Here is a 112711-nt window from a genome sequence, read left to right on the forward strand (position 1 = left end):
TTCACTTTCCATCCAAAATGGACAATTTCCTATTTTCTATACCATTGCCTATTTGCCATGTCTTTGCCCATTCACTTACTCAATCTGTATCTTTTTGCAGCTGCCTTATCGCAGAGGGAAAACCAGTAGTACTGCTTGGAAATTAACACGTTGATATATTGGAGCTCCATTTTGAAATACACACAATAAACTAGACCAATATGTGTTATTAACAGGTTTTACTGGTTTATTTTGCACTCTATGGTGTCCTCTTCACAACTTATTTTACTATCTATCCTTGCGTCACCAGCAAATCGGGGTTGCTCAAGGAGCCTGAGTGTTGTGCTGCTGAAATTGATAACGAGGCCCATAGAATGATTTCAAGTCAAGGGGAGAATGTTAAAATCAAATTGTTGCTTGATCAGGAGCCAATAACAATCAGTGAAAACTGCTAATATGTAAACTAGATTTGATCCAAAGTATAAGGGAGAAAATGATAATGCAAAGGAATAACATGAGGGGAGCAAAGAACAGATGGGGAATGAGCAAAATACAAAATGAATGAATGTGAATGGAAGCGTATTTGTTTCATGCCATCAGTTTGTCAATTGCAATTCCTTCTCCTCCTGAGTCTGTATGTTAACATCTAGTGTATCCAAATATTGAGGCAGCAGACCCAAAGGCACCAGTAAACAACTTGATTGGTGAAGCAACTAAATTAATTCACTGTAAAAACTCTAATTAGATTTTTTATGCATTCAATAGCTCTGCATGGAAGAAATTATGTCAAGATAATCAACAGGCAGCATAACCTCATTGGCACCAAAATACATTTTAACCATTATTACAGGCTCTGATGCACATTCTTGAAAATTACCATGGGGAATTTCTAATCTAGACCTTTCAGTAGAGACCTCAGTTTGAAGACTCTTCACCCTCAGGGGTGCTTTACTAAACCAGGCCACATATCAGGCATGAGATCATTTAAATACAGGAGACATGTTTCTGTTCTCCAGAAAGACACTGCAATGGTTGAAGAGTTAGGGGGACAGACATGAAGTAAGCTGGACCAAAATTTGTCCAATTTAGGTCACCACTCTGAGCTCTGTACACAGCTGTACTTGCAAAGAATCTTCAGTTTTGCCTCCAGAGCGCCTTCTACTGACTGTTCATATTGACACCAATATGAAATAAGTTGCTCCTGCATCTAGTGGAATTGATGTAAAACATGGAACAGATCATGATTAATTCACTTGCATGTACTTATTCCGACTGGTTTCTCTGATATAACAGCTCACTGGGAAATGGTGGTGAGACAGGAGAGCAATGGAGCATGGCTTCTACAAATCTGGGAGGATTGACACATCTGTCCTACCATGAACATGTGTGTCTTGTTTATACTATAGTGTTGGTCACACTTATGGAGTCAATGGCTCAGTGGTATTTGTGCTAGACTATTCATCCAGAGACTCAGGTCATATTCTGGGGAGCTGGGTTTGAATCCTGCCATGGCAGGTGGTGGAAATTGAATTCAATAAAAATCTGAAATTAACAGCCTAATGATGACCATGAACTGTTGTCCATTGTCAAAAAAAACCCATCTGGTTCATTAATGTCCTTTCGAGAGGAAACTGCTGTCCTTACCTGGTCTGGCTTACCTGTGACTCTGGTGCTACAGCAATATGATTGACTCTTAACTGCCCTCTAGAGAATAAATGTTGAGCCAATGATGCCCACTCCAGTGAATGAAAAAAATCTGATGGAATAAAAATTAAGTATTACAATTGGTATTGCCACACAAGTGAATCTTGGTCAACAGTAATTAAAGCAGTTTTACGTAGATAACTTCAACAAACAAAAGAAAAAGGACTGAAACTGCTGAATATCTGAAATGAAGTCAAAAATTGTTGGGAATACACAGCACCCTATCAGTTGCCAACAAAAAGAAATCATAGATTCCATGCAGTGTGGAAGCAGGCCATTCAGCCCGTCAAGTTCACAGTGACCCTCCGAAAAGCATCACACCCAGACCAATCCACCCTATCCCTGTAACTGTGTATTTCCCATGGCTATTCCATCTAACTTGCACATCCCTGGACACTATAGGCAATTAGGCATAGCCAATCCACCTTACATGCACACCTTTGGACTGCGGGAGGAAATCAGCGTACACTCACGCAGACACGGGAATATGTGCAAAGTGCACATAGACAGTCGCCTGTGGCTGGAATCAAACCTGGATCGCTGACTCTGTGAGGCAGCAGTGCTAACCACCATGCCACAGAGCAATATTTCTAATGCGGATTCTTCAACAACTGAAAAATTCATTTCAGGCCTAAATCTTAATAAACTATCTAGAATAAATATAAACTATATATATCCCACTAAATGATTCATGTTATCTACTTTGAAATTGTACAACCAAAATCTGCTGACATCCAGATCCCACTAACCCCATTATAATGGTCCTGTTCGCCGAGCTGGGAATTTGTGTTGCAGACGTTTCATCCCCTGTCTAGGTGACATCCTCAGTGCTTGGGAGCCTCCTGGGAAGTGCTTCTGTGATCTTTCCTCCGGCATTTGTAGTGGTTTGAATCTGTCGCTTCCGGTTTTCAGTTCCAGCTGTCCAATGCAGTGGTCGGTATATTGGGTCCAGGTCGATGTGCTTATTAATTGAATCTGTGGATGAGTGCCATGCCTCTAGGAATTCCCTGGCTGTTCTCTGTTTGGCTTGTCCTATAATAGTAGTGTTGTCCCAGTCGAATTCATGTTGCTTGTCATCTGCGTGTGTGGCTACTAAGGATAGCTGGTCGTGTCGTTTCGTGGCTAATTGGTGTTCATGGATGTGGATCGTTAGCTGTCTTCCTGTTTGTCCTATGTAATGTTTTGTGCAGTCCTTGCATGGGATTTTGTATACTACATTGGTTTTGCTCATGCTGGGTATTGGGTCCTTCGTTCTGGTGAGTTGTTGTCTGAGAGTGGCTGTTGGTTTGTGTGCTGTTATGAGTCCTCGTGGTCGCAGTAGCTGTCAGTTCAGAAATGTTCTTGATGTATGATAGTGTGCCTAGTCCTTTGGGTTGTGGCATGTCCTCGTTCCGTTGTCTTTCCCTTTGGCCTCTGTTGATGAAATTGCGCGGGAGCACTAGGACTCATAACAGCACACAAACCAACAGCCTCTCTCAGACAACAACTCACCAGAACGAAGGACCCAATACCCAGCATGAGCAAAACCAATGTAGTGTACAAAATCCCATGCAAGGACTGCACAAAACATTACATAGGACAAACAGGAAGACAGCTAACGATCCGCATCCATGAACACCAATTAGCCACGAAACGACACTACCAGCTATCCTTAGTAGCCACACACGCAGCTGACAAGCAACATGAATTCGACTGGAACAACACTACTATTATAGGACAAGCCAAACAGAGAACAGCCAGGGAATTCCTAGAAGCATGGCACTCATCCACAGATTCAATTAATAAGCACATCGACCTGGACCCAATATACCGACCACTGCAACGGACAGCTGGAACTGAAAACCGGAAGCGACAGATTCAAACCACTATAAATGCCGGAGGAAACATCACAGAAGCGCTTCACAGGAGGCTCCCAAGCCCTGAGGATGTCAACTAGACAGGGGACGAAACGTCTGCAACACAAATTCCCAGCTCGGTGAATACAACCACAACAACGAGCACCCAAGTTACAAATCCTCTCACAAACTTTGAACCCCATTATAAGCCCAAGAGCAATTTCAAAAATGGTCCTACCCAAGCCTTTCTTTTGTTCGATGGATTCATTCTGCAATCACTACTTTTGTTTTACAGAACTTCAAATAAAAAAATGGATACTATGAAAACAAAAAAGTATAGCTGTCAGAAAAGATATACCACAGATCACAACCTGTCTGTATTGTTGACTTCTATCAGACATTCCTGAAGGTAAGTTCTGTCTCTAATGGTATTTGCAAATGAGTTTTCTTCCAACATTCCCCTCACCATATTAATGGCATGTACATTCAACTAGGCAACTTATTGCTGCTACAGATTTAAACTACACAAACGTTAAAACCTTTGTCTGTGACCATCCTAGATACATTTAGCCGGCAATTACATATCTCAGTCTTTTTCTTACAAAGAATTAACTTTTCAAACTTTATGAACTGTAGCATTTTGCAGTAGTCAATTTCTTATACTCTTTTAACCTTTCACGTCTGTGGAGACTATTGCAATTCCATACGTCTGGAATGATTGTATGGGACTTTATATAGAGGAATGAAGAAGCTCATCATCTATCTGCCAGCAAGGATCTGTTTTCTCCAGTGCAGAAGCTTAATGTTTACTTAGCTTGTGTAACTAGTGCAGGTCAAAAATGAAAATTACTACCCTTCAGGTTGAAAGCAATCATGGCTACAAAAGAACATTTCTTCACAAAATACTTCACAATGTGACTTACATAGGAAGAGGATTGTGCCAACCTGCTTAAAATTTTGACTTTCTAACCTAGTAAATTCATGGGGTATCATTTGTCAGTAGTTGCAATATTTGTGCTGTCAGTGATAGATGTTTTATTCTTTTATTATTTAGATATATTTTGTATGCTTCCTACAATATCAGCAAACAAAATTGCCATCATTATTCAATATTCATAAACAGTTTCACAGAAATTGCGTTATGTGACCCATGTTATAGAATAACCCTCCCGTGAAGCACCCTGCAATGTTTTGCATCAATAGAAGCCTTTTTAGAATGTTGCCTTCTGTTTACCTAGATACTACAGATAACCTGCCGATCCTAGCCTCTAGGATGCATAAATTTACTCAAAGCAAAGTTTAAATCTGCTTTTAGATTTAGTGTGGAGGTATAATTTAACCCTTACAGTCTAAAATCTCAATTTTCCCAAATTGTCTCCCTGTTGGCCCATTGGACTCAATCCAAGATAGTCAATATAGTGGTAATGTCCTTTTCCTTTTTTTCTCCATCACACACTAACACTGACTAGGTATCTAGCTTAGGACTGCGTAATCGCCTTGTGTAATAGCTGAGACATGGTAGATGTAAAATCACCAGTTGGATGACAATAGGATACGATTCTAATCCATGGATGTATTGGTATATTAATTCCCAAAATTCATAGTTCCTCCCACCAGGTGGTAGTCTCTATACATTCAGTGTCACTAGCTAAGGTCTGAGTCTACTGCTGAACTGTATGGTGTCTATGATATACTCAACTTATCTCATCCCAACTCAGCGTGAGGTGTTTGGGCGAATGTGAGGTAACATAAAAGTACTAGCCTAGGTACTGTGTCACACAGTACTTTCCTCAGGTTGGACAGGAACTACTTTTACATGTTTCAACCAATTCTTCCTTCGCCACACTTGCTGGCACCAATGGGTGGAAGCACATTAGGTGGTTGTAAATGGGGCAGGGTTGATTGTTCTCATATTGAAACTCCTGTCATCAGCTGGTGATACAAAGTCTTCCGTCACCCATGTATACAATTTGCATTGGCTCTTTTGCTGTTCATATCATCGCCATCGTACAATTAATTGTACCATTGAATCTGCAACATGCCACTTGCGATATATCAATAAGGACACGTGATTGAAGAAGATTCAACACTATAGGTCATTATCCTCCATCTGCATGTCCAAATATCGAAAAGACCTAAAAACCAAAGTCTTTTTCAAAAACAGACCCAAACGCACCTGTAGAAATGCTAAGTTTGAGCCTTTTGGAAAAACACTCTGCTTAACCCAAACAGGCCTAAAAACACCATTTTTTCCCAAAAGCCCAATCTCAGCATATCTACACATTCTTTTGAGCCCTTTGGAAAAAATCTTTACTTTTTAAAGGTTTGTTCGGTCCAAGTGAAGTTTTTTTCCAAAAACCTATACGTATTTAGATCTAGCTGAAAAACAGCTGGTGCCAATGTTTTTTTGAATGAAAGATTCCTGACCTGTACCTCTCTCTGGTCTATTACTAACTATACTACCCTGTATCTCTAGGGCATTGCGATATCTGCTATAATGATTTCCATAATTATCCCTATGTTTTTTACCCTGTATAATGTCCTGCTGGGTGTCATTTTAGGTATGACAGGATGAACAAGACAATACCAAATAACAAATTATTACTTACTGTACATTTCAGCAGTAGTTCTATATACACGTTAAATCCCTGAGCTAACAATCAGTCAAACCATGGCTGTGTTGTGAAAGGCTAAAAGCTGAGCATTTGATATTTATAAATGAGCCATATTCTCATAAATTTATCTCAACTTTTCATGTGTTTGTTCAAATATCCATGACCCATAGATGAAGAAAATATTATCCCTACTTGAATCATCTGATATGTGTTTACTCATCTCAATCAATTTGTTAATGGAACCTCCCTGACCCTCCAGCATAGTGGTCACACTTTGTATTAGACAAGCATGTGTCTAAATAGATATCTTAACTTCTTTGCCCCTTTTTAAAAATTTCCTTAAGCTGTGAACTTAGTGCTCAGATCTTTTGGTCCACGGTAGCTAAATCAATTAAATTAACTATCAAAGTTAGACCTCATTTGGAGTACTGTGAGCAGATCCAGGCACCATACTTGAGGAAGAATACTTTGGCCTTGGAGGGAGTACAACATAGGTTTACAAGAATAATACCTGGACTTCAGAGGTTAAGTTATGAAGAGAGATTATACAAACTAGGCTTGTTTTCTCTAGAACTTAGTAAGTTAAAGAGTGAGCTGATTGAAGTCTTCAAGATATTAACAGGAAAAGACAGTGTAGCTAAACTATTTCCACTGGTTGGGGATTCTCAAACTAGAGGGTAGAACCTGAGATTTAGGGCCAGACTGTTTGGGAGAAATGCTGGGAAGCACTTCTAAAAACACAATCATGCCCCACATACAACCACAAAGTGTGTTAGAGGTTTGGAACTCTCTTCCACAAATTGCAGTTGATGTTAGGTCAGTTGTTAATTTTGCTTCTGAGAGAGATAAATTTTTGTTAAGTAAAGTTATCTAGGGATATGGGCCAAAGGCAGGTATATACACTTAGTTCACAGGTCAGCCAGGATCTCACTGAGTGGCAGAACAGGCTCGAGGGGCTGAATAGCCAAATCCTGTTCTCATGTTCCTATTTAATACTGTCATGGTATTTGGGCAGCATGGTGACCAGGGACCTGGATTCAATTCCCGCCTCAGGCACCTGTCTGTGTGAAGTTTACACATTCTTCCTGTGCCTAAGTGGGTTTCCTCTGGTTGTTCCAGTTTCCTCCCACAATCCAAAGGTGTGCAAGTTAGGTAATTTGGCCATGCTAAATTGCCCATAGTATTCATGGATATGTGGGCTAAGTGCATTAGTCAGAGGTAAATGTAGAGGAGGGGAATGGATCGGTGGATTACCCTTTGGAGGGTTGATGTGCACTTGTTTGGCAAAAGGGCCTGTTTCCACACTGTATTCTAAAAATTCTAATAGTTTATCAGACACACTTCGGCCTGTTCCCTTTACAGGTCAGTAGCCATTTTCCACGATTTAACTGAGCCGTTTCCACCATTAACTGACCCATTAAGGTTGTATCCTGTGTTGTGAGTATGGATTAAGCACTGTAGAGGCAGGGTTATGTCAGACAGCTTTAGAACTACAGGTACCAACTCATGGTGTACATTATAATGCAAGATCTTATCATTATTAATTAGTCCAAACCCATTTTGAGGCATTGTAATATCTCTGGTTCCTGACCTTCTATTTGTGGCAAAATAAGACTCATTCATAGAGGGAGGCAAGTCAGCAGGGAAATTGGATCCAGTTATCTATCTTCAGTTCAAGGTTTGATCCTGTCTTTTGGTCCGACATTGAATCAGCACACCCATATTTGGTAAACACTTGTCCCTCCCAAACACATCCATTTAATCAAAGTATGGGCAGTTGTCAGTATTATTGTTGTTCCCAGGCTCACCCTGAATCTGCATGTCCCTTGCTAATGCCTCAGTGAACATCAGACTGGAAATGTTGAAGGCAGTTAATACACACATATCTATTCAATGAGACACAGATTGTAGTTACCTCCCGTATGTCAAAACACCAGATAAGTGCCTGTGGGAGAAAATCCGCTTCCCTGCATGGGCCACAAGGAACAGAAGGAACCATGTCTGCCTAAGCCACAACAAAAACTACCCAGAATGCCTCAGCCTTACAGCCAAACAGGCTAGCTAAGACATTAGGCAGCAAACAGGAGATGACTCAAGCCACTTCCAGACTGGGGAATACACTTCCTTGCCCTCAGTAAGCACAACTGCTCCCAAAGCTCGAAGGCAGCCTTGCTCCTCACACATACCGGAACTCAGGATACTGACATACAGGATGCTCAGACTGAAAGGCAGTATGGTACCTTACTTGTGGACTAACCACAATGGAAACCCATTGATGCCAGGATGAGAAACATTAGCACCTACTCTCACAGAGGATCGGAATCTCCTAATTCAATCACGGACTGATTGCTGCTACGGCTGATTGTCCTCCCATTGATTGTCTTTTACTCATGAGTGTACTGTAATTCACACCATTATTACTGTATCCCTAGAAAACTGCCTGTGCCCAGTGCTTGAGGAAGAGTACCTTGATTATTCTACAGACTGTCAATTCTGTGTCAGCCTAGTCAATTTCTCTTTCAGTGATATCGCTTGTAATAAACAGCTTGTCAATTTCACCTGATCCATGCTGGTGTGGTCTCTGTTCAATTGGGTAATTTCTCCAACAATATCAAACCTGGTGTCTCATCATCCAGTGTGACCATGGGAACAGCCTATGAGATTGATGGCCCTCACTTTCTGATGCATCATGGGCTGCAGTCACTTTGGGCTCCACAGGTATCACCACTCCTCTGTATCTCTTAGACAGGTGTCCTCCAGAAACATGGGCCGAATTAGATTTGTTTATAATTATCATCCTAATCATTAGGCTTAATAGACTGTGTGTCTTCATATTAATTAGCTTGTGACTGAAAACACATTTCCAGTCCTTGCCAAGTAGTTAGCTTATGGTCATTATATCCGTTCTGTATATTTTTCTTTTGGATTCAGTACCTACAGAATCAGGATTCAAAGTTGAGTTAGTCTGTAGAGTTGTATCTCTTGAGCTGTGTCCAATGCTGTCACCGCCCCCCTTTCCCTTTTACATGTATGCAACACATGTATCACTGTTCATTGTTACTTCATATGATTCTGATACCATATGCAAACCCTGTTTTTTTTGGAAGCTATTCTGACCATTACCTTATCTCCCACACTGGATACACCAGACTGTTCCACTGTCATCTGTGCCGTTACATGATGATATCATGCAGCAACTGATGGTCTCTAATCTTCTGATGCAGATGTTTGCACAGTTCCCTCATGAATTACTTCCCTCTGTGTCTCATCAATTCTACTTCCTCAGGCCCTTTAATGTCATTTCCTGGCAGTCTTATCGCCCTAGTGCTATGAGTCAATCCAGTCATGGGGCTGGGTGTTGCTCTGAGTCCCATCAGGATATTGGATAACAATTCCACCTACTCCACCCTGTTTCCTGAATGGCCTTGGCCAGCACTTTCTTCGGAGTTCTGCCCATTTGCTCAAGCATGCCTGAACTTTGCAGGGTGGATAGAGCATGTGAAACTTTTCTCTTATGTCCAGCTAATTACCAAATTCCTTAATCAATGTGTACCTTGATTAAAATCTAACTGTAATGGTATGTCACACTGGAAAATCATCTCCTTTAGCATTATCCATTAGGGAAATACTTCTACCCATTTAGTAGATTAGTCAATGATGACTAAACAATATTGTTTACTCAAATCCATCTGTATCCGTACCTGTTCCTATGACAGCCTCAGTCGACACATGGACTTTAATGATTCTGTGTTGTGCTGCATGCGTGTCAGACATTGTTGGCAAATTTTATGACATCTCTTCCCAGTCCTTGCCTATCCTATCCTCTGTCCCAAGGTGAGCCATTATATTTACATCAAATATTTTGCTGATACTTTTGGGTGCAATTACATTCCTATCCTTTTGCTAAATTTCATTTCTATTTTTAACTGATCCCTGGCTTTCCCAATTACATGTTTCTTCTTTTTCAGTGTCTCTGTGCAACTTTACCATATTGTCCTGCTCAGATCCAATTGCTGCTGAAGCCACCTGATACCCCAGATCAGTTGCTGCAGCATCCTTTGACCAATTCAATAGGGTCTCCAGATGCTGGTGATTTTTGACTTTTATTACTGCTGCAATTTGGATGGCAGTTTCACACCCTCCGCTAATTCCTTGATCATTGCTTCATCTGTTTTGTGTCCTCCTCCCAACCTGTCCAGCTCCACACAGCCTTGTAATTATGTACTACTCCAAAGGCGGATCCCAAGGTGGTACAAATATTAGTTTTTTTTCAACCTGTGCTGTATGGAAAGCCTCCTTTAAAGCTATCAGTTCTGCTGAATTTGTCCCTATCAATTTGTCCTGATGGGGATTTGTCTTTCTCCATTGACAACAGCCCATCTTTGTACAAGGACCATGGAACCCTCTTCAAACAGGGAAATGTCTACATCTTCTAACTAATTTTCTCCCACAGTTCTCAGGCTTTCCTCATTTATTTTCTGCAGGCAATTATGCTCTGATTCAATGACATGTTCTTTCCCCACTGATAATAAACTCTTCTCTGGATTAACCCTGGAGTGACGGACTTTTAGTTATTGTCTCTTGGCAATAGCAAAGCTTCACACTCTGTTCACCTGCTATCTGACGTGGTTTTCAGCTTTACCCATGTTGACCTGTTCCACCATGATAAGTTTTGTGTGCAATAGCAACGACCTTGTCATTACTATGTGTACACGGGCTTTCACCGTCCAGGATGCACAGTTTATTGCTACTCCACATCAGGGCACTCCATTCTCCATAAGGGATATTTTAACTGAAAAATACCCTATCAGTCTCATCCTACCTCTATGCTCTTGAGCTAACACAGCACTGTAAAATCTTTCTTCAATTGGGTACACAGATGGAAAGGTTTTCCCATCCAAGGTCATCCCAGTGCTAGTGCCCAAGTGAGTGCTTGTTTCAAGGCCTAATTCCTATTCCTCTCCACGCTTTATCAGAACTATGATGCCATCTCCCCTTCGTCAGTTCTTGTAGGGGTGTAGCTATTTTAGCAAGTCTCTCCACAGATGTACTGCAATAGTTAAAGAGCCCCATCGTACCCAGGGCACATCTACAGCTCTCATCATCCCTCTCCATTGCCTCCTTTCAGATGTGGGGAAGTTCCCATTTATCCTGTGATACTACATAGCCAAAATCCTGAACTTCCAACTTCCCTAGCTGAACTTCCTCTGGATTGGCATTGAAAACAGCCACTTTTAAGAAAAATCCTTTGTGTTCATTAGCAGTCTCTGATGCAGTCAGAAGATTGCCCACATGTTGGGTCACTATGCTGCCTTTACCTCGTTTGCATGGCTTAAAATGTCATTCATCACCCAGTGAAACAGTCCCTAGATAACTAAGCTCACAATCCATTAAAGGTTAGAGTCTGTCAGTATCTCAACCTTAAGGAATTGTGTGAACTAAGATGTCACCTTTTATTAATATAAAACCTTAAGTTACCTTGGGACTGTGACTTGAAAGAAGTTGTGGGATTTACGTACTAATGAATCAAAACCTGCAACCCCATTCTAAGTGATTAAAGACTTAACAGCAGTCTAGGTTTGTTCAATACATCGTATCAGTTTCATGACAATTTGATCTTTTAATATAAGTTCTGTGTCCTATGATCCTGCCCCACTAACTATCTGACGAAGGAGCAGTGCTTTGAAAGCTTGTACTTCCAAATAAACCTGTTGGACTATAACCTGGTGTTGTGAGATTTTTAACTGTGTCCATCCCAGTCTCACCCGGCATCTCCACATCATGATTTTGCAGTCCTACAAGCTGATTAATGGCCTCTGTTTTGCTACAGTATCCATTTCCATGATATTTAAAGGGAAGCAATGACCCAATTGTGTTATCACTAGACTATTAATCCATAGATACAGGTAATGTTCTGGGATCCCAGTTTCAAAACCAACCATTGCAGATAGTGGAATTTGAATTAAAAAGAAAATCTGGGATTAAGAGTGTAAAGATGACTGTGAATCCATTGCTGTCTGTCAGAAAAACCCATCTGGTTCATCAATGTCTTTTAGGGAAGGAAATCCTCAGCCTTACCTGGTCTGGCCTACGTGTGACTCCAGATGCACAGCAAAGCGGTTGACTCTCAATTGTCCTCTCAATTGAGTAGTTAAGGATGGGCAATAAATACTGGCCTGGCCAGTGATGTCCACATTCTCATGAATGAATAAAATATTATCTCTGTAGTCTGGCATTCCCAGATTCAAGTCAGAAGGACTAGACACCATCACCTGCAGGGGAATAGTCTCACATTGTTTTGCTCTAAGATCCCAGTCACTGTTCTTGTCATTTGAGTACTGGGAAATCCAAGTCCATCTAACAAAACAATGTACTGTCAGTCCCCCAACAACATATCAACAAACAAGTGGTGTTCCCCAGTCCTGGATGTTCTGAAGGGCAGCTTCTACCTATTGCCCAGATTCCGGAAGAGCTTCTAAGCCTCATCTGCTGTGAGAAACTATTGTCCGTGTTTTTGTTTGCTGAAGTTTGCTTCTGACCCTAACCCTTTTGACCTCCCACTCATGACCAGAACTCACCTTGGTAAGTGTTCAAAACTTCTACAGTTTGTGCAATGCACATCTGATTGCTGTTTCTTTTGAAACTCTTCACACATTTGTCCTACTTTGGTATCTGAATCTATGTCTACTACACTCATGGTTCTACCAAGATTGACATGAACCCATCCGCACAATTGCAAATGTAAAGTAGTGTTGATAATCAGAGACAGAAATAGACAGAATCACAGTGCAGACAGAGGCCAGTCAGCCCATCAAGTCTACACTGACCCTTCGAAGAGCATCTCACCCAGACCAACTCCCTAATAACTCCGCATTTCCCATGGCTAATCCACCTATCCTGCACATCTTTGGACTGTGGGAGGAAACTGGAGCACCCAATGGAAACCCACGCAGACGCAGGGAGAACGTGCGAACTCCACACAGACTGTCACCCAAGGCTTGAATCGAAGCTGTGAGGCAGCAGTGCTAACCACGGAGCTGTGTGCTGCCCATCATTAAGCCCTTTTGTTCTTTATTCTTCTTCTGACCCATCCACCAATATGTTCTCCAGGGATTCCCTGTAAATTCCACCCATCCTTCAGCATTCTCTTAATCATTTTTGACTGTTTTGCTGTAAACCTGGTGAAGGAGTCCTCCAACCCCCACTCAAAGATTAAAGCATCCCTTTTCTCGTACTCAGTGTGGATCCCATCAGCACTGTCTTCCTCTAGCCCCTAAGTAGATACTACCATATCAGATTTGGCATACGTGGGAGATATTGTATTACCACAAAGCAGCAGGAGTTTTGACATGGGAACAGTCGACCCTGCCCCATTCACAACCACTGTGTGTTTCCACCATCAGGTGCTGGTAAGATTGAGGAAGACTGTTCGGGGAACTTTAGATTTTGAACTGTAAGGGTTAATTGATATTTCAAAACTAAATGCGTAAGAGCAAAAAACAAATCTCAGTCTCCAGTGATTGATTGACCTCCTCCATTTAGACACCATCTGGCATTGTAGTACACAAGGTACTCATCTCGAACCATCGGAGCAGCACTGCAGTACAGGTTTTAGAATCATTTTAGTCAAGTGATGCAAGGAGAGAACTCCATCAATTACAAAACAGAAGTGAAGCTCTGGAGTATACAGAAAGATTGAGTGTCTTTATACCATATGTATTACATTTTTCAAATTTCAATACAAACAAAAATGCAGATGTCCATTCTATGTCATAGGTTAATGTTGTAAAAGTATGCTTTATCAAGACAGAGAGTAATCAGTTTTGTTGCTTCTTTATCAGTGTTTACATCCCCCCACTTTGTCTGGCCCTCTCAAGACCTTCTTAGAATTAATTTATTAACACTGCCTCCTATTTACACAGGGCCTACAGAAGTCCTGCTGACACTAGCCTTTAGTGTTCTGTGAATGCAAAATTGAAAGCATTTTGCTTTTGGAAGCATCATTAACCTCTTATGGTCTAAAATCTAAATCTTCCCTAAAAAATATGTTATGACACAGCTCAGTGACAGATAGGACTTCATGGCTTAGGGATCGGGACATGCCACTGCACCACAGACTTTTGGGCCTTTTTTTATATGTGCTATGTATAATATTTATAGATGAGATTTTAATCAAGCTGTTCAGACATGTTATTAATGCTCTAGAGTAGGTCAACGGGTCTCCTGGCTCAGGGGTCAGGACACTACCACTGTGCCACAAGAACCCTATATATTTTATAACTTATTTTTCTAATCAACCTGTTTAGAGATGTTATTACACTCCTCTGGAGCAGGTGGAACTTGAACTCAGGTCTCTCAGTCCAGGGGTAAGGATAGTATGACTGCATCACAACAGGGTTCCAAAGCAAGGAGGGCTTCTCTGAGTGGTTGCAAATCACCTACCTTCCAGTTAACAGCTGAACATACTGAATAAATGACACGCAGATAGGGTTCTTATAGCCCTATATATGATCTTGAGACAATATCTCTCATCATCTGTTAATCCTTCACCATAACTATGTCATTGACCTCCCAGAATGAGCATCAGATAAAACAATTCCCACCAGAAACACAATTGACTCCTCAATGTAACTTATGGGTGTTCAGGTACCAAAGTACAAGTTTCCTCAATGTGGAGCATTGTCACATCATTGCACTTATGTCTAAAACATGAGTACAACTGTTGTCATCATCATTAGCTGTCCCTCACTCCGAGGCTGATATCTACTTAGGGTCCTGAGTTTCTGCCATGGGTTTTCAGGGGACATGGGGCAAGACAGTCCATGAGACATTGAGATCCAGAATACAGGAATTTCTTCATTTTGGTTCCTCAGTTACTGCTTTTCCCCATCATTAAAGCATTTAGACTCAATGCATGATGCTGCATGATGGATGGGTTGTCTCTAAGGAAGGTGCAAAATCATAGATTGCAAGAATTTGGAGAGCTCATGGAAAGTGGCCACAAGTGTATGCAAACTCAATTATGCCCAATATAAGTAGGCATGCTGCCAAATATAACCTGTTAAAATTGGGATTAAACTCTGACTGTGGACCTGATGAGGTTTAGAAACTTAAACTACCATTTCTTTTTCACAATAATACTCTGTGCTCAGAGTAATTGCATTTTGTAGCCAATGAAGTCATTTGAAGGGTCCTCAATTGTTATGTAGGAAACATGAAAATCAATTTGAGCGCAGCAAATTGATGACCAAATAGCGTTTTTCCATGATATTGAAGGATCACTGACAATGAGAAAAATCTTTGCGTTTTTCTTTTAAGGTAGTTTTGGTGGTGAATTAAAGGATAAATGTTGGCTGGGACACATACACGAGATGTAACTTGATGCTCTTGGAATAGACTGGGTATCAGCTCAACATTTCATCACAAAGCTATTATTTCTAACTGTAGTATAGGACTTCACTTCAATGATATGTTAGATTTTGTGCTCAACTTCTAACTGAGAGATAAGAATGGTACCATTGATTCTAACATTTACTAGGCTGATTGTATCTCCCTTTGGAGTGATATACCATTGAAGTGATTTGCTGCAGTGAAACAGTAAAGTGGCAAAATGTTATGACAGGGTAGAGTTCATGAGGTAAAAGCCTCATGGATGCGAGTGTTAGTGGCAAGGCCAGCATTTGTTGCCCATCCTGAATTTCCTGAAGGTCATGGTGATAATGAACCAGCATCTTGAAAAGCTGCTCTCCAGCTGGTGTAGGAACCTCCACCAAGCTGCTGGAAGGGGGTGGCCCAAATTTCGATTTGGTGATGGTTGAAGGAACAAAGTTATGGTTTGAAGTCAGAATGGCATCTGACTTAAATGGCTCTGGTAACTTCCATGCATTTCCTGTCTTTCATCTCCTCGGCGGTTGAGGTTGTACTTTTGGATGGTGTTGTTAATGGAAACTTAGTGAGTTGCTGCAGTAAATCTTGTATTTTTATCCCACTGCTGCTTACAGAGAATTGATGAGGGGAGAATGTTTAAGTTGGTGATGGGGTTGCAAATCAAGTGGGCTGTTTTAATGATACCACACGTGCCTCATGGATGTCCATTTTTGGGTTGTTCTGAATCTATCCCATTTAGCAGAGTGATAGTGTCATTAAACAGGATAGACTGGACGATCAATTTGATTATGAGAATTTGCCTTTACAAGGATTCCTCATGGGCAAGTGCATCTTTGACAGGTAGATTCATCTAGACAACGTATGATAGGATTTTCTCTCTTCTTGGTTCCCACATCACCTGCAGTGGGCCAGTGTAGCCGATACTCCCCGCTTCAGAACTCGGCCATCTCAGTCAGTAGGGATACTACTGAGGCATTGTTGCTGATGGCACTGAAGTCTCTATCCAGCATACGTTCTGAGCCCTTACCCTCAGTTGTTCAGCCGAGTAATGTTCAATATAAAGGAGCACCAATTAATCAGCTGACGTTGAAGGGTGGACGAGAATTGTTATCAATAGGTTTCCTTGCCTATGCAAACATGCATATAAATTAGGAGCAGGAGTGGGCCCCTTTGAACCAGCTCTACCACTTAATTAGATCATGGCTGATATAATTAAACTACATTTCTATACACTTCAATAATGTTTTACCCCCCCTTACTATCAAGGATTTGTCAACATCTTGCCTTAAGAATATTCAAGGCTGTGCTTCCACCACCTTATTCCACAAGAGAGCTCCAAAGACACACTACCCTTTATTAGAAACAATGTTTCTCCTCACCTCTGCCTTAAATCGGCAGCCCTTTAGTTTGAAACAGTCAGCCCTAGTTCTATATTTTCCCACAAGAGGAAACATACACCCTGTCAAGACTTTTCAGGATTTCAGTGTTGTGGTTAAGTCACTTCTTGCTCTTCTAAACTCCAGTGGATACAAGCCTATCATGTCAAACCTTTCTCCAAAAGACCATTCTCTCATTCCAGGCAGTAATCCTGTAAACCTTTCCCGAATTGCTTCCAATGCATTTACATCCTTCCTTAAATAAGGAGACCAATAACATACACAGTACTCCAGATTTGGATGTTAACATAGGAGGTATAGTTAGTAAGTCTGCAGATGACACCATGTGTAGTGGACAGTGAAGAAGGTTACATCAGATTACAACAGGATCTTGATCAGCTGGGCCAATGGGCTGAGGAGTGGCAGATGGGGTTTAATTTAGATAAATGCGATGTGTTGCATTTTGGGAAAGCCAATCTTAGCAGGACTTGTACACTTAATGGTAAGGCCCTTGGGAGTGTTGCTGAACAAAGAGACCTTGGGTGCAAGTTCATAGCTCCTTGAAAATAGAGTCACAAGTAGATAGGATAGTGAAGAAGGCGTTTGGTATGCTTTCTTTTAGTGGTCAGAGTATTGAGTACAGGAGCTGGGAGGTCATTTTGTGGCTGTACAGGATATTGTATAGGCCACTATTGGAATATTGCATACAATTCTGGTCTCCTTCCTATCGGAAAGATGTTGTGAAATTTGAAAGGGTTCAGAAACGATTTACGAGGATGTTGCTGGGGTTGGAGGATTTGAGGTATAGGTAGAGGCTGAATAGGCTGGGGCTGTTTTCCCTGGAACATCGGAGGCTGAGGGGGTGACCTTACTGAGGTCTATAAAATCATGAGGGGCACGGATAGGATAAAAAGACAAAGCCTTTTTCCTGGATTGGGGGAAGTCCAGAACTCGAGGGCATGTGTTTCAGAGGCTGAGGGGTTTATAAAATCACGAAGAGCATGGATAGGACAAATAGACAAAATCTTTTCCCTGGGATAAGGGAGTCCAGGACTAGAGGGCATAGCTTTGGGGTGAGAGGGGAAAGATATAAAGGAGACCCAAGATGCAATGTTTTCACACAAAGGTTGGTGAGTGTATGGAAGGATATGGGCTGGGAGATGGGAAGTGGAACTAGATTAGATTGGGATATCTGGTCAGCATGGACAAGTTGGATCGAAGGGTCTGTTTCCATGCTGTACATCTCTATGACTCTCTGTGATCTCACTATTATAAATTGAAGCATAACCTCTGAACTTTTGTATTCAGTTCCCCTCAATAAATGACAACATGCATACTAGTGTTTTGTATTTTATTAACTATTGCATGCAGATCCCTTGTTTGGATGTAGGTTTGCTCGCTGAGCTGGAAGGTTCATTTCCAGATGCTTTATTACTCTACTAGGTAACATCTTCAGTGGGCCACTGGGCAAAGCATTGCTGATAATTCCTGCTTTCTATTTATATGTTTGGGTTTCTTTGGGTTGATTATGTAATTTCCTGTGGTGATGTCATTTCCTTTTTTTTCTCAGGGGGTCTAACTTGATGTGTTTGTTGATAGAGTTCCGATTGGAATGCCATGTTTCTCATGTGTGTCTCTATTTGGTTTGTCCTAGGATGGATGTGTTGACCCAGTCGAAGTGGTATCCTTCCTTATCTGTGTGTAAGGATACTACTAAGCATGGGTCATGTCATTTCGTGGCGAGTTGATGTTCATGTATCCTGGTGACTAGTTTTTTGCCTGTTTGTCCAATGTAGTGTTTGTTACAGTTCTTGCACAGTAATTTGTAAATGACATTAGTTTTGTTTGTTGTCTGTATAGGATCTTTCAAGTTCATTAGCTGCTATTTTAGTGTTTTGGTGGTTTGTGGGCCACCATGATGCCAAGGGGTCTGAGTAGTCTAGCAGTCATTTCAGAGATGTCTTTGATGTAGGGGAGAGTGGCTAGGGATTCTGGACGTGCTTTGTCTGCTTGTTTGGGTTTGTTGTTGAGAAATCGGCAGACTGTATTCATTGAGTTTAGATCAGAGTGGTACTGGAAAAACACAGCAGGACAGACAGCATCAGAGGAGCAGGAAAAATCGACGTTTCGGGCAAAAGCCCTTCATCAGGAATAGCTCTATTCCTGATGAAGGACTTTTGCCCAAAACATCGATTTTCCTGCACCTCGGATGCTGCCTGACCTGCTGTGCTTTTCCAGCACCACTCTGATCTAAACTCTGGATTCCAGCATCTGCAGTCCTCACATTTGCCCTGTGTTCATTGGGTACCCATTCTTTAGTGAATTTTAGTAAAAGAGGAGGAAAACAACAACAAATTGCCATTCCTAGATGTCACAGTAGAGCGAACGGCAAATGGGGAACTTCAAATCAACGTCTACAGGAAAACAACACATACAGACCAAATATTGAACTACAGAAGCAATTATCCCAACATCCACAAACGGAGCTGCATCAGAACATTATTTCAGCGAGCCACCACACACTGCAGCACAGAGGAACTATGCAGAGCAGAGGAAAGTCACCTATACAGTGTATTCAAAAGAATGGGTACCCAATGAATACCAGGATACATGAACATCAACTAGCCACAAAATGACATGCCCCTCTCTCACTAGTATCCTTACATACAGATAAGGAAGGACACCACTTCCACTGGGACAACGCATCCATCTTAGGACAAGCCAAACAGAGACACACATTAGAATTCTTAGAAGCATGGCATTCCAACCGGAACTCTATCAACAAACACATAGAGTTAGACCCCATCTACCACCCCCTGAGAAAAAGAACAGGAAATGACATCATCAACCCAAAGAAACCCAAACATATAAATAGAAAGAGAGAATTATGAGCAATGCTACGCCCGGAGGCCCACTGAAGAGGTTACCTAGAAGGGTGACGAAAAGTCTGGAAATGAACCTTCCAGCTCAGCAAGCAAACCTATATCCAGAACCTCAACATGAGCTACAAATCTCATCAAAACTTGCTAAGATCCCTTGTTTCTCAAATATCTACAGTCTCTTCCCATTTAAATATTACACTTTAATTATGATTGAGCAGTGCTCCGAAAGCTCGTACTTTCAAATAAACCTGTTGACTCTAACCTGGTGTTGTGATTTTAACTTTGTCCACCCCAGTCCAACAGCAGCACCTCCACATCATGCCAGCATGGACAGTTTCACACTTCCCTACTTTATACTGCATTTACCAGATCTTTGCCTCTTGAGCTGCTCCTATCCATTTTGTTTCCTTGATCCTTCTTCACAGCTTATCTTTCTACCCATCTTTGTCACATTAGCAAAGTTTAGTTGCCATGCATTTGGTTCCTTCATCCAAGTCATTGCTTCAGTTGGTAAAGTTTGAGGCCCCAGCACTGCTCCATGTGGCACACCACTCATTACTACTTGCTAACCAGAAAATGATCTATTTATGCAAACTCTGCTTCCTTTTATGCAGCCAATCTTATGTCCACCCCAATATGTTGCACCATACAGCATGAGATTTTGTTTTCAGCAATAACCTTTGATGTGGCACTTTATCAAATGCCTTTGATCTGCTGTCAGAGACTTCTCAGAGTCCCAAAACACTGTGGAGGACTCCTATGGAGGCTGCCTCTTGACCGTTCATTACTGTCATGCCACCCCTGCAGGTTTTGTCCTATCAGTGATGTAGAATATATTCTGGAGTGGTAATGGTGGTATGTGGAAGATTGGCTGGAAAGCATGATTTGGTAAGAAGGGCTTATGCCCGAAATGTCGATTCTCCTGCTCCTTGGATGCTGCCTGACCTGCTGCGTTCTTCCAGCACATTTTTCAGCTCTGATCTCCAGCATCTGCAGTCCTCACGTTCTCCTAAGTATAATTGTGTCAGTTGTTACTCGACTAGTTGTGAGATTTCTGCCAACCTTGGTTAAACACCCTAGATGTTAGTAAGGTCTCATAGGGTTGATACAGTGGGATATGCCATTGAGGTTTCTGCTGTCTTAAACTGTGAGTGTAGTCCGTCCATTTTTGTTTCCTTCTGAATTTTTCTGAGAAGCGTGGTACAACTGAGTTGCTTGCAATTGAAAGTCAAACACATTGCTGTGGGTTAGGAATCACATGTAGGCCAGAGTAGTTATTTTCTTTCTTAAAGTGAACTTAATTTCTGCATATCAAGTTCTTTCACTCTCTGTTCTTCTCATTTATGGAAATGTTGCTGACAGCCTCTATATATTTAGGGGAATAAGAGGATGAAAAATTATCTCGGCCAGTGCTATTTGGCTTTCAATTCACTTGGAAGGTCTGCTGTTATTCTGTCACTATCTACCCTTGAACCAGGAATAGTCTGAATAAGTAAAGATAATCAAACAGAAACTTGCATTTATGGCCCCTACTCCCAAACTCTCACTGCTGGTTCCTTGACCTGTGGAACTAATGCACATGGCCCTAATGAGGTCTATGTGCAGCCAGTAACATCAAAAGTATATGCAAGGATTCATTCTGATTTAGGGATGTCTGGCACCAGTATCTGATGTCACCGGGCACATTTTCACTATGTGGGTAGCCATTTTGACAGCCATCTTTGCTTTCTTGCCAATTACCTCACTTAAGAATAGAGAGAGAAATGCTTAATTTATTGCCACTATGCAAAACCAGCATATTAACACAGATGTGAAACCTCCATGTTAAAAGATGAATTAAGAATCGTAGAATCCATACACAATCTGGAAGCAGGCCATCTGACCCTCTGAAGAATATCCCACCCAGACTCAATCCCCTTATCCTATCCCACAACCGCTCATTAACCACATCTAACCCACTTAATCAAGGGATGTGTAGGTTATGAGCAATTTACCACAGCCAATCCACCTAACCTGTACATCTATGGACTATGGGAGGAAACTAGAGCACTCTGAACAAACACATGTACAGGAAATCAGGACTTCAAATGAAAAACGATACATTTTAAAATGATTGATGCAGAGACATATCTTATTGAACCATAAGTACGTACAGGTAGTTGTCCTATAATGCCGTATTTGCGTTCCAGTGAAATCTCACTTAATAGAAATAACGGGGCCCATAGGAAAAGTGGGGTTGGGGCAGACCAGCAAAATAAAATCACTCACGATCGCTCAAAATCACCCAAATGTCTAACGCATAGTATAGCACAGCCTGAATGAAGGTTGAAATCATATTTATTAATAAAATGAAAGTTAATTTAACATGGTACATTTAAAAAATGTAAGAAAGCTGCTCTCTGTACAGTACCTCTCACAGAAAGCAACTCTGCTGGCAGCTGATATTGGTGCATGCACAGACCAGCACAAAGACCAACACTGCACGGATACTGGCACATGTGCAGAATGGTACAAAGACTTTCAAACGTGCATTGGTGCATTCACGGAACGAAGCACACAAACTAATCCCCGCTGGAATCATACTATTGCCAGAGGTAAGTCATCTCCAAAATATCGTTCCATAATTCTTCAGTGACATTATAGCCAAATTACGCTGCTGAAACATGCATTATCCCAGAACTACCTGTATATACTCCCTGCAGTCACATTGGAACATCACTTGGTTCAAAGTTCTCATCATGCCCTGTAGTTTCAGTTCAGGCCTAAAGTCTCACTCACTGGCAGGCATGTTTTATTGCAGGTTCCTGGAGACATTCATCATCAAACAACACACTCAATAACAACATTTCCTTGGCTAGGCATATGACAGTCTTGTAATTGCACATTTCCCAAAGAATTCTGTACAAGACCTCATTAAACCTTTGGTGATCTCCTAGAAAACTGTTGAATAGCATGGAATTGTCCAATTCATAATGCTCTGCTCTAACCCCATCTTCAGTTTCCTGTCCTTTGTAACAGATTACACACAAAGTCCCTAACAAATATGCCTTCTTTATTCTTCCTCTTTGCTAAAGCTCTGCTGCCTGCAGCTCCCTTTCTTAGGCACAGTCATTGGCGTAATTTCCTTCCTGTTGGTACTGCTTCCACGTCAAAGGTTATCAGTCGCATGATCCAGTTATTGATTATCCAAGCAATTTTTCCAAACTTAAGTTCATTTCAAACACTTACACACAATTAAATTTCAGGGAACTCTTAAAGAAATCACATTCTCTGTACTTTACAGTTGTATATCTTAGGTCAAACTATTAAATGATATTGTTAAGTTCAAATCTATGGTCCTAAAATCTAAACAAAGCCCAAATACAGTGGTAGGATGTGCAAGTTCACTCAGATTGCTTATTTAACATTTTAAGAAATATTTACCGATTTCTATTTACTACAATGAGGCAAAGGGAACACAAGGAACTATTGGCCATTTAACTTGACACTAATAGTTGGAAAAATGCTCGGATTTATCAAAGGATGCCATAATAGGCTACCTTAAAAATCAGAATTCGCCAGAGTCAACTCCATTTTATGAAAGTGAAACCATGTTTGGTAATTCTATTAGACTGGAAAGAGAAGAGTTGAGAATGGGAGAAATGTCTTTAAATGGCTTTTGACAAAGTAAAGATTTCACAAGAGATTATTGCGCAAAATTAGGGTTTATGGAATTGAGCCCTGAATAGTAAATGAGGGGATCAGGTGCAATGTATCAAAGTTTGGTGAAGTGGTATCACTAGTTGGAAAGTTAGACATGAGGAAGGCACATGGGCTAAAATAGGACACAGACAAAGTTAACATCCAGGTGAAGCAAGCAATTTGACAGCAAAATCATAAGTTAACTTTTATTGAAAAAAGTTTAGAATATTAGAGTCTGCAAGTCTTACCATAATTAGGTAGGGCCTTGGTGAGCTCACATTTGGAGTTTTGTATATTTGTGGTCTTTAACTATCAAATAATATACTTTCCATAATTGGGTGGAAGATTGATTCATTCGGTCAACTTGGTGTCAGACAGCTTTTGAGGAAAATGGAGGAGAAAGGGCTGATGTTTTCTCGATTTGAGAAGAATTAGGTCATTTCATGGAACCATACTAAATTCCTGTCAGCCTTTACAACACAGTCACGGAGAGGCTGTTTACCCCAGTGACAGCATCTAGAATTAGATGCCATTCATCTCGGAATAAAGAATCCACATTTAGGACCAGAGATTTGGATAAATTTATTCACTCAGAGAGTTATGAATGTTTGAAATTAATTAAAGATCTGTAGGTGCTCAGTGAACGATCATGTTATTTTATGGTCACTAAGGGAATTGGTGATGGCGGGGGTTGGGGGGTGGGGTAATGGGGAAACTGGAACTACTACTTTTTGAATAGTGGAGTAAGATCAAGGGCTGTATCATTTACGACTGCTCTTATTTCTTTTGTGAAAACCAATGCTAAAGAAATTTCAAAATTAAAAAAAAATGGTATGATGCCTTCATAACAACACCATCCCATTTAAAAACACTTTCTCAATCCTCATTAAAAATATAGTTTCAAAATCTTCATTTCCTCACACCTCTAAAGTGGAAACAGTAGCAAGGCATTGGTTTTTTTTAAAAAAATGCGTGCACACTATCAATTTTAATCTTCCGTAAAAGAAGAATAAGTATTGTTCAAAGCATCATTTAAAAAAGGACATCACCTAGAGGTTGACAGCTTCTCCATTTTCAAAGTAGTGCGTTTATTGTACATTTGTCAAAAGTGCTAACAATATTACCATCATTAAAAAGCACTAGTTCTCTACGAGATATTGCAAACACTTGACCTTGCAGTATGGAATTTTTCACACTGGAGTTTACTGATATTCCAAAACCAAAAATGCCAGAGTAACAAGTCTGAATCCATTCTGTAATAATCCATAAAAATATTTCCACTAAATGTACAGTTGAGTACCACATTTGCATCATTAAAAACTGCAAGAAACATCATGTAAAATAATAGATTAACCATGGTGCTAGAGAATACCAGATTGTTAAATGGGAATCATTCTACATAAGGGGTAAGCTTGGCTTGAACTACAACCGTGGCCATTTTGGTCACTTCAAAATGGTCTATTTCCCATTTGTAGAGTTGGATGAAGAGAAAACCCAAAAGTAATGTTATGCCAGTAGTTTTGGGCTCTGATCAATAATGGGAAACGGAGAAAAGTTGAGCAAATGCAGAGCACCATTTCATTCCTTTCTCTGTTAAGAGCTTAACAGCAATTTTAAATTGTCTGGATTCTTAGATGTCTATTCTCACCATTACAGATGTGAATTCATTACCTACTCTGTTTTGCATATTCCAGAGTGTGCGCGAATTATTCTTAAAATGAAACACTGCTACAAAACTGCTTGTAAATTTAAAACTCCTAAAAATATTTGTGTGCAAGATACCTTGTACTCATTTTCAGTCCATAAAGTTGACATGCAACAGATTTCCCACATGATTAACATGATATTACAATAGGCTTGGTGTCACCCTCACTTTTGTAATCTTGGTCATGTTTTACACCAGCTAGCACCAGGAATGCATCTACCAGATGTAAACTGAAGCTTCTGGATCTGACCATTCAAGTTTTAAAAAGACACAGGTTCTATTTGTTCCATTAGAGATATACAAAGAGTCCTGTTTTCAGATTTCAAAACTTTTGAAATCTTCGAGAGTTTTTTTTAAAATCGTATGTCGATAGTCCAATGAGGGAAGGGGGCCATATTGGACCGGAGATTGGTCATGAGGTGATCAAAGGTTCAGTGAGGGAGCATTTTGGGAATACTGACCATAATTCCAGAAGTTTTCAGATACTTATGGAGAAAGTCAAGGGTGGACCTCAGATGAATGTATTAAACTGGGGGAGGGGAGGGGGGGGAGCGGTGGAAGGTCAACAACAACTGAATTAGGCAAGAATTGGAGAATGTGCATTAGGAGCAGCTGTTTGAAGGTAAGTCCACATCTGACTTGTGGGATTCTTTTAAAAAGCAATTGATCAGAGTGCAAGACAGGCATGCTCCTGTAAGAATGAAGGACAGGAATGGCAGTTTCCACTGTCATCCAAAGGTTCCTGAATCCTATCAGCTTAGTCAAAAAAAAAGGAAGCATAACTAAGCTCTAGACAACTAAAAACAGACAAAGTTTAGATTTGACCCTCCAAAGAGTAACCCACCCAGACCCATTCCCCAACCCTATAGTCACCCCTAACTAATGCATCCAACACTACTGGCAATTTAGCATTGCTAATTCACCTGACCTGCATATCTTTGGATTATGGGAGGAAACAGGAGCACCCAGAGGAAACCAATGCAGATACGGAAAGAAATGTGCAAACTCCAACGGACAGTCACCCAAAATAGGAATCAAACCCGGGTCCCTGGTGCTGTGAGACAGCAGTGCTAACTACTGAGCCATCATGCCACCCTGAAGTGCACTCGTGACTTTGATTACAAGTGGCACTGCACGGTTAGCTTAGATTTCCTACAGTGTGGAATCAGGCCATTTGGCCCAGAAGTCTACACCGACCCTCTGAACAGGGACTCACCCAGACCCATTCCCCTACCCTATATTTACCCCTGACTAATGCGCCTAACACTATGGGCAATTTAGCATGACCAATTCACCTAACCTGCACATCTTTGGATTGTGGGAGGAAACTGGAGTACCTGGAGGAAGCCCACACAGACACATGACACAGGAAGAATGTGCATAATCCACACAGTCACCCGAAATGGGAATCAAACCCGATTTGGTGGTGCTGAGAGGCAGCACTGCCAACCACTGAGCCACCGTGCCAGTGCAAGTCCTTGATGAATATGGAGAAAGTAGAAATGAGCTCATACAGGGAGTTAGGAGGTCCGAAAAGGGGCTATTAAATATCCTTGGCCAGCCAGGATAAGGAGAATTTCAAGGCATTTAATACATATATTAGGAGGAAGAGAGTAGCTAATGAAAGAGTAGGCCCACCCGAGGATAAGGGAGGGAGGTGATGAACCAGAGGAAGTGGGTGAGATCCTTATAGGTATTTTATGTCAGTATTCACTGAAGAGAGAGACATGAGTAATGTTGAAGTCTGGGAAAGGTTTGTAAACCCTGTTGGGCAGGAAAACATAACAAAAGAGGAAGTGTTAAATACACTGAGGTAGACATGTCCCTTGGGCCAGATGGGATCTATTCCAGAATAATGTGGGAGACCAGGGAGGAACTAGCTGAGGCCTTAACAGATATTTGATCCTGTTTTGGCATCAGGGGAAGTTCCAGAAGACTGGAAAATGGCCACTGTTGTTCCTTTGTTTAAGAAGGGAAACAGAGATAATCAAAGTAATTACAGACCGCTGAGCCTAATGTCAGTGGTGGGGAAGCTATTGGGTAAGATACCAAGAGACAGGATTTATTCACAATTGGAAGAGAATGGAATTATTAGTGATAGGTAGCATCAGTTTGTGCGGGGAAGATAATGTCTCATCAATTTGATTTGGGTTTTTTGAGGAGATGACAAGAATGATTGATGAGGGAGGCCAATGGATGTTGTCTATGCAGACTTTAGTAAGGCATCTGATAAGGTAGCTCTTGGCTGGCTGGTGCAGAAGGTAGAGTCTCACAGGATCTGGGGTGAGCTTGCTACATACAAACAAAATTACCTTGATCATAGAAGACCGAGTAACTGTGGAAGGGTGGTGATCCGCAGGGATCAATGCATGGACTTTTGTTCTTTGTAATATATATTAATGCTCTGGATGGAAATAGAAGTGGTCCGATTAGTAAGTTCGGGGATGACACCAAAATTGGCAGAGCTGTAGATAGCGAGGATAAAATTGTCAAAAGGATACAGCGGAATATCGATAGATCGCTGATTGGAGCAGAGAAATGGCAGATGGAGTTTAATCCAGACAAATGAGAGGTGATACATTTTGGAAGATCAAATTCAGGTGTGAAATATACAATAAATGGCTGTACCCTTAGGAACATTAATGGAGAGGCATCTGGGCATACAAGTCCACAGATCCCTGAAAGTGGCAACGCAGATGGAGAAGGTGGTCAAGACATACAGCAGGCTTGCCTTCATCAGCTGGGCAATAAATGTGAAAGTTGGCAAGTTACGTTACAAAATTTAATTAGGTCACATTTGGAATATTGCGTGTCAGTCTGGTCGCTACACTACCAAAAGGATGTGGATGCTTTGGACAGGTACAGAGAAGACTTATCAGGGTGTTGCCTGTCTGGAGGGTTCTAGTTATGAGGAGAGGTTGGATAAACTTGGATTGTTTTCACTGGAAAGACAGAGCTGAAGGATGATCTGAAAGAGTTCTGCAAAATTAGAGAGGCATAGATAGAGTAGATAGTCAGGTGCTTGGTCCCCAGGGTGGAAAGGTCAACTACAAGAGGGCACAGGTTTAAAGGTGACAGGGGAAAAGTACGGGGAAAAGTTTTCACACAGAGGGTGGTGGATGCCTGGAACACACTGCAGTGGAGGTAGTGGAAGCAGACATATTAGCAACATTTAAAGCATACCTTGACAGACACATGGACAGGAGGCTAACAGTGATATAAACCATACATGGGCAATAAGTAGCGGGTCTAAATGAAGATCAGGAATTGCTGCAGGCTTGGTGGGCCAAAGGGCCTGTTCCTGTATTATATTGAATTGAATTGTAAAAGTTTGAGATGAAACTAAAGGCAATAAGGAGGTGGAAATGAAGTGGACTTAAAATAATTAACATTCATTATAATAGTACATCGTTTGTAACATAAAAATGCAGAGATTAAATATGGTTACCTCATATACCGATAGTTAATGTAACAAATAATTACATATAAAGTTTCAAATTGCAAGTCTATGAAGTGACAATTGAGGGCATTCATCTATGCTGTCACATAGCAAATTAGAAGGGGCCACTTACATTGTTAGGGTAATAACAGCAGAAAATGACAAGACAATAAGCTGCTTGTTCAGTTGGGAAAGAACAATATTTCCTTAAAAATAAAAGATATTTTATTATACTTAACACAACTGAATCTAATATATAGACAGTTATAAACTTGTAGTATTTTCAGGATTTATTTCTAGCGACAGTTTTAGTTCAAATGAATAGGCAGCTAATCGCCCACTTAAGCTAGATTATACGTTCTTGGTTGGGTCTAAGCCTGAATGGATTTTCTGTCAGGGCTATTTGCTTTGGTCTGAATCTCTTTGAAGGCAACACTGGAACAGTAAACATATTTAATCCTCCATTTCAGTCATCCTGCAACAGTCATTCAAATCAAAGCTCCATTCTTGAACCATTGCGTCTCGAGAGCAGAAGGTGCCGAGCTAGGTTTTGAGTGGTTAGTTCCTCTTTCGTAAGCAAGCTGTCTATTCTCTTTGGCTCTCAGGTTTTCAGAACCCAAACAAGTCATCTTTATCTGTAACTCCAGGATCACTTTTTTCCCAGTCTGTAGGAGATAGGCATTCTTCTGCCTGCATATCCTGAGGGCTCAAACCAATGTCCAGGAGCTGAGGGTTTGTTCGAGATTGAGCCAGTCTGAAAAAGGGAGAGAAGGGGAAAGAGGTTATATTGATAGCTTTTTGCCATGGTTTATGTTCTGTGCATGACTACAGTTGATTTTACACTGAAGGAGTGGAATCTACACTCCCTCAATTAGATATAGACAGTGAGGTTGAAGAGGGCTAACTCAGCACAATGTAATGTAATGTATGAATTAATATTTCTTTATATTAACTTTCTTTGGATTTTGAACTATTGGCTTGTGAGTTTTGTTTTGTGTATGAGGAGTTTTAATGATTAACTTATCAGTATTTTTGAAGCTTTTTCTTAAAACCAGTATGAGAAATACAGTTCCTGGAATGCTAATGGAAATTTGTTTGCATTGGGAGAGTTTGAGTGGACAGATTAAAATATTTCAGAGCATCAGACTGTTTTCAATTAGAAGGATGGAATGGTTTTTTGGCTTGGAGAAACATCCATAGCTTGAAGATTTTTGGTTTCAGTTTATGGAGGTCCAGGGTGATGTTGGATGTATAAAACAGTTCTCCTCAAATAGCAAGTTCAGAAAATGTTAGAAATAGACTACCTCAGTGCAAGGGTTTAGTTTGAAGCTTCAGATTATCAAGTCAACCTTCAAGATGTGAGAGGAAATTCTTGCTGGTATTTGATTATTATTAAAAAAGGATGCTGGTGGGAGAGATAGAATATTGTATTTTAACATGCATTTTGAAAACTTTCAAATTATTAGGAGTAACTGCCTATTCTATTTTATCTTCATCTCTTTTAGATAACAGGCTTCTGTTTTATTGTCAAAACCGGTTCTGCAGTATTATAGTGCATTAAATAAAACAAAATATAGTCCATCATGCCAGAATTCAGAATAGGTTCTGACTGGTCTAGTAATAACATCACCTGCTGGGATTGTCAAAATAGTCATGGTCACAGAGGATGTCATTTGGGACTGATGAGGACTATATCACTGCAGTGATGGATGCAGAAACCAGAGTTTCAAATAGGGAATTAGGGGAACCTGGGCACAGAATTAACAGACAAAAACATGATCGATCATTTTGGAAAGGGAAGAGAGGTTGAAGCTTAGATAGCTGTTTGCAAGAACATAATTTCTTTTTAGGAATGAGTTAATGGGGCTGCATTGAAAGAGAAGTGGGCAGAGTAGATGGAAGTATTTACTGTGTCAGCAAGCATGAACAGGAAGGGATCATGGAGGTGTGCATGCAGCGTAAAAAATGCTCATTGACCAAGTTGCAAAGGACAGGAATTCAATGTACAAACAAATTACATAATTGCTTTATTTAAAAAACGGGGCCTTGTGAACTCCACTTAAAAGGAAGAAGCAAGGTTTCAATGTCCTCCTTTTCAGTAGTGGATGTCACACACTCTGGCTTTTTCCTTACCAGAAGACAGACAAGAGGAGGTGGGGGGGAAAGAAAGCACTTTAATTTGTTGCAGACTGTGAAAAGACAATATGAATCCAGATTCCCTGCATTTGCATTTCTGAAGTCTCCCTATTCTCCTAGTGACATTATCACTGTCACCCAAACAAGGAATTACTTTATACAAGGTAAACATAGAATTAAAGCACAGACATTACTGTCCTGCAACATATGCACAAAGTGCCTTAATCCAAGCAGCACATAGGATCACAATCTGACAACTGATTCCTCATTGCCTTTTTCAACACGAACATCATAATTGAAGCAGCTTTCATCTTCACAAAATCCTCCAGCAAACCAAATTTATTTATTGTAATAAGCCAAAGAACAATATAATAATACACCATTGGAAAAGAAAACATCTAATGGGAAGGTGCATTGGAATTTTCCATATTCAGTATTCACAGTTCATGTTTCGTTTGAGCTGGAGTGCTTTTTGTCTATATTGGAGAGCCAGTATCAAATCACTGTCTTCCGATTAAATAATTTTAATGAATTAGTTTTGAATATTTCTTATTCAATAGCTTCCTAAAATCCAAATGAATAAACTAAAAAAAATTAGTCAAATGATACATTGTACTCCTACTGCACAGTGGGGTAATTTAGTCAGATTGGCAACAGGCAATTAAATACAGCAGGGTGACGTCATGCAGTGTGAAGCACATGTAGAGAACCAGAGTATTTTACAGATTTGTTGCACATAGTGTAGGGAGGCTCATCTGCAGAGATGGTGGGCTGAAAAGTTTCAAATCATGCACTATATCATACATTCAATAATTACCTGCAATTGAACTAAAGCTATCCAAATTGCAGCTTGTAAAAGTCAGAATGAGAGATCAGTTTGAAAATGAACAAGAATTAATTTGATCACTGAAAAGGTGCTCAAAGTAAATCGTTTTATATACAAGTTTGAAATTTCAAAAGGAAATAATACCTTGCAAAAGCTTCATCCAGGTCATCATTCAGTTCCTGAAAATAAATTAAAGGCAAATTAGCATCTGTAAAGACCACATATCTTTATTTTCCTTCGGAACGAAGATGGAAAAGAGCTGTTTCTAAAGCAAGTCTGGGAAAGGAATTGTTTGAAAGAAGTTACAGGAACTCATTGCGAGTGGCATTTACATTATTGCCTTGACAAGACCATGTGGCATTGGGGTGTGTTCAGATGATTTGGCTGGCCTTTGGTAGCGGATTGTACAAAACAATGTGACCAGTTATGGACGCTAGAAGATATCAGCCGGACAACAGCTCTGTGATTGGCTCCTGGGCTGGTGAACAGCCAGGGAATTATCAATACTAGGGCAGAAACCACTGGACTGCTGGAAGAAAAAGGTTCAGTGTTTCTATCCTTATGCAGTCAAAGTACCCAAACAAGCCAGTTATTTTCTCCCATCAGTGTTGCAAGCTATTGGCTTTAAATCAGTGACCAAGAGAATTTGTAATTAGAGTACCAATTGCTGTTTGCCTCCTTTGAAGTAGTGAAAAGAGCTTGAGAAACAGAAAAGAACAGAAGGTCATGAGAAGCAAAAGGAGCAGCAAATTTAACCCTGTGGACTGATGTTATTGAACAGCATTTCACTAGTTTTGTCTGTCTGTTTCCAAGTATGTGTAGAGGTTTAAGGGACGGCGGGGTGGGGGGGGGGAATGTGGGCGCGGAGTTGGAGTTTCAATTAGTGCTGTTAAATATTGATTATTTTGTTTATTTAACTCCATTTTTAAAAGAACAGAACAGCATCTCCAGAGGGAAATGAGAGGATTAAGTGAGTGGGCAAAAGCCTAGCAGATAGGAGGTTGTGGGCTTTGGCAGGAAGAAAAAAGAGGAGCTGATTATTATTTAGGTGGAGAAAACTGCAAACAGCAGGGATTTAAGAGTCCTCATGCATAAATTACAAAAAGCTAACATTCAAATTCAGCTGATAATAGGGAACATATATGGAATTTTGGCCTTTATTTCAAATGCAAAGAAGTATAAAAATAGTGAGGGCTTGCTAAAACTATAAAAAGGCACTAGTCAGACCATATCTAGAACACTTTTGGACCCCTTATCCAAGAAAATTCATACTGGTATTGGAGGCAGTTCAGAGAAGGCTCAGTAAGCTTACCCCAGATGTGAAGAGACTGTCTTGTGGAGGAGGGGTTAAATGAGTTGGCCCTGTACTCTTTGGAATATAGAAGAATGAGAGGAAATCTTATTGAAACATACAGTATTCTTATTGGACTTGGTCAACGTAGGTATGGAAAGGTTTTTTTCCTATTTTGAAAAGAGCCTCAGACCAGGGGGCATAATCACGGAATAAGGAGTTGCTAACTTAAGACAAATGAAGAGGAATTTCTTCTGTCAAAGCTTAGTGAGTCTGTGGAATTCTTTACCAAGGAATGCTGTAAAGGTTAGGTCATTAAATTATATTCAAGTCTGCGATAAACAAATTCTTAAGAAAGGAATCAAGGGTTATGGGGAAAAATAACAGGAAATTGGAGTTCAGGATTATCAGGTCAGCCACCATCTCATTAAATGACACAGCAGACTTGAAGGGCTGAATGGCCTACTTCGGCTCTTGGGCCCTATGGTCAATGTTTTCTGCTCGCCACATTCCATCTTCTCGGTAAATTGATGAGGTTGCTTATTTTTACTAAGCTAACCGGTGTGAGAACCTTGGAAAGTACCAGGGTTTAATAATCACATTCCCAAGTGATTTGCAGCAAGAGATGGAGGGCTCATCTAGGATTATTTTCAAATGTAGGTGATGAAGATGTGTGTCTGGTATTAGTGAGTGATTAAAAAGATAAAAGAGAACACAAAATTCTTTTCTGACAATAAGAAATAACACTGTAAATGGAAGAGGATTTCTCAGAGGTAGTATGGTTGTCCCTGATGGTCTCAAGTGATTTTCTAAATCTAGGTTGATTAAGTTGATGAGTAAGTTGGGGGGTAAAATTGTTCACTAAAATCTAGGAATGCAGAAAATAACTGATACATTTGGGCTAATGGAAACAAGACCATGCATTCTGATTGGTGAAACATCAGAACTAGGTACTATTGAGATACAGTCAACGTAGTGGAGCATAAACTAACAAAATGGAAAAACTAGAGGTGAAGAAGCCAGAAAAGGATATGGAATTCCATTATCTTGCTCTACTCTTTGAAGGGGAAATGGAAATGAATAGAATGGAAATGAGAAAACCATAATTAGAATTGCACAGGAAAAGGAAATAAAACAATAGAGAATCAAAGCTTAAAATTCGGCAGGTGATACGGCAGGTGCCAGATATATTGACACTGATTCGGATTCTCTCAGAGCCTAAAAATCTCGCAAAGAGACTTAAATTTGTGCAGGCACTACAAAATTTGAGAAAAAAGTATGTGGTCGCATTTGTTAGAGGAGGTGGGGGGAACGCATGCTGTTTTATATCTGTACATCGACAGTGATAATGGTAACATAGTATAAGGAACAAGAAGGGGAAAACCTTCTGGAATTAAGTGTCTAATGCTGACCATGAATGATGATTATCAATTGTCATGAAAAACCTATTTGATTCTGTAATGTCCTTTAGGGAAGGTAACTGCCGTCTTTACCTGGTCTGACTTAAAATGTGATTCCAGAGCCACAGCAATGTAGTTGACTCTTAATTGCTCTGTGGGATGGGCAATAAATGCTGGCCTAGCCAGTGATGCCATCATCCCATGAATGAATAAAAGAAAAATATCTTGTTGGGAGGAGGTATACATCCATTGGTAGCTGTAATCTGGACAAACTGTATGCAACAGCTCAGAGTGCTTGACCAGTTGTTACAGGAGTTAGTATTTAATTAAAGGAATTTGTATTTAAAGTAAAATCTTACCAATCCATTCCTAAAATCAATAGGCACATTAAATGTGATCAAGCATTTCCTCAAATGGTATTTACACTTACCCACATAATGTTGTTGTTTACTGAACAGTTTGTGTCTCCAGTAGAAAGATCATGTCTGTTGTTTGTCGATAATGAAGATATTGCTCCTTCAGTTAAATCCAACAAATTTGCTGTTGCAACCTCTGTAGAGAATTTTATAATAAACACAGACTTAACATAGCGAGACTCTGTCAGATTGTGCAAAAACAAAATTAAACATGAGACTGAAGGGAAAGAGAAAGTGAGGACTGCAGATGCTGGAGATCAGAGCTTAAAAACGTGTTGCTGGAAAAGCGCAGCAGGTCAGGCAGCATCCAAGTAGCAGGAGAATCGACGTGAAGGGCTTATGCCCAAAACGTCGATTCTCCTGTTCCTTTGATGCTGCCTGATCTGCTGCGCTTTTCCAGCAACACATTTTTAAGCTCTGAAGAGAAAGAGATTCAATATAGAATCACCTCTCCAACAAAAAGTAATGGGAAAAAATCCTGTATAAAGCGAGATATACTCAAAAAAAAGAATCAGCAACAGTACTGCACACTTTGTACCTCAGGTTTGACTTAAATTTAGTTCATGTTAAACACAAAGGATTCTCATCTCCCTCAGGCAGCTCAGGCCACAAGCCTTGGTGCTACTGCTTTATGAATATTAATAGGTTTATCAATGCCATGCAATATGGCTTCAAGAGGGAATATCTTCAGCAACCAGCACCTAAAATTGATGTCTACTCCTGTTTAATTCAGCAACAACTATCAAATATCAGGTCCACTGTTCACAATAGATGATTATTTCCTCTGTAAACATATCCATTAATGTTCATTTCTATAGCAAAGTGAGGAATGGTGTAAAGACAATTTTTTCTGAATCCTTTTTTTTAAAATCTTTTATCAGCAGACAGAAGGTTTAGTAGACTTCCCTAAATATGTTTACTGCATTGTAGAGTGCTACAGAAAAAAAACTGTAAATTTAGAATACTATTAGATTTCACTTAAAAACAGCAAAGCTTTTAAAAAAAAACATAACATTTCCCACCCTTTGGGTGTCATTCAAGGACTAAATCGTGGCTATCCAATGGAGCCGACATAAATAGGATATGCACGAGTAAAAACGGGAAAGCTTTGTTGCCAGCATGCAATATAGATAACTTAAACTGCAGATTGTAGAGCACAAATTTGGAGTCAATATAATTATGCCCCATCTCCAAGCCCCACCAGTAGCCAGAAAGACTTGATGCTAACTGTGGTTTCATAACCTTGGTCCTGTACTATTCATGGACAAAACCAACATTCTTTCTCCAATTCAACTCAAGAGGGCAGAGTTGTCTCACCTGCTTTGTGGTGACGATTGGCAGAGGCTTCCGATTGCAATTTACCAGTGGTACCACTGTTTGAGGGTCCAACTGTGGCCCTTTTCCCTTTCTCTGTAAAAGATAATACAAGTGTTAAACATTGCTCACTGATAAAACGTATCGATTTAAAACAGCTACTGAATATTTAATGTCGAAGTGCCACTAAATATTTTACTCCAAGCAGCCTGATAACATTAATAAAAATGGCCAGCTTAGAAAACGAATTCTCCTGAGGCCCAAAAAAGTGAAATTTTAATTCAGTTGAGAAATAAAGAGAAAGAGAGCAGGAGCGCGAATAAAAAGACAGAATTCAGAACTTAGGCAATCTAGCCCACATAAACCATCAATCTAATAGAGGACATGGTTAACCTTCCAGTCAGAGGAGGGAGAGCCTAAATACTCCACGCTAACTCCATCAAAACAAAATATTAAATCGAATGTTTAAATGTTGACAGTGATTAAATGAGATTTTACTGAAGAGGGTAAAAGAAATCCACCAGCATTATTTGCACTACAGAGCACGATTAAAGGATTTCAGAGTAGAAGGTATATCAATCTTGGAGAATGCCCAGTTGGCTGGACAGCTAATTTGCAGCACAGAGTGAGGCCGGCAGCATTGGGTTAATTCCCACACCACGGTCGTTACCATGAAGGACTCTCCTTCTCAACGTTTGCCCTTAACCGAGGCATGGTGACTCTCAGGTTAAACCACCACCAAATTACATCTCTGTCATAAAGAGAGCAACCCTACGACCTTTTAAGACCATGGCGGCTTTATCTTGATATCATTCATGATACAACCTAAACCTTTTTGTCAATAATCTTTAGCACATTTGAATAAGTTGTACTTGTTTAAAATAATTTACTACAAAAACTCATTATTCTTGATCGACTTAGAAAAAAACTAGCTGATGTGTTTAGAATACCAAAAATTAGATTGGGTTGGGATATTTGGTTGGCATGGACGAGTTGACCGAAGGGTCTGTTTCCGTGCTGTACATCTCTATGACTTTTAAAAAAATGTAGTTGGTCATATCGCTGGTGATTGGATTTAAAATTTAGTCTGACAAATGGAGGAGTGCAACTGCAAAGTAATTAGTGTACCCCTCCAACTTTAGTAAAAACAACAAGCAAAACCTTATCCTGGCTTTTACCTCATAGTTAGATGTAATATATTGAAAAGTAACTGACTTAAATACATCCTCTGAAAGGCCAGAAGGAATTGAAAGGAAAATCACAATTAAGAAGTTTAAAATTTAGATCCTAACATGAAATGAGCAGGCTCCTTCATTTGGTAGCATTGTAAATGGAATTTTAAAAAAAGTCAGATTTAAAACTTGCATTAAAACTTTTAGCAGATACCTTAATACTTTAATGAAGGAAGGTACTATTTTTGGTGTTTCAGTCTTTTAGCAAAAATGTTAAAATGCAGTCCCATCTCCCTGGTCAGATGAACACAGCTACTCAAAAGGTAGGGAATTCTCCCTCAACCACAACAAAGAGTTAACTGCTCATGCATATTTATTTAGTATTTGTGGAACCTTGATTTACTTTAATGTACTATAAGGGGAGTTTTCTCTTTGTTATTCTTCCTGAGCGTAAAAGTTTTGTGATACATGATGCAGAGTGGATGTCACTTGCATTGGTACCAGAAATAATTCTATTAAAATTAACTATTTGCAAGACAAAATGCAAAACAAAAACAGACAGGTATTAATAGTAAGCCAATGTGCAATAGGACAGTCTTAAGGGTGCAATTCAAATGGAGTTTGAGATATTAAATATATTGCCTTTGAAGGAAGACTTTGTACCCTTGCTGCTGCACAAACTGCAGAGCTAACGATGACAAGTAATTTCCTCCCATTCAAACTGCCGCACTTTCTCTTTTGTGCCTCCTGTTGATTACAACATTTGACTGAATAGATGAGCTGAAACCACGGTTACCAACAGTTGCTGCTGCATTTCCCTTTTGCAAAATAGCTCACACTACGTGGCAAGTAATAATGAGGGGGGAGAGGTGCAACAAACCCACCAGTCATGTCACACCCATTTTGCCAGTTTACAAGTTAACTTTCAGGTTAAAATGATCTTAAACACAATCCTATTTAAAGAATTGATTGACGTCAGCAATCTGAATGACTTAAGCGTGCAGAGATCACTTTACCCATTCCTAACACAATGATATAAGCCAAAAAACAAGGAATTATACAAAATTTGCTGTTTAAACAAAAGTCTTTCGAACAAATCAGCATTGGCAATGATGATACAAAAAGAAAAAAATTGTCCAAGCACTGCATATATTTGAAAGAAGGAGACATAAATCTTGCTGATTCCTAAAGTACCTTCACTAAGAATAACTAATTGGAGCAAGGAATTGGCCTTAACCATTACATTTATTTCAGATCCATTGCATTTAATCCATAAAATGAGTTGCAATAAACTATTACACTGAGAACGCAGCCCTCCAAAGTATAAAGTAGCATTAAATATATGTGAAAACATTCATTTCCTATTTAAGAGAGACTATCAGAGACTTCCTGAAAATGCTACAAAGCTCTCTTCAGAATTTAAAGTAGCAAAAGCAAACTTACTGCTGATTCATTTTTTGATAAAATAAGACAGAATGAACAGCAATAAATAAAATAAAAAACAGATGGTAATTTTTGCAGAGAAATTAGATGATTCATTGCCCTAGAGCCAAAAGATGCCCAGGACCAGCAGGGGTAGATCAGTAATCAAACTTTAAAAAACACAAGCCAAGAGTCTTTGCTGTGAATATTTGTGTCGACCCAATGGGTTTTCTTGTCTCATGCATCCATGCACCAGAGCCACAGTATAAAGGGTCAGTTATGCACAAACGTCTTATGGATCCTCATTCCAACACCACCCTAACCACATTAAATCAGTAGGCAGGGTTTTTAACAGCGTAAAAATTAGTTATTTCAGAACATACTTTCACAATTTCAGCCCTCCGCTAAAAAGAGATGAACAGGTGCAGGAAGAGTCCCACAGTAGGTTATTATTCATGTATGTGTGATCTGTTTCACTTTAGAATATCGATCAGAATAATGGGATCTCCTGCCTGGCGTGGATCTCACTCCTAGCAGAGTTCAGCAATTTTGTTTTATTTTGTGACTTCTGTCAGACCCCTCACTGATTTTATTATTTCTATTCCTCATCAACTCTGGTTTGAACCTAGGAAGTGAACTAAACGGGACTTTTGGGCGGTGGGTATCAGCTTGTGTTAAAAGGAAAACTGACCAAACAAGCACTTGTTTATTCAGGAAGTCAGGACAAAAAGTTAACTGCAGGTTGGTTCCTGATCAAAAAGATTCTATTTAAAAGGTTTAAAGCATAGACCAATTAGATTACTTTATTGCTTAATTTTGTGCTAAGGTTATTGTATTATTAGTAAATTGCTAAGTCTTTTGCTTAAGCTACAAACCAGTGTTTGAGACTGCATTGTTTGCAAAGACTGGGATTGGTTTTTCAACCAATCCAGTTAAGAACCATTGGGGTCAATTTTGGAGATTGTTGAAGGTCTTAATTTTACTGTGTTGTGAATACAGAAAAAGAAAGGTTCATTTGATTTAGCTATGTGCCTTTGGGTCATAACACTTTCTTGTATCCAGATACTTTTATGTGTGACCAGTAGAGTGCCACAAGGATCGGTTCTTGGCCGGTACTTTTCATCATTTATATAAATGACTTGGACGTGAGCATAAGAAGTATAGTTAGTAAGTTTGTAGAGGACACAAAAATTGGAGGTGTAGTGGACAGCGAAGCAGGTTCCCTCAGATTACAACAGGATCATGATCAGATGGGCCAATGGGCTGAGGAGTTGCAGATGGAGTTTAATTTAAATAAATGCGAGGTGCTGCATTTTGGGAAAGCAAATCTTAGCAGGACTTATACACTTAATGGTAAGGTCCTAGGGAGTGTTGCTTAACAAAGAGACCTTGGGAGTGCAGGTTCTTAGCTCCTTGAAAGTAGGATCACTTGTAAGTAGGAGAGTGAAGGTGGCATATGGTACGCTTTCCTTTATTGGTCAGAGTATGGAGTACAGGAGTTGGGGAGGTCATGTTGCGGATGTACAGGACATTGGTTAGACCACTTTTGGAATATTGTGTGCAGTTCTGGTCTCCTTCCTATCGGAAGGATGTGGTGAAACTTGAAAGGATTCAGAAAAGATTTATGAGAATGTTGCCTGGGTTGGAGGATTTAAGGTATAGGTAGCAGCTGCATAGGCTGGGGCCGAGGGGTGACCTTACTGAGGTCTATAAAATCATGAGGGGCACAGATAGGATAAATAGACAAAGCCTTTTCCCTGGGGTGGGGAAAGTCCAGAACTCGAGGGCATCTGTTTCAGGTGAGAGGGGAAAAGATGCATGCAGAGGGTGGTTTTCATACAGAGGGTGGTAGGTGTATGGAATGAGTTGCCAGAGGAAGTGGTGGAGGCTAGTACAATTGCAACAGGATGGGTATATGAATAGGACGTGTTTGGAGGGATATGGGCCGGGTGCTAGCAGGTGGGACTAGATTGGTTTGGGATATCTGGTTGGCATGGACGGGTTGGACCAAAGGGTTTGTTTCTGTGCTGTGTATCTCTATGACCTTATATCCCTCCCTATCATTATAATCGCAAAACTTAGGAGGTGTGTTTCTTTAATTATTGCCTCAAGAACATTCTCCAAAAAAAAACTAGAATGTCTCTATTGACAATAGTGCATTTATACGATGCATTGTTTAAACTTGTGCTTGTACATTTAACTGGCTTCACCTTTCATCTTGGTTGGCGGTGAACAGGATAGGGCATGTGGTTTTGAACAGGGGAGGAAAGACCCATGCACGTCACCTCCCCCTCCTGTATCAACTCGCTTACTGTGCCCAACCCCTGCATCTTCACTCCCTCACATCCCTCCTCCTGCATCTTCACTCCCTCACCGTCCCCATGTCCTCTGCCCCTCTCCTTCCCCCTTCTTGTATCCTCAATCCCCCTTCTGAACTCCATATCAATATCATGCTTCTTCTCTGGGCATGCTCAGTGCCTTTGCATATCACATGATAGAATAGGATTGGAACTGTGAACATACACATTTTGACAACATTAGCACATGCACAACTACAGGTGTCAGCAGACACTCCCTCATAACTATTCCACCACTGGCGGCTGTGCTATCAGCTGCCAAGGTCCCAGGTTCTAGAATTCATCTCTCTCCACTTCTAACTCTGAAGCTGCTAATATCTACCACTTTGACCAAGCATTTGCTCCACAGATCCTTATATTCTTACATGGCTCATTGTCACACTTTATTTTATGATGTGCCTGTTACTTGCCTGGGGAGACTTCATTACATCATATGTATGTGGCCTTTAAATTGTGCATATAAAAAAGGAAAGCAAAGGCAACTAGCCCACTATTCATTGCACGTTCACAGAATCTCTAGTGTGGAAGCAGATCATCTGGCCCATCAGGACAATGACTCTCTGAAGAGCATCCCACCCTAGCCTTATAGCCCTGCATTTCCCATTTCACCACTCCCCCACCTTACCCCTATAACCCTGCATTTCCAATGACTAATCCACCCAGCCTACACATCCTTGGACACTCTGGGCAATTTCCCATGTCCAATCCACCTGACCTGAACACATCTTTGGAGTGTGCAGACATGGGAAGAATGTGCAAACTTCACTCAGACAGTCCCCCAAGGTGGAATCAAACCCAACTTTCTGGCTCGGAAGCAGCAGTGCTAACCACTGAGCCACCGACCCATGTTTTTTTTTTCCATAGCTAACATCACCTATCACAGATGCTGCACTAATATTGCAAACATGGTGCTGATTAACATAAAAGCACTAACACCACAGAATTGAATATATCATAGCTTTATCCATGAAAGAAGTTGAGTTCCTCTATAATGCTCAACATGATGAAAATGTGAACTCAAAAAAAAGTGAACCTCTTTGAAAGTCAAAAGTTCAGTTTAGGCAGCTTAAAAAAAAATTGCCACAACTCTGCAGAGGTTTATCGTAAAAGAAAACATACTCAGTTTAAAAGTGATAACCCAGTCACAGTAATAAAGTAGCAATTCAGAAACTCACCTTCTTTGGCAGCCTGCCAGAATTCAAAAGCTACTTTGAAAGCCTGAGCCACTGTTAATGTCACTGCTTGAGCCTAGGAGGACAGCGCAAAGATTAAGATGCATTTCGGGTTAAATAGCATTTCTAACCAAGTTAGGGTTAAATATATGGAGAACTCCACTCCATACTTTCAGGCTCTTGATATGGAGTACAGCTTTTCTGCAGGTTTAGTATCATGGCTTTAGCCAAATAACATTAATAACATTAATTATATTGAACATTGTTTGTTTTGGGCCTGCCAAAACGTAGCAGAATTGGCATCATAGCAAGAGAATATATTGGTCCTTAGCTAAACGTGAAATCTGTTAACACTTAATTAATAATACAATGAGACACAAAAACCACAAAGTAGTTTTGGTTTATAAAAACGTGCCACGTTTACATTTTAAGGAACTACAGACTATAGAAAACAAAAAAGTGAAAGTACTGTGAGCTTACTAAAAATAGGAGCAAAATATTTTAAGTATATACACCTTGGGAAAAAAAGACTTGCATTCACACACTTTTCACAACCTCCAGATGTCTCAAATAACTACTGTGTCAATTAACTACTTATTGAAGTGCAGTCTCTGTTCTATGGTTAGAAAACCCAGCAGTCAATACATGTACTGCAAACAGCAGTGTGATGTTACCCAATGGATAAATATCAGCTAGGATAGCAAGGCTAACTGCCCTGTTCATCTTCAGGATCTTTTACATCCACCCAGAAGTCAAATGGGATCTCTAACCAGCTTCCAAAGGACAGTATCTCAAAACAGTGTGGGACTCCCTCAGTACAGCATGAGAATCAAGGCTGACACACAGTGCCAAGTCTTAAAAATCAACATGAACCAGAACATTTTACTCATTGTTACTAACTTGACCACAGCCTTGAATCTAGATAAACATCCAGAAGTTCAGCTGAGAATGAATGTTCATAACCTCACCATTTGCAGTGGTCCTTACTTTCCCAATTTGGAATCCAAATTGAGCCAACAATTGGATGGCTCAATCCAAAGCACATAACTAAGAGTGTAGTATAAACCACACACTCTCACTCCATCAATGAATGATTTCCAAAAAACTTTCTTGATGTTTGGTGGGCCCCATCAGAGGGAGTTCTAAAATCTGGTCTGATCATCGAAGGGTTCCTTTGATGATAATTTTGTAATCTCATAACAGGTAATTACACTGCTCACATGCTGTTTCACAAAATAGGTTTTCATTATTTTTATAGTTCAAAACTTTTTCTCAGCATCATTAATCTTAGCACTTTGGAATCTGAACTAGTTGGTTAAGGTTTGAATGCAACAGGCAGTACAAGGTTAGAAAGTAAGATCTGGATTTAGATTAGATTCCCCAGTGTGGAAACAGGCCCTTCGGCCCAACAGGTCCTTCGGCCCAACAGGTCCACACAGACCCTCCGAAGAGTAACCCACCCAAACCCCTTTTCCCTCTGACTAATGCACCTAATTGACAATTTAAGCATGGCCAATTCACCTAACCTGCACATCTTTGGACTGTGGGAAGAAAGCGGAGCACCTGGAGGAAACCCACGCAGACATGGGGAGAATGTACAAATTCCACACAGACAGACAGTCACACGAGGTTGGAATCTAACCAGGGACCCTGGTGCTGTGAGGCAACAGTGCTAACCACTGAGCCACCAATTGATTTGCTTGCATACAAGTGCTGAAGATGGAGCATGAATGGGTTCTCAGGGTGCAATGTTACAATGTCTGATAGGGAATTCTCTCACATGTAGGAGCAGTGTGCAAGCTGCCACCAAACATGCTTGCTCTCACAATTTGACCAAAAGAAGGAAAATTCCACCCTCAGTGAAGACAGCAACACAGAAAGAGCGAGAGTGCATGAGAAATCAACTCACCAATTTTTTCTTTGTACACAGGAAAGCATGGCATTCCAAAGTCTCATTTAGCTGGCTCTGAGCAATGTAGGCAAAAACTTTATCATGTACTTTGTCTGCCGTACAATAAGATATCCTGGTAAAGAACAAAGGCATTGTTTAATAAAAAATTAAAGAGTCAAATTTAACAAAAAAATACCCACCAGAAATAATGACCAGTGGCAAAGGCCTGCTTCCATTGTAATTATATTTAGTCTAGCTTATATAAATAAAATAAATACAAATAGAAATGACCCTCAGCTCTGCAGTAATTAAGCAACTAAACCTTCAGTCAAATCTAAATGAAGCTTGCATTTTATGTGAACTCATCCACCTACTTCTATGACAAAAATCTACTCCACTAACGCAAACCAAGAGCGAGTCCCTGGAAAACTGGAAGGTAGCGAAAGTTGGACTGAAAGTTATTCAAGATGGACTGCAAAAGAAAAACCTGGGAATAGAGGTGGGCTGAGAAGTGGCGGATGGAGTTCAACCTGGAATAATGCATAGTGATTCATTTTAGAAGGTCAAATCTGAATGCTGAATACAGAGTTAAAGACAGGATTCTTAGCAATGTGGAGGAACAGCAGGATCTTGGGGTCCATGTACATAGACCCCTCAAAGTTGCCACCTTAGTTAAAAGGTTTTTTTGGAAGACGAATGATGGTTTGGCTTTGATTAACAGGGGGATTGCATTTAAAAGTCGCAAGGTTTTGCTGCAACTCTATAAAATCCTGGTTAGACCCCACTTGGAACATTGTGTTCAGTTCTGGTTGCCTCATTATTGGAAGGATATGAATGCCTTAGAGGGTGTAGAGGAGATTTACCAGGATGCTGCCTAGATTGGTGGGCTTGTCTTATGAAGAGAGGTTGAGTAAGCTCAGGCTTTTCACAATGGAAAGAAGGAAGAAAGAGGGAAAGAAGGAAGAAGGAAGATTTGATAAAAGGTGTACAAAGTAAGGAGAAGCATAGAGTAGATAGCCAGAGGTTTTTCCCCAGGGCAGAAATAGCTGTCACGAGAGGTCATAATTTTAAGGTGATTGGAGCAAGGAATAGGGGAGATGTCAGAGGTAGGTTCTTTACACAGGGAGTGGTAGGTGCGTGGAATGCCAGTGGTGATAGTAGAGTCAGAGACAGGGACATTTAAGCAACTGCTGGACAAGCACATGGACAGCAATAAATTGAGGGCTGTATAGGTTAGATTGATCTTAGATTAAGATGAATGTTCAGCACAATGTCGTGAGTCGAATGGCTTGTACTGTGCTGTACCTTCTATGTTCAAACCAATTCTTCAGGAGCTTGCACACACCAAGTCACCAAAAATAGCAATGGTAATAATAAGACCATAAGACATAGGAGTGGAAGTAAGGCCATTCGGCCCATCGAGTCCACTCCGCCATTCAATCATGGCTGATGCGCATTTCAGCTCCACTTGCCAGCGTTCTCCCCGTAGCCCTTAATTCCTCTAGACAACAAGAACCTATCAATCTCGGCCTTGAAGACATTTAGCGTCCCGGCTTCCACTGCACTCCGTGGCAATGAATTCCACAGGCCCACCACTCTCTGGCTGAAGAAATGTCTCCGCATTTCCGTTCTGAAATGACCCCCTCTAATTCTAAGGCTGTGTCCACGGGTCCTAGTCTCCTCGCCTAACAGAAACAATTTTCTAGCATCCACCTTTTCAAAGCCATGCATTATTTTGTACGTCTCTATTAGATCTCCCCTTAATCTTCTAAACTCCAACGAATACAATCCCAGTATCCTCAGCCGTTCCTCATATGCTAGACCTGTCATTCCAGGGATCATCCGTGTGAATCTCCGCTGGACACGTTCCAGTGCCAGTATGTCCTTCCTGAGGTGTGGGGACCAAAACTGGACACAGTACTCCAAATGGGGCCTAACCAGAGCTTTATAAAGTCTTAGTAGTACATCTCTGCTTTTATATTCCAACCCTCTTGAGATAAGAGACAACATGCATTCGCTTTCTTAATCACAGACTCAACCTGCATGTTTACCTTTAGAGAATCCTCGACTAGCACTCCTAGATCCCTTTGTGCTTTGGCTTTATTAAGTTTCTCACCATTTAGAAAGTAGTCCATTCCTATATTCTTTTTGCCAAAGTGCAAGACCTCGCACTTGCTCACGTTAAATTCCATCAGCCATTTCCTGGACCACTCTCCCAACCTGTCTAGATCCTTCTGTAGCCTCCCCACTTCCTCAGTACTACCTGCCTGTCTACCTAACTTTGTATCATCGGCAAACTTCGCTAGAATGCCCCCGGTTCCCTCATCCAAATCATTAATATATAATGCGAACAGCTGTGGCCCCAGCACCGAACCCTGCGGGACACCGCTCGTCACCGGCCAGATAAATCCAGTGATGTCAGTTCAGAGATAAATATTGTCAAGAGTACTTGCAAGAACTCGCCTGCTCTTCTTCAAAATAGTGTCATTACATCCCAAGAGAGCAGATTGATCCTCAACTTAACATCTCAGCTGAAAGAGTGCCTCTGGTAGTACAACTCATCTGCATGACTGGGCTGTTAGAACAGATTTATGCTGAAGATTTGTGCTGAAGACTTCAGTGAAACTTGAACCCACAGCTTCTGACTCAGAATAGAGAGAGTGAGACGAACTAAGCAACAACTAGAGGAGTGTAAACATTTGCATTCTGAACTAGCAAAGTGCTAACAGAGAACACTGGGTATAGGACTGGAAGAAATTCCTTCTGAAAAGATCACTTGTCTAATTAAACTTCAGGTTTCTTCCCAATGCAAGAGCAAAAAGAATGTAAATGCGGAAACTATTTTAGGAGAAATAACACAAATTTAATGACAGTTTGCTTATTTCCATTTTCCTTCATTTGTGGAAAGCAGAACGGTGAAGAAAGGTAAATTTCAGTGACCACGATATATATTATCATATCATATCATATCATATCATATTTAAAAGTACTGACATAAGTCCAAACAGGCTGCAATAATATGGAAAAATAGAAAAAAAAATTGGCTTTTCAGCCTTTAAAAAGATGAATTCTTAATATTAAAGATAACTAACATCATGAAAAGTGTATGTCTACAAAGTATATTTAAAAAGTTAAAAGCTTAGGTAGTATAAAGAGACAGGTCCAAGTCTGTAATGGTAAGATTAAGATTCAGAACAATTATGGTTACGATTCCAGGTGATTTTAATACTGGACAAGTCAAATCCCAAGCTGAAATTTGGCTGGATTTTAAAACAAACAAAATAGAATTTAACAAAGTGGTCATTCACTGAAACATGTAATGCTGCAATTATATACAAATGAACACATTAAAATAGAATAAACCAAGCTGTTTACATAAAGCACAATTTGAAGTCCCAAAACACCGCAAAAATATAATCTCATCATCTATTCTAACACAACACAACACCCAAACACGAGAGCGAGAGAGAGCGAAAGCGAGAGCGAGAGAGAGAGAGAGAGAGGGAGAGGGAGAGAAGAATCCTCTTCTCTATTACATCTTTAGGTTAACTGTATTTTTCAATTCCTAATCTTGAGAGTTTGCAAGCCTCTTATGTGGTTATTCACACAATGGAACTAAACTTAGACTTTGACAGCTTTGAATAACCCTTTGAGGGTTCTAACGAAAACATATCTGGTCTGGGACATTCAAAACTGAAATAATTAAATGGAGTCTATTTCCTAGCTGTTCTAAATTACCTCCTTTTATCAGTGGAACCACACTTTTACAACTCCAAAACAGGTCTTCAACATACTGAAAACAAAACAAAAGCTTTCCAAACTATGGGTTTTTCTCCTAAATCAAAAAAAAATCCGATTCTAATTGAAAATAAGCTAAAGCTCTTCGATGTTTACCCTGTGCAAAATTCTCCCAGTATTAATAAATTCCTATTAATAATCCAAGGATTCACTCTCATGTTGGTCTCAAAAAAAAAATCATGATTACAAAAATATTGACAAACCAATCATTAAACCCCCTCATTCACAGACAAAAGCCCTAGTGCCACTTCAACATCCAACTTCTAAAAGCAATGATATTTGTATCACCCACCTTTACATCATAAATTGGGCAGTTCTGGTTAACACAGATTAATGTACAGAACAAACATGAATACAGTGGCAAAGGTAGACACATTCAGTTATTTCAGAGCCTTGGTCATGAACAGGAGAGATTTAGAGGGATATGGACCAAATGCAGGCTAGTGGAACTAGTTTACTTTGGGAAATTTGGTCAGCATAGAGTCATAGAACGTACAGCACGGAAACAGACCCTTCGGTCCATCTCATCCATGCAGAGCAGATATCCTAACCTAATCTAGTCCCATTTGCCAGCACTTGGCCCATATCTCTCTAAACCCTTCCTATTCATCAACCCATCCAGATGCCTTTTAAATGCTAATAATTGTACCAGCCTCCACCATGTCCTCTGGCAGCTCATTCCATACACACACCACGCTCTGCATGAAAAAGTTGCTCCTTAGGTTGCTTTTATAATCTTTCCCCTCTCACCCTAAACTATGCCCTCTAGTTCTGGAAATCGTCCCCCCACTCCAGGGAAAAGACTTTGTCTATTTATCCTATCCATGCCCCTCATGATTTTATAAGCCTCTATAAGGTCACCCCTCAGCCTCTGATGCTCCTGGAAAAACAGCCCCACCCTATAGCTCAAATCCTCCAACCCTGGCAACATGGTCGAGTTGGACTGAAGGGTCTGTTTCTGTGCTGTATGACTCTATAACCAACAAAAGGGGAGTGTAGGGAGAAAACCCAAAGATGCTAGTTCTCTCTAAAATGGATGAATTAAATTCCAACATTATTATAAAAGAATATTGAAAAGCAAAAAAGGAGAGGGAACACTCACTGACACCAGTCTCTCAGAAGCAGAATACCAGTGTAAAAACATGGCTTATGACAGTAGAGCTAAGATTTTGAAATAACATGCGGTTTGAGGAGAGCATTGCAGATATAAACCCACATCCTGTCACTCCTTGGCATAATATTGTTTAGTTAAAAACTACACCCTAAGTGTGTGTGTGGGGAATATGAACTTTATTCAATGTTTTAACTCAGTGTTACAGCCTTGTACAGAATTTAGAGCCATGATGTCAGAAGCAAGATGGAACAGTCCAACTCGTCCATGCTGACCAAGTTTCCCAACCTAAACTAGTCCCACTAGCCTGCATTTGGTCCCTATCCCTCTAAACCTTTCTTGTTCATTGCCAAGGATCTAACTGAATGTGTCTACCTTTGCCACTGTATTCATGTTTGTTCTGTACATTAATCTGCATTAACCAGAACTTCCTGATTATGATGATGTAAATAAGGTGGTTGATACAAATATCATTGCTTTTAGAGGTTGGGTATTGAAGTGGCACCTGGGCTTATAGTCTGTGTATGAGGGGATTTAATGATAGATTGACAAACCGATCCCTCCTTAAAAAATTAGTTATATTCCGATAGCTGTTTGGTAACATGTGACTGGAGTACTGTTAAACATAAAAATTACATTTTGTGCAGTCTCCAGGGCAGCATTTCTACCAAAAGTCCACTCACCAACCAATCAGCACACTCTTCATAGATGATCATGATGGTCCCCCTTACATTTGTAATTCATGTTAATGCCCTGATGAGTGAATGATGAAAAGCTTTGACAAAATGTGTAGTTTTCAAGCAACACTCAAAATATACTTTTATCAAAGTGTGTGTGCAGGTTTCACCCCAGTACATGAAGACCCATTCTGTTAAGTTGCCAGCGTGCAGAAGCTGTTCTCCAGATAACTCAAGAGGTTTTGCAATAAGTTTTCCACAAAGCAACAAGTCACGTTTGCAATGAAAACGAAAACTCTGCATCCACAATTTGAGAGTGGAAGTGGCATTAAGAAAATAAGACTTCAAGTTGAGGCTTTGATACTATTATTGAAGAAGTTTGGGATAATGTAAGCAGGGATAAAATGGAGACAAGTTGTATCCATAGGCCAGGCTCAGCAATATTCAGGTTTAACAGCTCTCCTGCATTATTTTGATCGAAACTCAGTTTTCTCCACCTTCATACCATCCATAAAATATAGAGGAAAGCAAATCAGGCAGTACATTACAGAGTCCGATAAAAACTCATTATTGCTGAAATTCCAGAGCTTGCAGCATACACCAGGAAACCCTTACTAGGTTAGTACAAAACACAAACAGGCTGCAAGATCATTAGAAGTTCCCTTTTTTGTATTTGCTTACTTTTGTTTGCAGCACATTCCTAAAATGTTTGAGAAATGGTTGGTTCAGTGTATAAGTTGATCTCCCACTGTTTAGCCAAAAGTCCAAATTCTTTTGGTGATTAGATTCCCAACAGTATGGAAACAGGCCATTCGGCTCAACAAGTCACACTGACCGTCCAAAGAGCAACCCACCCAGACCCATCCCCCTCCCTTATATTTACCCCTGACTAATGCACCTAACACTATGGGCAATTTAGCATGCCAATTCACCTGACTTGCACGTCTTTGGATTGTGGGAGGAAACCCACGCAGACACTGGGAGAATGTGCAAACTCCACACAGACAGTCGCCAAGGCTGGAATCAAACCCAGATCCCCAATGCTGTAGCACTAACCACTGAGCCACCGTGGCATTTATCACCTGCTTGCCCCTAATAGGCTTAATGTGGCTGGACTAGACAGGAAGAAGCCCAAACAAGTAATGGGTCTGGGCCATGGGTTCAAAACCCACCATGGAAACTGTGGAATTGAAGCAGAGCACTTAGAAAATTTCATGGCAATTAGGCAGAGTCAGTATGGCTTTAAGCAATTTATTATAGTTCTTTGAGAAAGTAACATGCTTTTGACAAGGGCAATCCAGAAAGCATTTGGCAAGTTTGCCACATCAAGGTTATTGGAGAAAATTAAAGCTGCTGGTTTACAAAATAACATATTGACATGGATTAAGAATGGGCCAGAAAACAAGAAACAGCAGGTAAAAACAAATTTCAGCGGTGGATGCTGACAATTTGAAACAAAAGCACACAAATTGCTGGAGAAACTCAGCAGGCTTGGGAGCATCTGTGAAGAGATAAACAGAGTCAATGTTTCAAGTTGAATATGACACTTCTTCAGAACTGGAAAGGGGTGAGAGAATCATGGATTTTTATAATATGACAGTGGCATAAATGGGGCAAGGTGAACAGATGATGTGCAGGCCCAATGCAAAGGTGTTACTAAAGGGGTGAAGGAGAACTGGAGGAGGAAAACAGGTGTAAATTGAAGTGCAGCAGGGAGAAAATGGGTCCTCTCAGCTGAGAGCAAAAACAAAACAAGACGAGCCATGTGTGGCAGAAAAATAATGTAAGAAAAATGAAAAAATAGGAGGACAAACATCATCAAGTCAGGCTCAGAATTCAAAATTGAGACCTGGAGACTGTAACGTGCCAAAGTGAAAAATGAGGTAGTGTTTCTTGTACTTCATTGGAACATTATGGCAGGTTCAGGACAGAAACAGCATGACAGCAGGGAGGCTTATTGGAATGGCAAGCAACTGGAATGTCAGGGTAATTTCTGCAGACAGAGTGGAAGTGTTCCTCAATGTAGTCACACAGCCTCTACTGGTCTTTCCAATGTAAAGGAGACCACATTGTGAGCAGCAAATACAATAGACCACATTGAATAAAGTACAAATAAGTCCCAGGTTCTATTCCAGCCTCAGGTGACTGTCTGTGTGGAGTTTGCACATTCTCCCAGTGTCTGCGTGGGTTTCCTCTGGGTGCTCCGGTTTCCTCCCACAGTCCAAAGATGTGCAGGTCAAGGTGATTTGGCCATGCTAAATTCCCCATAGTGTTAGGTGCATTACTCAGAGGGAAATGGGTTATTCTTCGGAGGGTCGGCATGGACTTACAGGGCCGAAGGGCCTGTTTCCACACTGTAGGGAATCTAATCTAATCTAATCTAAAATGTTGTTTCACCTTGATGGTGCTCTTGGGGCCTTGGACATTCAGCAATTAGGAGGTGAATGGTCAAATGTTATGGAAAGGTGTCATGGGGGAGTCGAGTGTGAGGACTCATTGAGGAATGATGCAATGCACCATGGTGCCACAGAGGGAAGAGTCCCTGTGGAATGCTGACGATGGAGGTGAGGGAAAGGTGTATTTGGTGAGAGAATGTCCTCTTGGATGGGGCTAAAAAACAAAAGACAAAAAGACGATTATTTGCATGTAGAACCTAGAAGTAGTGATGATGGATGATGGACGGTGGACTGTGGACGATAACAATAAAAAAAAGGGCAAGAGTGCGGAAAATGGGTCTCACATAGCTGGGTGTCCTGTCAACCACAGTGGGCCATTGACAGTTTCTGGTTAGCAAGATGAACCAGTTATGTGCCACAGGGATCAGCTCTGGGCCCTCAAGTTTCTACAATTTATATAAATGTGATGGATGGAAGTGCAGAAAGTATTATTGCTTTATTTGCTGATGACGCAAAGATAGAAAAAGTAAATTGTGAATAGGAACTTTTAGGGACAGCATTTGTGGATACTTTCCCTAATCTTGCAATTCTGCAGTGGTGAATGAGAGGGTAGATTTAATCCGATCACATTACTAGTGTGAAAGTTGATCCTCTACTTTTTTTTAAAAGACTAAATGTTTATTCTTATACTCCCAGAAAGTTAAGGATCTATGTAGTGGAGCATTTGGTATTTAATCTTTCATTTCTTCATACCATCATAGTTTTCCTTTTCTGAACATCAAGAATATTAGCTCTTATGTTGTGTCAAGATTAATGAATGAAGCTACAACCTAAAGCTATGCTTTTTTGCAGAACACCTTTAAGTAGCACTGGTTGTGAAGGAGGGTCAACACACACAACATTGCTTGGTTATGCTCTTTTCAGCCGTTCATAGTAACACAGTTTTAGCAGCATTCTTATGGTACTGAGGATTGAACATCAACCTTCCTACCCTGTACCAGTGTACAGTCAACATTTGTGCCTAAACATATCATCAAGTCAGAGTGGAAGTGCTCTATACCTGTAAATGGAGACGTTCTCTATCAGTTCATTATTTGTACCATCATGCAGTATGATTCCTCTCGGTGACACAGTCAGTGAGACTTTCTGAAATTTTTTACCACTTGCTTTGGCCTGCACAGAAAAAAAAATCCTAAAATTGTGTTACATTGCCAAAAGCTTACAGACATCCAAGAAATTAATTCTCTCAGAGGACAGCCAACCAAGGGAACATGTGGTAACATTTCAATTCAGTTGGTAAAATGGCATTTCCCACCTACTGACTTTATTAAAATGGTCAATGTTTCTTTATCCACTAACCTAAGAAATTCCTAGTACATTGATTGCCACCAACTATTGGTATATATGTTTGATGCCCATTATAAATGTTAATTTCAATAACCATAAATAATAATAAAATCCAAGCTTTGAATTAATCACAAAAAGCAATCTATGACAAATATAGTTGGATATTCCGCAGCAACTGGTAAGAGACTGGAAATACTCCCAGCAGGAGTTACAAGACCAAGAAACAGAATTCAAAACCACCGGTAGCAGATGATTTCCACAAAACATAAGTGGTTTTAAATTTTTTTTTTAAAAAATCAACTCAGCTTTTGATGTTCTCTATTACTGCACATGTGGAGGAGTGGAGTGAAGGTCAAATGTGGTCGCTAGGCAAAACAATCTGATAGGGTATACTACACCATGTGAGCAGGGCAATCCGACATAATTCAGTTTCTATTTTAAAAGTAAATTGTCATTTTTAATAAATTCATTAGAACATTTTATCTTCAAACTTTTCATGGAGGTAGACAATGCCAACTTATCATGCTACACCAACACCTCCATTTAGTAAAGTGACACCAATGTGGTGTGACTATGTGTTTTAAGGCCACTAAGTTCACAGAAGTTGACAGGAGCTGAACCATTTTGTTGTTTGCGCCAGTAATTCAGTTTCCATTGCCAACATAAACAGCAGCTGCGTCTATGAACAACTTCAATATTGGATGTGTCCTGTGTTAGTGCCTCAAGGAGGGTGTGTTCAGCCAACATCAATTCACAGATGTGACTGAGCAACCAAAATCTGACAAAGCTGTGACCATTGCTTTTAGTATTCCAATTGCACTGGAAATCAGCCATTTAAAAATGTAGACAAAAATGAATATTACCATAGCAACAATCCTTCGAACAGCAGCAGACGACATTTCTTCTCCCTTTGGTTGTTCCACTAGCGTCATACCCAAATACTTGAGATTAAATATCATTCCTTCCTGCAGCGACTCTCTTGTATCTGTCCAGTTTTCTGGTAACTCTTGAAGAAAAAGATGAAAAATATGGATGTAAAGAAATGCAGGATCAATGGGCTAGTGGGACCATACTGTTTTCAACCAGTAAAGAAATTTAAGAACTGTCTTAATTCAGTAAAAGCTGAAGTTTCAGATTCACCAAGTTGGCATTTTCATTTTAAAATCAACCCAACCCAACATAACTGGTTGGGAATTTTAAATCCAAAATATTCTGGAAGGAGACTTTAAAAATTAACTTAGTTCCTTTGGACACAAATAGACATATTTTTAAAATATGTTGATGCTTTTAATTTATCAAGAAACTGGCTACAGTATTAGAATGTAGCAAGGAAATATGTTCGCACATACATTAAAAGACCTTCAGTAATTTAAAATTGGTTACTTATGAGGTGAATGGATGTTGGTTAAAAAGTGCATTTTTCTTGTGATAAACTCCAATTCTTCAGTTAACTCAAATTGCAACAAGTTAACTCTTGCATAAAAAAGGAACTCTTCCACAAAATAGCACCTGATTGCATACTATACAGCCTCTGCTGATTCTCCATTTGGCAAACTGATTTGAGTGCAAACAGAAGAGGGAATTAATTTTCTCAAACTGGACCCATTGCTGGGTGCAATTTGTAAACAGTTACTACCCACCATGACTCAACCACACAATGCCTTTCTAAACCAAAACCCTTTTGACTCTAGGCAGTGGCCATCCCTTGATTTGTTGCCTATTCACATTTCTGTCAAGATACCTTTTAAATGTTGCTATTACATCTGCTTCCACACCTCATCTGGCAGCACATTCCAGACACTTAGCACACTTTAAAAAAAACTTGCCTCTTATCGCCTTCAAATTTACCCCTTTTCACTTTAAAGGTGAATCCGCTGGTAATTGACATTTCTAAAGTTGGAAAAAGACTCAGATGATCCATTCTATAAAAGCCTCTCAATTTTGAGAACTTCTATCAAGTCGCCCCTCATCCTTCGACATTCAAGAGAAAACAAACCAAGTTTGTCCAATCTCTCTTCATAGCTAATACCCTTCAAACCAGGCAACATTCTGGCAAACCATTTCTATGCGCCCGGACTTTGCCATATGCTTTCTTGGCCACTTTACCCACTTGTGTTTCCACTCTCAGGGAACTGTGGACCTGTATACCTATTTCCCTATGTATGTTGATGCTATTAGGGATTCTCCCATTTACTGTACAATTGCGATGACATTGTTGATATTGCATCACAAGACCATTTCTTTTTGGGAGAACATTACCTTCTCTTTCATGATCTTCACTTGGGTCACATGTGCAGGGAAACTGCTGCCTCATTTTTACTACAGCCAGTGATGCAGGATTGCAAATGGTAACAATCCCTCAGATTTGTGCTGCACTTGAGGGATCCCATTATCAGATTGAGAATTCAGAAGATTCAAAAGAGAGTTTAATTCTGCATTCCGTAACCTCTATTCCTCTGATGCAGATGGTTGTACAAGAGACTGTAACATCTGAATATGTTCTCAGATTTAAAACATGTTACACTGCATTGTAAATTGCACAACATATAGAGTCATAGAGATGTACAGCATGGAAACAGACCCTTCGGTCCAACCTGTCCATACCGACCAGATATCCCAACTCAATCTGGTCCCACCTGCCAACACCCGGCCCATATCCCTCCAAACACATCCCATTCATGTACCCATCCAAATCCCTCTTAAATGTTGCAATTGTACCAGCCTCCACCACATCCTCTGGCAGCTCATTCCATACACATACCACCCGGTGTGTGTGGAAGAGTAGCCCCTTATGTCCCTTTTATTGTGTGCAATTCTGGTCTCCTTCCTCTCAGAAAGATGTTGTGAAACTTGAAAGGGTTCAGAAAAGATTTAAGTATGTTGCCAGGGTTGGAGGATTTGAGCTATAGGGAGAGGCTGATCAGGCTGGGGCTGTTTTCCCTGGAGTGTCGGAGGCTGAGGGGTGACCTTAGAGGTTTACAAAATATGAGGGGCATGGATAGGATAAATAGGCAAAGTCTTTTCCCTGGGGTGGGGGAGTCTAGAACTAGAGGGCATAGGTTTAGGGTGAGAGGGGAAAGATATAAAAGGGACATAAGGGGTGGTATGTGTATGGAATGAGCTGCCAGATGATGTGGTGGAGGCCTAACCAATGTCCTGTACAGCCGCAACATGACCTCCCAACTCCTGTACTCAATACTCTGACCAATAAAGGAAAACATACCAAATGCCTTCTTCACTATCCTATCTACCTGCGACTCCACTTTCAAGGAGCTATGAACCTCCATTCCAAGGTCTGTTTGTTCAGCAACACTCCCTAGGGCCTTACCATTAAGTGTATAAGTCCTGCTAAGATTTGCTTTCCCAAAATGCAGCTGCTGTGACTATTTGACTTAGTAACTTTAAAGTGAGCCTTTTAGCCCTACAAACTGGCAAACGTGCAACCTGGTTTAATGAAACACAAGATTTAAGTCACCATTTGGAATAATGACCATATTAATTTAACCAGACAGAAATGGGTTCCCGAACATTGCTGCCAACTAACATTGGACGTAGAATAGCATTTATAAATCACAGCACATCAGAACATCTGGTAGAGATGATTTTGAAGCTGGAGTATAGAAAATTAAAGACTACAATTAAAATTTAGCCAGTACATGAAATTACGATAACATTAGAATAAATAACAGTGCAAGGGAAGTCTAGAGCCTATATTTTCTTTGCTGGTGCTGAAGGCAACGTTTCTTGAATTAAATTGCATTAAAATATTTGAATCTCATTTTAAAAACTTTATAGGAATGCGGTCTGTGAAAAGCAGGCACCCCTTCACTTCATTTAGTCAAAGAAGCAACAGGCTCTTCTGTTCCAACACAGCTGACAGAATCTACATAAAATGTTAGTGCTCGACTGAGCATTTTCCCCACCCCATCCCCAAAAGTTAACAGGGCACTCAACTGTGTCCGCCCATTACCAGTACTTCTGCTCTCACCTCTTCCCCTCCCACACAAAACCATGCTGGGGTTTCCCTTTTCCTCACCTTCCACCCCACTAGTCTCCATATTCAAATGATCATTCATCACCATTTCAGTCACCCGGACTGTGGAGGTCATGACAAATCACAGCTTCCCCCTCTCTTTCAGCATTTTGAAGGCATTCCATGATACATGGTCCACTCCTCATACTTGATCCCCTCCCCACAGGCTCTCTCCATCCGAACTGGGACATAATAGCTGTCCTTTTGCCCAGTCTGCTTCATCCCTGTTCAGGGCCACAAACAAAACAAGGTGAAACAAACAGAGATTGATGTCATTTTCAATCTAGTCTACTACTTTCACTGTTCATTAAATAGTTCCCTCTACACTGGGGAGACAAAACACATTAGTGTCTGTTTTGTAGAAATTTCCAAATCAGTCCAAAAGTATGACCCCTGGTTTCTGGCAGCCTGTCAATTTAATTCTCAACCTAGATCTCATACCTGACATTTCTGTCCTCGGCCAAATAAAAACCAGAGGTTAAATGCTGCTTAGACAAAATTCAAGATTGGACTTTTCTAGTCAGAATTTTACTTTGACAGTCAGTTCTGCTATGACATGCATTTCTTCAACACAAATTGGCGATAACGTGATTGAAGAATTTAAACCATTATTTGTAGAATGTGAACTTTCCTTACTTGTATTGGCTATAATGAGATTCTAGTCCCATTGGGTTAAATGGTGCTGCTATTGCATGATTTTCTTATAACACAGGAACTGAACTATTGCGTTACATCAGAACAGGTTGTACTCATTCCATAGATTCCAACTACACTGATTACTTGTTTTATGCATGAAAGAAATATATATTTTATCATTTCCTGACGAAGGACTTCTGCCCAAAATGTCAATTCTCTTGCTCCACAGATGCTGTCTGACCTGCGGTGCTTTTCCAGTATTGTCCCGTTCTCCACCCGCCCCCCCCACCTCCTGTCAAAGCAAAACGCTTAGAGACACAGTATAGTTTTACCTCCTCCATCTTTACTATGAACCCTGGGGAGAGAGAGAGAGATGGATCGCCCACGTGCACAGGGATGAGTTCACGGTCTTCTCTCAACCAAAGGGTTCTTCTTGCACAATGGTAGTGTCCCGTCCACTGAACCAGGAAGTACAGGTTCTCTATCTTCCCCAGAGATAGTATAATAACACGCCTGAACAGGTTGGCTAAAAATATTTACACACACAGTCAAATGCTCACCCAAAATATCCCTTAAAAACATTTGACCATCACCTGTTCCTGGATCCAATCAGGCATCTCTACCACACGCAACTAGATGACAAGACGGCCCATTGCATAGCTCCAGTGAGGCTCAATGCAAACTTCATTAATAGCACCTCATCGTTCAGTCAGATGCTTTACCGTCTTCTGTGCCGAACATTCTCAGACCAAAATCACTAAATCTATTTGTTTCTTTTTTCCCCCTTATATTCGGTAACTCACATTTTGTCTCATTCCTTACCCCACTTCCATTGCTTTTGGGCCTGGAAGAGTAACTCATTTAATCATTCACTCTCTCCTACTCTCATATAGACCTTCCATTGATTCTTCACCCAACCAAGCCTTGCTTAAAACCCGCTATCTCTCTAACTCTTACTAATTTTTAAAAAAGTTACAGTTTGTGTTTCTGGACTGAGTTTTTAAATCTTTCCACAAATATTGTCATAACTAGAATGTATTTTCAGCATTTTGAATTTTATTATTTCAGATTTGTAGCATTCACTGTATTCTAAGAAGGTGAATATTAATCAAAAGCTTTTGAACATCTAGCTTTGACAGTGGAATGAATTGGCAGAGGTGGGTTTAATTTAAAAAAGAGAGAGTCTGGATAAAGGTAACTTAGTGTGGGATGTCCAATACCCATTACTGCTTTTCAATCTCAAATTGAAGAGTTTGAAAACTCTTTATTGCGAAATCTTCAACATTCAACTGGAGTCAATGAAATTCTAAATCTCAACATGAAATGTGCCAAACAATGGACAAACATCCGGTCAATGATGGCCTCGCCCATCAGTTATCAAGCCAGAGAGTCTTGTGCTTTATCCATTGGGGAAGGTGTTAAGTTGCTACTATTGGGCCTTCTCCTGCAGGAAATGCCTTGGAGATTGTCTCCTTTATGGGCAGTGTCTGCAGAAATAGTAACAACTGCCTCAGTGCACCCACCACAGGCCCAGAATCAATGAAGGGACCCATGGCCAAAAGGTGAGCAAGGGTGAAATGGGTTTATGGGATTGGGCATGTTAGAGTCAAGTGTTGGAAGGAGTGGGGGAAGTTGTAACAGACCCTCTCTGAATGTCAGGTTCCTTGATCAGGTCCCAAATCTCTAACAATAAAAATGGGGACCTCACCAGAAGCCCCAAACAAACTTCAGAACAATTTGCTTTTTAGGGATTCTATCATTAGAACATCCCAGAAAAACCCCAATGTGCGGAAGCAGGCCATTCAACCCATTGAGGCCACACAGACTGTCTGAACAGCATCCCACCCAGACACACCCCCTTACCCTTGTAAACCTTAAATTTACCATGGCTAACCTACCTAGCTTATACATCCAGGTCACTACAAGACAATTTAGCCTGGTCAATCCACCTCATTTGCACATTTGTAGAAGGAAACTTTAGAATGTGGAGAAAACCCACAAACACAGCAGGGCTGGGGTGGGGGAGAGCTGGGGAACATACAAACACTGCATAGACAAATCACCCAAAAAAGGTGGAATCAAACCTGGGTACCTTATGCTGGGAGTCAGCAGTGCTAACCACTGGGCCGTTGTGCCGCACTCGGGATTCTTCTGTGGCGAATTCCCTTCCTGTCACTTCGTACATATCAAAATTCCACCCTATTTGGCCATTAATTGCCCACTTAAAAGCCTCCATAAGCATTCCATCATCCGTAAGCTTTCCCACCTCGGGCTTAGCAGGTTGGCAGATTCACCACCCAGCACCCTCTTGTTCAATTATGCCCATTCCCACTTCCAAACTTTCATGTTGGGGCTAGTACATTATCCCTAATTAATTGAACAGTTTTACCAGATTGAGTTATAATGACATCCATTCTCAATGAGGGAAATATGGTCTGCTATTTCCACTGTATGAAACAGCCAAAATGACAAGCATGAATAAGATTCCTAAAGTAAATCATGGCACAAATTTGTTAGGCTCAAGACTCAAACATAGCAAAGTTAAAAATTTAATTGGAAATTCACACCATACCCAGGCCAAGTTTTTACCCATTGGTTTAAAGAATACAATGACATGTTTTTTTTTGGAAAACCTTAAAATTGGCTGTTAAAATGACATGTTTGACAATTTTCAGCAAGTCTTCATGGCAGATTTCACATACAAATCAGAATTTGTGCCAATTATCTAACATTAGAAGCTTAATTATGCTTTACCACAGGAAAAAAAGGTGAACAGATTGTGGTTACAAGTTGAAACAAAAATCAACCTTAATAGTTTCTCTTCCCGTTTGCCTATGCTTTAGCACCATGACCCCACCCACGGTCATTAAGAGGTCAGGGAACTACTGATGGAGTTTTAGATTTGGCAATAGAAGCATTGGAAAGAGGGGAATAAAAATTTGGCTCTCCTCCTACTAGATCTTCCAAGCTTTTGTTTCATTGACAGAACTATTTACAGCAGTTGCTCCACATTGTAAGAGTACAAACAGCTGAATTAAAAACAAAACAGCCATGAAGAGCCCTTGCAGCATAAATCTTGGGCCATTGGCAACAATAGGTTTCAATAAATACCTACAGATTAGGGTCAATTATTGTAAGACAATTCAAGAAACTTCTTTTTTGGGTACGCACACAAGATCCTAATCTATAATTTGTTACATTACCTGCTTAATGATTATTTTAGATTTGCGAATAAAAAACTTTTAAAAGGTAAATCAGAAAAATAATTTTAAAATGTCATCTTATAATGTGAACTAAGTTGCAAGAAATGATCCTTGAAACAGTGTGTGCAAACGGTTCCTAAATGAATTAGACAATTGTTTGAAAAATGCAAATTAAAATGGCTGTGACAATTACACAGAAATATGGAATTTTTTCAAGTGGCAAATGAAGAGAAGATCGCAAGTGTAAATTTGATGGGCCAAAATGGTTCAGTTTCCATCCTATAACATTATACAAATCATGGGAATAACAGGTTAAAAACCAGTTCAGAATGAAGTCAACTACACATAGAAGTGTTTTATTCTTACAACACTAAATACTACTTCTTTTATAGTTATGCTCAATGATTGCATCAGCTCAGGGATCGATCGATTAATACATTTGACCTACATTTAATCATTGGGACCTTCAATCCTGCTTCTCATAACAGTTTTTCCAGAGTTTTTCCTCAGAATCTAAATGGACTGATGTGGAAGACTGGTATAATAAATATTGCAAACTAAAATGACCAGTCATGAAAGTTCATCATGACATAAACCTAGCTTAGGTGTTAAGATTCCTGAATCAGGGACCAATGTAGAATCACCTCTTCCTGACTAAAAAGAACTAGTTATTTTAATCTTCAACCTCAATTTTGGGGATTTTCATGCAGACAACATATCTACAACAGGTAATTTACTGCAGACTAGATTTTAAAAATCACTAGAACTTGAAACCTTAATACAGACACTAACTTAAAGCATACCCAAGCTAAACAGAACATTTAAATTTAAACCCACAATCAGAAAAAAAAGCCCTCATCCATGATATTATCTGAAATAATTGCACAGTCTTTAAAACTTCTAACAAGTAAAGCAATCTGAGTAAAACACTTCAGAAGAAAATCTGAATCAATGAACACAAATTTTACTTTTATAATACACTAGATTCCATGTAACACACCCATTAAAGTAAAATTATATGTTAACTTGAAGCACCAAAGAAATAGACATAATCATTATATATTTGTGTGTATAGTGAGTACTTTTCTTAAAATTTGTAAATCGTTCAAGCTTAAAATGTTCCATTCTCTAACCGTGGTCATGATATAACAAAAATTCGAGTATCATAATCTCAATTTTTAAAAAAAAAACTGAACTTTTATAGAGAGACACATTTTTCTGCATAGGTCGAAAAGAGGTCAAGTGGGAAAAGATGAAAGATAAAACATAATATTTCTCAATGTGAGCAAGGAAAGTCAAAAAAATTCAACTAAGTTGCCATGCAAATGAATGGTATGCTCACAAATTTTAAACCCAAGTCTACAATATTACAGTCCTCAAAAACCATCACAACCTAACAATATTGGCTAACAGCAAACATGAGCAATATGTGGAGTGCAGCCTATTAAAAAAACTATTTGGAATGGAGCATCTATCCTTCCTCAGCAGTAAAATGACAAATGTCTGGCATATGTATTGAACTTTAGATCATCTCTATAAATAAATATCTCCCTTAAAGAGAAACCTAACTGCATCTTCCACTTTTGCTGTTCATTATAACATCTCAACCCAAGATCATCAATACTTCTTCATGTCAATCACTACGGTATTATTTTTATGCTTTACACCACAAAATACAAGAGCGGAATTAGGTCATCTGGCAAATTCGATTGCGCTCTGACATTCGATCACAATCCCACTCTCCAGTCTTCTTTCCATAATCCTCAATCCCTTTACAAATCAAGGACCTATCTATCTCAGTTTTAAATACACACAATGCTTTGGTTTCCACTTCCATCTGTGGCAATGATTCCTACATAATCACCACCCTCGGGCTGAAGAAATCCTTCCCTCATCTCGGTTTCTAAAGGGTTGTCCCTTCATTCGGAAAAGTGCTGTTGAGTCCTAGTCTTTCCTTGTAGTGGAAAGATCTTCTGCACAACCACTCTAACAAGGCCTCTCAGTATCCTGTAAGGTTCAACCAGATCCTCCCTCATCCTTCTAAACTCCATCAGTTACAGACCAGAGTCCTCAACTGTTCCTTATGTGATAAGTCCTTCATTCCCAGGATCATTCTTATAAACCTCCTCTTTAGATAAGGGGCCCAAAGACTATTCAATGTTACAAATGTGGTCTGACCAGAGCCTTGCTGATGCTCTCTCTCTCTTTCCCCCCTCCCCCGGAGTTCTAGCCCTTTTGAAATGAATGCTAACATTACATTTGCCTTCTCAACATCTGACTGTACCTGCGTGTTAACCTCAAGAAAATCCTGAACTATGACTCACTAGTGGCTTTTTACTTTCAGATTTCCGAAGCCTTCCCCATTTAGAAATAGTTCATGCCTCTATTCTTCCTACCAAAGTGCCTAACCTCACACTTTCCCACATGGTTCTTCTTTTCCCACTTTCCTAACCTGTCCAAGTCTTTCCACAACTTCCTAGCTACCTCAACATTCCCTCCACGTATCTTTGTGGCATCTGCAAACTTAGCAACAATACTCTCAGTTCCTTCATCCAGATTGTTAAATGCAATAATGACCCCTCCACTGGTTACCACCCGAAAGAGACCTTTATTCCCACTCTCTGCCTTCTGTCAGTCAGCCAATCCTCTATGCCCATCCAATAATTTTCCCCTAACACCATAGGCTTGTCTTATTTCACAGGCTTCTGTGTAGCACTTTATCAAAAGCCTTCCGGAAGTCCAAATAAATCACATCCACTGGGTCTCCTTTGTCTAACTTGCTCATTACCTCCTCAAATGAATTCTAACAGATTTATCAGGCATGATGTCCCCTTGATAAAGCCATACTGACTTAGCCCTATTTTGTCTTGTACTTCCAAGTACTCCACAATCTCATCCTGAAGTGCATTCTAAAATCTTACAACCTAGGTCAGACTAACCAACCTCCTATCTGTTGCATCTCTCTCTTCTTAAACAAGGTCGTTACATTACGCAATTTCCAGTCCTCTGGCACCATCCCGGACTCCAGCGATTCCAGAAAGAAAGATCACCACCAATGCCTATCTCCTTCAGAACTCTTGCTTGTAGTTCCATCTCATCTGGATAATTTATCCACCTTCAGAACTTTTCAGTTCCTCAACTCTACCATGTCTTGCTATTGTTTTAATGTCATTTCTGAATGACAGGACAACTGTCCCCTCTGCCTGTCCTTTCAATAGGATGCATATCTCTAGATATTTAGTTCCCAGCCCTCATCACCTTGCAGCCACAACACTGGACCCACCAATTTCAGTCTCTGCTATAAATTCATTTACCTTGTTTCATATACAGCGTGCATTTAAGTACAACACCCACAGTCCTGCGTTATTGGCTCCCTTCTTATAGTTGCCTCTTATGGACAGTGCCTGAAGTTAGATTCCTGACTCTTCTTTCCATACTCCGTCCTATTATTGGAAACTTAAATAACCCCTGCTGAGCCCTACTCCTGCTTCACTGTCTCCATAATTTTCCATACAACTGACGCCCAGCCTGCTCTTTAGTTTAGAGGACAGCCCCAGACATGATTCACCAGAACTCTGGTGCCAGCAAGATTCTGGTGAAGCCCATTGAATCAGAACAGCTCCCCCTCCTTCACCAGTACCTTGCTTAGCATGGGTATTTCATCACAGTATGCACTAAGTTATTTTGTAATTATTACCTAATTGAAGGACTATCAAAGGGAATGCATTTCACTTTGGGTTTAAAACAAGTAATTTTTCTGCATTCATGTTATACTTTATAATCTTAAAATCATTTAGTGGCAAAGACTTACGTTCTTCGAATTCTGTGGACAAGATTCTACTGTTGAACCAATGTTTATATAGAAAATTGTTTGTGACATGTCCACTCACTCAATGTCAAATTCTTATGTTAAAGGAGCTAGATGCAAAAAAAATTAAAATTAATCAGGTGTTGAACATATTAATATAAATCGATAGGGCTGGTACATTCACATCCCCAAGTTGCCATTTGTAAAGTTATCACCTCTGTGACCCAAATTAATGCAGCCTTTTATTGGTGGGATGTCACAGCAGAGGTGGTGGTGTATCACTCAGCTAGTAATCTAGTACTCCATATTTAATAGGTTCAAGGCCCACCATATAATGATATTAGAATCCAAAAATCTAGAATAAAACACTAGTTCACTAATGTCCTTCTCTGAAGGGAAGTAAATCTGTCATCCTTACCTGGCTTACAGGTGACTCCTGACCCACAGGTGACTCCTGACCCACAGCAATGTGGTTGACTCTACTCTGGGCAGTTAGGAGTGGACAATAAATTCAAGACTCATGACTGAATGAATTACAACATCAACTAAAAAAAACTGTTTGTTGACTTCAGAAAGAAGGAAGGAAAACATGCCCCCATCGACATCAACTGTGTAGATTTGAGAGAGTGGACAGCATCAAGTTCCTAGAAGTGATGATAACCTACAACTGGTCCTGGTCTTCCCACATAGATGGGACAGTCAAGGTAGCACAATAATGCCTCTTCTTCCCTCAGGCAGCTCAGGAAATTTGGCAGGTCCACAAGGTCCCACGCCAACTTTTATGGCTGCACCATTTAAAGGATACGGTCTGCGTACATAACAACCTGGTATGGCTACTGCTCTTCCCAGAACTGTAAGAAACTATAGAAAGGTGGTGTGCACAGACTAAACCATCACAGAAGCCAACCTTCCATCCATGTACTCCATTTACACAGCTCATTGCCATGGGAAAGGCTGCCAAAGACACACCGCATCCTAGCAAAGCTCTTCCATCAAACAGAAGATACAGAAACTTGAACACACGCACCAGCAGGTACAAGAATAGTTTCTTCCCTGCTGTTATTAGAATGATGGATGGACTCTCTAACTTCAAATAATGCTGATTTTACTAATGTTGATCTTGCCTAGCATATGCCCTATGCAATGTAACTTGTATGCCTCTGTCTAGCATATTTCACCCTATGACCTATGCGTCCTTGCTTAGTATGATCTGTCTGTGCTGGTCATATACAAAGCTTTTCACCATACTTAGGTACAGGTTACAGTAATCAAAATCAATCAACTTGAAGTCCAAGTTGATGTGCACGTTTTACATGTATATTGTAGTCTTGAGCTTTATATAGTGATAGGAGAAAGTGAGGACTGCAGATGCTGGAGATCAGAGCTGAAAATGTGTTGCTGTAAAAGCGCAGCAGGTCAGGCAGCATCCAAGGAGCAGGAGAATCGAAGTTTCGGGCATGAGCACTTCTTCAGGAATGAGGAAAGTGTGCCAAGCAGGCTAAGATAAATGGTAGGGAGGAGGGACTTGGGGGAGGGGCGTTGGAAATGCGATAGGTGGAAGGAGGTTAAGGTGAGGGTGATAGGCTGGACTAGGGGTGGGGGCGGAGAGGTCAGGAAGAAGATCGCAGGTTAGGAAGGTGGGTGCTGAGTTTGAGGGTTGGGACGGAGACAAGGTGGGGGAGGGGAAATGAGGAAACTGGAGAAATCGGAATTCATCCCTTGTGGTTGGAGGGTTCCTAGGCGGAAGATGAGGCGCTCTTCCTCCAGCCGTCGTGTTGCTATGGTCTGGCGATGGAGGAGTCCAAGGACCTGCATGTCCTTGGTGGAGTGTGAGGGGGAGTTGAAGTGTTGAGCCACAGGGTGGTTGGGTTGGTTGGTCCGGGTGTGCCAGAGGTGTTCTCTGAAACGTTCCGCAAGTAGGCGGCCTGTCTCCCCAATATAGAGGAGGCCACATTGGGAGCAGCGGATGCAGTAAATGATGTGTGTGGAGGTGCAGGTGAATTTGTGGCCGATATGGAAGGATCCCTTGGGGCCTTGGAAGGAAGTAAGGAGGAGGTGGGGGAAAAAGGTGTGGGCGCAAGTTTTGCATTTCTTGTGGTTGCAGGGGAAGGTGCCGGGAGTGGAGGTTGGGTTGGTGGGGGGTGTGGACCTGACGAGGGAGTCACGGAGGGAGTGGTCTTTTCAGAACGCTGATGGGGAGGGGAGGGCAGGGAAAGGAAATATATCCCTGGTGGTGGGGTCCGTTTGGAGGTGGCGGAAATGATGATGGATGATACGATGTTAATGGAGGTTGGTAGGTGAGGATCAGTGGGGTCTGTCCTGGTGGCGATTGGAGGGGCGGTAAGGGTGTTGTGAAACTTGAAAGGGTTCAGAAAAGATTTACAAGGATGTTGCCTGAATTTGAGCTGCAAAGAGAGACTGAATACACTTGGGCTGTTTTCCCTGGAGCGTCAGAAGCTGAGGGGTGATGTTATACAAGTTTTATAAAATCATGAAGGGCTTGGATCAGGTAAACCGACAAGTTATTTTCCCTGGGGTGGGGGAGCCCAGCACTAGAGGTCATAGGTTTAGGGTGAGGGGGAAAAGATTTAAGGAATTTAAGGGGCAACTTTTTCCACGCAGAGGGTGGTGCATGTATTGAATGAGCTGCCAGTGGAAGTGGTGGAGGCTGGTACAAATACAACATTTAAAAAGGCATCTGGATGGGTATAGAGGGATATGGGCCAAGTGTTGGCAAATGGGACTAATTAGTTTAGGATATCTGGTCAGCATGGACGAGTTGGACAGAAGGGTTTGTTTCCTTGCTGTACATCTCTATGACTCTAATTGCAAATGTCAAATGAAGCCAGCTAATAAAACAAACGGGGGAAATTAAACAAAAAAAAGTGAAATATTAAAAGGGAATTCTGAGAGAATAGAAATGAAATGAAAGAAATCCAGTGAAGATATAAGCACCAAAGACATGAAAGCCATTCTTTAAGGGAAACTTCTGTGATTCAGACCCCAGAATCTTTTTTTTAAAAATATGGTATACAATCTACCAACTGCCAATTCATTAGTGTTCAGCATACAAGCTGCTTACAGGAGCCAGAGGAATACACATTTTTGATTAAAAGTGGTGCCGGACCAAGCAAATCTCAATCTTTCTTTCATACAACTGTCAGAAGTCTCATGAAGAGAAAGATCAGCACTCAATTCCTTTCTACATATTTATGTATCTACATACTGTGTTTGTTCTTCAAAAGCCTTCGACTCTCTCCTGTATTCTTCTTTGTCACCTTTTCTCATTCTTTGACTTTCAACCAGACTAAAGCAAGGCACAAAAGTAGCATTAAAAATAATTATCAAATCCCTTTGATTATTCTTGTTATATCCACCGAAGAGTCTAACCATAAAACACTATTCTGTTTATCACTATGGTTTATGAAATTTCGATTAGCCAGGAGGTGAAACAGCATAAGAACTCATCTATGCTGTTGAAATTAATAATTTTGAAGCTATGGGAATTTCCAAAATTAAAAGCAACATAAAATAATCCAAAGATCTAAAAAGATCTGCTCAGTGGACAACAATGTATGGTGTAGAGCATGTTGTTTACAAGGACGCAACCAGATTAGAACTTTGTGAATTCCACCAACCGCTCACAGTCAAGGATATACAATTAGTGCAACAATAATCCTCAATGTTTCCAGTATTCAAGAAAATGAGAGTGCCTGCTTTTTCTCCCCACCCATCCACCCTTCCGCATTGCTCGAATTCACCTGTGAGTGGTATGAGAACAAAACGGAGCCAAACAGTACATTTCCTGTCAAAACCATATTAATAAGCAGGCACGTGGATAATGTAACAGACTGTGCCTGGCACCCATAAAATCTTACATCAGCAACCTTCAAGAAAGCAAGAACTTTAAAATCTTTAATCCTTGCAGCATGATTGATTAGCTGCTTATTAACTAATTCATGACCTTGGCCTTGTTCCATGTCTGGCAGTTTATTATTTGAAGACTCCTGCAACTATCAATTATTAAACATACTTCATTCAAAAGAAAATAAGGAACTATAAAACGTACATTCCTGACCCATAATTAAAGTAAGTAAGTGTGTACAAAGTTCCAAATAGAACCTAAAATTCACACTTGCGGCATCAGTTTAAAACCTGTAGGTAACCATTTTATTTTAAATCCTTGGATCACAAGTGCTGAAATTTGAACTGCATTGAACTGTTTTGTATATACAACTGGTAGGTAAAAAAAACTTGTAAATTGCAAGTGAAAACATCAAAAGTTTTAAAATCAATGCAGTTTATAATTATCAGGTTTCAACATGTCAATCACTCCTTTTGAAAGATTGTTCCACCTAATCTTACATTCTCTAGTTGATGTTTTGTTAGCAATAACAATTAAAAGTTATGCAAGATTTTATACACAGCCCAGATTTCTAAAAATGCAGGAAAAAAAAGGGTCAAGCCAAGAATGAATGAATGCATCTCTAGTATGCTGCATGACAACAATAAAAAAAAAGACTAAAAAATACATGTATACAGATTACTGCAAGTGTTGCATTCTATACAATAGCCAGGTACCATTGCAGAATGGTTATATGACTCGATTGTTATTCCAAAGGTCGCACTGTCAGATACTGCCATAGGTGAGAATTTCCAATCAAATCAGTTTGGAAAAAAAACAAATCTGGAAAATAGACTGTAAAGTAGGTACCATTTAAGAAGTGAATAAGTTGTCGTTATCATAATCTGATCTTTTTATGTATGCAGTCCAGCATCAAACAAGTTTATTGCTTAATACCTTCAGAAGAGACCTTGCAAGGTTCTCCAATAACTAAGGATGAGCATTAAATGCCAGCCTTGCAAGTGATACCCATATCCAAAAATAAATTTTGGAATTTGAATTAAAAATATACACATGAGAAATTGACCCAAAGCAATGATCAACTTTGACAGCAGCAGATGCAATGTCAAGTTCACACTGGGATATACACTGTGCCAATACATTGTCAGATATATTAAGAAAACCATCACATGAATGTCACCATAAACAAAATAAAGCTAAAAATGAAGGAGAGATCTTTTGATGCTGAAGTTCTACATTTCACATCTCAGAACAGTTTCTACAACTAGTTGTTTAAATAAGATATGCACAACTTCATCTACTAGTTTCTCCCCCACCCCTCTCCATGCTTGGGAGATCAACTTGTCTTTTGGTATCCTTTCTTGCCACCTAACCTACAGCTCCGATGCAAGCATACATTCTTAATACAAATCTAGATACCAAATTAAAGTTGGTAGCTTTTCCATGGTGCTCATTATTCCCAACTTTGATTTTAGTTTTACTTTGCATTCACACAACATTTGGTCTCCCTATAGTGTGTCACTGGTTAAGAGCCAAAAAAGTATACATGCATCAGTCATTCCTCCCACTCCAGCCAAATTCAGGTGAAAGCAAGATTGTTACTGTCTAGGGTTAGCAACTGAATGATGAGGAATCATTCAGCTTATATGATTTCTAGCATTAGTTGTTGCTAGAGGACATATTTCAAAGAACACATTGAATAGTATGTAATAGAACCAGCTTCTTGCTCATGCTTTTGGTGATGATACAACTTAACAGACAGAAAATTGCAGGTTTTGCATTCAATTTTCTATCATGACAAGGCTCTGGTCAAAGTGCATAAGCGCAAGATTTACTTTGCTACTCAGTGTCCAACTTGACCAATAGTCAATAATTAAAATAAATAGAGACTTTTTTTTGGCTCAGGTTTTGGGCAATTGGCATTATTGTCCTATTTCATGACCAGTCTTTTATTGTGTTTCTGTCTGTACATCTTTAAGAAATCCAATGAATTTTCAATCACCACTTGTTCAAGTAAAGGAATTTGAGATGAGTTAACAGAATGTTGAAAACTGCAAAAGGCAGTTGTAGATTTTGTTTTTTAGTATAAATACTACTAATTCTTAAGGTGTCATTTTCAAATTGCTAATTTTAAACTGCAGCATATTTTGAAACCAACTCTGCCAGGTAGCAGTAAACACATTTCATGGCAGGAAATGGGGGTGATAATAGTACACTCTTAATATTCACACTGCTGTAGATAAAGAAAACAGATTAAAAAATACATTTACACAGTGCAGAAAAGATGTGGAAGGGTTAGCATTTGAAAAATATCAGCTAGGTTTATTTCATTCTCAAAGAGATATTGTGCACAGTAACATTGGTTCAGTTAAAAAAAAACTGTTGTTTAATGTAGCAGAAGGGAGAATTTGTATTCCTAAACCACTTTTTCATTCCTCAAAAAGCCTTCAAAAATGTGTTATAGCCAATTAGTTACTTTTTGACACATTGTATTTTCCAACAAAACAACAACAGTCGCCAGTTTTCACTTTAGTTCCACAAAGAATTGAGAGATAAATAACCAACAAATCTGGTTTAGTAGTTGAGAGAAACTGGGACAATCCTGCTCTTCAAAAGCAACTATTTTTAAAATAACAACTACCTGAAGAGGCAACGTCTTGGTTTTATATTTCATTTGAATAAATGTACCACCAACAATACAGTACTCCCTCTGTATTATGCTTTAGTATCAGCCTACGTTAGCTGCTCAATCCTGAAAAGGGATGTCAACTTGCAACATTCTGACTGAAGAGCTTGGAAGGTACGACTGAACCAATATTACACAAGACAGGAGACATAAAATGGATGAATCCAAGTACATTTCCTTGTTTGTGTTGAGCAAATGTCCTTGAACAAGATACTGTTTCCAGAAGTAGTATAAACATTGAAATTCAGTGTAGAAGTGAGAGGTGTAACATTTTGCTGGAAAGAGCTGCAGATCTTACAGAAGACACTGACTAGACCTCAATGAGAGTATTGTGTACAGTCTGGGCATCAATCAGGAAGGATGTGGATGCATTGGAAAGAAGGTACAAAAGGTTAACCAGAACAGTTCCAGGGATAAGAAATTCCAATTATAAACATACTTTGGAGAAGCTGGGGCTGCTTTCCTTAGAAAGAAGCCAAGAGGAAATTTGTTCTGAGAGAAAAAAACCTCTTTCATGCTGCAGCGAGTTAGGAAGGCACTGCCTGGAAGTTCAGGCAACTTCAAATCAAACTATTAAAATTACATTATTATTTAAGTCAAAACAATGTGCTTTGGGATGGGCAGAAGAATGGCACTCAGTCATAATTCTCATGAGGAAAGCCAGTGCACAGCCATGAGCTAAAATAGCCTCCTCTTTCTCCACAACAATTCTGTAATCAATACCATGGGTTAGAGGCAAAGAATATCACATTTCATTCCCAAATACTGTTTAGTGAAACACTGAAAATGTACCAAAGGCTAAAGAACACCACAAGGCTAAGTTCTGATGATTCATTAGCCCATCAGCTGTGATACTGCTCCCACACGTTTATAAACTTGGAGAATGACAATATCGGAGAGCTGATGATATTAATTGTATCAAAATCACTTCTAACATCAATTACTACAGTAACAAATTCACAGCATCACTCACTAAAGTTTTGTTATAATAAAGGAGTTATTACAAGAATTTAGACAAACAATTAGTCATGAAATCACTGACATTCATTAAAAATATTTCCTAATTAACCTATTCAAAAGATGTTAATCCACACCTCTGGAGCAGTTGGGACTTGAACTCAAGTTGCATGCTGCAGAGTTAGGGATTTTAGCACTGCCCTACAAGAGCCTTTCTACAAGGCGAAAGTGAGGACTGCAGATGCTGGAGATTAGAGTGGTGTTGCAAAAGTGCAGGTCAGGCAGCATCCAAGGAGCAGGAAAATCAACATTTTGGGCAAAAGCCCTTCATCAGGAAGGAGGCTGGAAGCCTTGGAGGTGGAGAGGTAAATGGGAGGGGTGAGGGGGGTGTGGCTGGGAAAAGGTAGCTGAGAGCGCAATAGGTGGATGGAGGTGGGGGTGAAGATGATAGGTCGGAGAAGAGGGTGGAGCAGATAGGTGGGAAGGAAGATTGGCAGGTAGGACAGGTCATGAGGATGGTGCTGAGCTGGCAGGTTGGAATTGGGGTGAAAACGGTAGGGGGGAGGGGAAACGAGGAAACTGGTAAAGTCCACATTGAATTCCACATGTGGAAGATGATGCATTCTTCCTCCAGGCATCTGGCACTGAGGGAGTGGCGGTGGAGGAGCCCAGGACCTGCATGTCCTCGGCAGAGTGGGAGGAGGAGTTGAAATGTTCAGCCATGGGGCGGTGGGGTTGATGGGTGTGGGTGTCCCGGAGATGTTCCCTAAAGCACTCTGCGAGGAGGCGTCCAGTCTCCCCAGTGTAAAAGGGGAACGCATCAAGAGCGCCGGATAAAATAAATAACATTTGTGGATGTGGAAGGCTACTTTGGGGCCTTGGATGGAGGTGAATGGGGAGGTGTGGGCGCACGTTTTGCAATTCCTGCAGTGGCAGGGGAATGTGCCAGGACCCCAATAACTCACCTTCCCCTGCCAATGCAGGAATTGCAAAACCTGCACCCACACCTCCTCCCTCACCATCATCCAAGGCCCCAAAAGGAGCCTTCCACATCCAAAGTTTCACCTTCACATCCACCAATGTCACTTATTGTATCTGTTGCTCCCAATGTGGTCTCCTCTACACTGGAGAGACTGGACGCCTCCTCGCAGAGCACCTCAGGGAACATCTCTGGGACACCTGCACCAATCAACCCCACTGCTCCATGGCCCAACATTTCAACTCCCCCTCCCACTCTGCCAAAGACGTGCAGGTCCTGGGCCTCCTTCACCAACGCTCTCTCACCACTCGACACCTGGAGGAAGAACGCATCATCTTCCGTCTCAGAACACCAGGGCATCAATGTAGAGTTCACCAGTTTCCTCATTTCCCCTCCCCCAATCTTACCCCAATTCCAACCTGCCAGTTCAGCACCATCCTGATGACTTGTCCTACCTGCCAATCTTTCTTCCCACCTATCCACTCCACCCTATCACCTTTACCCCCACCTCCATCCACCCATTGCACTCTTAGCTACCTTCTCCCTAGCCCCACTCCCCTCTCATTTATCTCTCCATCCCAGAGGCTCCCAGCCTCATTCTTGATGAAGGGCTTTTGCCTGAAATGTCAATTTTCCTGCTCCTCGGATGCTGCCTGACCTGCTGTGCTTTTCCAGCACCACGCTAATCAAGAGCCTTTCTATTGTCAAGCGCAGCATTATTTATCATTTAGCATACCAGCTACCTCAATAACAGATGACAATAAGGTCTTGCTTTATTCATAGATACATCATCATTATGTTAGAAATTGATATGTTCAGCACAATTCATGACTCTTCAGACATTAAATTAGCCTGTGACTATATGCAACAAGACAAACATCCAGGCTTGGGCTAATAAATTACAAATAATATTCCATCTTCCTTTAAAAGGTACAATGACACTGAACTCCCCACTAACAGCATTGATCAGAGACTAAACTAGACCAGCCATATAAATGCTAAGGCTATAAGAGCAGATCAGACACTAATGAATTCTGCGCCAAGTAATTAACTTCCCAATTCCCCAAAGCCTTTACACTGTCTACAAAAGACACAAGTCAGGAGTGTGATGGAATACTTTCTACTTGCCTGCATGAGGGTAGCTCCAACACCACAAGAAGCTTGTCTTAACCCAGGCAAAACAGCCCACGCAATTGACACCACATCTATACAAAGTCCGTTCCTCCACCATTAGAGTATAGTGAAAACCAAGTTTATTATCTACAAGATGCACCAAGGCTCGATCAACAGAACCTTCCATACCCACAACTTCTATCACGCAGAAGGACAAGGGCAGATGCACAAAAATGCTATCAACTGGGAATTCAAAGTCATACATCATCCTGACTTTGAACTAAATCACCATTCCTTCACAGTCATTGGGTCAGTATCCTAGAGCTTCCTTGCTAAAAGCACTGTTCCACCATGGACTAGAGTTATTCAAGAAAATATGGCTCACCACACCTTCTCAAGAGCAATTGGGAATGGTGATAATTGCTGTCCTAGCAAATTACATCAATATCCTGTAAACAAAAGGCAAACATTTAAATCCTTGGATCATTTAATAAAGACAGCTTTTGATGTGGCAAATGATAAAGAATTATAAGCAGGAAATATTTAAAATACATTTTTCCTACTAATCACCCAAACAAATCTATGCAAAAGTGGCCTAATGACCCCAATCTCGTGGACTTATAGAATGGTCCTTAACTGGTGCGTAATGTTAACAAGATTGTTAAAGAGGTAGATAGGTTTTACAGACAATGTTTTAACTGGAGCCCTCTAGCTGGTTCCATATTTATTTTAAACCAACTGAATTCATAACATGTAGATATAAAGGATATCAAATTGTAAAAGGAAGTGGATTATGAAACTCTGTACCAACCACAAACAAAAGGACTACACAAAGATAACAAGCTCCTGTGTAATCAAGCACGTGGTTTGAACAGCTGACCATTTCCAGAGTTATGTTTCTGAGAAATATTTCAAAGCACAGACAACATACCCCACCCATACATCAAACACAGCATGCAGATTTAATGGAGTGTGAGAGCATGCGCGTGTGTGTGTGGGTGTGTGCGCGCGTGTGTGTTGGTGGGAATGAGCAGATGCAGTGGTATGGAGATTCAGGGTTAAATAGAGCTACAGAATACATTATCTGTTGGAGAATTGTTCTTCAACCTGAAATAATATTTTGATATTGGGAACTTCACCACCAGGAACCGATATTTAGGCAAATTCTGAGTAGCAATTTCAGTAGAGCAGTTTAAAATAATCTTCTCACCTTTACAAAATGTTACTGAACATGGTATTAATTCACCACCTCACTCACATTGGTGCAGTTTTACTATTTACATTGTATGTAGTTACTGTAAATGCAATTACTCTCCTGAGACAGTCATGCATTCAGATTTAGGGAAGTTCCACTTCAGGATACTTGGCTGTGGACAGATAAAATGTTCAAGGTTACACAGAATACCTTGGTATATGGTCATCCTTATACTGTTCTAAGAGTTAGTGCAGCTATTTGGTGTTGCTGACCTTAGAGGTTTATAAAATCATGAGACATGTGGATAAGGTGAATAGAGGCAGGTACAGTTACAACATTTCAATGACATTTGGACAGGTAGAGAGAAATGTACCATAGAATACTGGGAAGCACGGAAAGTGATTGCTGGGCCTATTGCTGAGATATTTGTATCATCGATAGTCACAGGTGAGGTGCCGAAAGACTGGAGGTTGGCAAACGTGGTGCCACTGTTTAAGAAGGATGATAAGGACAAGCCAGGGAACTATAGACCAGTGAGCCTGACGTCAGTGGTGTGCAAGTTGTTGGAGGGAATCCTGAGGGACAGGATGTACATGTATTTGGAAAGGCAAGGACTGATTCGGGATAGTCAACATGGCTTTGTGCATGGGAAATCATGTCTCACAAACTAGATTGAGTTTTTTGAAGAAGTAACAAAGAGGATTGATGAGGGCAGAGCAGTAGATGTGATCTACATGGACTTCAGTAAGGCATTCGACAAGTCTCCCCATGGGAGACTGGTTAGCAAGGTTAGATCTCATGGAATAAAGAGAGAACTAGCCATTTGGATACAGAACTGGCTCAAAGGTAGAAGACAGAGAGTGGTAGCGGAGGGTTGTTTTTCAGACTGGAGGCCTGTGACCAGTGGAGTGCCACAAGGATCAATGCTGGGTCCTCTACATTTTGTCATTTACATAAATGATTTGGATGAGAGTATAAGAGGTACAGTTAGTAAGTTTGCAGGTGACACCAAAACTGGAGGTGTAGTGGACAACGAAGAAGGCTACATCAGATTACAACAGGATTTTGATCACATGGGCCAATGTGCTGAGAAGTGGCAGATGGAGTTTAATTCAGATAAATGCGAGGTGCTGCATTTTGGGAAAGCAAATCTTGGCAGGACTTATACATTTAATGGTAAGGTCCTAGGGAGTGTTGCTGAACAAAGAGACCTTGGAGTGCAGGTTCATAGCTCCTTGAAAGTGGAGTTGCAGGTAGATAGGATAGTGAAGGCATTTGGTATGTTTTCCTTTATTGGTCAGAGTATTGAGTACAGGAGTTGGGAGGTCATGTTACGGCTGTACAGGACATTGGTTAGGCCACTGTTGGAATATTGTGTGCAATTCTGGTCTCCTTCCTATCGGAAGGATGTTGTGAAACTTGAAAGGGTTCAGAAAAGATTTACAAGGATGTTGCCAGGGTTGGAGGATTTTAGCTATGGGGAGAGGCTGAACAGGCTGGGACTGGTTTTTCCTGGAGCGTCAGAGGCGGAGGGGTGACCTTATAGAGGTTTATAAAACCAGGAGGGGCATGGATAGGATAAATAGACAAAGTCTTTTCCCTGGGGTGGTGGAGTCCAGAACTAGAGGGCATAGGTTTAGGGTGAGAGGGGAAAGATATGAAAGGGACCTAAGGGGCAACTGTTTGATGCAAAGGAATGATGTATAGAATCAGCTGCCAGAGGAAGTGGTGGAGGCTGGGTACAATTGCAATATTTAAAATGCATCTGGATGCGTATATGAGTAGGAAGGGTTTGGAGCGATATGGGCAGGGTGCTGGCAGATGGGACTAGATTGGATTGGGATATCTGGTCAGCATGGACCAGTTGGACCGAAGGGTCTGTTTCCATGCTGTATATCTCTATGACTCTAATATAGGCCAACTAAAAGCAAATGGGACTAGTTTAGTTTGGACAAGTTGGAAGAAGGGGTCTGTTTTCATGCTGCATGATTCTATCCATCTAGAATAAATAAGTTATTCCAATACTCTAAAACTAGAATCCCAGTTGTTTTAAACTAAACTTTAAGGTTCAAAATACAACTTTTCAAATGAGATCAAATATTGCTCAAAAAAGCTGAAGAGCAGCCTTTAATACCCTCCTATCTATACATCTTCCAGCTGAACCAGAATATTTTTCCAATTGTGAAAGAAGCACTCCCAATTCTCAAACGTTGCTTCATTAAAGCTATTTAAAAAGCATCAGGGATAGAATTCTGCTCTTCAATAATTTATTGAGCTAGGGCAAGGCAGAAAGTACAGGAAGAAAGAAGAAATTCTATTTATCTCCAGCATTAATCCAGGTCTTTCAGATTAAAGAGAGCCCTTCTTCCACTAGTGCTGCAGTCCTAGCAGTGAAACAGCTGGAAAGAACTAAACACACATATCCTGTACAACAGATTACTAATGGTGTGAATTTATCAGAGAACATGTGTACTTATGTTCCAAAATCGAGTTTACACACATGTGGAACTCCATCTCTGATTCAGAGATTGAGAGATCTGGGTGAATGCTCCAGCACACATCCATTTGGAGATTTGAAGTAATTTACACAATCCAATTGCAAAACACTCCATCTCAAGCACTTATTTCAATAAGATAATTATGGCTTTTCAGGGCAATCCATACCAGCCCCATTCCCTGACAAAATTTCACTAAAGAGTTTTAGTGTCAGTATTGCACAGTTGGTAGTACTTGTCTGGAAGTAGAAGGGTATGGGTTCAAACTCTAGCCCAAGGCTTTTGCAGCATGCATTGTGTCATGGGAGCAAGTGCTGCATTGCCAGAGTTGACATATCTCATGCAGAATGCTTTTTCAGATGCACCTAAAAGATTTGCATAGCACTTTCAATATCCTGAGTAATATTATTCTTCCAAACGTAAAAAGAAAAAAATACTATTAGCTAATCATTTATAGTATTCACTGGTCATGAGATTTTGCCAAGTACATTAATTACATCATGAGGAAATAAAGGACTGGGTAAATGCACACATGTATCCTTGATTAAACTTATGATTATACAAAACTGTTAATGATAAGACAAAGGAGCAGAAATTAGGCCATTCAGCCCATCAAGTCTGCTCCACCATTCAATCATGGCTGATAATTTTCTCAACCGCATTCTCCCACTTTCTCCACATAATCCTTGATCCCCTTGACAATCAAGAACTTATCTATCTCCCTCCATCTTAAGTGTACTCAATGACCTGGCCTCTACAGCCTTCTATGGAAATGATTTCCATAAATTTATCACTCTCTGCCTGATGTACTTTCTCCTTATCTCAGTTCAAAAAAAAAAGGTCTTTCATTTACTCGACATGTGTGCCCTCAGGTCCTGGAATTCCAGACAACAACTCACTTCATTGTAATAGACAAAAATAAGAATAAAATATTCTGAGTTCTGAAAAAGTGTCACATTGGACTTGACACACTATTTCCATTTCTCTCACCACAGATGTTGCCAGACCTGCTGAGATCCTCCAGCATGTTCTGCCATTATTTTAGATTTCCGGCATCCATAGTATTTTGCTTTCATAGAAATATTCACTTTGGTGCGTTTCTTTCTAGTTTGAATAGGACAACACTCTCGAGAACAAGCTCAGAGCTACACAACCCTCACAAGATGATACTCAGCATTAAAACAATTGAATTCTGTACAACCAGATTTGGGGCCATCGTAGCTTTTCACTTCAAATTCTCACTGACAGAAAGCATGGATAGCATTAGTTTAGATACTTCAACAGTGGTGAAGCTTTTCATTGCGTTGTGCCTTGAACAATTGTAGGAACCCAGTCAGAGCAGATAACTAGTAGCATACCAAAACAACACACACACACACACACACACGTGCGTGTTCAGTAGGTTACACTGCATAAACCATGTTAAAACTCCAACACCAGGTTATAGTCCAGCACACTTATTTGGAAGCAGTAGCTTCTTCCTGCTCCTTCATCAGGTAGCTGTGGAATGGGATCATAAAACACTGAATTTATAGCAAAAGATTACAGTGTCATGCAAACTGAGATGATATATTGAATAAACCTAGAGTGCTGTTAAGCATTTCATCTTTTAGAATGGGTTGCAGGTTTTGGTTCATTAATATGTAAATCCCAGAACTTCTTTTAGGTCACCTTCTCAAGATAACTTAGGGTTTTATTTTTTTTAAAAAAAAGGTGATATCTCAGCTCAGACAATACATTAAAGGTGTGAGGTTAGAGTCTGTCCATATCCCAACCTTGAGTCAGACTGGTTCTATTCTCAAAATTGGGATTTATAACACATTACATGGATTGAGTGTCTGCAGGTTGTGTGCTTTTTGAGCAAAGTAGAATGTATCTGCAAAAAAATTTCTGCAAATGTATATTCACCCCCAAAGACTTGGGTGTGTGCATGAGAGAGAATGCTTGGTAAAGTGTATGTGTGGGTGTGATGGAGCGTAAGCCTGCGAGAGGGTGTGTGCGTGAGAGTGAGTGTGGGGTGTGTATGTGTATGAGAGAGGATCTGTGTGAGCGTCAGTGTGAGGTCAGGTGAATTGGCCATGCTAAGTTGCCAGTAGTGCTAGGTAAGGGGTAGATGTAGGGGTATTGGGTGGGTTGCGCTTCGGCGGGGCGGTGTGGACTTGTTGGGCCAAATGGCCTATTTCCACACTGTAAGTAATCAATCTAATCAGTGTATAGTGTGGTGGGGTCACCTGTAGGGTGAATTGAACCCAAGATCTCAGTTGAGGCCATTCCCATGGGTACAAAACTTGGCTATCAGCCTCTGCTAGGCCACTCTGCATTAATGCATATCCCGAAGTCTGCCTTGGAGGATGTTCACCCGAAGATCAGATACATTCTACTTTTCTCAAAAAGCACACAACCTGCAGGCAGTCAATCCATGTAATATTTTATAAATTCCTACTTTTGAAATAGAACCTGTCTGACTCTGGAATACAGACATACTCTAACCTCAAACCTTTAATGCATGGTTTGAGCGGAGATGTCTTTTTAAAAATAAAACCTTAAGTTCTCTTGAGAATGTGACTTAAAAGAAGGGAAGTTCTGGGATTACATATTAAATGAACCGAAACTTGCAAAACTTTCTAAAAGATGAAATACTTAACAGCAATTTAGGTTTGTTCAATATTTCATTTCAGTTAGAGTCATAGAGATGTACAGCATGGAAAGAGACCCTTCGGTCCAACCCGTCCATGCTGACCGGATATCCCAACCAATCTAGTCCCACCTGCCAACACCCGGCCTATATCCCTCGAAACCCTTCCTATTCATATACCCATCCAAATGCCTCTTAAATGTTGCAATTGTACCAGCCTCCACCACATCCTCTGGCAGCTCATTCCATACACGTACCACCCTTTGCATCAAAAAGTTGCCCCTTAGGTCTCTTTTATATATCTCCCCTCTCACCCTAAACCTATGCCCTCTAGTTCTGCACTCCCCCACCCCAGGGAAAAGACTTTGCCTATTTATCCTATCCATGCCCCTCATATTTTGTAAACCTCTATAAAGGTCACCCCTCAGCCTCCGACGCTCCAGGGAAAACAGCCCCAGCCTGTTCAGCCTCTCCCTGTAGCTCAGATCCCCCAACCCTGGCAACATCCTTGTAAATCCTTTCTGAACCCTTTCAAGTTTCACAACATCTTTTTGATAGGAAGGAGACCAGAATTGCACGCAGTATCCCAACAGTGGCCTAACCAGTGTCCTGTACAGCCGTAACATGACCTCCCAACTCCTGTACTCAATACTCTGACCAATAAAGGAAAGCATACCAAACACCTTCTTCACTATCCTATCGACCTGTGACTCCACTTTCAAGGAGCTATGAACCTGCACTCCAAGGTCTTTGTTCAGCAACACTCCCTAGGACCTTACCATTAAGTGTATAAGTCCTGCGAACATTTGCTTTCTCAAAATGCAGCACCTCGCATTTATCCGAATTAAACTCCATCTGCCACTTCTCAGCCCATTGGCCCATCTGGTCCAGATCCTGTTGTAATCTGAGGTAACCCTCTTCGCTGTCCACTACGCCTCCAATTTTGGTGTCATCTGCAAACTTACTAACTGTACCTCTTATGCTTGCATCCAAATCATTTATGTAAATGACAAAATGTAGAGGGCCCAGCACCGATCCTTGTGGCACTCCACTGGTCATAGGCCTCCAGTCTGAAAAACAACCCTCCACCACCACCCTCTACCTTTGAGCCAGTTCTGTATCCTAATGGCTAGCTCTCCCTGTATTCCATGAGACCTAACCTTGCTAATCAGTCTCCCATGGGGAACCTTGTCGAACGTCTTACTGAAGTCCATGTAGATCACATCTACTGCTCTGCCCTCATCAATCCTCTTTGTTACTTCTTCAAAAAACTCAATCTAGTTTGTGAGCCATGGTTTCCCACGCACAAAGCCATGTTGACTTTCCCAAATCAGTCCTTGCCTTTTCAAATACATGTACATCCTGTCCCTCAGGATTCCCTCCAACGACTTGCCTACCACAGAGGTCAGGCTCACTGGTCTATAGTTCCCTGGCTTGTTCTTACCACCCTTCTTAAACAGTGGCACCACGTTTGCCAATCTCCAGTCTTCCGGCACCTCACCTGTGACTATCGATGATACAAATATTTCAGCAAGAGGCCCAGCAATCACTTCTCTGGCTTCCCACAGAGTTCTCGGGTATACCTGATCTGCTCCTGGGGATTTATCCACCTTTAACCGTTTCAAGACATCCAGCACTTCCTCCTCTGTAATCTGGACAATTTGCAAGATGTCACCATCTATTTCCCTACAGTCTATATCTTCCATATCCTTTTCCACAGTAAATACTGATGCAAAATATTCATTTAGTATTTCTCCCATTTTCTGTGGCTCCACACAAAGGCTGCCTTGCTGATCTTTGAGGGGCCCTATTCTCTCCCTAGTTACCTTTTTGTCCTTAATATATTTGTAAAACCCCTTTGGATTCTCCTTAATTCTATTTGCCAAAGCTATCTCATGTCTCCTTTTTGCCCTCCTGATTTCCCTCTTAAGTATACTCCTACTTTCTTTATACTCTAAGGATTCACTCGATCTATCCTGTACATATGCTTCCTTCTTTTTCTTAACCAAACCCTCAATTTCTTTAGTCATCCAGCTTTCCCTATAGTTATCAGCCTTCACCTTCACCTTGACAGGAATATATTTTCTCTGGATTCTTGTTATCTCATTTCTGAAGGCTTCCCATTTTCCAGCCGTTCCTTTACCTGCGAACATCTGCCTCCAATCTGCTTTTGAAAGTTCTTGCCTAATACCGTCAAAATTGGCTTTTCTCCAATTTAGAACTTCAACTTTTAGATCTGGTCTATCCTTTTCCATCACGATTTTAAAACTAATAGAATTATGGTCACTGGCCCCAAAGTGCTCCCCTACTGACACCTCAGTCACCTGCCCTGCCTTATTTCCCAAGAGTAGGTCAAGTTTCACACCTTCTCTAGTAGGTACATCTACATACTGAATCAAAAAATTGTCTTGTACACACTTAAGAAATTCCTCTCCATCTAAACCTTTAACACTATGGCAGTCCCAGTTGATGTTTGGAAAGTTAAAATCCCCTACCATAACCACCCTATTATTCTTACAGATAGCTGAGATCTCCTTACAAGTTTGTTTCTCAATTTCCCTCTGACTATTTGGGGGGTCTACAATACAATCCCAATAAGGTGATCATCCCTTTCTTATTTCTCAGTTCCACCCAACTAACTTCCCTGGATGTATTTCCGGGAATATCCTCCCTTAGCACAGCTGTAATACTATCCCTTATCAAAAAGGCCACTCCCCCTCCTCTTTGCCTCCCTTTCTATCCTTCCTGTAGCATTTGTATCCTGGAACGTTCAGCTGCCAGTCCTGCCCATCCCTGAGCCATGTTTCTGTAATTGCTATGATATCCCAGTCCCAGGTTCCTAACCATGCCCTGAGTTCATCTGCCTTCCTTGTTCGGCCTCTTGCATTGAAATAAATGCAGTTTAATTTATTAGTCCTACCTTGTCCCTGCCTGCCCTGACTATTTTGACTCACTTCTGTTCTCAGCTGCACGACACTAATCTTTTGCTGCATATTCAGTGTCTTATGATCCCCTTCCACAGCTACCTGATGAAGGAGCAGCCCTCCGAAAGCTAGTGCTTCCAAACAAACCTGTGGGACTATAACCTGGTGTGTGATTTTAAACTTTGTCCACCACCGGCACCTTCACATCATGTGTGAACCATGTCCAACATGTAGATTGCTTGATTTGTGAAAGTTTTCCTGACAATCTAATTTCACGCATACTATGCCCGCGGGAGGATTAGCACAAGCGATTCCCGCAGAGACATTAGGAGACCGCTTTGCACACGACTTTCACATCTATAACCACCCCCACCCCAGGAATAAATCCCTTCGAGCATAAACCACCGGCACAACGGTGCACGTCAACTTGAAATGGATGGGCTATAGGAGCCAGTGATAAACAAGAAAGGATTGGAGTGTGGGGGGCAGCTCGTAACCTCTCTGATAATCTTGTGCTGGGCATTCTTGAAATTCCGTTCAGGGCCCTGGGACAAAGTTGTGAACTCGGATGGCAATGTGCGCTGTTGAGGGAGAGTACGTCATAACCTAACCTGGGGAGGAGTCAGTCAACTTTAGCCCAGTTTAAAAAGCAGCTTTTAAACAAAAAAAAATTATCGTAATGATCATTAGCAATCGGAGCAATCCAAGGCGGATAGGGCCAGTGTTTAACGCGAGGGCAAAAGGATAGTCACAACTCGTGAAACTGACAGTTTTGGTGAGTTACACACATTGTCACGTTGTAACCACAAGAGACATGTTTCGATGTCTCCATTTGCCACCGCGCGCACTGTCTTTCAAGTCGAAATCATTACTCAGCTTTTAGCTTCAAGCACAAACTAACATAAAAGTGGAATTATTCCAGTTTCGGGAACATCCAGCCAATCGGAAAGAGACACACACATACATACCTACATACATTTGTAACAAAGGTCCCAAATGTAACACTAGCCACCAAACTTGTTCCATGCGGAGCAACTTTATCAACTTTGAAACGCCAGCTCGCAAATGCTAGTTGGTAAACTCGGATGGTAAATAAACCTACTTTTGTGCTTGCTACTTCCCCAGCTTTGCTTGGCGATGCTGGGACTTCTTATAATCGCTCGTCCCGCCGACTTTAACGCATCCATTGTTATAAATTCCTCTCGGAGGTGAAGAAAATGCAGAAATATTTTACAGGAACCTTCAGCTGAGCCTCCCGCAAACTTCCCAAACCCTCAATGGAGTCTCAGGGAGGTGACATTTATGTAAAATATTACCGCCCAGCCATGACGCAGCACGTCCCTGACATTGCGTTCACCGCTCTCTGTTTGAGAATTGTCTGCTTTAGGACGGCGCGGAAATTCAGAAGTGTCAGATTCAACAGGATGTAATCTGATGGGGTGAGATCATCACACGGGCTGGTGTCGGTTGATAATTCATGCATAGAAGCCAGCCCTCAAAGCGACAGCGCCCAGTTAAAAAAAACAGAGACAATTTGTCTGCAATTGTTAAATCATATTCAGTGTATGAGACAGTAGGTAAACTGGAACAAAGTCATGATTTGGAGATGCCGGTGTTGGACTGGGGTGTACAGAGTTAAAAATCACACACCAGGTTACAGTCCAACAGGGCAAAAGTGAGGACTGCAGATGCTGGAAACCAGAGTCTAGATTAGAGTGGTGCTGGAAAAGCACAGCAGGTCAGGCAGCATCTATTCCTGACGAAGGGCTTTTGCCTGAAACGTCGAATTTCCTGTTCCTCGGATGCTGCCTGACCTGCTGTGCTTTTCCAGCACCACTCTAATCTAGACTATCCAACAAGTTTAATTGGAAGCACTTGCTTTTGGAGTGCTGCTCCTTCAGGTGGCCATCAGCCACAACCACCTGATGAAGGAGCAGCACTTAGTGTATTTAGTGTATAGTGTATTTAGCCATTGCAATATCAGGGGAGCTGCTAGCCAATGGTTTTATTGCCTAGTCACAATTTGCATCATCTGTGAGGCTTATTTGTGCCCTAAAAAAAGGAATTTGGCAAATAAATCTGTCACACACTGAAATGCCTCCAGGACAGTGCTTCCCAAATTGCTTTCCCCATCATGACCCCTCAGTGAAAATTGAGAGAATGGGCTGGTCTGGCTGTGTATGAGATTGCTGCCAGGCCTGCTGAATCTTTCCAGCAATTTCTGGTTTTGTTTCTAATTTCCAGCATCTGCTGCTCTGTGGGGTTTTATTTTGGTTTAATCGGTAAACTAATGAAGGGCTTTTGCCCAAAACGTCGATTTTCCAGCTCCTTGGATGCTGCCTGACCTGCCGTGCTTTTCCAGCACACTCTGATCTAAACTCTGGTTTCCAGCATCTGCAGTCCGCACTTTTGCCTGGTTGTGCTAAGGGTGTAAAATAGCATATCTGCCTGAACCCAAACCTCTCCTAACTGTTCTGATGAAGAGTCACTAGACTCAAAGCATTATTTCTGCTGTCTTCCCACAAATACTGCCAGACCTGTTGAGTTTCGCCATCAATTTCTGACTTTGTTCTAAAGTTAAAAATCACACAACATCAGGTTATAGTCCAACAGGTTTAATTGGAAGCACTAGCTTTCAGAGTGCTGCTCCTTCAGGTGGCCATCAGCCACAACCACCTGATGAAGGAGCAGCACTCTGAAAGCTAGTGCTTCCAATTAAACCTGTTGGACTATAACCTGATGTTGTGTGATTTTTGGGCAAAAGCCCTTCATTAGTTTACCGATTAAACCAAAATAAAACCCCACAGAGCAGCAGATGCTGGAAATTAGAAACAAAACCAGAAATTGCTGGAAAGATTCAGCAGGCCTGGCAGCAATCTTACATACACAGCCAGACCAGCCCATTCTCTCAATTTTCACTGAGGGGTCATGATGGGGAAAGCAATTTGGGAAGCACTGTCCTGGAGGCATTTCAGTGTGTGACAGATTTATTTGCCAAATTCCTTTTTTTAGGGCACAAATAAGCCTCACAGATGATGCAAATTGTGACTAGGCAATAAAACCATTGGCTAGCAGCTCCCCTGATATTGCAATGGCTAAATACACTATATATCTACAAGTTCTGTTATCCTCACTGATATCATCAGCGCATGAAAAGTTGAAACATTAACTGTGATAATTTCTCAACAGATGTAGCCAGATCTGTACTCTGTTTTTGCATTGAAATTCATTTCAGTTTAAAGAGGGCTAGGGTTTATGCTCCAATTGATGTGCATAGGCTTGGAGAAAATATGGATAAATAGACAGTCAGCCTGTGTCCTTCACCTTCTGCAATCACCAATCCACAGTTTTTCTCTGGTCCAATTAAGGAGATTGAAATTGCATGCTGGTGAATGCAGAAGCAAGAACACAACTCTGGTAAGTAAGGAACCATGGTGCATGATGATGCAACCAGTAAAGAATTGCCAATTAACACACCAGGTTTGAGGGGGTTGGAGAGGAGGGGGTGGAAATCACTTGAATGAGGGTATCAGTCCCCAGTGAAGACACAGATGCACACACACTTTGTATTCCTATCCATTTGCAGCATTGAACTATGGTGTGAGACAACTGAATATGAAATAGACTCCAAGAAATGCGAGAAATTGCTCCTAAATCCGATTAATTGTTATAGCCTGTAACATAAGCATTTATGCATGGCCAAAAATAGGAGGATGCCAGTTTTCACTATTGTCTTATCCAGGCATTTCCACCATGTAGACATTTGCTCACCTGAAATCTCAATGTACAATATATACAAAATGTTGCACTCAAATTTTACAGGAATTAATTTTCACTGTAGATTCCAAATTGTCCTGCCTTAAGATTTGAGATTTCAGATAAGATTCTGATAAACAGAGATCTGCTCAATAATTAGAGAAATTATCAACCCATTTTATAAGTTACCTGTTTAAATCATTTGAACAATGACAATTAGAACTGGCTGTTGTCATCACAACAGCCTACCTCTCTGTAACAATGTTATTTATAAAGAGTTAGGAACTAATTGTTGTGAGAATATGCACAATTTCTGCTGCAGTGCCATCAGATCCCAATCAACAATTGTATTAATGGAGCTGCCACATAGGGACTGTAAGAAATCCTGTATTTTGCATTTCAAAGTTTTATTTTGCTTTCCAATTTCCAAGCAGAATAGTTTTAAAGATGTATTTGAACTTTCAGCAAGTTTGATAGAATTGTTGCCCATTTTGTCTGAACAAAGCACAGTAATACTGTGCTAGATTCCATGCAAAACTAATTACAGTTCCACTTTTATTAATCTAAAATGATAATCACACTTACATTAAAGGAAATTACTGGTAATATTTTTAATGATGTAACATGTGTTTTGGTTTTGCAATGTGATAAACATGTGTGTGATATTGTGATAACATTGCAAATGGAACAACTTCACATTATTTGTATAAACATTCACACAATTGATGTCTGAGTTTCCAGTTGTATTCAGACAAGCTATTAAACTGCTAACATCATCTCTTAAAAAGCTTTAATTTGAAAACTCTTTTTTGGTGCAAATATGTTTTGACTCCTTTTCCTTTAAAATCTCACTCCTACTTTCATCAACAAATTGGATGTTCCCTAATAACTTTAGACTAGCTAACAATAAAGTAAAATATGCTGCATCGGTGAGTCAGGTGGTTGTTAGAATCAAAGAACCTCTACAGTGTGGAAATAGGCCATTCAGCCCATCAAACACTGACCCTCCGAAAGGTAACCCTCCCAGACCCACCCCATCCCTGTAACCCTGCATTTCCCATAGCTAATTCACATAGCCTGCACATCCCTGTACACTGTGTGCAGTTTAGCATGGCCAATCCACCTGACCTGCACATTTTTGGACTGTGGGAGGAAACCAGAGCACCTGGAGGAAACCCACGCAGACACGGGAGAATGTGCAAACTCCACAAAGACAGTCACTTGAGGCTGGAATCAAATCCAGGCCCTACTGCTGTCAGACAGCAGTGCTAACCACTCAGCCACCCAATCTGCAATGCCCTGATTGGTTTCGATGTGGCTACAGTTAATTGCTAGTGATTATAAAGGAGAATTACTGAAGCAACAAGAATTTTGCAAACTTCAACTTCATTTGAAAAATTACACCTTAAGGTAAAATTGCTTTTGCAGTACAATATTGACAAGCTGATCAGATTGATAAAAGCATGACAAATGCAATTTAATCATGAATGGTATGAGGTGCATTTTTGGAAGACTAACAAGGCAAGATAATGAACGTTAAGACCATAGGAAGTGCAGAGAATCAGAGTGCAGTGCATGTCCATAGAATCCCTGCAGTATAGAAACAGGCCCTTTGATCCAGCAAGTCTACATTGACTTGCCTACCCTATTACTCTATATTTACCCCTGACTAATGCACCTAACCTACACATCCCTCAAGACATGGGCAATACAACATGGCCAACTCACCTAACCTGCACATCTTTGGATTGTGAGAGGAAACCCACGCAGACACGGGGGGAACGTGCAAACTCCACACAGACAGTCGCCCGAGGCTGGAATCAAACCCAGGTCACTGGATCTGTGAGGCAGAAGTGTTAACCACTGAGCCACCGTGCCACCTTGGAGACAGCAAGACAGGTAGATAAGATGGCTTAGAAGGCATATAAGTTACTGTCCTTTATTAGTCAAGGAATTTAATACAAAAGCAGGGAGGTTACAATGATGCTGTATATTAGTTTGGCTACAGCTGCAGTACTGTTTGCATTCTGGTCACCACACTATGGAAAGAATGTGACTGCACTTAGAGACAGTACGGTGGAGAGGAAACTAGATTGGCTGGGGTTGTTTCCCTGAGAGCAGAAAAGGCTGAGAGGGGATCTGAGTGAGGTGTTCAAACTTCTGAGGAGATAGGAAGAAACTTTTCCCCTTAGTGTTATAAAGGGGCATTGATTTAAGGTAAGGGACAGGGGGTTGAGAGAGGATTTTAGGAAAAAGGTTTTCATCCAGAGGCTTGTGCGTATCTGAAACTCGCTACCTGAAAGGAGGTAGAGGTGGAAGCTTCACCGCATTTAAAATGTACTTAGATGGGCACTTGAAACACCATAGCACACAAGGCTACACGCCAAAGGCTAGAAAATGGGATTAGAGTGGATAGGTGTTTAACAACTGGTGTGGACATGATAATCTGAAGGACCTTTTTCCCCCCTTTAAAACCTTATGGCTAATATAATCACATCTCTGTGATATCAATGTTTTAGAATTATATATTTAACTTGATGATTTGCATGACTATTATGAGTTCATTATGTCTATAATATTTGGAAATAATGACTTATAGAAATGCTGAATTCAAAAAGATTATCTGCAAAAATGTTTGTTTTATTGTTCAGATGGCAAGCATTTAGATCTTCAAAAATGGCCTTTATCATTCTCTTGTCATGCAGTTAAATGTAGCTTCAATTACAGCTAAATTATGATTACAGATCCTGCCAAGAAAGACAAAAGAAGTCTAACTATTTAGACAATTAAAAATTATTTCAGTTCTGACAAAATGTGATGTTAAAAACTGGAACTATTATGGAATGTCCAGTACACAATGTGGAAATTGGAAAGCTGTGTTGCTAGTCTCTAAAAGTAGCCAAGTGAACACTGGCTGCTGTTACTAGGTTTTCTTTTATATTATGTGAGACCAACATTCGTGATCCTGACGCTCAGATTTCTGCTCAGTCAGCTGCACCCAGTAAGTAAATTTGCTGGGATTTATTCATGTGAGGAGTTAGGAAAGCCCAGCCTCACCAGACAGTGGCAGGTATATGTTCAGTCTTCCAATAATCATTATCATAACCATTATCATGACCATTGGCACTTGAGTGGTCTTAGCACATTTTCAAAGCAGCATTCCAGATGAAGCCAAGAGTTGATTCTCAAAACTCTATGAGACAATTGCACTGTCACACATATTTTATAGTAATACTGTTTATGACAGGTTGGCTACTGTGGCAGCAGTTTTAAAGTCACCATTGGAGATAACCTGATTCCACTTTGGTACTTTATTTTGAATTCACTAATCAGATGTATTAACATAGTTCACGTGGCACCTTGTTCTTTTTCATTGTTGGTTCTCGCTATGGCTATCACTATTACTCTGAAAATGTGTTTAGTTTCTGAACATGTACAAGCAGAGAAAGTGAGTGTTTTAGTCTGCATTATGACTATAACATTAACAGAAATAATTAGGGTTTGGTAACAAATGTTGGCTTTATCAGGAATGCCCATATCTTACGAAAGAATGAAGAAAATACATTTTTGTTTTAAAAACCAAACAAAAAGTATTGCTGAGAAAACAAGATTAGCAGGTCTCAGCTCGTACACTGAGGTAGCATTTGGCATTGATTCAGTAAGTTCAGCCTTGTACTTGAATGAACTTTGAAAACTGTTTGTGTAACAACCTCAAAATGCCTGTAACCGTGCAAAGAAAGATTTATCTGGACATTGTGTGCAACATCTGTTATAGAGGCCTCAAACTTGCTTTTGGCTCTCACGGGTTGGCTTCCAAGTTTTTCCTGGAACTAAACATTGCCTAATGCCACAGCTGACTCAGAGAGTAGAATTCACCGTTAGTACACGGTTTTGAGACATCTGTGTTTTGCACAGAGAACCAGCATTTTGGGAGTGGTACCTACACATCAGTATTTCCCTAATCAGATTTGGCTGGTGTCTTCAGCATCTTGGGCTCTGTTGAACCCAGAACACCCAAATGTTTATGAATAGCTGCAAAACATAGGGATCTGGGGAGCAATGTTGCGGTTGGAAGTGAGTTATTTTCTAGTTTACCCTAAAATCTGTTGTTACAATGTCAGTGCAAAAACAGAAAGCTGTAGACACTGGAAATCCAGAATAAAAACAAAACAAAAGCTGGAAATACTCAGAAGGTTAGGAAGAATGTGAGGAGAAAGAAACATAATTAACATTTCACGTCTGTGGCCTTCCATCAGAGCGGATCCAATTGGAACATTGACATCTCTCTCCCTCCAGAGATTCTGAAGGGCCTATTGAGTGGCTCCAGTTTTTAAAAAATGTTTTCATTTAGCATTTCAAGATCTGTGGCCATTGAAAAGCTGTCCATTTTAGTTAAATGGCAGGGGGTATTAGCAATGCTCTTTAGGAGGCAGAATGTGAGAAAATGCAAACACACAGTTAGGTATGAATAGATAAAGGTGGGGTGGACTGCTGAGTGAAGGTACAATATGTGTGTGAATTTAATGCTGCCACAGTGGATGTCTCTTGGATGGTTTGCCCAAATGGGTTTTCCTGCTGCCTCCCAGAGGAAGGGGCTCACTAAGAGCCAACCCCTGTCCTTTCATTCAACTCACCATGCCCTCTCCAGTCAGCAATCCCCTCCATGCCTTCACTCACCTGGAACCCGGACTCAGTTGGGTGCATTATATGCTGATTTCAATGGAGAGATGGTCAGCATTTGATATGTAGTTCTGGCGGAGGATGATTTTATTTAACCCCACTCCCCACCATCCCTGGCACTGAGCTGGGACCTTGATTGCAGGGAAAGCCTGTAACTGGTTACTTAAGAATAGAACTGGCACAAAATATCGTGGGCTTTCCCTGAAGAAGGTGGATGTGTCCACCCCAAACTGAATTAGATTCTGGTTCTTTTTTAAACTCTAATGATGTCAACCTACTCAGTAGATCATTGACTTGTTCAGTCTGTAATAAGCAATGCCTAACACAAAAACATCACAAGAACCTCAAGTTCAGAGGGTGAAAGATCAATGTCTCATCCCTAAAAAAGTCTAACCAAGCAGAAGAACACCAGAAGCAACTCACACCAATCTGGAAAATCTTCACACACTCAACTCCATTTCAGAACAGTGGGATGGAATTCTGTCAGCTGTAGCAGGCACCAAAGTCCAGAGCATTAGGTTTGGTATCAATGCTGCCAGAACGGATTTAATGAAAAAGATGCAGAAATATACAGCCTCCTGGAACAAAAATGAATGGCCTTCATTACTGACAGAACAATTAAAGGTCACAACTCAATATAGCAGCATTCTACCTTCAAGGCTGAAGCTCCAAACCAGATTTGTAACATAAAAGGCAAGTGATGGGACGAGACGCCCAAGGAATCCAATGATATACCTGTTGCAAGATGCAAAATCTATTTTGAAGCCACTTGGACCATTTATTGACCAAAGTCAAATGGACAACATCTCTTTTGTCTCTCTTGATGTCTCTTTTCGTAAGGATGACAAGGCCATGTATTAATGCTGGAAAAAAACAAGTTCAACAAATCTTGGACCATGAATCCACATTGACAGTTGCTACTCTCTAGGTAATCCCTCAGTAGCCTTTGCTAGAATTCATGGTGAACCACCGTCAATGGATGAGATGGATGATAAACATAAAGCTTGCAGCCCTGATGATAGCAGCAGAAGCCTTCAAAGTTAGTGGGCTTCTGTTAGTATCAAGGTTCCACTTGTGTGTCTTTCCTTTGGAAGTAAAATGAATTACACACTGAATAAATTGTGAGGCTCTGTGGATTGTTCTCCAAAGATTTGAATGTCCAAGAAATGTCATCACGATCCTGCAATTGCCTCAAGATGAAGTGACTGCAACTGTTTTCAATGAAACATCTGAAACAGACTCCTTCAAAACCTCGACTGCTGTCAAGTATGGCTATGTGAGAGTCCCCACACTGTGTACAATCGACCTGGCAGTGAATATTCACTTAATCAAAGATCAACTGAGCTAAGAATATTAAATACATCAAGATGAAAAACACTTTAACCTCAGTCACCTCTGTACCCAAAACTAAACTGATCACCATTGCTATAGGTCACTGACAGTATGTGGATGGTTGCATTGTTTTGTCCACTTGGTATCAGATATGCAAGCCACTCCCCATCTCTTCATTTCTGTATACAAGAGACTCAGCCTGTTTTTGAACATTTCCAAAACAAAACACGTAATCACTCCAAATTTGGTTAATCAAATATTCCACCTTCTGTATATGTTACAGGAGAGATTCAGGAATGTGTGGAGCACTTCCCATTCCTTAGCAGTCACTTGGCTCAAAAAGCCATCATTGATGAGGAGATCCAATACCAGGTTAGTTGCACTAGCTCAGCCTTCAACAAACTATGACAACACGACTGATGACAAAGACCTCTACAAGTCAACATAAGTCTAACTGTATAGAACAGTTGTCAGGACAATACCCTTGAACTGCAGTGAGATTTGGACAGTATACATATAAGAGCATTGGGAAAAATTCCATCTGCATTGCCTTTGCTACCTCCTTCATACTCAATGGGATGCTTATCAGGCAAACAGCCTTCTTGAAGCCAACTCTAGAAACATTCAGAAAAAGCTTGTAAAAAATTAACTAGGATTGACTGGATACTGTCCAACTGGCAGAAAAGCATCTCCAACACCAGGTTCTGTTTTGTCAACTCACAACTGGCCACTGTTCATGGAGAGAACAGAGACCATAAAAGGTAGGAGCAGAGGTAGGCCATTCAGCCCATCAGGGCTGCTCTGCCATTCATGAAGAAAACAGCTGATCCAATAATCCTCAACCAACATCCCTCAATGCCCTTACGGATTAAAAATCTGTCTATCTTGGCCTTGACTATTCTCAATGATATAGCTTCTACAGTTTTCTGCAATAAAAAAATTCCACAAGTTCACTAGCCTCTAAGAAAGAAATTCCCCCTCCTGTCTGCCTTAAATTAGTGAGCCCTTATTCTGCGATAATGGCCTCAAACAAAATACCACAGAAGCATTCTGAGGCACAGCAGTTTTGACATAAATGATTGGGAGGAGCATGTTACCAATTGCTCAAATTGTCCATCAAGTTGCACAATGTTTTGAGTCCAAACACCATAATGTAAAGGCAGAGCAGTGACTGAGATTGGAAAGAGAGGAAGCAAATCCTGCACTGCAGATCCTACTAACTTCTGGGATTTCCTGTCCAATGTGCCCAAGGACCTGTGGGATAAGAACCTAGATCCTCTGTTTGATGAAGACCCACAGCAGAAACACATGACCCTGAGTAGATGTCATTCTTAAAATGAGAGATTGGGACAACATTTATTTTCACTCAACAAGTAACAGCATTTGATTCTATTTGCATTTTGTAGATTAGATAGTTTTTCAGAGTTGAGCTGGCTTTTCTATGATCATAAATGGAGCATGAATTAACATTCAGTCAGTTGCCAGACAATAAATTACAGGAAGCACCTCGATTATGAAACAAGATTTTTATAAAAGGTCTAAAAATATAAACATCATTCTTAGAGCTTGGCTAGCCAGATGATAAATGCTGGGTCAATGGAGCTTAGTATTTTATACATTTACAAATTTCAAATTAGAGAGACATACTTTGTATATTGTGCAACTTCAACCAAAGACACCTTTTTCAGTCTGCTCCTATATGTAGATTAATATAAACATTATGAGGTCCCAATTAATACCCATTACCTGAAAACAATTAACACTAAATTGTACACAGTATACAGAGACCTAGGTTCAAGTTCCAACAGAGGTGTAAGAACATCTCTGAACAGGTTCATTAGAAAAATAGGTTAATAAAAAGAAAAGTGTTTTATACAATTGTACAGTTAACAAACTTCCTTCTCTTTCTCTCAATAAAGTTAGATTTATGGGGAAATTCTACTAGTGTTAGCAGTACACCAGCAGAATTCATTTACCCCAGAGGTATGTCATAGCCTGTAAGGAGCAGCGCTTGGAAAAGTAGTGCTCCCAAATAAACCTGTTGGACCATAACCTGGTGTCGTGTAATTTTTAACCAGGTTGAAGTAGAATGCACAAGTTCATATATAACTGCAGCCCAAAGCAGTTATTTTCCCAGATTTTTTCATGTATGAGTCAAACATGGAAAACGAGATTGAAAAGTGTGCATGAATGTTGAGGAATAGGGCAGCCCCTTCCAGTGTAGTGGGTGAAAATATGAAGTGCTAACTCATAAGTCTACAACTTAAACCGTACCCCTTCTTAAAACACCCCTCCACTCACAGACACACAAAAACTGAACTGAAATGATATGCTTATTAAGAGCAGGAAAAAAATAGGAAACACAGTTTGACAGCACCGGACCACAGAATTCACTGAGTTCCTTTCCTTTCTTAGTTCTTTCTTTATTAGCTCTTTGCTATTGAAATAAGGTTTTTTACAGACCAAATAAGGTTTTTTACACCCTCTTTCATCAACTGGTTAAAAATTCATTCTTTCACTGTTTTTGGAAGCATTTTATTTCTACTCCTGTAAAGTTAAAGTGCAAGGAATTGGGTAGTGCATTGAGTTGGATAGAGAACTGGAACAAAATTCAGAACAAATGGGTTTATTTCCAAGTGACAGCCAGTCTGGGATAGCACAAGGATCAGTGCCTGGACCCAATCTCAATTTTTATTAATGATTTAGATGAGGGAACTAAATGTAATGACTCCAAGTTTGCTTGTCACAAACCTGGGTGGGACGGTGAGTTCTGAGGAGGATGCAGCAATGTATCAGTGTGATTTGGTCAAGTTGAGTGAGTGAGCACATACATAGCAGATGAAGTATAAATTGATAAATGTGAGGTTATCCACTTTTGTAGCAAAAACTGGAAGACAGATTACTATTTGAGCTGTGATGGATTGGGAAACGAGGAGGTAAGACAAGACCTGGATGTCCTGATACACCAGGCAGTAAAAGGGCAGGTGCAGAGGCGATGAAGAACACACATGATGTGTTGGACTTCATCGCAAGAGGATTTGAGCATAAGAGCAGGGATGTCTTGAGGCAATTGTACAGGGCCTTAGTGAGACCACACCTGCAGTATTGTGCATAGTTTTGGAGTTATTATCTGAGGAAGGATATTCTCGATTATAGAGAGAGAGTGCAATGAAGGTTTAGTCAACTGATGACAAGGCATATGAAAAGTAATTGGGAATCAGTTAGGAGAAATCTCTTCATGCAAAGATTTGGTGGGCCTATGGAATTCTCTGCTACACAATGTAGCGGAGGCTAAAACATTACATGTTTTCAAGAAGAGGTTAGATATAGTTCTTAGGGCTAAAAGAGTCAAAGGTTTGGGGCAAAAGCAGATCAGTGTATTGAGTCAGATGATCAGCCACAGTCAGATTGTATGGCAGAGGAGGCTTGCAGTTTCAAATGGCTGACTATTGCTTCTATTTTTTATCATTTAATATTTCAACATGAGATTTGCAGAGAAAGGTGAGTAGGAAGAAGACAGCCAGCTATTACTGGAGACTTTATAATCCCTCCACATTGGAGAAACAGAAAAAGAGAGAGAGAGAGACTGACAGAGAGAGATTATTTTCTGTCCTTTCTTTGCAGACTAGGTGATTCTCGGCTTTATCCCCACTGTTCCAGGGGAAAGTGATATCATGTACAACTCACAGTGTGCTCCAGGAAACATGATCTTTTTAAAACAGCAGAGATCTCTTTATTTAGTTTCTTTAGTTTAAAGCAGCATCTTCCATTTCTGGTCCACAGTCCATAAATAAGAGAAATAAAGAAGTGGTCTTTTGTGCTGAACTTTTACTGTGTGCAAAAACTTGTCCCTAGCATTTTCTCATTGAGCTAACTGGGTATATGCTTCATTTTGTCTGGAAACAAAAGCTATTTATGACCTGTGTGATCTCATTTTTGAAAAATAGATTGACAATATTTAGTAATACTGACCTAGACTATTCATTTCAGGATGGGAATGCTGACATCCAACCAACAAAGTAGAGAGATCTGAAACATGTAACTTTATCATTGATATCCAAGTTCCTTATTGTTAGAGCAGCCTGCCTGGAGGTCTGAGGAACATGCTAGAGGATGCTATTGTCAGCATGTTTCAGACCAGCGTGGCTGGAACTCATAAAGGTAAATTGATAACAAAATGAAGTTCTACTGCATAGTTTTGAACTCAAAAACTGAGAGGCGGCTGTTCTGCATTGATGCTTGCAATTGACACAGACTCTCCATCATGATTCTACTGTGCCCATATACAGAGGAACCTCAATTATCAGAAGGGCACGTGTAGGGAGTATTTGGTTTGATTGACCAAATTCTGGATAACGGTTTAGCCAAGCATCGGGACCTTGTAGTCTTGCCGGATAATAGAGTGGCACGGTGGCACAGTGTTTAGCACTGCTGCCTCACACGCCAGAGACCTGGGTTCAATTCCCACCTCAGGCAACTGTGTGGAGTTTACACATTCTCTGCGTGGGTTTCCTCCAGGTGCTCCGGTTTCCTTCCACAGTCCAAAAATGCACAGGCTAGGTGAATTGGCTATGCTAAATTGCTTGTACTGTTAGGTGTAAGGGAATGGGTCTGGATGGGTTGCTCTTCAGAGGGTCGGTGTGGACTTATTGGACCAAAGGGTCAGTTTCCACACTATAAGTAATCTAACTGAGGTTCCTCTGTAATGTGCATTTGCTGATGTATCTTTCCAAAAGTATTCAGCTAATGGGTCCTTTGTGCTTCTCCTGTGAGGCATGTAATTGGCACATGAAGCAGCAGCAAAGATGTTGGGGCATGATTTTGCAAGTATTGAAGAGTGTGGTACTGAGAAAGCACAGCCGGTCAGGCAGCATCAGAGGAGCAGGAGAATCGACGTTTCAGGTATAAGCTCAATTGGTTCATTGGTTCTTCTCTATGCCATTTCTGATGATTGCAAGTTCAGCAGCATTTCCACAGTGTTAAAATGAGGACAAAAATAAATTCCACAAGACCCTGAGAGGGGAAACCTTTTGTGCATAGCCAGGCGTTCACAGCTAAATCCTTAGCTTTACATAGATGGAGCTATATCTCCATTGAAGGGGGACTGGCCTGGAGGTATCAAAGAATCAGCAAGTACAGAGTGTTTCTTTATAATGACAATACAAGGCTGAGACTTTACAAGGGGACAATTCTCTTGTTCTGAATGCCAGGATACAAAATTGGCCAGCTTAGCAGTATCTTGACTTGTCAGGATAGTGCTAATAGACAGGACTGTCCCATGCCAGGATCCTTAAACACGAAGCCCACATGCACATTTAAGAGTGTGTATGGGAATCCCTCCAGACATCCAGACATAAAGCTGCAGTGGCCATTTATGTGAAAATGGAATTCAAGGGTATATATATGATGTGCATAATTCCACAATGTTGTGGCTCTATATATGTGACATCATAGATTTTTATCCCTCAGATTCAATTGCTCTGAACTCGACAAGCCACCAATCTACACTTGTAAATATGGGTGAGAAATGTGTAAAATGATTGGGGAAAGGTATAAAATCAACTTGTTACGAAATGTTCTATTTATTAAATGTCTGATGGATGTGTGGGTTAATAGAACCCATAAGATTTGAATAAGGCCTGAGCTCAAGGTCATGAACAGATAGTGTCTTTGTTTTTTTGATGGAACTTGGCCAAGATGACATTAATGCATTGCACATAAATACCAAGTGTGCATAAATATATACAATATACACAAATGAGTTCAATGTTAATGCACGTAGATATTTCCATGCATGCAAATTAGAATCATCACTTGTATATACTTCCTTGAATCTTCTTTCTGTAATAAATTTAAAAATGCAACAATAAACATGCAGCTCTGAGAAATTTGCAATTAGGTTTAACACTGCAATGTGAAAGCAGGAGAAAATAAAGATTTGATAGGGGAGGTGTGCAGGTGCTGTGAAGGTGGATGTTATCGGGGTGAAGAAAACGGGAGAGTGGGTGTCGATGAGGGTGAAGGAGCTGTGAAGGTGGGTATAGAAGGAGCTGTGAAGGTGTGTTGAAGCGGTGAAGGAGCTGCATATCAATTTTTGGCAGAGTGATGGTCTACTGTTCCAAAAAATTCAAGAAAATTGCAATTGTCTGCATGCATCAGAAAAGAAATTTTAGTGTCTGCTGTGTAAGGGCTCAATACAATAATACCAAATCTGCCTGATAGAATCATACTGATGTCAGGTGAGTAAATTACACATCTATTGCTCACATCAATATCAAGTTAAGAGCTGGCATTCAGATCTCAGCACTTTATGTCTCTCAGTGATGGGGGTGCTGCCACACAGATGTGGGGGATATCTGTAATAAAAAAAAAGAGACAATGATCAAGGCCTCAAATGGATTTTCAATATAAATGTCAGAAATCAAAGAGACAGCCTGGGTATGGAACAATTAACCTAAATACACATTGAAAAGTCATGGTGCCAGCTCAAAGATTTTTAATGAAGCCAGTAGGATTGCTAGTATTGTGGTCACTTCAGTGGGGATGGGCAGCATGGTGGCTCAGTGGTTAGCACTGCAGCCTCACAGCACCAGGGACCTGTGTTCGATTCTCACCTCAGGTGACTGTCTATGTGGAGTTTGCCCATTCTTCCTGTGTCTGCGTGGGTTTCTTCTGGGTGCTCTGGTTTCCTCCCACAATCCAAAAAGATGTGCAGGCCAGGTGAATTAGCCAAGCTAAATTGCCAAGTCAGGGGTAAATATAGGGTAGGGGGAAATGGGTCTGGGTGGGTTACTCTTGCGGAAGGACCTGTTTCCATACTGTAGGTAATCTAATCAGGATCCAGTAATATAGGCCGCTAAATTTCATACTAGTTTTATACTCCATGCTAGGCATGGAGCATAGAATTTATACTCAAATTCCATGCTCCTTATTAAGCATTACATTGAAAAATTAACCTCCTGCAGGATCCTCAATTTCTTTAGATTGTTCCATCTATTAATAAAACACAAACAATTGATGGCTGATTGAAGATTTTTATTGGTGTTCCAATTCCTTCTTGTTATTCTGCATCCAAAGTGGTTTTAAATTATTATGTTACTAAAAATACATAACACACATTCCATTTCCATTGATGTACTTAAATTTGAATTCTTAAGTCAGCAGTTAGTCTTATTATTGCAATGCACCATGAGAAAATGCATTGTTCTACTGGCCCTCAGAAACTATGATGGACTTCTCCATGAGACATGGCAAGTTAAAAATCTTTTGGCCATAACTCAGGGTTGACTACACAAGATTGACTGTTACTGAAGTGTATGTCATAACTTCTTGTTAGCACTTTTCAGCTACATTTTTAACAATTGAGTAGAGTGAACCAACATTCTCTGTAATTTTAGTGAATTTGCTTTTTACCCTCTATTCCTTATCATCTAATGCCATTAACAATTATCCAGGACTTTGATGAGCAATATTATGGTTTGGTTACGTAATCCAATAATTTCCTGAATGGATAAAGTTCAGGTCCAGGGATTTCACAAAAATAATTACAAGCTTCAAGTCTCAAGTGTACCTTTCTTACACAAGGTTTGCTCACCAGCACAGCTAACTCATGAGACATTACATCAATACCGGTCAATTATCTTACTTCAACCACATCACCAGTGTTGAGTGATCTTGAAGCGTTGGCATTATACAACCTGAAGTCGTCCTTTTATGATCTTAAATCTTGTTAATGATCATCACTATTTAGTGAATCAAGATAACAATGCAAATAATCTACCTCACATACATCTGAAGTATATGTGCTTAAAGAATTGTGATTAATATATTCATCAGAAGATTACAACTGTGTGACTCAAATATGTCATTATGTTTAGCTCCTCCATATAATTTCTCTCCTTATATCATTTCTCCGGCAATTCCCAGATAATGGTTCTCAAGAGTCACATCTAAAGCATCTATTAATTCTTCCCTGAATTAATTATTTCTGAAATTCACACACCTTTATTACTGTTCAGTAGTCATCGCCATTCTGACTGACTTTATTCCTTCTGTTATACTGACACCTGCATCCAGGAACTGGAATATTTTAAAGCATGTTAACTTTTTCTAGTGTACAACTCAGAATTGTGCAAACATTTGGAGTTTATTGAAGTAGACTCAAAGTGTCTGCCTCATGGTACTGGTTGCATGACTATAGTAGACAGGACAGACATTTCTACACAGTTGTTTATCAATCCAAATATCCCCTTTTTGATACGAATAAAAGCTTAAAAAGGCTTACATTATTGTGTACATTAAGTTACCCAAATTATCAAATATATACACAGCTATTCAGAACATTAGCAACTGTTTGTTCGTCCAGCTCGTCCCGCATTAGTTCGATATTTACATGCACGTTTGTATCTTCTAATAATACACATGCAGGATGTCAGCTTTTTCATCAAGGTTTGCTAATTGGAATGATGTGCTTTCTCGTTCACATTTACAAATCTTCCCAGTGGACGCTGTTGGTGTCTTAGACTCGTTGTTTCTTTAGGTGTTTTAGCTGAATCCAGCAAGGCATTTTGTCATTTTGTGACTCCAGCCTCAAAATTCTTTTGCTTTCCTTCAGTGTGACAGTGTTTGCAATGTTTGTTTGTCTCTGCAGCAGTTGATGTAACACTATAAATCTTATCCAGAACATTTCTGGTTATAAATTTGGACTTGCACCTTGCTTCTTAGTTTTGCAGCTAAAATACTTTTGTGGTATCCCCCCTCCCCCCCTCTCCCCCAGGCTGGGCATGCTTTGTTTTATGCAATAATCTCCTCAATATTTGCAACTTATCTTTCACCCCTGAATGTCCTGGCCCATGTGGCTGCAGTACCTGTCAATACAATTCTAACTATTCTGCCATGAATCTGCTCTATCTGTTGATTCCCAACCTCTGCACTTCTACACATGCTCTCCTTTCAGTAGACATGCTTTCAATTATTCGTAACACAGTCCTCTCTCTAAATATCTCATGGTTGATGAATGAAGAATGATGAATGTTTTTATTGTCACATGTTCTTTACTGTAAGAATGCAATAAAAGTGAAAAACTTTCATTGTGGCCATTTGGCACCATTTTCAAATAATTCAAAAATAAGGAAAACAAAGATATAGCTTAAAGAGTCCATCAGTCCTGAGTTAGCTTATTACCATCAATAACATCTGCAACGCCATCCCTCCTCCAGCACTTTGCTGCTGTCAACACAGGACCCAACCAACAAAGTAGCTGACCCTCAGGTGCCAGCTTTCACCGCTGGGCAGAGACTCATCTGCCACCGCCTTGCTGCAGTCTGTGCCGGACTAACCAATGCCTGAAATGTCGATTTTCCTGCTCCTCGGACGCTGCCTGACCTGCTGTGCTTTTCCAGTACCACACACTTGACTCTAATCTCCAGCATCTGCAGTCCTCACTTCCGCCTAACCAACAGCAGAGTGGAGTCTCTCACCACTGGGCCCATGTGGATGTCGCTCCGATACTCTTCCGCCACCGCTGCTGGCACCAGACCCAACTGATGACAAAGCCGTCAATCCTCAGGCACCATCATTCGCTGCTGGGCTTACCTTCACCTCCAACGTAGCAACTGCTGATCCCGATGCCAGGTCCTGTGCCCCAGAAAAAGTAAGGGCTTGCTCGAGGTTTGTGCACTGGGCCGGGCCCACTCTAAGTCCACACTGGGTTCTCATTGCCACCGCTGCCTTGAGAGTTCAGGACAAGAGGCGATTAGATTCCCTACAGCTTGAAAATAGGCCCTTCGGCCCAACAAGTCCACACCAACCTTCTAAAGAATAACCCACTCCCCCTCTGACTAATGCACCTAACAGCTCCGGACAATTTAGCATGGCCAATTCACCTGACCTGCACATCTTTGGAATGGGGGAGGAAACCGGAGTACCTGGAGGAAACCTACACAGACACAGGAAGAATGTGCAAACTCCACACAGACAGTCACCCAAGGCTGGAATTGAACCTGAGATAGTGATGCTGTGAGGCAGCAGTGCTAATCACTGAGCCACCGTGCCGCCCAGATAAGGAAAGGTTTGAGAAAAAAAAAGTGGTTGAAGCAGACAAGCTTAGCTCAGGAGCCCTACTTGGAATCCATGTTGTATTGTGCAAATTCTCAAGTTTCTGGAAACTGAGTTAATGATTACACAACTTGATCACTGAACCTTTTTTCCACTTTGTTCTTTATTATTGTGTATGTAAGCTTCACATGTAACGTTCACTTCAGACTGAAAGTGTTCGTTCAAAGCTTTTAAAATGTGTTTTTTTTCTATTGAGAATTAGGGTGGAATATTAAAACACTCTTAACAGTGGTAAACTTGCAGCAAAAAACAAATAATGTGATAGAGACCAGATAATTCATTTTTGTAACGTTGGTTGAGAGGCAGCTTTTGACAAATACACCACAGATAACTCCATTGGTTCTTATCAAGATAGTACTGTCAGAACTTTTCCAAACATTCGAGCAAAACAGACAGGGCCTCAGTTTATCACCTCATTAGAAGGACAGAGCTTAAATTAATGCATAGCAGTGTCAGCCTCGATTTTTGCGCTTGAGAACCTAGTGCATTCATTTATGGCATTATGAGATTTTGCATAACAATAAAGATATGCATTATAAGGATTGGAGGATTTGAACTATGGGAGGGGCTGAAGTCCCTGGGGCTTCAGAGGCTTGGGGGGGTGGGGCGCAGGGGGTGTGACGTTATAGTGGTTTATAAAATCATGAGGGGCATGGATAGGATAAACAGGCAAGGTCTTTTCCCTGGGGTGGAGTTGTCTAGAACTAGAGGGCATAGGTTTAGGGTGAGAGGGGAAAGATATAAAAGGGACCTAAGGGGCAACTTTTCGCACACAGAGTGGTGTGTGTATGTAATGAGCTGCCAAAGGAAGTGGTGGAGGCTGGTACAATTATCACATTTAAAAAGGCATCTGGATGGGTTGATGAATAGGAAGGGTTTCGGAGGATTTGGGCCAAGTGCTGGAAAATGGGACTAGATTAGGTCAGGATATCTGGTTGGCATGGATGAGTTGGACCGAAGGGTCTGTTTCCATGCTATACATCGTTGGGACTATGACTCTTCAGCAGCTAGCGGCTAAATTGGACGATATCAAAAATTAATGGTTTACCATCACTTGAACAGATAGTGGGTGGAAGGGGTTGGGATGGATTAGATTATGTATATGTATAATGACAAAATAAGCACAATTGGAATTAAAAAATGAAACCATTTCATTTGCTCTTGCTTCACAAAAAAATACCAAATCACATGAAATATTATAAAAATGAGTTGTGTTCTATTGTTGGTTAATTATTTTAAAATATGAATTTTGCTTCTATACTGGAAATTTACTTTTACACAATAATGTATGAAACTAATGAGATAAACCCATCAGGGTGTTTGATACTGATGTTCAAAATATCCTTTATCTCAGTGTCTACTGCTAAATATAACATACTGGACTAAAATAACTGCAAAACCTCACTTATGCAGAGCCTTTGATTTAAACTAAACTTGAATTTCCTGTCACAGGAAATGATGTTTATTTTCTGGTTGTGCAACAGAAAGGTAGTAAAAGTTTTCTTAAAATGAAAGACACCAAAGTCTCACAATGATTACAAAAAAGAAGAGTGAACACAAACAACAATGCAATGTGTGTTCTCAATTGTAAATAAAGCAGCCTCTAGTTTATCAACAAAATTTCCTTTTAAAGTGCACTCATCAAAGCACAGGATTGTTAGATGTTAAGGGGGTATCATTCAAGGTGTTATTTATAGCAAAAAAGCATTTATTAGTGCTTTTACCTTTTAGTTCAGCTACAGGAAGATGCTGTTCCTGGTGAAAGTTGCATTTATTAACTTTGAGAAAGTGATGGTTGTGAACCACATTTCTGATCATAATTGAGTGTTTGCTCATTTCAAAGGAAACCATGAGCCAACCATATTGCTGTTGTTCTGGAACTAAATAATGGGCCAGACTGGGTATTGTTATGCTACCAATTGATGTTATTACTGGAGAAGTCAGATCCTAGACTGAAATTTGGCTTGATAGATCATTTTCTTTCTTGGCATTAACAAGATCAACAATGAAACACATGGACACAATGCTTTAGATTTGTTTTAGCAGAAGTTTATTATGCAAAGGAAAAGATGATAAATAGAATAAACCAAACTATTTACATTTAACAAATTAAAAAATTTCAAAATACAGTAAAATATAACCTAATTAATCCCGACTGTACTCCTTTACAATATACACACCAGAGAGAATTTCTTCTCTCATCTCTACAGGGCTTAATTTCACTGTAGCTTCAATTCAGAGTCCCAAGAATCCATTAGCCTCTTCTTTCAATCTTCATTTAGCTGAGGTTAGAATTTCTCAGCTTCAAATAGGATTCAGGGATTTTTTAAAAAACCAAACAGTTCTGATCTGTAACTTTCAAGCCAAATGCATTAAACTGAGGTAGCCTAGTTCTTAACAGTTTTAAACTATTTCCTGCTTTCAGGCACTACTGCTGTATCCAGACAACTTCAGCTAGGACCTTAGCGAAACTGCCAAACAAGAACTAAAAGACTTGCAAAAGTTATGGGTGCTTTTCACCCCAGCTAAAAAGAATTCTGGATCCTTTTATCTGAAACCTAATGCATAACTGTTCACTGTGTTTACTTGTAAAACTCTCCCAATGCAAAATAAAAGCACCTTACTCTCCCGCAAGCCTCTATCTCCGACTATATTTTAAACGAAACCTCCTTTGCTACAGAAATACTTAAAAATAAATCATTAAATCCTTTCAAAAGATACAGACCAAACCAATATGCTACGAGTTCAAATTCCAAACACCTTGTCACAGTATGGATTGCAGATTCACTTTGCTCAAATGCATTTAGTGAACTAGATAAATTTTCCTTTTTATTCCAGAATTAAAAGATTGGATTTAATTGGTTGCGGTTGGATTTAAATTCATGTGTCTGCATTACTAGTCCAGTAGCAAGATTGGTTTGCAGCAGTACCCCTGGAGCAAATTCATTGTATCAACAGCAGGAACCTTTGTGGAGCAATGCTTCTAAATAGTAAATTCAATATGTAAGCATACTATGCAAGTCCATAAAATCCCTGTAATACATGATTTTGTTCTCAATACTCAAGTAAAGCTTGTATTTTGAGTTTACCATGTTTCTAAAATGTTATTTAGGGACAATTTTTAATAAATTCCCCGATTATGTGAAATGCAGTAACTCATAGTATTTGATTATGAATTAATACATTAGCTCACATATATGTACTCCGTTTCTCCATGCAATTTTAGCAATGTCTATAATCCCACGCTGATTGGAGGCGAAAGGATTTGTTTTCTTCATAGAATCTCTTGATTGCAGAGGTTTGCAGCACAGTTCTAAGTAGTAAAGGAACTAATGTTTGGCTCAAACTCTTTCCTCCACTATTACAGTAGCATCCAACTATTCATCAACCTCATACGTCAGTGATGAAGTCAGTTAAATACATATACACACACAAGATGCAGCAACTGTGGAGTGAAGAACAGGGTTCACATTTCAAGTCCGACCTTTCATCAGAACTGGGAAAAGTTAGATAAATAACAGCTAACATCGGATCCATGCTGCCCAACATTTTTGCTTCAAATTTGATGACAAGCTTCTAGTGGCACTTTATTAACATCTTTTGGAAGTTAACACTAACTGCATCAAAATGTTTTCCACTTGTCAGTTCTCTTCATTATTTCATTGAAAACATATTGTAACATGATACGCCCATAACAAATCCATGCTTCCTTTCCTAATGAATCCACATCTGTCCAAGCGACTGAATTTTGTTCTGGACTATTGTTTCATGAAGGACAAGTAAAGAAATGTGTGTCTGACAGGAAATTTAAAAAAAGAGGGGAAAAACAAAGCCGAAAAAAAAATGTAGCAAAATGAAGGCTGAAGTTAGAATCCAACCAGTTTTGATTGTATGTTGAGTCTAAAAAGCTGTAAAATGTCCAGTCAAAAGGTGAAGTGTTATTTTTCAACCTTGTGTTAAGCTTCATTGGAACATTTCAAGAGACAGAGGGCAGTCAAATATAGATGTTCTGCAAAGTAGCCACCAAGTCTGCATTTAGTTTTTTTTCCCAAATAGAGAACAAACTACAAGTACAGTATACTAAATTGAAAGAAATACAGTAAATTGTAATTTCAGCTGGAAGGATTAAATGGGGCCAATCATGAAAAGGTAGGAAGTAAAGAATAGAATATCCTTTATTGTCACTAGTGCTCCACTGCAGAAGTACAGTGAAAAGTTTTTACAATAGCTGCCACTTATGGCGCCATCTTAAGTACCTAGGTACAAATTTTGGATTCAACAGAGGAATAAAAATTTGTTTAAAAATAAAAGTTAGAAATAAGGTATGGTTAAAGGATTGACATTAAGGTCAGGTAACAAGTTTCAAATAAACATTAGATTGTAGCAGCTCACCATCGGGCCTCCACATATAGTCCGACAGCCCGCTCCAGACCCCGATCTAACAGCCATCCCCGCTCCGCTCCTTAACGCCACTCAGTTACTTCAAGGTAAATTCCATGACTGCCTCCCCTGCACTGGTCTCCACCCAGGAATCGCTGCTTTGGGACCCGCTCTTCTCCCATTGCTTCAGAGCTCACTGCCTGTGCAAAAGGATAACTGATGCAGATGTTGGATATCAAAAGTGGGTGAAACAGAACAGAAATGGTCCAGGGTCCTCTCATCCATAACAGATGATCTCAGTTGAGGAAAACAATATTTTGGAAGCTAATTGGGGATATAATTGCATAGCGGTGGGCTAGTAATCAAAAGGAGAAAGTGAGGACTGCAGATGCTGGAGATCAGAGCTGAAAATGTGTTGCTGGAAAAGTGCAGCAGGTCAGGCAGCATCCAAGGAGCAGGAGAATCGACATTTCCTGAAGAAGGGCTCATGCCCGAAATGTCGATTCTCCTGCTCCTTGGATGCTGCCTGACCTGCTGCGCTTTTCCAGCAACACATTTTCAATAGTAATCAAAAGGCCCAAGCTGATGACAGGTATTTGAATTCCACCTCTGTAACTGGTAAAATTTGAGATCAATTCATTAATAAATTCATGTAATTTGTTGACGATCTAGAATACAAATCTAGTCTCAGCTGAGAATGAGAATCTCCAATTTCAGTAATGAAGACCATGAAACCAACATTTGATTGTTATAAAAACCCATTAATGTCCTCTAGGGATGGAAATTCACCATTCCTACCAGATCTGACCTACAAGGGACTCCAGAACTGCAGTGACATGGTGGAATCTGAACTACTAGAACAAGTTACTCAGTTCAAAAGCAGTTCAGGATGGCTAACGAGCGCTGACCTGCAGGGGTAGCAAGTAATTAAGGCAAACACAATTTTGCCTTTTAATTTGAAAAGGGGTTGGAGTTTAAAAAGTAGGGAATTCTTATTTCAGTGGTACAGGGGATTAGTGAAGGAGTAGTGTGCAAAGTTTTGGTCTCTGTATTTAGGAAAGTAAGTGTGCCATTGGGGCTGTTCAAGACAGATTCATTAGGCTGATTTCTGGGAAGGCATTGACTTACCAAGAACAACAAACAATTAGGCCTTTATTGAGTAGAATTTAGAAGAATGAGGGTGGTCTTCTGATGGGGCTAGATGCTGAGAAGATAGTGCCAATGGTTGGGGAATCTTGAACCAGGGGCTATAGTTATAGATTAATCCCAGTTTAATCTTACATTTAAATTAGTGTCTCCAGATCATTCATCTGGACCTCTGGATTGTTACACCATTAACAATAGGTTAATGTCTGTTGAGCCTAATCACAAAGGCCAATTGCAGTAGCCACCAGCAGAATAGCTAGGTTTAACATTAATTCATCAGTGATCAGGAACTAAAGGCAGGATGTTTGTGGTCTGCATGCAACTCAAACAAAAGGGTATTCACAGTCTAGCATAACCACAATAGAACATCAAATGAGCAATCTCCATTGAACCACATTAAAAATAAGCAGAACAAATAAAAACAACAAAACAAATTAGTGTTTTCTGTGAAGAGGAACTGAACTTGTTAATTCAACTTTTGCTATTAATTTGCTTTTATCATATTTAATAGATTCATTGTCCGATTGCTAAATAGAAAATCCATTTAAAAACCTTTATGTTCAATGCCAATCAATCAATAACTGATAAAAAAAATTTAAAAAGGTGCTTGATGTAAGCAGTAGAAGAGTTAACACAATGAACAGTTCTGCCATCCTGTACTCACCCTTTGGCGTAGGCTCTTCGTCACTCCACCAATGGGTTCACCCTGAAGCAGTACTGGGAATATTACGGACGATGTCAGATTGCTTGCCAATATCAACAATTGTGTGGACATTCACAAAGTTGGATAGAATTGGCTAACATGGTTTAAAACTCCCAGAAATGATAGGAACCTATTAACTGGTTTAACATACACATGTTCAACATCTGTTAATACTTGTCTATATTAAATGACAATCAAGACATTCAAGAATAAACTGGATTATTATGTGATAAAGAGGAATTTGCAGGGTTATGGGTGAAGGTGGAGCAGTGGTACTCAGTAATCTGCACCTGTGGAGAGTCAACACAGATGCCAAAGACTGCTAATTACACACCACACCCTTCACTCTCTCCTCCTAGTACACACCATTTTGTTATAATTTCATGCCTCTTTGTGTATCTGCCCGGTGCAAATTCAATTATTGGTATTCCAATTTGGAGTCAGAAGGCAGTCAAATTCAAAACCCATTCCAGGATTTGAGAACTCTAAAGTTGACAATGTAGTGTTGCACCTCCAGAGTGCTGCACTGACAGAGACGCTCGCTTTTGGGTGAGATGTTAAAACGAAGTCCTGTCTGCTCTCTTAGGTTCACATAAAAGATCTCGTAACTCTATTCCAAAGTGACCTGGTATCTTGGTTAGTATTTATCCCTCAATTGACATTACATCGCCAGGTCATCTAGCCATTATCACATTGTTACTTGTGGGTATTTCTGTGTGCAAGTTTGACTGATGTATTTCTTAAATTGAGTAATTACTGCATCTAAAGAAAATCCTTAAAATGGCTATCAAGTTTTGTTTTAGGACATGCATGCTGCAAAAAATGCAAGTTTTATCTCAAACCTAGCTGTGAGTCTTCAATCAGCTGCATGGAATGCTATATGATGAAGTAAGGATGATGTGTGAAAAGATAAAGTCTATGTTTTTAATCAAGGCTGCAGAAAACATGTTGATCTTAGTATGGGAAAATGGCTGCAGCACAGTCAAACCTCTTTGTAGAGCAAAATGCCCAAGGTAGCATCCAAACAATTTCTATACTTCAAAAAGCAAAATATTCCCAAACAACTTCATCCTATTTAACAAGATGAACAAAGCTAAAGTATGGACATAGATAGATTTGGGTTTTAGACAACAGCAAGGCCAATGATAGAAAGGATAAGGAACATTGGCTCTTAGTTCCTACTTACATCTGGAAAGACATCAGTCCAACATCAGAATCCCTGCGGCACAGAAAAAGGCTATTTGGACCATCACATCCACACCGACCCTCTGAAATGTTTTCCACCCAGAACCAACTTCCCCACCCTATCCTTGTAACCTCTCATATACTCCGGCTAGTCCACCTGACTGCACATCCCTAGACACTATGGGACAATTTGACATGGCCAATCCACCTAACCTACACATCTTTGTACTATGAGGAAACCAGAGCACCGGGGAAACTCAAGCAGACATGGGGAGAACTTGCAAACTCCACAGTCATTCAAAGCTGGAATCGAACATGGGTCCCCGGCGTTGTGAAAGCAGCAGTACTAACCATTGTGCTGCCTTTTATTGACAAACATTTAGGCCTTTAGCTCTTTTGAACTTTGTAGAAATAATCAACCTATAGTAATGATTGGATCATCTCTCAGGATATTGAGCCCCTAAACCTGGAAGTTACCATTAGTGACAGCAATGTTTTACAAAACTCACCCTCCATCTTGCTTTTGACTTAAAACAGTGCAAACCCTGTAGACCACTGCATTGGACAGAAATAACAGAGAAGCTATCAGTATTTAAAGTTGGATATTTGCGTAACGCCAATATAGGAAGTTGAGCTGCAATTGCAACATTGCATTTGCAGTTGATGGAAAAATTGAATGCTTACCAGTGAGATATCATGGTGTGTACCCTTCAGTATTGTATTATCTAGTACTGTCAGATCAGGAAAGGTGAATATCCTTTCTCGTCACACCTCCCACACCCCAGAGCTCAGTCTCGATCTTTGAAAGAAAACCATTAGACAGCCATATACAGAATGGTTATAGCTCAAAGACTGGAGAACATTTTTGTTTTCACAAACATACTAATATTAACTGATTAAACCCAATTTATCTCCCTTTTGATTCAACCAGAAGGTCACCAATTAAAGGATCTCCTGAAAAGGATATACACCAGTACCAGAAATTTCAAAGAAACTGATCAGATTGAAGTGACACTTAAGGGGTAATAATTAATACTCATTTGATGCAAGGAGCTCAGAGGTACACATGTGGCAACAAGATGTAAAACGGAAGTCAATGTGTCAGTACGGTGTACATGGATCTCCGCACATCCAAGTGGGAATGTTAGTGACAATGCACTGCAGTTTCCCTTGGAGTCCAGCAGTTGTGGATGGCCTGAAATTTACCAGTGGACATCATGTTCCTCTTTGCCAGTGGCATGGATGTGGTCATGGAAAGAGGCAGGCAGGTGAGTGACCTCCTCAACCACCTACTACCTGCATCTGTTGATGGCCACCTTGGCCAGGCCCAGAAGCAGTGCAATGGGAAGGTCCTCCAATCTGCTTTTTCCCGTCCATACCAGGTAGTCACTGGATCAGGAATCTGGGACTACCATCACCACGTCAAATTATATGCAACTTTAATCTAGTTTATTAATTTGTGGCAGTTTATATAGGAAGTTACATATTCATTCCATATCCCAGATGTTCTCCAAATCCTAACTTTTGCATATGGTTTTAAATTCATGGAAAAAGT

General features: G+C 40.4%; 1 protein-coding gene across 1 annotated transcript; it reads right to left on the reverse strand.

Annotated features, from left to right (window-relative positions):
• Positions 1 to 28867: 28867 nt before the first annotated feature.
• ldlrap1b (low density lipoprotein receptor adaptor protein 1b) lies at positions 28868 to 85184 on the reverse strand. The gene is made up of 9 exons (XM_072548340.1): positions 84961 to 85184; positions 54193 to 54335; positions 53043 to 53155; positions 44019 to 44133; positions 42113 to 42185; positions 35990 to 36082; positions 34687 to 34808; positions 31710 to 31744; positions 28868 to 29357 (listed from the first exon to the last, which is right to left on the reverse strand). The coding sequence occupies exons 1-9, from the start codon at positions 85043 to 85045 to the stop codon at positions 29213 to 29215; spliced, it is 924 nt and encodes a 307-aa protein (XP_072404441.1). The 5' UTR covers positions 85046 to 85184; the 3' UTR covers positions 28868 to 29212.
• Positions 85185 to 112711: the final 27527 nt, after the last annotated feature.

Source organism: Chiloscyllium punctatum, chromosome 27 (genome assembly GCF_047496795.1).
Source record: "Chiloscyllium punctatum isolate Juve2018m chromosome 27, sChiPun1.3, whole genome shotgun sequence".
In the NCBI taxonomy this organism is placed as follows: Eukaryota; Metazoa; Chordata; class Chondrichthyes; order Orectolobiformes; family Hemiscylliidae; genus Chiloscyllium; species Chiloscyllium punctatum.

Bases quoted from the DNA above. Each gene is read 5' to 3' on its own strand.
- ldlrap1b (XM_072548340.1), bottom strand. From the start codon at position 85,045: ATGGATGCGTTAAAGTCGGCGGGACGAGCGATTATAAGAAGTCCCAGC. The intron at 53,156-54,192 runs GTAATATTCATT...TTTTCTGTGCAG, and splicing joins TTCGAAGGATTGTTGCTATG to GCCAAAGCAAGTGGTAAAAA. The intron at 36,083-42,112 runs GTGAGTTTCTGA...TATCTTTTACAG, and splicing joins CTGGCAGGCTGCCAAAGAAG to AGAAAGGGAAAAGGGCCACA.